The sequence below is a fragment of the Telopea speciosissima genome, chromosome 2, assembly GCF_018873765.1.
Source record: "Telopea speciosissima isolate NSW1024214 ecotype Mountain lineage chromosome 2, Tspe_v1, whole genome shotgun sequence".
NCBI lineage: Eukaryota > Viridiplantae > Streptophyta > Magnoliopsida > Proteales > Proteaceae > Telopea > Telopea speciosissima.
In genome coordinates, this window is record NC_057917.1 from 63,348,088 (window position 1) to 63,490,684 (window position 142,597).

A 142,597-nucleotide genomic window follows, 5' to 3' on the forward strand; every position below is an offset into this window, starting at 1 on the left:
GACTTCCAATGACAAGGCGATACATGTAATGAATCTGGGCCAAAGGTAACTCACGAAATACGATCCAGAGGTCCAGATTAAACTCCTGACTCTCGACTCCTCACATGTGGCCTACAACAGGGATTGTTAGACAAACAATGCCTTGTATGGCGATTTTGCAGAAGAAAAATGATGAGAAAGAGAAGAACAAGCACACAAGATAAGATTTACGTGGCGGCCGAGCGATAGAATGATTCCACTATTTCTGTGAAGCAAAATACAAACCCTCATACTTATATCTCTTAAAGAGATAACAACATTATATAGGAAACCTTAACCTCAAAAAGTATAAAATTGCCCCTAGAGACCCACCCGATCTGGTTCGGACCTAAACCAACATATGTTGAAATATACATCAAATCGAAGATCTCGACGAGCTCTACAAGATTTAGCGTCAACGACGCTGATGTATGCATTTTTTGGCCATTGTGGCATGATTCGAAGGTGAAACAACTTATCGAAGAATCATCACAATACTTTCTAGACTGAGATTAGGCTTCACCAATAATAGGGATAACCTCCGACGACAACAAACTATAGGTACGAACAAATTTTGTTAATCATTCCTGCTCAGATCTCCCGCCTACTTAAGGAACGCGTAAGTTGGAGGACAGAAGGGACGTTTCCATCAGGATCATATAAATAAGGCGACAATACATAAAACAAGGTAAGTTCACTCTCATTTGACTCAGTCTATCAGATTCATCTTTGAGCGATGCTACTAATTCTCCGTCTCCGGCCCCGATAACTGCTGTTCCTTTGAGATATGACTTAGACATTGGAGTGCCCCCCGCCTGAGTCCATTCCGGTCCACTCAGCTGCTCTGTCTTCTGGTTCTCTTGAGTGCAGGCTTAAACCGGACCCCGACAGAGCTCGGCAGCAACAATGTTCATGTGAGCTGTTCAAATCTTTGATAGCCTTGTGAGCTAACAATGGGTCCTTGAGATAAAAGGGACATTTTCCATCGAGATATTCATTTTCACTCGAGAAATAATTTTGAACAACACTTGATTTAGCTCTTGGAATAGAAGTGGGAGTTCCCAAATAAAAAGAATCAGATAGAGAAGTTTTGGCTCCCAAAGAATTAGAAATAGATGATCCAACGTTTCTGTGAGGAGTATACTTACTAAACAAGAGACCACTTTTTTCAAAGTTCACCTACTGCTTTGAATCCTTTAATAGGTCGTGGAAAACAAAAAATTAAAATGACCCTAATAGTAACAGCATCATTCTTATGGGCTCAACAAAAAATAAGATTATCATCCCCAAACAGTAGATGAGAAATTGAAATTTTAAAGAGTTGGTTCTTATTTCATATTTTCACATGGTTAATTTCTATTCCAACTATTTTTCTAACAATTTGAATTTGTTTGGAGTTTATTCTTAATTCATACTTTCACCACATGAATTTCATTGGCTGTATCTCACACAAAATTGTATCTACACATATTTGGAAAATTATCTCCTCCAGTTCCTTGCCCGACCTAGTTCTTCAGTTCCTCTAATAAGGGGGGTGGACCCCACCCGGATAGAGTGTTCGGGCAAGGGTAAGGTGGTCATTGCGCCTCCTTGTTAAGGGGGACTGGGGAACTGAACCGAGCAGGAAACTAGAGGGGATAAAGATGATAAAATTTGGGGCCTACTTTGATCCACCATGTGGCAGATATTAGGGTCATACAAGAAAACTTTCTCATGGAGATTGTAAATTAAACGAAGCCCATGAAATGGCCATAGTCACCTTGTATATATCCTTGTTCCATGTATTATTCTTTTTATTTTTGGTAAAGGTTCCATGTATTATTCTAAGATATCAGAAAGATAAAAGTTTCTTAATCCCATGGTCATTTATGCGCTAACTTGCAAAGTTCTCTTCCCCGGCTTTTTCGCTGCCTGGGCTTTTAAAGTCTGCACCTGCATTGGCCAATGGAAGCGCATGTGTAAGCATCATCTTGAGCGGAATTTCTATCTTTCCATGGGCAACATGGTATTTTCACGCGTTCTATGTCTGGACGTAGGAGTCATGCTGGCCTCGCAACCATGCAGCGTTCTTTTCCCAAAGAAACAGAACATACAATCTCAACACGGAGGGTAGTGGACTAATTCCATTGGTCCAAGTAATCTGGCCATTCTTCCAACGGGTATGTAGTCACCCGGACCTAGTAGTCACCCAAACCTATGACTGCTGGTGGGAAGTTTCTAACCCTCTGATATGATATGTTTGACTCATAGAATGAGGATCCTTGCAACGCGGCAGGGCGTCTGGCGCACATCGGATGGTCCTGCTGCCCTAGGTACACAGCCCAACATAGGGGCAGTTGATGGAGCTGTATATGTCCAGGACAGCAAGACCATCTGATGTGGGACCTTTATCCCCTGAGGTTCGTTGATTGGTACGGTTGTGCGGTTCCTTTCATAGGGGGGCTGAAATGACTATTCCATCCCCTGACCAAACACACTGCCTGGGTGGGGTCCACCCCCTTTTATTAGAGGCATTAGGAAACCGTACCAGGGCAAGGGAATTGCAAGTGATAAAAATTCATCCGATGTGCGCCAAACACCCTGCCATGCTGCAGAAGAGTCCAATCCATAGACCGGTAGAAAGCCTCTGTGAACAATCATTGCATGGGCAGGACCCTACCCTTTATATTGAACTACCATTCCCCCTTCCTGTCCATCATGGTAAGGGGAGAGTCCTAATTACTTTGAAAGCCATTAGAGAAACACCATGATGTGAATGATCTTTGCCTGACTGATGCAAATGAATTCCATCTGCCATAGGATTGAGCTCCTTTGTTTACAGGAAAAAGTCTCAAAAATTGTTCTCTTTTTTTCCTTTTAGCAATGAGAGTTATCATTTTTTATAGTGAGATAAAGAAAGGATCTCTTACCCAAAAAACACAAGAAAAATGGTAGAAAGAATCAAAAGCCTTTGTTATAGGGCAAGTGACTAGCCTACCCCTCATGAAAGGCGAAAAAGCCTGCGCACACTCACATTGGCCTCTGCACGCACAGGGGTCATGTTCCCCTACAGAGAACTCTTCCTCTTAATTATATTGGACATTCAATGAATTCTTTTTCCCTCAAAGAGTCAATTATTAACCAACTCTACCAAAGCATAATGGTTTCTTTCTCAAGCTCTATAACCTAATTAGTACTATTTTGCAAAACAAAGCATATTCTCAACCACTTAAATACTACATTCATAAGCTAAAGGAGTAACAAACTCTCAAAGATGAACTTTTATTGCTGCATATCCATAGTTTAACACAAGTAGTACCACCACTTAAGTAATAGCAGTGGCAACAGTACGTACATACACACACTATAACATACAGAGGACTCCTAGTAATTGCAATCATGGACCATGATGAGGATGGTGCGGCCCGCCATGATGTCCCGGGCCTGGAGGCCCTGGTGGAGGTGCATGAGGTGCCGGAGGATGGGGTTCAGGCTTCGGAGGAGGTGGTGGTTCATGGTGAGGAGGACCTGGTGGAGGTGCATGCGGCGGCTCATGGTGGGGCGGACCATGGTGAGGCGGACCATGGTGATGTGGCTCTGGTGGTGGTGGGTTATGCATCTTCTTCTTCTGCTTGCAATAAGACTAGTGTTACAGTAGTGCACAGGACTTGTTTGTAAAAAGGATTGTTAATTATATAGTGAACGGCAAGGAAGAAAGCAAATTCACATGAGTTGAGATTCACAACTAAAGGTCATACTGACCATTCTTTATCATGATCGGCAGGTAGGTATTCACCTGCAATTCATAGACTTATCTGGAGCATTTTCGGTTCTTGACTAACATATTTTAGAAGGTTCTACTTACATTAATGATGTTCAATACCCACCACAGACTGCCATTCCATTTCTGTGGTCCAAAGCATGGTGAGAAGACAGCTTATAATGTCATTTGTCACTGTCAAGTCCTGATAATCTCTGCAGCATTTCAGATAAGAATTACACTTATTGGGCTATTAAGGAGCATCTGATATCCAAAATAGTCTTGTCAAGTGAACACTTGATGGTGAAACTTTGACAATGCGTAGTGGAATGCTAGGAGCAATTTTTGAATCATTCGACCGCGGTGTAGTGGAAACAGACGGTAAGGAATTATGCTCTTACGTCATAAGGGGAGCACACCCGTACCTTTACTCGTTCAGTTGGTGATTGAGAACATGTCATATAATTTCCATTGTATTCCTAGGGAGAATTTCCATTGTATTCCTAGGGAGAGCAACTCTTTCGCCGACTCTTTAGTCAAGAAGGCCCTGCCCATTCCTAGCAGGACAGTTTGGCGAGAGTGGTTGATGAAATCTTACGAAATTCGCGTTTTCATGAATAGATGTTTATTAATTTACCAAAAAAATAATGAACAGTTGAGGGTTTTAAATGAAGTTGATACTTTTTCCTTTAACTGCAGAGGGTACATGACTGCATGGCAATAAGGTTAATAATAGTTTCTAGTCTTAGCGATTAAGCAAAGGAAATAAGTAATGAATGAATAAAAGACATTGAAAGATAAGCAAAATAATCACCTTCGAGTTAAGTAGTTTCTAAATATTTTTTATTTTCTCTCATAGACCAACCTACTAACAGTTACAGTTTCATCAACAAACTAGTTACTTTTGAGTGCATCAGAGTTGTATTTTTTTTTTGGTAAAAATGCATGAGAGTTGTATGATGTTTGAAAGTTGGTTGTAATTTTGTACTCTAAAATATTGGAAATTGTTACAGCATCATCAACAAACTAGTTACTTTTGAGGGCTCCGATATTTTTTAGTGGAGATTCGAATGAGATTTTTTTTCTAAGATCTGTGATGGTACCGGAGGGCTTGGACTGACTCGATGGATCAACTTATATGGAGGAGTATTTATATGTTTTACCTGTCTTGTTATAAAGAGAGTGAAATTTGGGGATTTTCGAGTTAGGATTTCTAGGTGAGAGCTAGCAGCACCGTTTTGAGTGTTCTAGTGAAATCCCTACTTGTATCTTCTTCCATTTTACATAGTTAATCATCTTCAGCTTCACCCGTGGACAAAGCACATCGGATTGATGTGTGAACCACGTTAAATCTGAGTTTCTATATTTCGTCCTTTAGTTTCTATATTTCGTCCGCTGAGGCTCTTTTACTTCTAAAATATAAAGCTAGGGATTTATTTCACGGTATCCAATTCACTATTAGCTATTTCTGAAATCGATAACAATACTGATACGTATCAAACATTCTGGGGTTGGATCAGACAATTTTACCTCCTAAGATTCGGATAGCATTTTTTTTACTATTTTAAACCCCCCTCCCAGATTTTTGTAAAATCGATCCAATATCGGCAATGTATTGGTATCAATACGATATGGATCGAAGGATAATACCAAATTACCAATTCTTAAAAGTTAAAACCATGTCTAAAACGTCTGAACGATCAGATCTTTATCTCCTCCAGTTCCCTACCCGACCCAGTTCCCCAGTTCTTCTAACAAAGGAGGCTGAAATGACCATCCTACCCCTGCCCAAAAACTTTGCCCAGATAAGATCCACCATCACCCTATTAGAGGAACTGGGGAACTAGGCGGGCAGGGAACTAGAGGAGATAATTTTCCTTGAACGACCATCTATTGAAGGACAGCATTGAAGGCAACGCATATTAATGCAAGAACTTATCTTTACTCGAACCCAGTTCGTTTCTTTGTACAAGTACCGTCCAAGGCCCTCCAATTCCATTCACATAAAATCCACTCCTCTTGTGGATCCCACAATGGATTCTACGTGAGTGGCCCTGGAGGTCCTTGAACGGTACTTGTACAATAACATGATCCGTGCTCTTTTCCCCATTCCTAGTTGTTCCATCATCACACGAATCTACATATCTTAATTTATCTAAAGAGACAGATATTGCCACCCAATCATGCTAGACACAACCACCCTTGCGCCCTGACACGGGTGCGCATAATGACAACCAAAGGGATCAATGTGTTAGGGGTGCGGTGGTCATTTCATGCACCCCTGTGTTAGGGTGCAGGGGCAGCTTGTTTGGCACGACTGGGTGGCATTTTTTCTCCCTTATCTAAAACTTATTTTACTTCATGCTTTGGACAAAAGGGACTGTGTTTACTTCATGGCTGCTTTTGTGCGACCCAAATCTAATATTTCAGAATACCCAGAAAGAGCTACAAAATTTGCATCAGAGACTACTTAATTACAAGGCTCACAACAGAGACACTGTACCCAAGAACTTTCTTGGATACATTTAGAGAAGATATAACATATTGATCACCATCACGCCGTCCACCATCATCTAATATGATTGGTTTGTGGAAGGCAAAGCAGAATCAACTATTTTAGGCCTCATCCGAACTACTTGTCTGCTGCATGAATCCTGATCTGCAGTCCACACTATTGATCGAAGAATATCTCATGCCGTTCCAGTAGGTTGAGAAGTACAGAGCTCTGTGCATCAAACTTTAGTCACAACCTTAGTTAATCCTTGCTTTACAAGGACTAGTCCCCCTTCTTGGTCTTCTTGAGGTTCAAAACCAGAACACATTGAAGGGGCCAAACCTCACAGAAAATAAATTGATCATTGGTACCACTATGTACAGAAATTTCAACAAGGGGACATAACAAAGCAGCCCTCCCCCCTTCCCCCTCGCCTTTTTCCCCCAAACAAATGATTTCCAAATCCAGCCCAAGTAAACCCATTCAACTAAGCCTTTATCCGACTACTCGGGGCAAGCTACTAGTATCCCATTGGCTGGTTCATCTCAACAGCCTGTTTAATACGTGGGAACCGATCAGCCCAACGAGCATATCCTGCACATGGATGAAAACAGACACCATAATTCAAACTGTATCTTGAAAGCTTAGTATAAGTTCTAATGAAGATGGTAAGTAAATCCATTTTTTACAGGGCTTTGTCATACAGTGCAGATGCCATCAGAAATTAGAAGACTGCCAAATAAATTTGATTTACAAACCCGCAGTAAGAATTTGATGAAGATCAACTTCTGCTTTAGCATCATCCGCCATTTCCTATATAGAATTGGATGGAGTGACAATCATCATACAAATTAGGGAATCTACATTATAACAATCTATGGTGACCAGTATAGAGATGCTAGTTGTTGATATGTGACTGACATGTGGGGCAGTGATGCATTTATTTAGATCTAAATTTGCATTGAATCAGTTCAACTTGATCCAACCTAAAGATTTTCCCCCAAAAAAAATAAAACAATATACTAGTTCTATTGTGGAAAATTTAGTCACATTCATAAAAAATATTTTCTTTTAAAAGAAACAAAAAACACTAATCTGCTTTAAGAGGCACAAGAAATGAAGGGACCAGAGCGCAGCATGGATTTGTTTCAATCTTCTCTAAGAAGGGTTTCATCTCTTAAAAGCTTTTCTGCCAGACACCAAGGGGACACCTGATTTCCACATAAACATATATATTTTCACATCGAGTGTTGTGCCAGACAAACCATACCTGCATCTGACACCAAACACACTATCCGATAGACTATCGGTGACCTTGTCACAGAACACAATTAGACCATCTTTAGGGTCTAATTATACAGCATTGTTTTCCCTCTCCATCTTAAGCACTGAGATATGATACTAAAGAATTGTAAGACAAGTTACCTGCCCACATGTAGCCAAACCTCTGACTATGAGCCGAGAGAGGTTATTAAGAATGCTTGGTTCAAAATCAGGGCCATTTAGTAAAGACTGCTCCGTTGTTGAGTCAAATATCAGAGAACAAATGCTTGAGGACATCATGATAATTGATGGGTCATTAACATCCTCTGAAAGTCATATTAAGTTATAATCAAGACAGGTACATATTTGAATCAGCCTCTTACAAAGAAAACTTGGTGGCCAGTTCAAACACTTTCTATTGAACAAACAAAGAACAAAGGCAAATTTGTTCTTTTCAAAAGGTAAAAAGCAGAACCAGAAAATACTTTTGCAAGGAGAGTCCAATATGAAATTAGATTTGCAATCAACAGTAGGAAAGAGAGAATAATGAAAACAACAATTCATTGAATTGAAAAAACAATTCAAAGAATAATGGTATCATCTAGACATGACTAGATACAATTGATAGATGTAATCAAAACAATTCAAGATGTAATCAATGAAAATAAGATGAAGAATCTTCTTGTAAAAAGTGTATACATTATGTAGCCAGGGTTTTTTTTGTTCTTACAAATTTATAATCCATATTATGTAGGTTGTCAGTGAATTGCTTGGTTTCACAATTCCTCCTCTCATCATTTGTTACTCTTATTTCTGATTTGGTACCAGAGAGGGTCTCAGAGCTTATCTTGCTTCTCCTTTGTTCTTTCTCCCTCTCTTTTTTTCTGTTCTTTCTGGGGATCAGCAGAGAATAGGACTCTATTGTAAAAGGCAAGGGGGGGGGGGGGGGGGGGGAGATAATGTGCAGAGCAAAGCAGAAGGCCCCAAAAACAAATGGCCTACAGGCACAGATCAACTTCTCAATGAACTATACCCCAGCAACAAGCCAACCCCCCCAACCCTGCCAAAAAGGGAGGGGGGGGTGGATCATCCTATGGAAAACCACAGCACCTACACAGTCTATAAAGCACCACAGATGGACAAATACACCCGGAGGAATGAGATCACATTGATGCACCAAATCGTTACACAGACTACACCATAGGAGATTTGGCAAATGGACACTTCCACCACTTCTCTCCTTACTTTTTTGGCATTATATGCTTACTCCTTGAAGGACACTTCTACTCTTTTTTTTTTGGCTAATGGTCAGCAAGTACAAAAATAAAATAAAAAAGAATTACAGAGTTAATGAGAGGGTGGACCTTGGTGCAACGGTTAGGTTGCTCCATTGTGACCAAGTGGTCACAGGTTTGAGTTTCTGGAAACAGCCTCTCTGTGAAGCAGGGGTACGGCTGCGACATTATGACCCTCCCCAGACCCCGCAGTGGCGGGAGCCTTGTGCCCTGGGTATGCCCTTTTTTTACAGAGTTAACGTCCAGGCATACCCAGACGAATACAAGAAACAACTTAGCCTGAAAAGCCCACTTTCGGCAAAGCCATCAGCAGGGAACAACTCAAACTAACAAAGACAAAAAAAAAAAAAAAAAAAAAAAAAAACTAGAGAACCGATTCCGTGGTCTGCCTTGCACATCCCACCCTAGTTCCAACTGAATATGAGAAGGGAAAACAATTGAACTAGAGGAAAAACCCTTTTTAGCCACATCCTTTGCTAGAAAATCTGCTATTGAATTAGTTTTTCTGTAACAATGCGTTATTTTCCATTAGTATGGAATACAAGAAATCTTTTGACAAACATCCAGGATTTACTAACAAACCATGGAATTGATTTCCTGTAAATAGCACATACCACAGCTGAAGAATCACTCTCTATCCAAAGGTAGCGCACTCCCATTTGCTTAGCGAAATCAATAATACCTTGGACTACACTCTCCATTTCAGCAACATAGTTCACACTGTTGTAATATGGGGTTTAAGGGTAAAACTGTCCTTAGGATTTATGTAATGTTTCCCTAGGGGCTTTATTGTCTTTGTACCTCATATCTCATTATTAAATAAAGTGAACTGGTGTCATCTTGACAGGAGTCACAATTCCCCAAAACATCATGGTATCAAAGCTCTAGGGAGAATTGACCTAGGGATTCCCAAACACCGCCGCCATCTCCCTCCTCTCTCTTTCCCTTTCTCGTTTTTTCCTTAGCACCGCCACCACCTAACCACCGCTGTCACATTCCACCGTACTGCCACATCTACCGCCTCCCTCTCTCGGTCTCCCTTCTAGCGTCATCGAGAGGCAGGGAGCACCGCCTCCTTTCATCCGCCACCCTCCACCACCGAGTGACTTTTTTCCCTCCTTTTTTGTTTGATCAGCCTTTTTTCATGATCTAAAAAGGCTGTGTTTTTTATCCTGTGGATATTTTTGAAGATCTATTGATGATCTAGTTTCTCTTCAGATCTATGGTTTGGTTATCCCGTTTTTCTCTAACGATGTCGTATCTTTCTTGAGCTACATCTAGAATTAAAGGGCAAGTTCGTGGTTCTCATGACGGCTTACCTACCTTCCCTGCTGCTCATTATCTGTCTTCTCTGTGACGGTTACTACTTGCCTTTCTTGAGAAGGGCTTATGATGTTACTGTTGCTATGGTATTCTGGCTTGCGGTTGGCATTCTTTGCCACTTATTTTGTTCATTGTTACTGGGATTTATTCTCTACTGTTGCTGCTAGTGATTGATGTGCTTGTGTTGGTGATGTGTCTGGAAGATGATTTTGCAGCCATTTTGTAATTGCTCACCAATGGGTTGTATGATTGTGTCTCTTCAAGTTGGTTCTACAGTTTATGTTTGTTCTTGTTGTTCCAAGCTGGAGCCTAGGATATAGATATGCTTCAGCTTGAGGGGGAGAGTTAAAAATATGGTGACATTTAGTAGTATGGTGATGTTTTAGTGTTAGTGATGACAATTATAATTTGTTCTGGTGACATTTATAATTTGTGGTTGTATTTAGGTGATGTTTAGTATCGTTGTATTGTTTAGTATTGTTGCTTCTATGTAAGTGGGGAGCATTACAGTCTTTGTAACTACTTACCTTATTATAAATACAATATTCTGCCCAGGGTTGGAGAAGCACCTTTGTACACCATGGATTCAGCTAAGTAACTTGAAGATGAGATTCACACAGCCGCACACATTTTTAAACGAGCTATTTGGCAGAGGCTGGTTACCTGTTATCAGTTTGGGGATTATGGAAGGAATCAATAGAGGAGTTTTACAAGGAAAGGCAAATGAAATTTCAAGGACTGACGATGACATTGGAATATTTATTATGGAATGTCCATATTCTTCAACAGAATTTTTAGGCACGGAAACCACAACTTTCAGGCATGATTTTGTGACCTCTCATAGGGGCTGCACACCTTTTCCCTATATGTTTGTATGTGTTAAAAAAGGGGTGCATTGTTAAGGCATATTTGTACGGATCTGTTTGATTAAATAATGCTCTCTTCTTGCTGTCTTCTATTAACAAGAGAGAGAGACTCCTATGTAAACATCCAAATAAGGAAATTGAACAGCTAGATACAGACAAAAATAAAATAAACTTGACTGATTCCAACATGAGATTGATCCAAATAAAAGTCAAAAAAACCAAAACAAATCTCATCAATACTTGGATACAGAGCAGGAACAAAAATCAACTCCACAACCCAAATTTAAAAGAAAATTCATAAAGCCCAAAATGTAACATAAATAAACAACTCTAATTCGAATGCTCGTTGTAAAAAACACTAAACAATTGCGGACCCCATACCTTATCATTCTTTTCTCTCTCCATCAATAAAGCTGTGGCTTAAGTGATGACATGGTTTAAAATTCATATGCACTTTAAGCATAAGCCTAGGGAGATGTTTTGTGATTGTCAAGCAGAAGTCTACATAAAGGTGGGCTAACATTGTGATAAAGACGCTAAGGTGAATAAGAATATAAAATTCACTCTGTTTGTTAGCATTGAGGATCAATAAGGTGATAAGTATACTAAATCTCCTAGAATTTTTTCGTTTTGACAATGTGTTACGGGCTGGCATGGGGGGACTCCATTTATGCTCCAGCTTGAGGCGAGTGCTCATATGCCACTCTGTTCATTCAAATAGGGAAAAAAGAGCGTGGCACCCGCACTCAGATAAAGGGGGGCAAAATGACCACCCTGCCCCCCATGAAAGGCGAAAATGCCGCCCATATTGATGCCTCTGCCCACACTCCCATTGGCTACGCACGTGCACAGAGCCACACTCCCCCACAGGAAACACTTCCCCTATACTGCTCAGTGTTTCTACTTTATCTTCAGTTGTTCTTTTCATTTCTGATAGTTCTCATTCAAATTCGTCAAAGAGCTCAAAATAAAATCCAGACCCCTATATAACCAATAAAGGGCGTACCCAGTGCACGAGGCTCCAGTCACAGCGGGGTCCAGGGAGGGTCATAATGTACACAGCCTTAACCCCCGCTTTGCGGAGAGGCTGTTTCCAGAGACTCGAACCTGTGATCTCTTGGTCACAATGGAGCAACCTTTACCATTGCACCAAGGTCCACCCTCTTATAACCAATATACAGTTTAATTATTATCATTCAATGCTACAATTGCACTGATACCCGAAATCCATTAAACCAGTAAAATGTATTGGGTTAGTGCTGTTTCACTTTCACCAAGCATAAAACATGCAAAACTGTGAACTCAGGAAAAAAAATCATATAAAGAAAATTTATATTGAATGCAATGCATATTCTAAAGATAATAAGACCTTCCATTGTAGAATGAATTTGCCTCATAGGAGCTGTACTAAAAAGGTACCTGCCCAGTAAGTCAATGCTCTTAAAAGACAAGCAGAACTAGAGACATCCAATTGAACTCCAATTTCCTCTCTCTAGTGATCAAACAAGAAAAAAGTACATCAAAATTTTATAGAACAATACCGACAACTTTATCTAAGTTCATCACTGGAAAGTAGCCAATTGTTACGGAACTACCTTCAAAAGAAAATTTATGACAGTATCACATGCCAAGAATATGGTACCATCATCCTCAACCATCTGACTGTCAGGCCCAATCAATTTCACAAGGCAACCCACAACCTGCTTACCAAATCAAATGTAGTTGTTTCTGTATTATCAAAACAATAGAGCCACTAAAAAAATTGCACTTCATTATGCGTCATCCCAAATGAAAATTTCAATGAGTATGGAGTACAAATGGAGGTAAAATGAGAAAATAAGCAAGGAATGAAGAAATGTTGTTCCACAATAAAAGAGGGGGGGGGAGCATGGGCCAATTTTTCCACGAGAGCTGAAATAAGTGACAGATGTGAAATAGACATTAATGTGGAGGATGCAACAAGTAAGAGTGGAGGGCCAAAGCATAAAAATATGAAATGGGAGAGAAAATTCCCAAGAGGTTGCATCTTTTGAGAAAGAAGTGTCAGAGCTAAGAGCCAACAGAGGAGCACCCAAGCTCCTGATTTAGAACTTAGATTCAGGTGCATCTCCTCATCTCTTTCTATTGTTGGAGTTCAGATGGCATATAGAGCATGGCGGCTTTCACTGTTTGGGCCATCTTGGTGATAATGAATAGTTTCTGTTTGAGGACCAATCTTGACATTTGGGGTGGGGATCCTGGTGGGCTTCCTTAGATTATTATTTTTTTGTGGTGCCTTGAGAATGTGGCTTTGATTCTCCTGTCCTTTGGGATTCTGTGATGTCTCCACTTTTGTATATTGGGCATGAATTACATTCTTATATCTGTCCCATCTCTTTTTCTAAATAAAATTTCTATTGGAAAAAATGCAAGAAGAAAAGCACCATGGAAAAATAACACCTTCCATGAACTCCTACTAAGCTTCATAGCATTAGAATTAGATAACTTAAAAAATAAAAAGCAGAAAGTTATCTAAAGGCCGCTACATGCCTGATATTTTTTACTAGTGTAAAGAAACTTACAACATTATAACCCCTTGTCTTTGCCAAAAGCTTACATCCTCCAACCTTCATGGTGATTTGGCATAGCATTGGAAGCATGAAACGTACAGAGTAGAAAGGGCTGTCATACAATTAACAGAAGCAATAAATTTCCAGTATATGAATAACCAAACACCAAACATGATAAGCACAATTATCATTCACTTAAGCAAGAACATGGTATGGTGGTCATCAAAAACCTTGGTTCATCTTCACCTTCAACAGAAAGAATGTACTCAAGAAGTTCTTGAACTTTTTCCCTGCATGCATCAGGTGCTTCTGCCAGATAACTGAAAAAAATATATATTAATATATCAGGTTATCAGCTCAGCCAAGAGGCAATTTAAAATTTAGTCAAAATCAGCACCATCACAATTACAGCTAGTTGTTGAGATGGCAAGGGGGAAAAGCACATGGAATTTTCATGGTTTTCTTATTTATTGGGACTATGAATTCTGACATTTTGATGACCACACTTACCCCTTCAAACATAGAAAAAGCTTCTTTGCACAGCCCACCTGGGAACACCTTCCTATGTGACCACCTACTTGTGCAATGTGGAAGGGAGATGAGGCAATCTTACATTTGGACAGATAGGGCATGCCTTGGATTGGCCATATGTCAAGTTTCTGAGCCAAATTCAATTGTACACACCCTATATATTGGTATTTTTCTTCAGCTGTCCATTTGTTTCAACTATCTGTCAAAAGTTCTTTTTTTTTTTTGTGGGTAGCTTTCAAAGCTTTGTATCTCCATGTGGTGAATTTATGATATCTGAGCAGCGGACCCCGGAATCCACAAAAAAATGAAAGGGCATACCCCGGGGTCCACCTTTCTACAAAATTTGGACCGTATTGAACCTGCAGCGTGGCAGATACCAAGACCATAAAAGAATGCCTTACTAAGTGGGCTGTCCAGGAAAATGTTCCTCTTAAATGAAATTTCCTAGGTTTCATGGTAGCCTTGTAGGTTTTATACATTCCAACATTTTGATGACTACACTTGCCCTTTAAATCTGTCAAATTCCTCAATTTAGATTTTTCATGGCAGATATCAAGACCATAAAAGAATGCCTTACTAAGTGGGCTGTCCAGGAAAATGCTCCTCTTGAATGAAATTTCCTAGGTTTCATTGTAGCCTTGTAGGTTTTATAGATTCCAACATTTTGATGACTACACTTGCCCTTTAAATCTGTCAAATTCCTCAATTTAGATTATTTGTGACAGATATCAAGACCATAAAAGAATGCCTTACTAAGTGGGCTGTCCAGGAAAATGTTCCTCTTAAACGAAATTTCCAAGGTTTCATTGTAGTCTTGTAGGTTTTATAGATTCCAACATTTTGATGACTACAATTGCCCTTTCAATTTGTCAAATTCCTCAATTTAGATTTTTAGTCCAGGAATCTTACACGTGGCAGCTTAAGATTTGCATGGGAATCTTTGACCTAGTTATTCTCTTGCTCTAGGAAAAAAGGAGCTCTTTTTAATTAAGAAAAAAAATTTGAGGGAAAAAATAGGAAATAGCTATATATGATTGTTTTAGGAATCTTAAATGATGTAGTATAGCTAATAATGAATGCATTTTTTTTTATGTAACAATGTAAAAACTAAGAAGATTGCAGAATGGCTGATAGTGGAAGTGGAGATATAGCATGGAGTCATGGAATACCTATAGCAAATGATAAGAAAAGGTCACGGCGTAATTATTGTAGCGAGATAATAAATTCACGTGGGCCACTAGACTGAAGTGGCATCTGGCTGGTGGCCACAAGGATGTGGCCAAATGCTCCAAGGTCCCTAGTGAGGTACAGTCGTACAGAAGGCCATGGCTATCCTCATGAAAAGAGGAAGACAAGAGGAAGATGGAAAAGCAAAGGGCAAAAGCAATGAGTTCAATGAAGTAGTGCTAGAGTGACACCCACCAGCAGCATGCCTACTGATTTGGAGATAGAGGCAGAGAGGAGACAGTTCCGGTAGGCTGAAGCAGCGAGGCGAGTCACACATCAGATGGAGAGGGTTAGGAGAGACAAGATGGGGAAAGGGGCCGGTTCCTTTGGCTCTAGAGCAGCTGCACCTGAGGTAGGGGAGAGGAGGAAGAAGCAGAAGCAAGAAGAGTTGCCTTTCAGGAGATCACAGAATGTGAGGGCACCCCCATCACCAGCACCAGATGATGATGATGATCCCATTGAGTTCCATCAGCAGGATCCTCTGAGATACATGACCGAGGATACCAGACAGAGAAAACTTAAGCAAGCCTTTTGGGGTGATTGAAATTCTTCTTTCATATCATCCCAACTAATACTGCTCCAGGACCATACTACCAGGCCTGATTGACACTGTGGGGGAGGCTGTCCCAGGAGTGAAGGGGTCCTCTCCATATGAAGTAATAAATCTATTTGCCACAACAAAAGAAGGAACTGGAAGAGTAAATTGATATATTGCAAGGGGCATGGGACAGCTATGGAGTGACTATAATGTGTGATGATTGGACTGGACCCACCAGACAGTCCATCAACTTCATGGCCTATTGTGATGGTAGGACTATCTTCTTAAAGTCTTTGAATTCATCCAAGGAGAAAAAGGATGCAAAGTATATATATAAGTTGTTGAAAGATGTTGTACAAGAGGCGGGGGAACAGAACGTTGTCCAAGTGGAGATGGACATGTGCAGCCACTACATCAAACTCATGCTTAAGGATGTTAGTTTCAGTAGATGAAAGAAGAAGAAGAGAGTTGCAGTCGTAAGCCTCAAAAGGCTACTCACAATTCTATTATAATGGAATAATTAAGAGGTAAAGCCCAATAGGGTAAAGGGCAAGACAGGGAAAAATAAAGAAAATAAAGTCTCCTATTAGGAGTCTCGGGAGCGTTAATCCTGAGAACCCTTTCTTGACCTTTATTCTAACACTCCTCCTCAAGCTGGAGCATAGATGTCAAGCATGCCCACCTTGTTACAAATATAATTAATTCGACCACATCCCAAAGACTCTGTAAACACATCAGCTAGATGTTCCCCAGCTCGAACATGTTGAGTGGAGATTAACCCTTCTTGAATCTTTTCACAGACAAAATGACAATCTATCTCAATGTGTTTTGTCCTTTCATGAAGCACAGGATTGGAGGCAATATGCACTGCTGCCTGGTTATCACACCACAAACCCATCGGAGACGGATTTTGGAACTCCAACTCCACCAGTAGTTGCCTTATCCACATTAACTCATATGTAGCATGAGCCATAGCTCGGTATTCTGATTCTGCGCTTGATCTGGCCACCACCACTTTGTTTCTTGCTCTTCCAGGAAACAAGATTTCCACCTACAAAGACACAGTAACCTATAGTTGATCTCCGATCTAATGAAGACCCAGCACAATCAACATCAGAAAATCCCTCAATCCTGTTGTGACCATGATCATCATATACCAACCCACGACCGGGAGACTTCTTCAGGTATCATAAAATACGAATAATAGCATCCCAATGTGAGGTGCAAGGAGAGGATAGAAACCCTCACAACACTGACAGGAAAAGAATATCACTTCTTTCTAGCTGGCATCAATTAATCCCTCTGGGTGGTAGGAACCCGATTTCCGAGCAATCGATCCCTCTATAGCGGGGGTGGGTACAACCCTCTCCTCGATAAGGGCATTCGGTATGGGCTCATGCGGGCTCAGTAAGGGCTAACGTGCTTCATGGCATGGTAAGGGCTCAATACGGGAATTGGTATGGTGCTTCATGCGTGATCAACCCTCTCCTCAATGCGGGTGTGAGAAGGCGAGATCTGTTTTCCAATCTATCCCTCTCTCGGGGGTGCGGTGGTGGCAGGAAACCATAACCGTGCCATGAACAGCGTTCAGGGTCGATTCTGTAATAGGAAAAGTTAAGATCGCTACTGCTCTACGCCTTACTAACAGGAGTAACAGCTATACCACACTAACTCCGCCTATTGCTCCTATGGCTTCGAGGGCTGATACTGATTGTTCACTCCTCCGTTTCCACTTCCATAGGGCCATAGGGAGATGATGGATTTCTGTACGGAATCGAGATGGAGATTTCTCAACCAAAGCTTCAGGGACTGGAAGGCTCCGCACCTGAGCCTCGTTAGACTCAGCGGAACTGTAAGTTGTAAGTGAAGAGAATAGAAGAGATGAAGTCCGTCCCTTAGTCTAGTCTACATCCACAGTTGACGCAACTCTGTCCGGCGCCTCACTACTACTTAAAAAATGAATTTACGGCTAAGCGATTTTATAACCGCCATCCAGAGCCAAGTATAGTAGAGATAGGTCACCCTCAAATATCTTGATTTCGCTGAGTTGCTGCTCCCCTTACCACTTCCTGCTCTAACCCGTCTTATGCCTTTTTAGATGAAAAATCTCATTTTTGAAGGAATTATTGCTAGAGCTAGCTGCCAACAAGGCAAACATGTTGAACAGTCCTTCATGGAACATAATAATAAAGAAAGAATATCCTAGTAGAAGTGGTAGAATTATTCCAAGTATTTCCGCTGGAACAGCTATGTACCTTTTCGATTTTCTATTTACTCATGATCGGGCCTGACCTGGTCGACAACCGGAGGTGCTGGTTCGAGTCCAGCTCGTGAGTTGGCCTAAGGATAAAATCAGAAGATCTTGAGTTTCATTCTCACCATCTTCGTTTGGTCTTCCGTTTGAACGGTGTATTCTTTGTTATTCAAAGGGCGATTATTTATAACCCGTTTTGCTCGTAAGTAAGTAAGCGTGAACGACATTTCTGGAACGTTAGTCAAGTCAAAATTTAGGTTTGTAGCGTTCCTACTTCCATATCTTCAACCCTCCCTCTAGGTCTAGAGTCCACGTTTTCTTAATTTGGATGATGGCGTGCTTACATTCCACCCTTTATGTTGTAGTAGGGCCGTTGCTTGTTGGGGTAGGGCACTCTTCACTCTTCATTCTTCATTCGAAACTAATGAATGTCGGGTCAAGGGTTTCTGCCTTGTTATCAAAAAGGGGAGTTGGGTCTGAATCGCCCCATCTATCCTCCTGAGGAGAAGTTTGGTTTCAAACTCCGATTCGAACAGGAGTACGCCATGCTAATGTGCCTTGGATGATCCACATCTCCGAGTCAGGCGCTGATGAGCACATTGAACTATCCATGTGGCTGAGAGCCCTCACAGCCCAGGCACAATGGCGCATTTATCAGGGGCGTGCTCTACCACTGAGCTAATAGCCCGTTGTGCGGGCCTCCCACTAGGGGCCCACTATGCCAAAAGCGTTTCTATCACAAGAATTGCAAGACCTTATGGACAACCTAATATTCTTGCGAAATATATAGCTGGACAATTAAAAAATAGAGTTTCATTTCGAAAGGCAATGAAAAAGGCTATTGAATTAACTGAACAAGCAGATATAAAAGGAATTCAAATACAAATTGCAGGGCGTATCGACGGAAAAGAAATTGCACGTGTCGAATGGATCAGAGAAGGCAGGGTTCCCCTACAAACCATTCGAGCTAAAATTGATTATTGTTCCTATATAGTTCGAACTATCTATGGGGTATTAGGCATCAAAATTTGGATATTTATAGAAGAGGAATAATGATCCTTTCCTTGTCTTTCCACTCTTTCTAGCTATCCAGTTCTGGTGGAACAAAAAATGACAAACTCTCTCATTTTTTCCCAAGAAACCTCATTTTGACTTTATTAAGAATCCTTGTTGGATCGGATTGTAACGAATCCTTCAGGGATTCATAAGAAGCTCTTTCTTTATTCTTTATTAGAAGATAAGGACAAGAAAACAAGAATAGGATTATCCTACATATATTTCATGTAGAAGGGACCGGTTAATGCAAGAACTAGAAATAAAGGACCAGGATCTCCTGTGAAATATAAAATATCATTCATACATAGCATAGTCCAAGCGGACCCACTTAAAATCTTTACTGAACTATGACCGGCCATCATATTAGCAAATAAACGAATTCGAGAATCCGAAATGACGGCACAGCACAAGCCGCCATACCTCCGGAGGCTCCGCTTTGCCGCAGATCCAACTCTGGTCCCCGCCGGACCCCTCCCCTTGACCTATCCTATTTGATTCTGATTGTGGGGCTGGGAGCTCGAAAAGCCGGCACTATCAGGAAGGACCGCCAGGTGGCAACTTATGCTCTTGCTCTCATCATTTGACATCACATATTTCACACAGAAGTCCATCAAAGGGAGGGTGCTGCTTCACATTTGGCGGCACAACCTGTCCTCCTTCTATATCTCCATGTTAGACCAACTTTCTGGATGAAGAGATCTTGTTTGCTGGACGCCCCTTTCGGGCTCACTTCTTGACAACCTAGCCCACAAAAGGAAATGGACAGGCATTGACAAAAGCCAAAGCCTGGGCGCATCGAGCCCGGGTCTAGTCCGTGGGCAATTCATGCTCAAAATTCAATGAATGATGAAAAGTCAAGTAACTGTTAAATAATTCAATTTGCCAACTAGTCTTCTATACTTCTCAGGATCATCAAGGACATCTCCCTCATCTGCAGTAAGCTTCAAGTTGGGGTCCATAGGAGTATCAAGTGGTTTTGCCCCCAACATTCCCGTCTCTACAAGTAAATCAAGAACATATTTTCTCTGTGAAGTATAAACTCCCTTTCGTGACTAAGCTACCTCAACACCCAAAAAATATTTCAACTTCTCCAAATCCATAGTTTGAAACTTCTGCTAAAGAAAAGCTTTCAACTAGCAATACCAACAGTATCATCTCCAGTAATCACTATATCATCTACATATACAACTAAGAGGATCCTCCCTGCACTGGAGTGACGATGGAAAACTGAATAGCCATTGTTACACCGTGACATCCCAAATTCAAGCACAACCTCCATGAAACGGCCAAACCATGGAGAGACTGTTTGAGTCCATAGAGAAAGATCGCTTCAGCTTACAAACCAAAGGAGACTCCCCCTGAGCAATAAACACTGGAGGTTACTCCATGTACACTTCCTCGTGGAGATCACCATGAAGAACAGTGTTTTTAACATCCAACTGATGTAACACCCAATGATGTGAAGCGGCCAGAGAAACCAACAAGCGCACAGAAGCCAACTTCACAACAGGAGAAACAGTATTGGAGTAATCCATCCGATAAACCTGAGCATAGACCTTAGTAACAAGGCGAGCCTTCAAGCGAGCTAGTAAACGATCAGGATTCACCTTAACAACATAAACCCAGCAATAGCCAATGGCAGACTTACCTGCAGGTAAAGGAACAAGATCCCAGCTATGGTTCTCTACAATAGCAGCCAACTCCTCTTCCATTGCTATCCTCCAGCTAGAACTAGATAATGCCTTTGTGATAGACTTAAGAAGAGGATGAGTCTCAAGAGTAGACAAGCAGGCACGGAGCGAAGCAGACAAACCAAAATAAGAAACCACATTTGATACAAGGTGCTAAGTACAAGCTACGAGTACCCTTATACAAGGTAATAGGTACATCAAGATCAGATATAGGAGCAACAGAAGTACTTACATCGGGGTCCGGGGTGATGAAGAGGATGGTTCAGGCAAAATAGAGTCAAATAACTTTAGACGGATAACTCACACAGTGGAGTTTACCAAACTAACAGGACTCGCACTCTAGACTAGACAGAACTGAAACTAGGATCAAGCTGCTTCAAACTTTCCAATAAAGGATGCCCCAAACGACAATGGATTTGATGAGAAACTGCACCAGAACAAGCAATAGACTGAGGATCATCGAACAGATACAACCCTCCTGACTCACAACCTTTACCAATCATCTTCTTTGTCACAAGATCCTGAAGAATGTAAGCATCAGAAGAAAAGTTATCAAACAATTGAAATCCTTAGCAAGATTATTCACAGATAATAGATTGTGAGGAAATTTTGGTAGATAAAGAACAGAGGACAATGACAGAGAAGGGGTCAATGGAACCGTTCTTGTACCCTGAACCTCGGCAAGAGAGCCATCAGCTAGGGTGACACTGGATGAGGAATTACACAGAGAAGAAAAGTTACCTGGAGATCCTTTCATATGATCGGTTGCACCTGAATCGATGATCCAGGGTCGAGAGATGATGGAAAGACAAGCAATGGCATTACTAGTTTGGACAAAAGTAGCAGTGGAAGCAGAAGTAGAAGGCTAAGAAATCGGAAACTGACTATATCTCTTGAACTCCTCATCTGACATCCTCACCATCCTCCCCTCAAACTGTGAAGACTGAGTAGTCTCTATTCGAGACTCACTTGTGGTGGCTGAATTGGCAGACTACGAAGACTGATTAGTCTCTATTCCAGACTCACTTGTAGTTACCAAGTAAGCCACAATGATGACAAGTCTGGATGGAGCCGGAACTACCAGAACAATCAGAACCACTAGATTGGCCTTGACCTAAACCACGCCAGACCCACGACCACCACATGAACCCCCACGGCCATCATCACATCCTCCTCCACAAGACTTATTCTGAGACACAAGGGCTGAGCCATCACTGGGTGAAGATTCACAAACAGTCTCACGTGAAAACACGAAGAACACGAGCAAAAGTATCAGTGAGGGAGGCTAACTTTTCACTTCCCAAAATCTGAGACCTAACAGAGTCATTTTCCTATCCAAGGCCACCCAAAAAACCCATAACAGCAAGTTGCTCCTGCTGACGTTGCATCTGCCAAACATCATTGGTCACTGGAAGAAGGGAGTTCAGCTCTTCATACATCCGTTTAAAATCTGCAAAATACTGTGTAACTGTCCGACCTTTGCGATCAACTCTGTAAAACTCTTGGGATAGTTCATAAATACATCATAAATTATTTTGGCCTGAATACAACACATCCAAATAATCCCACAGCTCTTTCACAGTTTCAATATAGGTAACCACAGCAACAATGTTATTCTCCATCGAGTTAAGCATCTGTCCCAATATCCAGGCATCAACTATATCCCAAGTAGTGTCACCAGCAGTCTTGGGACCTGTCAAATGGGCTTGCTGATCTCGATCAGTTAAGACCAGCTTTGCAATTCAGTTTCCTATTCAATTTAAGTTACCTAATAAGTTCAAGATTAGGTTAGGCCTTTCTTTTTCAGTGTAGGAGTCTATTTTTGAGTCTTTTATATAAGGTTGTAAGGGGGGCAAGCATGAAACACGGATTTTGATATTAATGACATGGTTTAAAGTATTGGTATGTATCGTATTGTATCGACCGATACGTCTCTTTTTTTTTTTTTAAAAATGGACCGCCAGATTGTATCGAAATGTATCGGCTGATACATGCTGATACGTTACGATACGACCAATACATATCAATACGTCCGGTAAAAGGTTATGGGGTGGTTTAATACATATCTATATGTGTCGATATGTATCGGTTGATACGACTTGATACATACCAATACCATCGATACATTCCATAAAAAAAACCCTTTCCACTCACAGACTCAATACAGCTCCTATTCTAACGAAAAAATGAAGGAAAACTCTCAACTAAGAGTCCAAAATCTTTCATTTAATCTTGGTTTTTCACACTTTTGGACTCAAAAACTAATCAAGGAGTACTACAACATCATCCTTTGCATCATCCAATACTCTTCATGGCTATAGACGATTAAATGCAAGAAACCTCATCTTTTATAACAGTTGCAATTTGGTTATACATTATTCTCCATTTTAGTGTTTATGCATGATACTTGTTATATATTGCTTATTTATATTGTTTTTTGTTCCAAAAGTGTATTTTTATATGTATCTTGACCATTTCTATGTGAATCTGTAGTGTTCGATACGTATCTCCGATACGATACGTCTCTTAAAATCACCCGACCGATACTATACCTGATACCGATACTTTAAACCTTGATTAATGAAAAGCTTTTTGCTGCTCTTCTTCTCCATTGAAGATTTTTGTCTTGTGTTTGATCAAGGCTGGTGGGATTGTTGTTTGATCCAATCGACACCTTGCGGTATGAAGCCCGGGTGGTTCGTTCAAGCTATCTTTGTTCTTTTGAAGCCCTACTTTCAAGTTCAATTCAAATTTTGATTTTTATTCAAGATCTACACTCAATTAAGCTGCAACCATGGAAATTCTGCAACAACAGTGAGTTTGACTCATCCCTACCCTAAATATTCTTCTTCTAATCCTCTCACAGCCCAAACCTTAGAATTCCCCCTTTTGTTTTCAATTTTCCCAAGACCTGAATCCATCACAGACCTAACCAGCCATTAAAACCTCCCATATTGGATCGAATTCTCCCCTCATCCATTGGGAAACTCGACCCAAACCTATTCCAGTTTTGACCAATCTAAACCCTAGATTCCATCTTCTTCCACTTTAAAAACCCAAAACCCTGGACTACCCACCTGCTTCCAATTCGAGTTTACAACCCTAACACCACTAAAACCTAATGAGACCTTCACTAATAGACTCCCCTACATCAACTTGACATAACCCTACCACCAAACCCTAGGTCCAATCAAACCCTAACCCTAATTTCACAATTTTACCTATATTGACCCAGCCGAATTGCCCAGTTCATAGCAGATCCTGGTTATTAGCTTTTAGTTAGACCCCTTCTAATCTAGAACTACATTAATAACGCTCGTAGTAAGTCCATTAACTTAGTTTCTTTGTTCAATTCATATAAGTATGTATCCAAGTGCAATCACTTACCAAGAATATTCTAATGCAGGGTGAACGGGGGGTATTATATGGGAGAGATGCACCTAACTTGAGGAAGATAGCAATTGAGGTGCTCTCTCAGACATGTTCTACCTCCGGATGCGAGTGCAACTTCAGTACATTTTCACTTATTCACTCCAAGAGGCGGAACCGATTGGGTCATAAACGTCTGGAGCAATTTTTGTTATATGTGCACTAAAACATGAGATTGAAGATGCAATACATAAGCATGGCCATGGACAATGACAAAGACCCAATCGAGCTCAAATGAAGATCCCCTGTACAAGTGGGTAAGAGATCGAAGTGACCCATGATGGATCAGCCCGATGGTAGGACCGACCCCAAGACTGATAGTTAGATGGGTGCCAATGTTAGTGAATTCATGGCTTCTCAAGAGGGTTGAATTCACACACATACACCCTGACCTTTTGAGTCCCAGCTTGGCAGGGATGATGAGGATGTCGAGCGCTCGCATTCTAGTTCCCACACTCACACCGTCATCGGCTGGTGGTGGAGATGATGATAATGGTGATGATGATGATGGTGATGGGGTGGTGGTGATGGCGATAGATTTGCGAGCCTTCGAGAGGAGTACGACTACGCAGAGGTGGAACCGGAACATATTGGATTCATAGGAGAGACTATTCGATCATGCTACACAAGATGCCGATCACGGTGCACATGCCCCCACACGTGTAGGTTATTCCAGAGGCCCGCACCATATGTTAAGACCAGATGAGGAGCATGACAGCATTGACATGGAGATACATGTTTCTTCTTTGTCTGGCACACTTTGAAGCCCCAATCTGGATGGGAGTAGTGGATAGGGTGTGTATGGACGCCAAGACAGTGGCATAGACCCTCATATCTCATAGAGACGTCTGGTGTCGGGTATGGTATGGTGGGTTTGATCAGTACCCCTTTTTATCATCTTCATTCACCACTGCTCATGATGATCAGTTGCAGAGTGTGTCATCTTTTGTGGATAACATCTTCTCATTCCTAGGCCCCCAGCAACCATAATAGCCAGGTCCACCAGGTAGCTACAATGGATCCACATTTGCATCATCTTCCCGACCCGGTGATCTATATCCGAGGTTGGGGTACCTAGAGTACGTCAATGATGAGACCTATCACGCTGTTGTGATGGACTTCGAGCATTTGTTCAGACATAGCATGACATGGCCTTCTTTTGTGTTAAGAGTCAGAGGAATGGTTTCGTCGACAGCAGCAATCTTCCTCATCTTTCGAGACCACACGGAACTCTATGAGGTATTGACATAGAGTAAGAGGAACAACTTTGTCGAGGTCTTTTAAGTTTCACCTTGGTTGACAATTGTACACATATAGTTTGTAACACTTGTACACTCGTAAGTGTGCTTGTAAGTTGTAACATTTTAACATTTAATAATATCAATTAATTTTTCTTCATTTTCAAATTGCAATGTATATTTCAATTGTTTTCTTATGTGTAGCATAGGCTATATTTCAGAAAGTATACAGCCAAGGTACGTCGTACACTACCAACCTAGAGTACGAAACCAAACTAGCATTTTGGGTGCGTTTTATTAACAATCTAAAGGTTCCATTATGTTTAGAGATGTTTAATTAGGGTCTCCCTGAAGTTTGGGGGCAAAATATGGCCATTTGACCACCGAAACATGCAGGGTTTCGACCAGGTTTCGGTCGAAACCCAAAATATTTCACGGTCAAAACCGACTTCTCGAACCTTAATTCATAGTAAGGCAAAATTTAGTAGAGGTGCTGGCCTGATTAATACACACACACACACACACACACACAACTAATAGTGAATCAGACAAAACGGTACAACAGTCAAACTAACAGATTGTCAGGAGAGCATAACTTATAAATAGTTACAACTTGTGAAGCAAGCAAGCATACCTTCCAATAATTCGTACTGAAGCTAGAAGGTCATCACCTTTCTTGTCTCCATGATCCTGTGAAATGATGATTCAAAATCTCAAGTCAAGAAAAAAGCCTACTTGTAATACTGGAAACTAGCAACGTCACTGATGACATAACCTTTGCATCTTGTAAAAATTCCAGAACTACACCAATTGTCTCATTAAGGCCAGCTATCACTTTTGTTAAAGTACTTTCACTGATGATGTTTGCTGCATGTTCCACCAAAAACCAAATAAAAGACAGATCAAACTTGCAAGAAAGAAGCACAACAAGCATATCTTATACAATACTGATTTTATTATGCCACATATTGTTTTACACAAAAAAAAATGAATGAATATTTCCAAGCAGAAATGAGGAGGATTTAGCCAGATACACCACAAAAGCAGGGGGGGAAATTTAAGTGCATATCCTTGTATTCATGTTGGATGAGGTTCACAAGGAGGTCATATGTTTCATCCAAGGTTGGTGATGCAGTTCAGAAGAACAAGAAGGCAAGCAGCAAACCAGCCCATTCGAGTGTACCAAGAATGGACCATTAGGCTTAATTTAAAGTGTCCAATGGGTTATATGGGTCATAGGCTGACTATTTTTTGACTTACTACTTCATGGGCCAATTCTATAAACCCAAATATTAGGGAATTATAGCCCATACGGGATTAGTGTTAGTTTCTATTTTAGTAAGTTGTATTCTTTATTTTAGTAGTATTTCTAGGAGGCTTGACAGATGTCTTACATTCCATCCCCCAGTTTCTATTTTGTTAAAGTTCTAGAATAGATTCTATTTTGAAGAAGACTTGAGTTGTAAGGGATTCTCCTTACCATACATAGGGGTTTTCTATTTTATTTCATTTTAAGCTATAAATAAAGAGTGGGGGATCACACTACCACAACGATTTGAACAAATAGTTAAGCTTATGCTCACTATTTTCTGTGAGATTCAGAACTCCTCTGCTGTGAGATGCAGTACCCTTTGGTGGGATGCCAAGTTGGACTGGTGAGATACTAGTCAAGTTCTAAGTGGAAAGCCTAGTTCATATCCTTCTTCTATCTTCTTTTCCTTCTCACTTTAAAGGTCAGAATCTGTTCTTAGTCTCACACATACTGTTTCTTCTTTGGTTTGCTCTCTCGAATACTATTCTGTCCACTAGCTGTTATTCAAGTTTCTTCTTAAAGTTTGGACAGATCCTTTGGCTGTAGTAGACCCTGTCCTACTAATAGGTGGTTACACACTTACACTTACACACAGCCTTCTAGAAGACCTGTGGCAGCACCTTATTGACTTGGTTTCTAATTCTGTCCAGCTAGTTTCTAATTTACAAGCTCAATATTTAGCCTCATCAGATACTAACATAGTCGTCACGGCGTCTAGACGACCCAAGGCGTTGGGGGGGGCCTTGACACAAGGCGACCCCACCTAGTTGACCAAGGCAACTGGACGCCTTAACAACTGAGGTTACTAATTCCTTATGCCACTTTCTATTTTGATTTCCTTTTTATTCTACTCATTAGTCACTATTCTCTTGTGGTTACTAATGCTGAACTCCAGTTTCAGCAAGTTACTATTTTAATAATCTCCTAATATGCTCAAATCTGATTGTTGGATCTGGTTCAAACTTTTAGGGTTTTTTGTCCTTCCCTATTAGCACACTAGACCAGAATTCTGACCATATTAGACTTGTCTTTTCTCTGGTTAATAAAATCTTAGTTGCTGGTTTTGGTTCCTACTTCCTAGGATTCTGGATTTACATTGGTTTTGTAACCCTTATTTTTATGTGATTAGACTACCCCATTAATTGGCCATGTAAAAAACCTGCAATAAAGCAACATCACCAAGAATGACTGAAGCCCCAACCTGGTTGACTTGGACACAACCCTCAACCCTCAATGACACACATCTAGGGATTATACCAATCACCAATGTTTATTTTCTAGACATGCTTCTTCCCCTAAGTAGACATGGACAGAGTCGGGACCATCATGGCTATATGGTATGAACGATAAAAAAGTAGAATGGGCAAAGTTTATCTGGTGGCCAAAAATCTGTCATGTGGCACATCAGATGGGCCCAAATCTTGTGGATAGTAGACCCCAATGTCCCCTGCCCACCTGTCAAGTTTCAGCTCAATTGAAGTTGGCCAGGAGGCAAAATAAAGCTTCGAAATCCAGGTCTATGGGAGGAGCACTGGTGATGCAGGTTCATCATAGAAATTGACTTATTTCTTTAGAAATAGGCCTAGGGTTGAGTTATATACATGTTGAGCCTTTGTTCCCAAGGGTTTTCTATGTATTAGGCCACTTTAATGAGCCTAAACTAGGGGTACATAGGTTGCATACGGGATTAGCCCAATACTTAGTTTATTTTTATGTTTTTTTAATTGAACCGGTTCAAATTGGTTGCATCCAATTGGTTCAATTTAAGTGATCATGTGACTTGGTTAAGTGGTCATGTGACAACTTAAGTGGTCATGTGATGTAAGTTGGGCTGGATTAGGACTCTATAAGTCCAGCCATGTTTTGAGTCTATTTCTTTTAGTATTTCAATTTCCTAGTCAGTTTAAGTTACCTAATAGGTTTGGGATAGGGTTAGGCCTTTCCTTTTAAGTGTCTAAGTCTAATTTTGAGTCTTCTATATAAGTTTGTAAGGGAGTCCAGCATTAAACACGAATTTGATTAATAAAAATTAGCTTTATGCTTGCTGCCATTGCTGCTGCTCTTTGCGAGTGTATATCATTATGGATCTCAAGGTGTATAGGGTGGGTGGACTCCTGCGACTCCTTGCGTCTGTCCAGTACCGGGAGGTTCTTCTTCTTCTTCAATCGAGCTTCTTCAAGCTGCTGCTGTTGCCTTTGAAGGAGATCAAACCAGTAAGTAATTTTAGTTTCCTGCATATATCCTTCCCCTCCATCCATCAAACCCTAACCTCCATTAAACCTGCAACTCCTACCTTAACTAGGACTCCCTCATAACTTCAGATCTGTCCATCAATTTCAAACCAAACTTCAAGCATACAACCCCCACACTTCTCCCTACACTCGATCCTAAACCCAGCTCATAACTCCCACTCTATCCCCTCCATTCCTCCACTCCATTAAAACCCAAAACCTGCAACTCAATTCTGTCCAGAATTGCAGAATTTTAAAACCTTCCCAAATCCTATTATTTATATGCCATAAAAGCACCCTAAACCTGCATATTAAAGCCATATAAGACCCATTCCCAAATTCCCATCCTAAAACCTAGTTCTGTCCATTCGATCCAGCAACCCCTTTTGCTATTGATCCTGTTATCTGGCTCCTAGTAGGTCTCCTACCTATCTAGGACTACATTAATTGGGACTCTGAGAGTCTCCATGCCAATACATGGACGGCTGAAAATGCATGGGTGCATGGACAGACATAGGAGGTGTTAGGATTGAAATTGAGTCTGGAACTCAAGAAGTTGTGAATCCAAAAGTTCGTCTTTATATCCAACTGCCAGAATCTTCACATCACCCTACCAAGTGCTTATCTGGTTGGGCCCTGAGGTGGCAATTATTCCTACACATAAAGTCTCTACTTATCCTAAGCAGCGTAGAAAGAAAGAACTAGAAGAAAAGTTTGGGAAGAGATGGATGGATTAAACGAAAAAATTCTTGATGAACAAGAACTCTAAAGACCCATATATAAAAAATATCTATATATCATAGTTAACAAGGCATCGCCTAGGCGTCTAGCGGCTTTCCAAGGGTTGGGCGGTCCCCACCTTATTCTGAAAGCCTAGGTCCCTAGGTGGTTTATTTTTTTCACTTATGTTTTTCTCCTCCAAATAATGGTGCTTCTAACATTTTTATTGGCTTGTGTACAGGTTTGTGTATGGTGAGAAGCAGGGGATCATTTTAGTACCTAAAAAATAGATAAATTAAGAAAGAAAGAAATCAAACTTCACTAGTTCACTTCTCTTGCTCTCCTTCTCTTGTTTACTTAGGTCTTTTATTTCCCTCTAAATAATGTTGTTTCTAACACAATGTTGTTGCTGTAATGTTGTAATGATGTTGCTAGATATAGTGGCAAATTAGCTAATAGAGTCAATCTATAGTGTTGTTGTAGTAAATCTGTAAGCAGAATTATATCATTGCTCTACTAGCTATAATGGATACATAAAAATAAAAAAATACAATGGCACTAGGAGAGGCAAGCACCTAGTCGCCTAAGTGCTTCGGCAGCCCTCCATCGCCTTGGGTCACCTGGGAGTCTTGACAACTATGAAATACATAAAGATGCATGGAGAATGTGGTCAGAAGGATGAGATGCATCTTGGTTTAACAAATTCATGTTGGCTTGCATGTTGCAACTTGCAACTGTAGAGACATAATCTGGAAAGAGAAATCAGCATTTGGGACCCTCAAGAGTGGATGTAATAGCATCCAAATAGTGTTGTCCATCTTAGGAAACGATATGCATGAAAGTGAAAATGGATTCTAGGATACTAAAGTCAAACAATGCAATATCTGCCCAAAGTTTTGGATCTTTGCATTCAATAGAAGAAATGGGGCACAATTAAAAGGCAACAGAGTTCTTTGAAGGACCAAATGGAAAATTTTACTTACTAGAAACTAGAAAGAGGAAATTTGGTGATATAGAAAAGCTCAAAAGGCCTAGTAAGATGCTAGTAAATCTAAGTCTTTGAAATGTGAAAAGCCCTAAGACTAAGAGAAGGGTAGGGATTGCTGAAAGGAAGATATGAAATCAGGAACTGGGCCAGCGGGGCTACGGATAATCCATTATATGAACTTTACAGTAAATTGGAGAGGGAGCGGAAGATGCCTAGAAACCTTTAAGGGGTGGAAAAAGTAAATACTTAAACATCACGTTAGATGCATTTATATAAGAAAAAAAGAAGTTTGACGAAAGAAAAAACGAGGGGCTTCTTACAGTGCCACGAAAGTACATTAGTGGGGATTGTCAAAAATGAACCTGTTGCTTCAATGCTTCCTCAGTCCCTACTAAGGCAGCCTTCTCTTATTTGTGTTCAGAACAAGGAAAAGCAACAAGGCTAGTCATTATGCAGGACAGACATTCAAGAATGCACAGATAATGGGCCCATAATACAAGGAACCCCAAGTTTCTTCAACTAACGCCTCTCTCAACAATGAAGAACTAACAAGAATTTCTGTATTTATGATTAAAATCTTAGTTGGAACAACTCAAACAGAGAAGAAAGTAGAATGCCATCTGAGTCCAGAGAAAAGGACAACTAGGACCCACAACGGATGACTCTTCATTGTTTTAGCTACAACAAAACCCTAGGCCTCTCACACAGTTCCAACTGTATGAAGAGAAAATTTATTAACAGAGGATATGATTCTTGATAATAGACAGGATGGGATTCATGTAGCCAAACCTAAAAAGTCGGGACAAAAAAGGATAGGGATGATACCATGGTTCGAAATTTCAGATTCAACCAGAGTTGAAACCCTGGTCAAAACCAAAACAATTTGGGTTTTGGTCAAAACCTAATTGAAATCCTGCACATTTCAGCTGCTGAATCTGTTTGACCATTTCAGTTGTCAAATTGCCATATTTTAACCCGAAACTTCAGGGAAACCCTAAGTAAGCATCTCTAAAACATATTGGAACCTTTAGATTGTCAGAAAACACACCCAAAATGGTAGTTTGGTTTCAGACCCTAGGTTGCTAGTATACGTCGTACCCTGTTGTATACTTTCTCTAACATAGCTTACTATACACATAATTTAGTACTAGAACAAACAAAATTTAATTAAAACAACTGAAATATGCATTAGGAACGAAGAAAACCCATTAAGAGTACACAATGTCAAAAAGTGTCATCATAGACACCAAACCCCTACACTTCAGGGAAACCCTAAGTAAGCATCTCTAAACATATTGGAACCTTTAGATTGTCAAAAAACACACCCAAAATGGTAGTTTGGTTTCAGACCCTAGGTTGCTAGTATACGTCGTACCCTGTTGTATACTTTCTCTAATATAGCTTATTGTACACATAATTTAGTACTAGAATAAACAAAATTTAATTAAAACAACTGAAATACGCATTAGGAATGAAGAAAACCCATTTAATAACACACAATGTCAAAAAGTGTCATCATAGACACCAAACCCCTACACTTAGGTGAAACGTCAGTACAACTACAACTGTTTCAACTTACAAGTAGTCAAGTACAACTGTGGACAACCCTACAAAACCGCTACTTCAATTCCAAGTCAGTACCACATAGACACATAGAGTAACAGGGAGTCTCAAAACCTCTAGAGATGTTGTCAGCGACAAAACCGTTTCTCCGACTCTATCACAAAAGACGACCATGTCATGGTTGTTCATTATTGTTTCACCTAAAAGCTCGAACTTGTAAGGAAGGGCAGCGTAAATGTATACATCAACACTCCCCAGCACGCACAGGCCTTCTAGGCACCGTGCAAGTCACACATACGTGTTCCCACACATGACAACGATGGAAAAGAAGTGGGGGAAAACTCCCTTTGGTACTTCCCAGGAGTCAAACACTCAACCTCCTACTGTTTCACCTAAAACCTCGAACTTGTAGGGAAGGGCAGTGTAAATGTATACATCAACAATGGTATGCTTGAAGAAACGCTCTTAGTCCAACACAGTAGCCTGGTAGGAGTCACTGTCAACATACTCTAGGTAACCCAACCTAGGATATAGGTCAATGGACTGGGAGGATGATGCATATGTGGACCCACTGTATCTGCTTGATGGACCAAGTTGATATAGTTGCTGCTAGGGGCTGGGAACATGAATGTCCCCTTTTTTTTTCAAAATTTGAGCCCCCAACCAATGTATAACCCTAGTTTTTTTCAAAAATTTGTTTGAAGAAAATCATTTTTTAACCGAAAAAAATTAAATCTAACTCTATGAAGTCGTAGATCGCCTATAGTGTCTTAACATATAAAAAATTGAACGCCGACCACTAAATATATACCTAATTTTTAAATTAATTTTGGGGAAAAAGGGTATACCTCCAAATTGGAATCTTGCTCAAATCCGGTAAATCGTCGTTGTAGATGCGTTGAAGTAGTCTCAAACACCTTTTCCACCAAGAATTGGGGGTAATTTAGCAAAAAATCCGGAATTTTGGGGTTTTTGGTAACTTTCCACTCTGGGTCAAAACATATTGAAACGAACGAAATGGATCGAAATTCCGACTCATTTCAATCGACTATTTTAATTTATATAAAAGGTTTGCCATAACGATACCAAAATTGCGACCGAAATTTTGCATTTCTACCGGGTCGCACCCAATTTTGTTTTGACATAAACCAGAAAATTTCGCAAAATCTCGGTGGTTACAACCAAGATTTTGAACTATGGATGATACATAATTAGCATCTACAACAAGCATAACTAAGGACTCAACAAAACCTTAAGAAGAATAAGATTCGAAAAAAAATTTTCTCTTTCTTCTTTTTTAACATCAACTATTGCCTCTTTAGCCAAAAAAAAAACACCAACTATTCTCTGAAAATAGCTATAAGGTAGAAGTTAGAAACAAGTGAGCCAAGCAGCCAAGATGTATGTCAACAATATGCATGTATCGGTATCAGGTATTGTATCGGAATGGTGATTTTAAGAGACGTATCGTGTATTGGAGATATATATCATACGCTACAGATACGAATTGAAATGGTCAAGATACACATGGAAATACACTTTTGGAGCAAAAAACAATATAAATAAGCAATATATAACATGCATCATGCATAAACACTAAAATGGAGAACAATGTATAATGAGACAAGAGACTTACATCGATTTGGGTACAAATTCTTGCAAATGATCAAGTTTGATGCATCAACTAACTTAGTTTTACCTAAATCTATCGACTTATAGCAAAAAAAAAATAGGATAAAAAGTTAGAAATCAAGTCTGGATTGATTCAAACAAAAAACAAAGAAGTAAGAGCTGAGAAGAGAAGGAGGATAAGCAAAGAAGAGATGAGTAGAACTGTGGGAGAGAGAATCAATTTCTCTTCCCTTTATTGTTTACTAACCAACTTCATGAGAATTACATATGCCTCCCTAAGGAGGTAAAAGGTAAAAAGGGGGAAAAGATAAAATTACAATTCAACATAACAATACAATAAACCAGTGACTAAAGTACCCCGATTACATAAACTCTCTCACTCCCCCTCCAGCTGGAGAATAAATGTCATACATTACCAGCTTGCACAAAAGGGTACTAAACTGGTGAGGAATGAGACCCTTGGTGAAGATATCTGCCAATTGATCACCTGTCTTCACAAAGGGAGTACAAATGCAACCAAAATCAATCTTCTCTTTGATGAAGTGTTTGTACTTCAATATGTTCTGTTCAGTCATGTTGTAAAGGATTATGAGCAATACTTATAGCAGCTTTGTTATCACAATAGAGCCGCATAGGTCCCTTAGTGTCAAATCCCAACTCTTGGATCAACTATCTCAACCATATGAGTTCACATACTCCATGAGCCATTGCTCTAAATTCTGCCTCTGCACTAGACCTAGTTACAACAATTTGTTTGTTGCACCTCCATGTAACCCGGTTACCACCTACAAATGTACGATAACCAGATGAAGATCATCTGTCAAAAACTGAACCAGGCCAATCGGCATCAGTATAGCCCTTTATCCTCCAATGGTTGGGCCTGGCATATAAAAGTCCTTTCAAGTACCTGATGATGCGATAAACAACATCCAAGTGCCCACTCTGGGGGGCATGCATATACTAGCTCACCACTCCAACTGCATAGGTGATGTTTGGGCGAGTCAAAGAAAGGTAAATCAGCCTCCCTACTAATCACTGGTACTTTCCTGCATCTATAAGGGGAGTACCACAATCTTCACTAAGCTTGTGATTTTGATCAATTGGAGAATTTGTTGGTTTGCAACCCAACATCCCTGTTTCTTTCAACAAGTCCAGCACAAACTTTCTTAGGCAAATATTTATTCCCTCCTTTGATCTTGACACTTCAATCCCCAAGAAGTACTTCAAGGGTCCAAGGTCTTTAATCTCAAATTGTTGGGCCAAGTATGATTTCAATCTACTTATCTCAGCCCTATCATTCCCAATCGCCACAATGTCATCAACATAAACAATAAGAGTTGTGATAGTACCATTACCTCTCTGGATAAATAAAGTGTGGTCCACCTGAATCTGGGAATACACATTCCTTAGAATGGCCTGTCTAAATTGCTCAAACCAAGGCTTAGGAGACTGTTTGAGGCCATGAAGTGTCTTTCTTAGGAGATACTTTCCCTTCGATTGAAGGAAACTTGAAACCAGGTGAAGGTTGCATGTACACTTCCTCTTCTAGGTTACCATGGAGAAAGGCATTCTTCACATCCAACTTATACAATGGCCAGTCTTTATTGCCCGCCATTGATAAGAGGACTCTTATCGAGTTCTGTTTGGCCACAAGAGCAAATGTCTCCTGATAATCAATCCCATACACCTTTGATTGTACCCTTTGATCACCAACCGGGCCTTATCTCTCTCTATAGCACCATTTGATCGGTACTTAATTGTGTAGACCCACCTACATCCAACTGGAACTCTCCCCTGGGAAGGTCAACTAGTTTCCAAGTACCATTATTCTCAAGGGCCTTCATTTCCTCAAACATGGCTTCCTTCCACTTTGGGTCAGACATGGCCTCAATAACATTCTTGGGAATGGAAGAAGAGGAAAGAGCAGTAGAAAAGGCAATACATGCAAGAGAAATAGCATCATAGGAAACAAACTTGACTATGGGGTTAGTACAAGCCCTCTTTCCCTTTCGAATGGCAATGGGAAGATCTAACTCAGAGGTAGGAGAAAGAATATTACCTAACTGAGGAAGGTGAAAATCAGGATGTGGATCCAAAGAGGACTCTTGGCAGGTCTTCTTTCCTTTCTTCCCCTTTCTTTTGTACACAATTAATTCCTTCTCATTGCCAGTACCAACACCTGAATGACTACCAATGTCAACAACATCCACTTCTTTTTCTTACCCAATATCAAGCAAGAATGGAGAGATAGGCAAAGGTGGAAGAAAGGGAATGACATCAGCAGCTTGTTTACTCCCATTATTCTCCCCCTGAAGAGGATGCTGATGAGGAGTAAAAAAAGGGATAGATTCAAAGAAGGAGACATCTTTGGAGAGAAATCGCCTTCGGGAGGAAGGATGGTAGCACTTATACCCCTTGGTAGAGGAGGAATATCCAAGGAAAAAGCATTTGAATGCCTTGGGGTCAAGCTTAGTCCGAGTTAAGTTATTAACATGGTCATAGCAGACACACCCAAACACCTTAGGAGGAAGAGAGAAAGCAAAAACCTGAGGAGATAAGGTTTCCAAAGGGGATTTGGAGCCAAGAAGTGAGTGGGCATGCGGTTGATTAAGAAGGCGGCAGCAAGAAGGGCATCAGACCAAAAAGTCTTGGGGACATGAATGCCAAATAGGAGACTCCTAGTGACTTCCAACAAATGGTGATTTTCCTCTCAGCCACCCCATTCTGTTGGGGGTGTCAACACAAGCAACCTGATAAATAATTCCATTGTCAGTAAATAACTGTTGGAGACCCCCATACATATACTCGCCTCTTTATCAGAACGAACAATTTGAATGTGAGTACCAAATTGAGTACAAATCAGCCAATAAAAATTTTTAAAGGCATCATGGACATCACATTTTTGTTTCATCAAAAAAGTCCAAGTGGACCGAAAATAGTTTTTTTTTTTTTTTTGGATGAAAAATAATTTAAATTACGAAGAAAGGAGAAGGAATATACAAGCCCAAGGGCAAAGAACAGAAGCTAAAGGCTAGCTAGCAAAATAACGATAACAAGACAAAGAGGTAGTGGGGGCAAGTCCCCAAACATTAGAATGCACAATATTGAAAGGAACAGTAGATCTATTACCATGATAGGGATAAGATGAACGACAATGTTTAGCAAAAATACATGGTTCATACTGAAAAAACACGAGAAGAAGCAAAATAAGTAAACCAGTGTGGTAATTGTTTTCTCATAAGAACAAAAGAAGGGTAGCCTAAACGTTGATGCCAAAGCATCACAAAATCCATAGTATTGTTATTGTCACTCCGACCACACACATAGGACTGAGCAGTAGGCAAAACAGGTATGCGGGGCTCAAGAAGGTAGTCCTTTCTCCTCACGTCCACTGCCAATAATCCTCGTCGTCACCACATCTTGAAAAAGACAGTAAGAAGGGAAGAAGGTGACAAAAATTCAAGGATTTGGTTAGCTGACTTACAGATAATAGATTAGTGGCAAAGTTAGAAACATGAAGGACAGTCTAGACATCATCTTGCAGAAACATATCAATCATGTGATCGGTGGCACCAAAATCAATGACCCAAGAAGGAGCAGTGGAAGGTGCAGATGTAGAGACCATCAACGCTGAGGCCGAAGAGTCTGACACTGTAGGAATAGTAGAAGAGCTGCCCAGTCTAGACATCATCTTGCGGAGCTGCAATATCCTCTCTAGTAAGGGAGTCATGATCTGCCTGTAGTACAGATAGGTACCCCATAGGCTCAATCTCAGCCGTCACGATGTGGGCTCTAGCTCCCCCTTTCCTACTACCACAAATACCAATGGAACCACCAAGTATACCAGGGGGACGGCCATGAAGCATCCAACACCTCTCTTTAGTATGCCCCAATTCCCCACAATGATCACATTTAAGTTTATCTCTATCATCTCCACGGGGTAACCCTGGGCCTCTCCCCCCACCTCGCCAGTGTTTGTGAGAGCTAGAGGCAAGTGCAGATCTCTCCAGTGATGGTACAGTGTCCATGACTACTCTTTTGGTCTCCTCACTCTGTAAATAGCTGCATACTTCATCCAAAGATGGAAGAAGTGACCACCCCAAAATTTGCAGTCGAATTGGCTCATATTCTGGGTTCAGCCCGCCAAGTAGAATATGAAGACGTTCTTTCACAAGTGTTCTATAAATCTTTGCCTCATCTCGGAGTTAGACAGTTGGAGGTCCCTATAATGATCATACTCCTCCCAAAGACCAATGACAGTGTTGTAATATTCAGAAATACTCTGATCACCTTGCTTCATTGTGATGACCTTTTGAAGGAGTTGACATACTTTTGCCGAGTCACCCACTCAGTCAAATGTTTTAGAAACACTGTCCCAAATCTCCTTTGCAATCTCCTTCCTCATAAATCTTCTACCAATCTCAAATTCCATAGAGAAAATCAACAAAGTCATAACGATTGAATTCTCGGTCTCCCATTTCAGATACGTGAGATCAGTTGACTCGGGAACTTTAATGGAATCAATAATGTACCCCAGTTTCCCCCCGACTTCGCAGAGACTTCACAAAGTGAGCCCAGTCGAAATAGTTGGTATTGTCCAACTCCACAATGAATATTTGGGCATTGGGGTTCTCAAAGATAGTCATACTAGGGTTGGTACCACCCAAACCACTGGTAGAAGCTTCCATAGGTCCACTGACCTCAAACCCAGACATGGTATGCACACACGTAGTGAATCAATGTGATACTGCAATCAAATGGGGAGAAAACTCAACCCCCAAAATCCAGCAAGCAAACAAACCACAATTTCTTGAAGAAAATCAAGCCAAATGCATTTCTCACAACATAACCTTATTCCATAGCAACCAATAAGTCCAACATAATGTAACTCTCCAATCAATAGCAACCATTCAACACACCACAAAGCATTCCAGGCAAAACAGAGAAGAAAAGATGAACATGGCGGTACCTATCAAGCCCCGAGAGGATGAGATATGCTCCCATAGCACATCACTTCAGCAAATGAGGCCCTAGGGAGGTGAAAGCTACCTCCTGGGCGATTCTAGCAAGCCCAGCCACATCTCAAGTGGTGGCTTGATGAGAGAGAAATGAGAGCATGAAGGAAAGGCTGGCGTTAATCTTGTGTTGAGTTTCTAGGTCTTCAATCGACTTTCACAGCCCCCAAACTTCCTCCATTAAGCCTTGTAGTTGACAATAGAACTCCATTAGATCTTTTAAGTGTATTATCTTACATGGTATAGCCTCTATTGGAACCCTCTACCTTTCTAGGGTTCTGAAGAGAGGTATAGAGGAAATGTAAGCTTGGTCGACTCTCAAACCAAGCTCTGATACCAAGTTAGAAATCAAGTATGGATCGATTCAAACAAGAAACAAAGAAATAAGAGCTGAGAAGAGAAGAAGGAAAGTCTTGATGAGAGAGAAACGAGAGCATGAAGGAAAGGCTGGCATTAATCTTGTGTTGAGTTTCTAGGTCTTCAATCGACTTTCACAGCCCCCAAACTTCCTCCATTAAGCTTTGTAGTTGACAATAGAACTCCATTAGATCTTCTAAGTGTATTATCTTACATGGTATAGCCTCTATTGGAACCCTCCACCTTTCTAGGGTTCCAAAGAGAGGTATAGAGGAAATGTAAGCTTGGTCGACTCTCAAACCAAGTTCTGATACCAAGTTAGAAATCAAGTATGGATCGATTCAAACAAGAAACAAAGAAGTAAGAGCTAAGAAGAGAAAAAGAGATGAGTAGAACCGTGGGAGAGAGAATCGACTTCTCTCCCCTATATCATTTACTAACCAACTTCATGAGAATTACATACGACTCCCTAAGGAGGTAAAAGGTAAAAAAAAGGAAAAAAGAGAAAATTACAACTCAACATAACAATACAATTAACCAGTGACTAAACTAACCCTATTACATAAACTCTAACATAAAAAACATGATTTAAACACAAAGATCAAGTTTTACTGAGAAATCTCCTTTAATCTCTGATCTCAAAAACAAAATCATAGTCTGATAGTCACATGGGCCTTTAATGGTTGCATCGATGTGTATCGGTTGGAATCGACCGTGTCGACCAATACATACCGATATGTATCGATACTCTCACAGAACCCTTTAATGTGCGTAGCACAAGTATCAGTACGTATTGGTCCGTATTGTATTGTTGGACCGTGTTTGCCGATACAATATGATTCCAATCGAAACATATTATTTTCTTTAAAATAAGCTACAGATCAGTATGTATTGTATTATCGGCCGATACGATCCGGACCGACACTTTAAACCATGATGATAACAATAATGTATCTTCAGCATCTATGAAAAACATAATGAGGACTTAATTCCCTAAGAAGGCAACTACGAAGGACAAAACAGATCTTTGAGAATTTTCTTTAACACCAAATAGAAAATTTTGAGACACTGTTGAAATATTTAGAGAAAGTTACAAAGACAGTAATTTTTTTTTCCCCTTGTTTGCAATTGGGTTTGATTAATAGTGAAATTCAAGTTGAAAAAGAACTCATCTAAAAAGATCAAAATTTGTTAAATCTAGAGATAATTCCTACCAGGCAAGCTTGTTCAACTAACATAGACATGATTCACCCAAAGTAAACAAATAAAATGTGTACCTCCACTTCCAGTGTCATTTGAAATCAGTTTAATTATCTTTTCAATCAATGAAAATGCTGTGGCCAGGTCTCGTTTCCTCAAAAGAATGGTACCCGCTGTGTCTGATGAACTCTTAGATGCTTCAAACTTCAAGTAGGCAATGTCATTGAGAAGAACAGCAACTTCAACCCTTGAGGATTCCAAGACAAGCAATAGACACCTGCAAGCACACAAAAAACATAACCATGTCAGCCAATATATAAGAACGGATAAAGAACACCATCATTAGAACTTCAAGACTTACTTGTCAACTGGAACAGGGCATTGAATATCAGGTACATTCTTCTGACTAACCAACCAGATTTCCCCGAGTATGGACATCATGGACTCGGCCAAAACAAGAGCCTGAAGCTTTTCAGAAGCAGCTGCAAATTCAGTGACACAAATTTAACTTCAAATAATCATCAAAAACAGATTGTCACCACTAACTCCAATCCACCCGACAGGAAGAAAGCAAGACTTGCACTGGGTTACGGCCCTTACATTTGCATTACATTTGAATTAAAGAGACCAAATATGTCATGTAAGTACATAAATTCTCAAAATGAATACTAGCAGAGTAGCAGTTGTTATATTTTAAGAAAAAACCCAATCCAAATTTGCCAAAAACATTCAAGAATCTAGACCTCATGCAATGTAATGCAGTTGCATTGGACTAGTTGGATCAATATCATCCCATATGGAGGCCTACACACGAGTTTGGCAAGAGAAGGATCAAAGATCAGGGCTGTAGATGGGGTTTAATGCTTGTAACCAGTAGAGACGGGTAATCAGTGAAAGTAAATGAAGTTCGAAGACAAACAGAGAAAGAAATAAGAAATTAAGACTTAAGAGGAAGACTTGCAGGCTGGAACAAGACCAAAAAAACAGGGTAACCGTATGTGAGTATAACTAACCTCAGAGATGAAATTTTGATGGATAAATCTGGTCCTCTTGGCTGTGCAGTTGATCATAGAAGATCTGATTAGACAGAGAGGAATAGGATCTCTCAGGAGGAAGGGAGAGAAAGAAGAAGACAGATAAGGGAGAAGAGCACGATGGCCAGCAGGCCCACACCACACCAAGCAATTCAAAATCAATTCTTCCACACCATACCATGTCATACCCGCACCTGAATTGGGTCGAACTACTAATTTTGGAATGATGTCTCCCACCATGGCACCCATTGACATTGGTGATTTATGGACAATGACCATTGAGGACCAAGAGGTGAGTTTTAAAATTCATTCAATGAGTTGGTTGAGGTCTTGAGGCAAAGGCCTGCTGAATAAGCTCAGCAGCAGCCACCGGTTGATCTGAGAGGTCGATCCATTATCATCCGGTGGTGCTGAACTGCCATTTAGCATTAAAACCCTGTAGGACCCACATGCCATGTGTCGGGTCTTCTTGCTCATGTCTCACCACATTGTGAGATCTATCACCTACTTTGGACACCTCATAGAGTGGTGATGGTGGGCCACCTAGCCTGATGAGCAGAGTTAATGCAATTTATATTTTAAAGCTGCACAGGCAAACAGGCCTCAGTGACTAAAGGCTATAAATAGAATCTTAAGCTCAGATTTCATTTCATTTCTTTCCTAATTTAGAAATTGAGCTGTGGAGAAGAAGGTAGAAGAGAGAGAAGAGCTGGAGGGCTGAAGTGAAGAGTTCTTGCTGCCATTAGTTGCAACCGGCTGTCATTAGAGCTTGGTAAGAACACTAGACTTCAGATTTTCTCCCTTTTTTGCTGTATTTCATGATCTAAGGTGTAAGAACTTAGTTACCCTTAGCTAAACCCTTACATATAGAGCTGGAAAGATCAATGTGCTTCTTCCTCGGTGAGTCCTACACCAAATGAACCTAGTCTATATGCATTTAACTTAGGATCTGGGGGTTTATTGTTCAAACACCTCTAAACGCAGATTTTTGGTTAACTTGTCTAAGTGGATGCTAAATCTTGTTAATCAATGAGGGATTAGGGCTACAATCAACCCATCATAGCCTATATTTGATTTCCCCTCTGATGATTCTCGAAGTCCGGTTCTTGATTCAACTTGGATGAATCAAAACTCAAAATCCGAGCTCTGCATCGACCATTGATTAGAGCATCCAGTGACCTCTGCAGACTAAGTCTTTGATGGTTTTGTTTCGGTACTTGGAGTCCAACCTTACACTAACAATGCTATAATTACACTTGTATTTCGTTAGAGATAATTTGATCAGTGAGGCCTATACGGGTTTTCTTATTGGGCTTGATTCCAGGATTGTTCACCGACTCAAAGTCAGGTGAGGAGGAAGTTTGTTTTCTTTTATGAGTGTTTCTGATATTTTATTTAATTGTATGTTGCATCAATATGCTCTGCATCATGTGTGAATCGCATATCATCTTTCATATCACAAGTTACGTTGGATAGTTGAATGATGAGCATGAGGTGGTGATGTATGAATTGTTGAGAAACTTGAGATGCATATTGGAATGTTGATCAATGTCATGTGTGTTTGTATGGACGTGATATGGACACGAATTACACCCTCACGCATGCGCATTCATCATGAATAGGAGCATACGCCTAGGACTTGTACCCTGTGCTACACCCCTTGCCAACAGGGCATAAGGTGTTCGATACCAATGGCAGTGACCGATGTGTTATTTTCGGGATGCCATTCCCAAACTCGGGTGACCGATGTGTTATTTCCGAAACCGGGCGAGGGCTAGGGTTATCAAGGGGGTTTGTTGGGTGACCGATGTGTTATTTCCGAGACCGGCAGGCTTCCACCTGCAACTAGGGTTGTATCGCTGGGTGACCGATGTGCAATTTCCGAGACCAAGGATACAGCCTAGTGTGTTGCATTAGCATATATACCCTCATGAGACTTAAGCATTTTGTTTGTTAGGCGTGATTCTTGATAATAAAATATGTCATGCATTTCATGGACTATGTGTGTATGTTTTTGTGTTTTCCCCTCACTAGGCTCAGTGGAGCTCATCCCCCGAGAATTCTCACTTTTTAGGTGATTTTGCAGGTGAGGCGGAGATGATCCATGATGTTGATGCCTCTTTGTCCATTGCTAATCTGGGTGGTGACCTTAGGAGTGCCGATCCAAATGAGCACAATGTCTCCTGCGCTTGTGACAGCTGTGCTTTCAATGGATTCTGTCAGATGTGACAGCTGCTTCAGACTTTATTCTTTTAGTTATGTTTATGAACACTTTGGATGCAACTAATCTTTTGATTATATGAGGTACATAATAAAGAATGTAAAGTCAAGAATTTGATACTCATCCCTCGAGAATTCTCTCTTTTTAGGTGATGTTGCAAGTGAGGCGGAGATGATCCATGATGTTGATGCCTCTCTGTCCATTGCTAATCTGGGTGGTGACCTTGGGAGTGCCGATCCAAATGAGCATGATGTCTCCTGCGCTTGTGACAGCTGTGCTTTCAGTGGATTCTGTCAGATGTGACAGCTGCTTCAGACTTTATTCTTTTGGTTATGTTTATGAACACTTTGGATGTAAATAATCTTTTGATTATATGAGGTACATATTAAAGGATGTAAAGTCAAGAATTTGATACTGATTATTACTTTATCATCTAGGATTCCGATATAATCTTGACATTTACATTATATACTTGATCTTCCTCTGCATCTGAATATTTAATTCTTGTGATTTAACTGTGATTAGAACCACTGTAAATGTGATCCTGGTGATTATGTGAATGTCGATGACATTCAGTCACATGAACCCAGGCTTGGTTTGGGTGGGGTGTAACATACCAAGCAACTCAAAATCAATTATTTAAATGATTCTCATTCTATCTTTCCATTCGTTGGGCACACATATATTTAAAGAAAATAAAGACTCCTACAAATTGCAACTATTATCAATCTATGAAAGTAAAATAAAGTTAAACAAGGAAACTGAAATAGGGAAGCTATCTCATATGTAATCTATCCAAAATAAAATATTACAATATATTCTCCCAAATAAAATATCTCCCTAAATATCCTACTAGACCAAAAATCTATTTCGGGCCCAGTTCTCGGTCAGGGCTCTCAAACAGGTCCGACCCAGTCCAAGGAAGTGCTCCTGCATCACAACACCCCCAGGGAAAATCGTAAAGGTGAAGGCTGTCAATGGACTCCTAGATTTGCCATGATCAGACTAGCATGAGTGCATGACCCAGCATGGTCAAGATTTTAAACTGCAGCTTGATTTAGAGATGGAGATTGGGCTGGGCTCAGGTTGGATAACCTCCAAACCAACCCATTGGGCAGTGAGTGAGAACACCCAAACCACAGGACTCAAAACAAAGTAGTTGAACAATTTGTTTTATCATTAATATTTGTTAATAAAATATTAAGAACTTGCTATAGGATATTATGTCCTTTCCCCCACACTTCTAACCAACTCTGAGCCATGGTACCACCCAATGACTCAACCTAACCATTAATACCAACCAGAGCAAAGTCGACCCATTGGAACCTTCAATCCAAGTTTTGATCAAGAACTTCTCTGAACTGGTACAACCCATATAGTTTTCTTTTAATAAGAAAAACTAATAAAACCCCTACAGTATCCCAAAATAAATAAATAAAACCCTACCCATATGATTTTCTTTTCAAAACCAGAATGGATGTCAGACCATTTTGACCTGGCAGTCAAGATTGTTCTGAGCAGTGAATCAATATGCTCATTCCTGTCTGTAAGAAGTACATTCACCATGAGTTATCTCCAACAAGAGAATCCCCAGTGCTGTACCACCACTTTCCTGATTTGAAGATAAATTCATTTCCTAATGGCAGTTTGTTAACAAGCTCCCTCATGCTTGGATATGGACCACATTACAAGCAATGAGCCTAACTGGTAGATGACAATCCATGACCAATGCCACTATAACCCTAGGGTATCCTGACACCTACCACAAAAGTTGACAACTGTGGAATGACCCCTACAATTATAAATAAAAATACGATCCATAAAATCAAGGAATTCTTCCATTTTAGGCCATTGTACATTTTAAAAGCTCAGCATCCATAGAAGGACTAAATCTACAAGTACTTATGGTAACAGTATTTCTACATTGCATCAACAAAGAAATTCATCATACCAACACGATTCTGTAAGACCGCCACAATACCAACACGTATATAGGTTGCCCAAGTGTCGTCTAACAATGAACGGAGAGCATCATGCAACAATGCCTAAAAAAATAGCAAGATGACATTAAATATCTATAAACTTAAAAGGATTAAAACTTCAGGACATTTAAAAGATAAAGTTGATAAACATAAGTCACAAATAACAACACAAATGGCAATGTGCCTAAGAGAGGAATCTTACGAAAGCATTTTATAGGTTGATATAACCATTTCATACAAACACAGAGAAATCAAAGTTGGGAAATACAAAGATTGAGTGTTTGACCAATGTTTTGAGTCGCATGAACAATAATAAGGAGCTATCTGAATGACTTTCTATGTAAGACTAAGCACAATATGCTCTAGATGAAACGCAACTGCTACACTGTCACCTATACAAGAGTAAAAACTACAACTCATATATAGTGACTTTGAGGTAATAGCATAATGCAGCAGACCCAATAGTAAACAAGTGAGTATTCACGATTCCATAATCTAACCAATAACTTATGGTGCTTAGTATCTTCTTGTAACCAAAAGAGAAGGAATTAAAAGTAGGCTAATATATAAACACATCAGTGCAAGTTAACATATTTTGTAGTAAAAGATGTTTTCTAGAAATAAGAAAGAGAGCCTTCATACAGCATTTTTTGAGGGAAGTATGGCAGAGAGTAGGTGGAGCGCTTCAAATTTGAGGGCATTGTGCAGCAAAGCAAACTGCCTAGCTATTGCAGCCACCTGAATTAACAGAAACACTTTAGAATCTCTAATGGCGCAAGTAAAAACATAAGGATATAAAGGAACTTGGCATTGATATAATAACAAAAATGTCACTAGAACAAAATTCATCAAAATGAGGGTGAGGGTGCATCACTAGAACAAATTCTCCCAGAAACATAAAATATATTAAATGGCAAAACAACAACTAGACTCACCACACGCGACAACTCCGAAGGATATTCCATATTAATGACATCTAGAGGCAGTTTACCCAGCATTAGCTGCACAAGTTTCATGGCGAGCTCGAACGAGTGAGAACCTTCACAGCAATGGCATCTCATAAATTTTGAGTAGACAATAGAAATAAAAATAAATCACATATGGTTTTACACAACGTAGGTTGACCAATAACAACAGTTAATTGTGATCCAAATGACTAGGAAAGGAAAGGTGCAATAGCCATCAAACTTTATATTGATATACAGATCAAGTGGCACAAGGGATAACTTAACTAGAGGGTCCTCTGGTCCATAATCCAAAAGATACTTTGCATTATGAATCATATGCAAGGAAGATACCATAGAAAGTAATGGGGGACCAGAAAGGAGAAGAGGGAATCCTGGGGCTACCAGGTATGACCTTTTCTATCTCTGCTGAACACTGGGACGAAGGGGTGGTTCGATTGGTTTGCAGTAGGGTTTCGACTTTCTTTTTTTTTTAATTCGCTGTTACAGTGAGATAGGAGCGAAAGGGAATGTGGGTTTGGGGTTTCAGTGGGGTCGAAGGAGAGGGATGGGAAATGGAGGGTGAGACGCAGGCTTTTTTTAAAAAAAAATGGGAATCACAAGGGTTGCTGTGGTTGATGGGAAGGAGATGGGATATTGGTGTGAAGGGTCGAACAGCAATGGGGAAAAAAGAATACAGGGAAGAAGAGAGATTGATAGAGGAGGAGGTCGGATCCTTTGGCTCTGATACCAGATAATGGGGGACCAGAAAGGAGAAGAGGGAATCCTGGGGCTACCAGGTACGAACTTTTCTATCTCTGCTGAATCTACTCTTCTCTTCTCTCACTTATTTTCTTCCCTTTTCTTATTTACTGCTGCTACTGTGGACACCAAACCGCCTCCCCCCCCCCCCCCTGAATTTTGATTCTGCCCCTTTTCCCAGTTTATATTAATCTCTTAACAGCACATTACTTTGGGGCATTGAATGCACTTCAATATCCTTTTCTTTTTTTTTATTGCATGAATACCACATCCCCAATCCCCACAGTTTCTGTTGTGCCTATTATTCCCCTGTTTATGACTGTTATTAATTAACCACCTGGTTTAGGGACTGCTTGCATTGATTAGCTTGCTGTCCTATCATTTAGTGGCTGCATGTTAGAGTTTTCATCACAGCACTTATTATTTTCAGAACTTTGAACCTAGTTGCACTCAATTAAGTGTTTTGATACCATGTCCCTATCCCCATGTTTCCCCATGGTTTTTCTTGTCATGTTTCTGCCTCTAATTAGGATTTTGATTGCTTATTACTCTTTTATAATCTATTTTACTTCATGTTAATCATCTTTATATGCTGCTGCCAGTCTGTCTTCATAACTTTTCCCTAGGACATTACCTTTAGTCTAACTTACCCAACCAGCCTTGTAGGACCCCTCGTCCCTAGGGTTTCCCCTACATCAGAAAGTGTGCTAAACCTCAAAAAGAACTAAGAAGAACTGAAAATTGCACAACAGACCAAGGCTTCAATATACAATTGTTGCACATTTATGATTGAATTCAGCTCCAGAATATAGTACTACAGTGAAGTATTACCATCAATTACTTTTTAGCAAGTCAAGAAAATACCATCAGGCAAGGCATGCATGCAAGAAGAAAGCACATTCATGCCTCCAGACTCAAACAGTATTGTAGGTCCATCGTCAGAAGCAGTTGATACTAGAAATAGAATTTCATAGCATTCTTCAGAAAAAGATAGGCCCAACCTGTAAATATTACAATATTACAGAACATTTGATCAGTATAACCTTTTTCAAACAGTTATTTAGTCCACAAGTAATATAAAAGAAACTTGTAAATATTCAATTGCCTAATCACTTGCTGGCAGAAAAACAGAATCCTAAATTTTAAATTTGACAAATATAAGAACGAACTTTGATTAACTTCTAAAAGCCACAAATTATTAGTGAACATAAGACAAATAGGGCATAGTTGAACCAGACCACTGAAATTCTATTGATAAATTGGCCATGCCTTCCCCCAAATAGCTCAAATTCAAAAGATCTTTGTCTAGTTGGAAATGTAATCAAAATGTTTCAAACATGAAAATTATTGTGAAAAATGCTAAGGGCATATTTTTAAGTACAGAACGCGGGGTGGAGGGGGGGAATCCGGTATTACCCCAAAAAAAAAAAACTCTATCAAAGATTTTTTTTAGCACACACCGCTTACAGGTTGAGGTTGCTGAACTGCAACAGCATCACCCTTGATTCCATGAATCATAACCCATACAAGCACCACAATCCAATTGATGTGCTCTAGGGAAGGGAACATAGAGTTATTAGAATACAAACCCACAAGACAGAATCACAAGGAACCAACAAACATGGAACAAGAACTTGTGAGATCTCGTCATATCTCGCTATTTCAAAAGCTCGAGACGAGATGATGGTCGAAATCCATTTTTACCCCAACTCGGTCGAAATCTAGGTCGGGTCGAGATCCCAACCGAGATTTCGACCCAAACACCATTATATGAGTGCCAGATCTCGACCGAGAGGCGAGATCTCGGTGGTTTTAGTCATCTTGGTGGGAAATCTAGGTATACAGACACCAATTTATGCAAACCTTGGTATACAGACACTTATTTATGCCTAATATCATTTAAGTAAATGTGTATTTACTTCAGATTTTATTCATAAATAAGCAAATACCCCCTATTTAATCCAATAAAAATAGTTACAAAATCAAATTCCAAAAGGATAAAAAGTTAACCCCCCAGTTCAAGAACAAAAAACTGAATTTTCGACGGTAGGTGCAATTTTCAACTTTCTAATGTTAGGGTTTTTCTCAAATCTAAAAATTCCATAAATCTTAATATGATAAAACATTACAAAAACCAATAATGCGGTAAAATATTCATTTGTTTTGATGTCTAAAAAAATATTTTCATTCAGAGCGATTTTGACAGCATTCGCGCACACCAAATTAAGTTTTTTATATAAATCAGATTTAAGCAATCCTGGACTTGTTGTAAAGCTTTCAAAAACTTAATTTGGTGTGTGCGAATGCTGTCAAAATCGCTCTGAATGAAAATATTTTTTTGGGCAGTAAAACAAATGAATATTTTACCGCACTTTTGGTTTTTAGTAATGTTTTACCATATTAAGATTTATGGAATTTTTAGATTTGAGAAAAAACCCAGCATTAGAAACTTGAAAATTGCACCTACCGCCGAAAATCCAATTTTTGTTCTTGAACTAGGGGGTTGACTTTTTATCCTTTTGGAATTTTATTTTTTAACTATTTTTATTGGATTCAACTAGGGGGTATTTGTTTATTTATGAATAATATCTTAAGTAAATGAAATACAAATTCATTTCCTTAAATGATAGACATAAATAATTGTTTGTTCTAGTTTCTAGCATAAGTGTCTATCCTGGTTTCCCACTAAGTGAAACTCCTAATTGGATTTTGATTTTTCAAAATTTGATAGTGTCATTGTGTTCAAATGGCCCAAAATAGGCTGTATACCAACTTTCATGACCAAAGTAGGTCCAAAACACACCGAAACCAGCCATCGAGTTCACAAAAAAATAAATTACCCCAACTCGCTTTTTGGCCAGGTCGAAACCTGAACTTGAGACGAGTTCTTGAACCTCGCCAACAAACATGATATGTGGACAGAATATAGAATGACTGACAACTCTAATTTAAACCAATGGATGAGACTGAAATCCCCATCGAATGAAGGTAATGTTATGATGAATACAACAACAACTCGGCCTTATCCCAACTAAATGCGGTCGGCAACATGGATCCTTACCCTCCAATCAGCTCTGTTCGAGGTCATACTTGATATAAGGCCCAAGTTGTGCATGTCCTTCCTCACCACTTCTCCTAGAGTCATATTAGGTCTACCCTGCTCTTTTAGCTCCTTCAATCTGAATCAAATCACTCCTCCATAATGGAATATCCAAAGGCCTCCATTAAACATGGCCATGCCACCTCAAGCGACTTTCTTGTAGCTTATCATGTATCGGAGCTACTCCCAATCAGCTCTAATATGATTATTCCTTACTTTATCCTTCCTAGTTTTGCCATACATCCATCTCAACATCCTCATCTCAGCTACACTGAGTTTATCTATATGACGCTTCTTCAACATTCCGCACTATACATCATAGCCGGTCATATGACTGTCCAATAAAATATTTCTTAAATTTTATAAGACAGCTCTGATTTTCATTCAGCACAGGCCTCCTGTTATGCAGAATGAATGCTCAAAATTGCAGATTAATCCAACGGGGGGGTTGGGAGAAAGTGAGAAACAAACAGTAACAGAAAATAGAAATTAAGAGAACTAACTATAACTTTTGATCCAGCAGTCTGATGAGACTCAAACTGGGATCCAAGAGAGCAGAAAAAGGGAAGAGTAACATATCAAAATCTCACCACAAACTAACAGTTAGATCTGACCAAAAACTAACGGTAATCTTCCAAAATCATGGACTGAAGATCAACATAATAATCTGTTGTCAAAACAAACCTATCGCAGGCACAAACAAGGCTGGAAAACTTCAGAATCGATTAGGAGGTTGAAGAGAAGTTACAATTATTAAAATAAATAATAAACAGCACTGATATAACCTGGTTATAAGCCACGACAGTGGAAGGGATCTGCTGGAGTATCGCTGAACTGAGAAGAATAAAATAGAAGAAGACAAGAAGAAAGAAAGGTTGACCTGGTTTCACCACCGAAGGCCAAGGGAGGTGTCACCACAACCCAACCTAGGGTTGCATCTTGATTCACCACAAGTTGCTGCTCTATTGAGAAGATAAGTTTTCTTTTCAATACTCAAAACCGATGGGGGTAGATGTCCCTTATTGTATTTATAAATTGTAACTAAAAAACTATTACAAACTAAGACCCCCCATGCGTGGAGGTCTCTAGGAAAAATAGAAACTAAACTCCAATATTGCTTTTACATAAAAAAAAAGGTCTACTTTCTAAAAGAAACTCCTACTTAGTAACTAGACTTGGTTACAAAAATAGAAACTAAGTATTGCTCAATACAAACTAGAAACTAAGTTATGACAGTAAAAGATCTCCTTCAACTTGATATCTCCAATGGGGCCCATAAAAATCTTCTAAAAACTCTTTCCCACGCAAGGTAGCAACCAACTCCAGAATATCCCCACGCAAGCTGGCTATGGGGCCAATAAATCTGTCAAAATCTCATCTTTAGAACTTGTTGTTCAATGGCTTCTTGGGGCAGAAACTTGGGCTTAGTAAGACCAACACATGGGCCCAAATATGGGCCTGAACATCACCAAAAGAGATGGCCAACAAAAGGCCTTGGTCTGGGCGGGATATATGTTAACCCATCTGAACTATCTAGGGGCCTGTTTGGACTCGCCTTGCATTGCATCACCAATCCAGCTTCAATGAAGTAGATATGGTCACCACCAATTCTGACAATGCCAATATGAACCGTATGAAGGCATTATTGTTCTAAGATTAGATGATCCAGCATAATCAGTCAGTTGATTCAGAGTTTTGAGTATATATATTTTGCATCAGTTTACTGTATTTTCAAGTGAATCCCATATGATATCTTCAGGTATTACTCTATTGTTGCCACCCCCATCCCCAAAAAAAACTTACTACTGTTTTGATCTATCTTTTTTCTCTCTCCTGATAATTTCCTCTTTTTTTTTAAGAAGTCAAGAGGAAAAAGTACAAGGAACCATTCAAAAGTGGGAAGCCCCCAACATACCCAAATTTCATAAAGAAAGAGGTCCACCAGTCACACAAAAATTATGGACCACTGCTCAGCACTGTACTAAGGCCACAAAATTGTTACGATCTTTTGTGTTAGAAGCCCTAAAAATTCAATTCTAAATATAACCACAATAACATGTTCCACCAAGGACTTTGATCTTCATAACCAGTTATCTTTTGGTAAATAATGACTTTATCAGAAAAGTAATTGTTTCTCTCTTCTCTTAGGCCAGGATTATTAGTCTCAGAATTCTAAGCAGAGGTGGATAACATCTCACATCAGAATGTACAAATTCTCAAGAAACAACGCAGGTCAATATCATAACTACAATGGAATAATTGAAGGGAGCCCAGGTAAAGCCCCATTGCTGAACATGACCCTTCCAATTTTTCATGTACTTCCTCCACTGGCATTCGCCAAATGGTCGCTGAGAAAAACTTACCGGCTAATGTATGGCTCCAATAGTTGATCTACCTATAATTCAATATTAAACCTTAACATCAGCATATATTGTACCATATGGTCCATATCGCATTGCTGTTGGGCCTCACCCAACAATTACACTAATTTGACTCTCATCATTGTCCTTAATGGTCTCCATTTGAGCCATATGCATCCCGTCAAAACAAGAATAAGAAGCATAAACGGTTCTTAAATAAGTCTATCTCGATTTAGAATAAGAAACATAAGAACTTGTGTGTATATCTGAAAGAAATTAAACAATATCCACAAACTAAAATTCCTTTCAATACAACCAATTTAATGCATAAACCAGTACAGGGCGAATGATCCTACCCTTTCGACAATATTTCCAGTATGAGAGGAACCTTGGATACCATTTCCTTGGATGAAGCAATATCAGGAACACGACAAAATGCAGCAAGTATTGTAACAGAAAGTTGTAAATAGGCATCCCGATTGTCACCTTCCTTAACACTAATAGTCCCTTTCCCCATCCCTAACGAAACAAACAGTAGACCGTCAACAACAGAGTACAGCAATAATGAAAATGCAAAACCCAAAAGATAACAATAAAGTGTGTGCGGGAATGCGAGAAGTTACCAGTTTTCAGGAGTCGGTCGAGAAAGCCAACTCCAACTGCATCATAAACCCTAATAATGGAAGCATGGTCGTCCCCCTTGCAAAATTTGGTCGCCATAAGTAAACCCACTAGCCGTTGTTCGTCTCTTTCTCCTTTCAGGAGCTTCAGACAATCTTCGAGACCGGGTCCTTGATCCTGTAAATCCAACAAGAACATTTAAAGAGATAAAGGAAATCTTTTTATTTAGTACATGAGTTCATAAAATGGAAGAGAGTCTTATCAAACAAAACTGCAGTGTACGTAGATTTGGTCACAGACAAACAGATGACAACAGGAAAGGAAGATAATCTCACCATTGAACCAATCAGGACCTAAGCAGATTTCTGCTACTTGTTCGATGGTATAAACAAATAGATAGGGTTTCTGGCAGACTGTTTTGATCTCCTTCTGCTAAGATTTTTACTTAGTTACCTCTAGTGTTTGAGAGCTTCCCCAAGTTTCTACTTCGACGTCTGCTTACTGTTCAGGGTTTTTTTTTCGCTTCCTTTTTTTTTCTTGTCGATCCCTCAAGCGTAAAGCTCTGCCACGTGGTATGCTAAATGATTCCTAAATTTTGGGTACAAGACTACAACTGGACCTAAGGTTTCTCATAAGTCATACCCAGATGCTGCCATCATCCCATCAAAATTTCAGAGAACGTATATGTTGGTCATGAAATTCTGCGTCGTATGCCTCTCTATATATATATATATGAAAATTCAGCTTCATGGCTCTAAAATTAGACCTTTGTAAGGCCTATGATATTCTACCAATCCAAAAAAAAAAAATGCCTATGATAAAGTTGAATGGTTTTTTTTTTAACATACCTTCTTCAAGATAGGCATTGATATAAAATGGCTTAAATGGGTGATGCAATGCGTTTTCATTGTTACTTATCATATAAAAATTAATGGAAACATTGTTAGTACAGTCACCTCTAATCCAAGCAGTATAGGACAAACTAATATCTATTGGAGCTACAAGACTCAAAAATTGGGTGTGCCTTGGAGACTTTAACTCCTATTAGTCGTGGAAGGAAAAACTAGGGGTTCTAGCAGCAACAGCCACGATTCTCTTCAGTTTCAAGATATGCTCAATGGATGTAGCCTCATGGATTTAGGAGCAAAGGGGCCCGTCTTTACCTGGAGCAACAAACGAATGGGTAATGCCAACATTCACATCGCCTTGACAGAGCCCTCTCTAATCAAGCTTGGAGATGTCGATTTAATGATGTTGTGGTCTTCATTCGACCGGTAATTGGATCGGACCATAAACCAATTTTGGTGGACTTAAATGGAGGAAAATGAAAGGGCCTCGTCCCCTTAGGTTCGAAGCAATGTGGTTTAGGCACTCAAACTACAAGAGTATTGCTTCCAAGGCGTGGAACATTCATTATAAAGGTTTAGCAGCTCATATACTTCACCAGAAAATGGGTAACTGCCAAACAATGTTCAAGAAATGGAATTTTGAAGAGTTCAGACATGTTCAAAGTAAGATTAATAGCTTCAAACAAGAGCTGAGCCATCTTCAAGACATTGAACAGTCAGTTTACTCACAAGAGAGGGTTAATTGTGTATTGAATCTCTTAGCCAAAGAGCTTGCAAAGGAAGAAGATATGTGGTATCAAAAATCTCGTATAGACTGGATATAAAGTAGAGATCTCAACACCAGCTACTTCCATGCTTCTACTCTCCAATGTCATCACTCGAACAAGATCTTGAAGGTTAAGCTACCAAATGGTGAATGGACTAAATCTGAATCCGAAGTGTATCACACCATGCTAAACCATTTTGAAGATCTTTACACTTTGGAGAATATCAATGCTGATGAGCTCAATAATATTTTAAATTCAGTTTAGGCAATATTTTTGGATGATCTTAACCTTTGTACCCGGCCCCCTCTAATGGAAGAATTTCACCCCGCCCTGTTTGCGATGAGTCCCTTGAATTCACCAGGCCCGGATGGACTTCCTCCGGCTTTCTTCCAAAGGTACTGGGATATAATAAAGACTGGCCTGTTTGAGTTTGTTTATGATTTTTTTGTGATAGGTCATATGCCAAATGAGCTCAATAGCACCCTTATCAGTCTTATTTTGAAGATTGCCAATCCGGAGACCACGGACCACTTTCGCCCTATCGATTTTTGCGGTGTTGCATTCAAAGTCATAACCAAAATCATAGCCAGTCGTCTTCAAGGAGCTCTGTCTACCATTGTCCCACCTACCCACCTAATCGGCTTTTGTGCCCACAAGGCTCATCTCCGACAACATTTTCATGGTGCATGAACTGCTCCATTACATCAAAAAGAAGAAAAAAAGTTGAAAGAAGTTTGTGTCCATAAATTTGGATATGAATAAAACCTATGATCGTTTAGAATGGCCTTTCATCGAGTAGGTACTTCTAAATTTGGGTTTTCAAGCTAGATGAATTTCAATGGTCATGGTTTGCATCACCTCTGTTCGATATAAATTATTAATAAATGGAGCAGTTCGTGGTACTATTTCTCCAACCCGAGGCATCAAACAAGGCGACCCTCTCTCCTTGGCCATCTTTATCCTTTGCACCCAAGCTTTAATCTCCTTTATCCACCAAGCCGAAAAGAGCATCTTATAAAAGGTATCAAGGTCCGTAACAGAACTCCTATTATATCACACATAATGTTTGCAAATGATTGTTTGCTTTTTTCAGAACTAAAGCTTGATATAGTGTGCAATCTTAAATCTTGTTTGGAGACCTATTGTCGTGCTAGTGGTTAAGCAATCAACTTGAAGAAATCTTCATTGGCTTTCAGCCACAATCCATCTAAATTCAAAATTTGGTTCTCTAGGATTCTAAAGATCCTTATACTGATGGCCCATCGAAATATTTAAGCCTCCCAACATAGTTTGGAATCTCTAAAGCTCAAACCTTTAAATATGTTGGGGAGAGAATCAAGGTCGATCGAGTTCAAAGTTGAAAATCCCAGTTGTTAACCCACACGGGTAGGGAAGTTCTTTTCAAAGCAGTGGCATCCTCCATGGCTAATTTTGCAGGCTCTCATTTTAAGCTACCTACATACTTGCATTCTCAAATATGAAAACTTCAATAGACTTTTTTTTTTTTTTTGGGGGGGGGGGGGAAGCTAATCAAGTTTCTAAGATCCATTGGATATCTTGGGCAAGGCTATGTTGCTCCAAACAAAAAGGGGGTATAGGCTTTAGAGATTCAGCCTTACACAACAACGCTCTTCTCAATAAAATACTATTCCCCAAAACCTTACTAAGCTAGCCATTACTAGATCGGGGCCATGTTGCTTATTGGACCACGAAAAGGGGGGTCCAGAGAAAGGTTTCTTAAGCATGCCACAATCATGAATTGCAGGATTAAAATCAACTAACTGGGAAAAAGTTTTAGTAGTATCTCTATCTTTATCTTTATTATCAAGTTTTAGGATTTCATTGAAATCCCCCCAAACACATCCAAGCCCCCATCACATAATGACTTAACTGTGCTAGCTTTCTCCACCATACTATGACACGCCGGGGTTCCTCATATATAAAAGTGATTTGAAGTAGTGCACTTAAGAAGTGCAACAACTGTAATGTCAAAAAATTTTACGAGATACAAACAATAGGGAAGCTAAATATCATTAGTCCAAAGTAAAAGACAAACCCTACATGATCCAAATGATAATAAAAAGAGAATCCCAACCTCTGTTTTAAATTTATTTTGACGAGTCTAATGCTGTTTAGTAGGGGTGTCAATGGGTCGGGTTGGGCCGGGCCTGCCCTAAACCCTAACCCAACCCTAGAGGCCTTAACCTAAACCTTGACCCGACCCTACCCTGCCAGGGTTTTTCCTGACCCGACCCGGCCCTGATTGACCCTGACCCTGACCCTGATTTTGTCTGTAATCCCATGTGCCTTTAGGGCTTTTTTTGTCTTTTGCTTTTTAATTTTTTTATTAGGCTATATATATAAATAAATATTATACCAATATATATATATATATATACAATATTATATACTTATAATTAATACAGGGTTGGGTTGGGCCAGGCCGGGCTAAGCCCGGGATCTAAACCCTGACCCGACCCGACCCTGCCAGGGCCAGACTATAACTAAACCCAAACCCGCCCTCAGGGTTGAAAAATCAGGGTTGGGTCCGAGCTGGGCTTTATTGACACCCCTACTATTTAGACTCCACAAAGAAGACTAAACAGGGTCAAACATGGTGCACAAACGCCCAAGTGTTGAATTGTTAGGGCACTTTCATCGCCCTGACAATTCCATATGCTATTGGCCCCTAGGGTTGCTATGTTAAGGGGTACCCGTTGTTTTATTTAATATATTGATTTTTAATTAATTTAGAACCCCAATCGACTTATTATGATTCGATTGTGTTCAATTTTAAACCGTTGATTTCAATTTCGATTTTGTTCAATTTTGACACCCTCAAGTCATTATGCTATTGCCATCAAATGCTTACCATAGTTGTGGTAATGATTCTACTTAGATGTTGATGACATGTGAGCCTGGATCACGTCCTAATACAAGATCGGTCCTTATTATCAAAAAAAAATAAAGGTTGGTCCTTGGGGGACATTGGATCCCATTTGGGTGGAGATCAGGTCCCAAGGATTGACCTCGTACAAGGACCCGATCTACACTCTCTGGGGCAGTAGATCCCATTTGGATGTAGATCAGATCCCAAGGACCAACCTAGTATGAGGACCCGATCTGCAATCAGGGCATGTCTAGTGTTCGAGACTTCCCATTCCCCACCCCACCCCACTCCACTAGGAGTTTAGATCTGCTACCCACATGGGGACAGGTGGGGACAGATATGAACCCTCCTTGAGGTGTGGGGCCACCTCCACATGGGAGTTTAGATATGCTACCCACATGGGGACAGGTGGGGTCAGATCTGTCCCCACCCGCCCCCATGTCGGTAGCTGATCCAGATGGCTCCACTAGTTGGCCTTAATTTGGGCCCTTGATAGGAATGGATGGAAGAAAAAAAAAAAGAGGGTGGGGTGAGAGTGAGAGGGATATTATGCCATCTCAATGGTGGGTGAAACTTTCGCCCACTAAAGGTAGCAGCAAAACGAAATCTGTTGCGTCACCTCGGGAGTGTTAGGTTTTCTCTCTCGATAGAAACTTTTCAAAACCCTAAGGCGACTTGCTGTCGCCACCTCTGTTCGTTTTCTCTGCCCTTGTGGCGTGTTATCTCTTCGTCTATGTGACGTGCTACCTTCAGCCATGACTCTTGGAGGCTCATCGGACGTTGTTGCCAACGTTGATGCCGACGACGACGATGATGACTAGCGTGTGCAACTCCGCCCCTCCTGTGCCCTTCTCCCTCACCCTCACCGGCATCATCGTTCTCACCGCCACCCCCTCCTTGTCCCTTACCGCCCTGCTCACCAACGTCACCGCCTCCCCCTCCCTCACCGGCGTTACCGCCCTCCCCGCCACCCCCTCCCTCATCGACTTCATCTCCCTCACCCTCACCACCACCCCTTGCCCCTCCCCCTCACCTTTTCCACCTTCCCTTTTTCCCATCCCTTCTTCCCACACCATGTCTCTCCTCTTTTCCCTGCCCATGTCCCCTCCCCCTTCCCCCTTTTTTCGGCCATGTCATCTCTCTTTTTTCATGTTATTTTTCTTTTTTAGGTTCTAGTTTTGCAGGTTACGCTGGTTCTTGCATTGGTGTCGCCATGGAAATGACCGGCTCCATTACCCCTCTCGCCATTCAGATCTTGTGGCCCTATCACCGTTCACCGAAGCTCCTCTCGGCGCAGCAGCGTGCCGGCTCACGTGGGTATGATGGCGTAGATCTTCTCGGCACTTATGGGGTCCCTTCTATTGGCACGACAGTGCATGCGCTTATCAGTTGCTGTGTTGACAGCACTTTATCTGGGGCAATGGCTTTCACCCATCCCCCTCTCTGGAGGACTCAGTCTATGGCATGCGAGACCGGGTCGTTTTTCGTTTCGTCGGTTTGGGTTCTGTATACCCAAACGTTCTGTTGGTCATGCTATCTATCTTTTTTCAGTATCTTTTTATGTATCCTGTTTTTCTGTTGGCATTGGGCGTGCATGAATGAATAGCCTGGTTATCTACCAAAAAAAAAAAAGGAAAATTATAGTGCCACCCCCTGAGGTTTGTATAAATTATAGCGCAACCCCCTGTGTTTCCAAATTATATAGCTACACCTCCTCAGTTTTGATGATTTGTTACAATCAACCCCATTCCATTATATCATTCCCGTTATGTTGTACAGAAATGGTAATTCATGACCTAAAAAGACTAATTTACCCCTAATAGTCATTTGAGCTTCCCACACCCTTCTCTGCCCTGTTACTCGAACTAAGGAGCTTCCCTCCCCGTTTTTGGTTCTCTGCAACTTCAGAAGAGGGCGATGTATACAGGGAGGGTTCATCGCCATCCCATCCCTGCTACACGATTTGAGAAGTGTGCGACCACCGTAGCGACTTGAATCCATCTCTGAGAACTGCGACATTGGAAAGCCATCATCGAGATCTGCAACCTGCGACCACAACCTGCAACGACAACCTGCGACGAAGGTCACTCTAGTAGGTAGGAGTAACTCCACACACTCTGATCAAGTTCTGATGGTCAGATCTGGAGTTTTAATATTTAGGTTCCCGCAATATTAATAGGAGGGATTAATAATTGGTTTCACTGAACTCAACTTCATATACCAATCTGCATATCCTGATGACCACCACCACCCTTCACTTCATTGGTTTCATCGAACTTAGCTTCATATACCTCCTGGGCTCTCTTTTCTTGCTATAATGGTTGCATCTCTTCTTGCCTTGGAGGCTCAAAGGGTTCAACACCACAAGCACCCCACATGAGATTCTCATCTAAAAACCCAAACCCAGATGGAATTATTTGAGATGAGGAGATGGGTATGCTCTGCCAGAAGATCGACTAGCAAAATCAAAAGAAACCTGCAAGTTTTGGCCTTTAACATTCCAAGCAAGATTGGGATTTTGGTATTCATAGGAGGGATAAATAATTGTCATGGTTTCATGAAATGGAGTATGAATTTGAGTAGAAGCAGTATATGCAAAAGATGGATGAGGAGGAGGAGGTGGTGGTGGTGGCAATGTGATAAAAAGTGAACTTGTGTTCATTGGTCCATCTCTCATCTGTGAATTTCTCATCTATGAATTTACTGAGAAATTGAAGTGGTTTCTTGGTAGATATGAAGATTATTGCATGCATTGTTATTTTTATTGCTGGTAAACTGATGAGAAGGGAGGAGATTGTGAGTTTTTGGATCCAATCCGTGTGCAATCAGTTTTTTCTTAATGCATGAGTTCCAAAAATTCTTCACCTTATTATCTGTTCTTCCTGGTAGATGCTTAGCTATCTGGGCCCATCTGTGAAAAATAAATAAATTAAGGAACTTCATCTGATGAGAAATCGGAAATGCTGATTTGATGGGTTGGGATTTTAAAGAATTTGATCACACAAACAAACCTGTTGCCTAGAATTCTATGAACATCAGTGATGGTTCTTTCTTCTTGTTCAGAAAAAGAACCCCTTTTCAGCTCTGGTCTTAGGTAATTAATCCATCTCAGTCTGCAACTCTTTTCACACCTTGCAGCCCTGCAACCTCAAATCAATTAAACCCCTTAATTTATTAGAGCTAGCTAGAAGAAAATTATTAACTAACTAGATAGCTAGAGATGATCGAGAGGAGAAGTTTTTTCTCCAGCTATGAGTTCTGACCTGCTTGTTTTGGAACAGATTTTTTTAGGGTTAATAGCAAATGACTGAGAGAAACGAAAAAAAATCGGAGAGAGCAACCATAGAGGGAGAATAGACGAGAGAGAGAAATAGATGTATACCTATACGATGGAGTTGTAGTTCACCAATGGGGATGGAGGCAACTTCACATTTGGATTTGTAGGTCAGCGATGGATTTGCAGGCCAGCGATGGAGGTAATTTCACATTTGGGGAAGAAAACGGTAAAAGGGTTTGGGTTATAATCTTACATCAAGGCAAAGATGGAATTTCCACTATGTTTAAACAGCATATTAGATGAGGGCAAAGTTGGTATATAAAATGTATAAGTTAACACCATCCACTTACCGTCAGCTGAAGGGGTGTAGCTGTATAATTTAAAAATACAGGGGGTTGCATTGTAATTTACACAAACCTCAGGGGTGGCACTAAAACTTACCTAAAAAAAAAAACTTTCGCCCACTGAGAACCACTGTTTACAATAGAGACCACTTCGCTTAACAGGGGAGGTAGCGCCATGCTATTAAATGCGTGTGGGGTCCTTACCGAAAGAAAATAAAAAATTGCCTGTGGGGCACGAATCTCGATCCGGTCTCACTGCCTCTCGTGAGTGTGGGTCCACCATAAGATGGAATCCTTACGGTGGCCTAAGCTCGTGCTGATCTGGAGTAAGTATAAAAACCACGTGTCATTTAGAATCCAACGGGTGAATACAGCGCAGGTTACCGGTAAAAAGAGAAAATAATAAAATAAAAGTTGTAAATAATTGAATTTGAAAGGAGACTTCACTAAAGCGGAAGAGCTGCGCTGTGTGTGTGTGAGTGTGTCTCCCCCCATATTATTCATTCAACATCAGTTGTTGGCCTTTGCGTTCCCCAGACGACCTGTGCTCTCTTCTTTTGTCTTTCTCTCTATTTCTTCGAAGTTTCACTGAAAAGAAAAGACTGTTAGAAGAAAGGAACAAAAAGGTGAGAGGAAAATTGAAAGAGAAGGTGTGTGTGACTTGTGAGGATGGGTTCGAGTAGCAGTCGTTTGGGCGCGCGACCTTCTCGTGGGCGAGTCAACCGCACGAATCGCAGATTATCCTCATTCTTCTGCGGTGGTTCCACTTCTCACGCTCCGGTTGAGGTAATCGCAACACCTCTAAAGGAAGTTCTGGGGCGAAAAAAATCAGTTTCTCTTTTATGTTCAAAATTTCCATAATTTCTTGAATTCTGGATGTGTCCAGCTGCATGGATTTTGATTTGAATCTGTTAATCATGTTGGAGTAGCTTGTGATTGGAGACCGATCGATCGGTGCAGGAGATCCATTTTGCTTTGTTTTGTTTCTTTTGTGTTCGTATATTTTAGGCTTTAGATATTCATTTCTTTTTAAATGTCCAGCTAATTCCAATTCTTGGTCCATTTTTTCTTTTTGTTTAAGAACTTAAAATTACGAGCTGTAACCCATCGGTCAACATATTGTTCTGTTTGCAAATGATATCCATGGTTAATGGTGATTACGTCTTTGTGTGGCGAAATTGAACTGGCTACGATCATTAAATAAGTTGAGAATTACAGATGACAGTCGGTCAGACAAGCTTTGGTCATAATTTGAAATCAGGGAACTTTGGTCGCCTAGGCCTAGCCAACTCAGTGGATGTGATATAAGAAGGATGTTAGATGGTTAAGCTTGAATTACTATTTTCTGACTGGATGGCTTTGTGGTGTGAAAGTTGGGATGTGGATGTGTTACATCAGCTTTCCTTTCTTTATTATTATTATGATTTATTTATTTTCACTGAACTTATGATTCTAAGGTTGGATATGATATCAAGTGAAGGAGTTCATTTGGGATGGGTGGTCCAAGCAGAGGCCTTTTTGGTCTTCTACTTGATGACATAGTTTTAATAATTTTTTTATAAGAAATGGTATTTGATCATGCTGGAGAGCAATCTTGGAAACGGCAGTAGTATAGGACTTTTTATAAAGATTCTGATTAAAGCCTTATTTTGTAGCTTGGATTTATGAAGTGACAAACCTGCATTTCTTAACATAAAGTTGAGTACCTATATGTGGAAGGAGAGTATTACAAGTGTTGAACAATGTATCTAGTTGAAGGTAGCCTTGGTAAAACCATTGTGGCAGTACTTTTTTTTGTTTGTTTGGAGCAACGAACATATAGGGATTTGATTCAATTAACAATGGATTCATACGAATAATTAGGGTGTCTGAAGTAAAAGAAGCCTTAAAAAAGATGACAATAGGTAAAATAGTAGGTCTGGATTGTATTCCAATAAAGGTTTGGAAAAATGTAGGAATTTGTAGATTATCGTGGCTACTTAGGTTATTTAATAAGATTTTGAGTACAGGGAAAATGCCAAATGAATGGAGAAGCCTTGATAAACTATTCTCTGCCATGCTCTGACGGATTGGACTAGATTGTTACAAAGTTTGGAAAGTAGGGGTGCATTTGGAATTAGTAAACTTTCAGGGGTGCATTTGTACGTTTGGGCAATTTGAGGGGGGGCATTTTATGAAAACTCAAAAAAAAAAAAAAAAAAGCCTTGTGCTTTACTCTGTGAGAGAGTATGGTGAGATGCCATTGGTGAGAGGCCGTGGATGAGAGATCCGGGAGAGAGTGGGATACCCGATCCAATCCTATCTTCTTTTCTATTTTCTATTTTGATCAAATCAACATTAAACTTTATTCAAAAAGATCCTGCCTGGGGCTGGGTCCTTCATGATCCTACTCAATTGTTAACTTTAGATACCTAGGTTCAAGCATTAATAAAGGTAAAGGAGGAGATATAGAGGATGATATTATACAAAGAATGAGAATAGGGTGGATGAAATGGAGGAGTGCATCTGGAGAGTTGTGTGATCGATGTATCCCTTTAAAGTAGTGAGGTGGAATCACAAACTTAATAAATTCTCTGATGGTAACTATAGCATTTGGGGTGGTGACAGCTTCATTCGGAGTGTACTCAAAGTCTTCCTTAATCACGACCTCATCTAGAACTACTTCTTTAACCGTGTCTTCATGAACCTCTGTAATGCAATCCTCAACTTTGGTAACATTCTCATCGAAGACTTGAGGCACAAGCTCTACCTCTTTAAGAACAGCATTCTTCAACTTGTGCTCCATCTCTTCCCAAGTCCTAGGTTAACGTCTTCTAACTTTAAGCCTCTCTTCATGGAATGTCCACCACTCTCTAGCACGACCAGTCAATCGTAAGTAAACAAATCTAAGCTTCCTTACCTCAATCGTTTTGTACCAGTAAAAATATTCCCGCTAGAGAATCTAACCAATCAAGGAATAAGTAATGGATGCGTCTGTCCAGCAAAGTAGGGAACTTTGGGCTTCATCTTATTTCTAGTTGGCAGAATCGTGGGCTAGAAAAGAGAGAATGAGAGAATAATTACTTGTATTAATTGATAGGTAAGCCCCTCTATTTATAATAGAGGGGAAAGTTACAAGAGACTAAAATAGGCGATGTGGGACTAAAACCCTCATAGCCGACTTACACTTAATAGTATAAAAAATACCCCAAAAGGACCAGAATACCGTGGGGGTATTCTGGAGTACATATTCCAACACTCCCCCTCAAGCTGGATTATACAAATAATTAAAGAAAGAAGATTTAGCTTGAACTAAAGAAAAAAGAACTCCATAATAATGCAATAATGCTAACATGCTAACATGCTAACACTCCCCCTCAAGTTGGCGCATACAAGGTACTAATGCCCAACTTGAACAAAATGGGAAAAATAAGTAGTAGCAAAATCCAGCTTCAAGACGAATGCAGCTCCCAAATAAACCTTCAAGAACTTGAAAAAAAATTGATCTTCAAAACTTTGGCAGACTTGATCAGCAAACCGAGACTGGAATGTCTTCCAAAAAAGGCAGTTATCCCAATCTTCTATTGCTGTCCAGTGATGAATCTTTGAATGATAATCTTGAAGATAAGTAACTAGGGTAGCGAGTAGATAAATAAGCAGCAGAAAAGATCAAGCAGCGCAAAAAAAATCAACCCAACTGTAGAACCTCATATAGGCAGGCAATAACCAAATATCTTCAATACTTTAATACCAATCTCCCCCTTACGGCAAACTCACCCCAATAACAAAGTAGATACCCATTGGCAATGGTGAAAACTCTAATCCTCTATGTTTTGCACCAAGTGTTCCTGTAAGTTCTGCTTTTTGCAATGGCTGCAATATACTGTACATAATCCCCCCCTCACGTGTAGACAGTGTAGTACACGTGGACATAACAGAGATGATGTAAGAGATAGGGCAAAAACATAATATTCCAGAATTTTCTAAAGGGTGCCAAGGGTAATGGAAAGAGAAGAAATGGCAATTTCGAGAATACCATAAACTTCCAAGGTAGTTATGGGTATATGCCAAAGGTATGGTTTGGGAGGTAGTGAAGTGAAAAGAAGCAGTGGGATAATGAACCATGGACAAAGCAACACAGTAATTTACAACCTTCTTTCAATCGATCAAACTAAGTCCAAAACACCAATCTTCAATGATCAGATCTGAATTAAAAAAACAGGTCTAATTTGTAGAAGGAGAAGGTACCATTCTGCAAAAACTTGATCGATCTTTACACAAGGAAGTACTAGTGTGCAAAATTCCAAACTATAAACTCCCACATGGTAAATAGAGCTGACTAAGATATTTGGACAGCAATGGACGTAAGAAGCTTCAACAAAAGACTTGGATCAGATCTGAATCTGTGAACAATGCTAGGATCAAGCTCTCAAAGGGAGCCGGATATGAACCAGAAAAGCTTCACATAACTGAATAGATTCGTAGTTGCAACTAATAACCTTGGAACACACTGTTGTAATCCCAAATAAGCTGATCTCCAGGCTAGTAGATACGAGTCTTCAATAATGAAAGAAATTCGATCTCCAATAGTAGGATACTCAGTCTCAATAATAGGGCAGCAGTAGTCCACATAAAGGCAGCAGTAACATGTCAACCAGTCATGCTTACAGAAGCCAATCAATAAAACCAGCAATATATGTAGTAAAGCTCAATAGAACCAACAAATATAAGATAAAGAACCCGACAGATCCATAGGTAGTTGAAGCAGCCGGCCACATAGGAACAAGTAAAAAAATAGGTTGATAATTGAAGAAACCGAGCCATAAGAATGAACCTGAATTTTTGCCAAAAAGAACTGATGAATGTTGCTGAAATATGGGTTGAATACTCCTCTGATGGTTATAAAACTCTCCTAAAAAAATCAGCAAGAGTGGACTGCCCTAACCCTTAGATCGATTATAGTCAGGGTTTTGTAAAAAAAACCCTGAAAGTGAAGTTCGATTGTAGGGAAGGGGTCTTCAACAAAAGTGATGATGACTTGTCAAAGGTGATGTCTTCTGGTAATAGATGTTAACCACAACTGCGGGAATGGATCTCCAGTTCGAATAACCAATCTCCTTGGTGATTGAGACTTGATCTTCAAGTGGGAGAAACACCAAAAATTGCAGAAAAAATAGGGCAGCAGCTAACTTGTGTAATATAACTTCTTCAAGCCATGAATAGTTGAAGTAGAATGTCCCTCTTGATGGTAGAAACACCTCCAAAAAACTCCAACAGCAGCAATCAACCCTAACCCTAAAATCGATATTTTGTTAGGGTTTTGTAAAACCCTGAAAAGGAGGATCGATTGGGGTTAGGGGTCTTCAAACACTTGCAAAGAGGCTAAGACTGAGGTCGAGTGGTCCTTGTAGTTGGAGTAATAATCCCTCCAAAAATCAGCAAAAACTGAAACCTGTAACCCTAATGTCGATTTGAGTCAGGGTTTTAACAGGTACCCAAAAATAGCAGGTTGAGAAGGTTTTGCTGTAAAAACAAATCCAGCCATCAGAAAGTGTCCAAACTTAGGTTGATTAAGGTTTGTAGTAGTAGGGAACCACCCCTAAAAAATCAGCTGCATCTGAAAAGGGAAACCCCAAAATCGATTGGAGTCAGGGTTTTGAAAAAAACCCTGACAAGTTGAGATCGATTTGGGTATGGAGGCTGGAAAAGTTAATAAAAGGTGGGGAGAAAGAAAAAAAGGGAAGAAAGACTATGGAATAGGGTAGAAGAGTGTTGGAAAAGGCTGCATAGGAGGCTCCAACATTGGAGGATCAGTCTTCATTAGGTAGAAATCAGATCTCCAAAAATTCTGGATAGCTCCAATATCGCAGGTATGGCTCCAGCAGATTTCGAACAGAATTGTTTTAGTAAAAAAAAAAAGGTAGAAAGGGGGGGGCAGCAACTAAATCATTGGTATGCTGTATTTACCTCATTAGTGCTGCCCCTTTACAAGGTTGAGAAGAAGAAAAACAGAAGAAGGAAAAGCCGAGAAAGGGAGAAGAAGGGAGAAGTTGATTGAAGAGATGGATTAGGGTTTTCTTCTCTTTTTCTAACCTAGATCAGACTAGCTTTGATACCATGTTGGCAGAATCGTGGGCTAGAAAAGAGAGAATGAGAGAATAATTGCTTGTATTAATTGATAGGTAAGCCCCTCTATTTATAATAGAGGGGAAAGTTACAAGAGACTAAAATAGGCGATGTGGAACTAAAACTCAGATAGCCGACTTACACTTAATAACATAAAAACTACCCCAAAAGGACCAGAATACCGTGGGGGTATTCTGGAGTACATATTCCAACACTAGTAATACCAGTCCTCTTGTAGTAGGTGTTGTTTTCAGATGTACTCCATCTTTGAACTCTCGTCATATTATTAACAGTTGAATCAAAAGGTGGCTTTCTATCAACTCTATGATTTTCAAAAGGTGTATAGGATCATAGTTGTCATGGCGTCTGGGCGACCCAAGGCGGTGGAGAGGGTCCAAATGGCAGGCGACACCAATTAGGTGAACAAGGCATCCAAGGTGCCCAAGTCGACCAAGGCGTCTGGACGCCTAGGCAATGCCTTGACAACTATGATAGGATGTGTAAAACCTCTGTGGACCTCTATCCATGAACCTTTGTGTATGGTTGTTAACTGTAGAGTGTGTTGGATGTCTTTCCTTACCTTTAGGAGGTCCATAACTATCTTGTATAGAGGCAGCAATTCTACTTTCCATTGTTGTCATTTGATCAATCAATTGTTGGAATATTTCCAACATCTTAGCCATCAGATTTGGAAGCCTTGATGAACTATTCTCTGCCATGCTTTGATACCACTTACTGTAGTACTGTAATTGAATGATCAAAATAGTACCAAACAAGATTTGTTAATGGAGGAATGATGATGGAAGGAGAATAAACAGAAATTATACACTTGGATTTCACCTTACAAGATGGTTCGATTGGGTCAGACACCAGCCTTCCTTGATCACACGCATAAGGGGTTTCTTGATCAAACACAAGAGATTTTCAATGAGAAGAGAGCAGCAAAAGCTTTTCATTAATCAAAATTCGTGTACAATGTTGGCCTCCCTTACAAACTTATATAGAAGACTCAAAAATAGAATCCTACACTAAAAAGTAAAGGCCTAACCCAATCCTTAACTAATAAGGTAACCTAAACTGACTAGAAAACTGAAATAATAAAGGAAACTGACTCAAAACAGGACTGGACTTACAGAATCCTAATCCAAGAATCCTACACTAAAAAGGAAAGGCCTAACCCAATCCTTAACTAATAAGGTAACCTAAACTGACTAGAAAACTGAAATAATAAAGGAAACTGACTCAAAACAGGACTAGACTTACAGAATCCTAATCCAATCTAACTAAAACACTTAATAACAATTAAAATAAAGAAATAAAGGCACTCAGCTAACTAATCCCGTATGTGTAGCCTCTACCCATATTATAGGCCCATTTAAGTGGTCCACTACAAAGAAAACACATGGGATCAAAGGCCCAACACATACATAACCCAACCCAAAGCTTATCTCTAATAAAATAAGCCCATTTAGATTATTTATCTGCATCATTATGGTTTTGAATAGAGCTGATTGGAGAAATAGGATCCTTGTAGCCGACCCCATTTAGTTGGGATAAGGCTGAGTTGAGTTGAGTAATGTTGGATTCATATGCTTTCGCAATCAAGTTCTTATTCTTGGAAATTGAAGTGGAAAGAGATCAGTTAATGTCCATTTTTTTTATTTTTTGAAATGTGATCTTCTTGAGTTACTATGGCAGTTTTGTTTGGCTACTTGCTGAGCAGGTGTATATCATACCATTTGGACTATGAACCAATCCGTCCTTCATGCTCATTTCTAAAATCCTTTGATGAGTTATTGGTTGACCTGAGAGACGCTTTGAACATTGGCTTTCTATGGATATAATAAGAGGTTATCCACTGGGCTGCAGAAATTGCTTCCTCATATTTTTATTCATGGCTTCTACGTGATGGAGAATTTTCTGCAGTGCCAGAATCTTACATAGGCCTGGATGATGGACCTGACTAACTCCCAAAAATTGGAGTCAAGGACTCGGTTCTCAGTTCGATAGAAGTGGCATCATTTAAGAAATATATGAACCTTTAGAATTAGTTTATATCTTCTAAATATTTCTGCAGGTGTTATTATTAAGAAAAATCACACAAATGATTGAGAACTTTTGCTAATTAGCTAAAACGTTATATCTATAGTTTCCATGAAAGGGAAGTTTCTTAAGTGGGGCTAGTGTGTAGCAATCGATTGTTCATTGTAGCACAACAATGTGAAGAAGAACTGAAAATGTTGAGTATGATGTGACCGATCCGATTTATCAATGCCTAGTGGATTGGCCGACCCAGTTGTAAAATCAGGCTTCTGCTTCTTGCATTGCCTGTTTCTTTGTTCGGACTATCTGATCTGGAACAATCTGAACTTGGATACAGATCCTTAAATCTTTGAGTAATATGGTTGTTTCTGGTTTCATTAATTGCACTTTGGGTTATTTTGTTTTAATTTTTCAGTCCAGTTGCACAAGTTCCTCAACTGACTTTTTAAACAAGAGTCTATGTTACTCCCATCACTTCTCTTCGGCCTTTATTTCAGGGTTGAGGTGGAATATTAACAGCTAGGTTTTAATGTCTTGTAGGGCTCTTAGGGAACTATCTATGTTCCAGCTTATTTTCCCATGTAAAAGAGCATGTTTAAAAAGATTCTCCTTTTTTGTAATGAAAGAATTTTTGTGTTTTTTTTTTTTTTCATTTGACTTGATCTGGGCTAGCTTAATTTAAGCATTCTTGGTCTTATGTTAAGATAGAATGGTTATGTAGGATGTTTTGAACCCCAAGTGGGTAGCTCACTTGGCAAAGACCAACGACTCATAATTAAGAGGTCATGAGTTCAAACCTCTTTGGGACCAATCTATGCAGAAAAAAAAGGACGTTTTGTGGTGAAGTCCAAGTAGGAGATGCATTCTTCAGCACCACACATAAAAAAGTAGGTTTATGGGGGTATAGGTACTTGAAAGGTGCAATTTCTAATTGAAAAAATGTATGAATAATAAAGGCAGTTTCATTGTTTGATCTTCTCTCGTGGACTTGTGGTTTGGGATTTGCCCCAGCACCTTGCCAATCTAAGGAGGCATTAAATTTTATCGGTTTTGATCCATAATTTGGTATAAGATTAATGCGTTAATAAAGATTTAATCATAAGTAATGCATTTATGCATTAATCTGGATTTTATTCTCATAATTAATCTATTTTCTTGTGGTACATAAGTGCATTAGTTATAATTAATTCATTTGCTTGTTGTAATTGTGGACTGAGAAGAATTGACAACTGCATATATGCTGCTAGTGCTAGCAACAACAAACAACAACAACAAACTCAGCCTTATCCCAACTTAATGGGGTTGGCTACATAGATCCAATCAAACAAAGTAGGTAAAACTGAGGACTAGACAAAAAAGGGGATGAAGAGATGGAAAAAGAGGGTAGGGAAATGAGATGAGAAGTGAAAAATGGAAAATGACAAATGAACGATGTAAAATAAGAAGAGAAGTGAAAGGTAAAAGTGACAGATAGAAGTAAGAGGAAAGAGGCACAGCCCAGCAAGTCAGGAGAATCTCAGCTAAATAGGGTCAGTTACATGGACTCCTTGCCCTCCAATAGGCTCTATCCAAGGTCATACCTAGTGCTAACACATCTTTTACATGTTTGAATTTTATATGGGCAGAAACTTATTTTCCATCTGATGGATTACTTCATAAGTAGAGGCTATTGGTTTCCCCTTTTTTATCAACCATTCTATAGGGTCGTAGGGAAGTTAACTGGAATAATTTTTTTTAAAAAATTAAGTTGCATTAGTTGTGTAAAAATTAGTTCAATACTTGGTGCAGTATGTAATGTTTTGAGTATCATACAATTTGGTTCTTATTGCAGATGGAAGATTATCCGGCTGATGTAGTGGTGAATTCTTCAGAAGATCATGATCCAGTTATTCCTGATGAGCTCCAAAGCTCAACGAAGGAACCCTCTTCACGTTTCAATTCAGGAACTGAAACTGGTGCATCATCCGAAAGCAGTAATTGGACCATTGAGGAGAGATCAGTAAAATATTGTTCAGGAAGCGTTGCTACAAGGAATGATGGCAAATTCTTGTCTGAGAGTAAGGAATTAGTTCCTGATCAGATAACTGCTGAATTTGTTCCTGAAGAAAGAACTAGTGACGAGGCTAGTACCTCCTTTAAAGAACAGCAATCACTAGATTTAGGCTCTGAGAATGTAAGTGATTGCTTGAATGTTGTCGAGGGTGGGTGCCAGATATTGGAGGAAGGGATGTGTTCAAGCTGTGTATCTCATCAGGAACTTGGTGACTCATGTGCAAACGCAGCACCTTCTGCTGGAAATCATGTAGATGCTAGTATGGATGTCCTCGGTCTTGTTACAGATTCCATTTCTAGTGCTTTTGAGCCACAAGTAACTTCACAATCACTAGAAGGAGAATCTGCTCCAGAGAGAGTACCTCCAGCCCCTGGATTAGTTGAGCCAGATAGGGAAAGAGACAGAAGAAATGGAAATGTACTTCATGTTGATGTGGTGAGTATTTCTTCCAGCATCTTAGGTAGTAGTACTGCGGAAGTAAGTAGCCGTGAAGCAAGAAGGAACAGTAGAAGACTGTTTTGGGATGCTTTTTCGAGACGCAGTTCTAGAAGGCATATTGATTCTCCAACCATAGTTTTCTCAACTGAGGATGCTGATGATCTGGGAATGCATGACAGATGGCTCCTTGATTTCGGTGGCGATCTCTTTGAGGATGGCTTTGATGGTGATTCAGGATACCTTGGCAGTAGAAGTCATGGCATGAATGAACGGCGATGGAGTTCGAGATCAGAGGTGATCTGTTATTTAATTTTCTTTTCTTTTTTTTTTTTTTTGGTAGAATTTTCTTTTCTTTTTGACTTTATCACAAGTCATTTACTTCTTATCCTGGTAAGCCAGCAGATAGGATATGTTTTGACTGTATTATTAGTTTATCTAGACCACGATATGTGAGTTAGGGTCATTTCCCACTTAAAGATTTGTGATACATGATTTATTAGAGTTTTTGTTAGATTATGGGGCTGTGGATGCCATGAATCCCTCTTTAGTTTTATATCCCCTATTGTTTGGATAACTGATAAGTCAATGGTATGTATTGATTTAGTCTGTTCTCATACAATTCATTTTATTTAGGAGACAAAAGCCATAGTTACTGATAGTTATCTTTCTGGTCTTATCAGATCTGGGAAAGACTTCATGGTGGACCTGATGAGAGTGGCCGACGAACTAGTTTTTGTGCATCTGGGCTTCACCCTGATGGTACCTGCTCATGTGAGAGTTTCTCGATGACAGAAGAGTCTGGTACTCATGCAAGTATTTCACGAATAGTTATGCTTGCTGAGGCATTATTTGAGGTAGATTCTCTTTTAATCGAATAACTTGTTTTTCTCTTGTCGGTTTATGTTCCTTAGGATTGCTTCCTCCTCGGGATTGGTAATTAGATGTCTGTAAAATAAATTATCTACTTCCTTTCATGTTGTCTAACTGTCATTGGCATGGTAAATCCGACATCTTATGGTTCTGCTGTCCAGTTTTATTAAGTCTTTGGTAAAATTTGTTGTTAGAGAGTTGATTAATGGTTTGTGTCATAGTTTGCTCTTTATGAAATGGGCAAAAGCTTAAGGGGGATTGAAGGCACTAGAGTTATTCCATTTTTAGAACTTGGTTCCAATAAGTTACCAGATCCTAAAACATTGATAGAATATGATTCTAAACTAATGTTCTTAGGAGAGAGAGAGAGGGGGGGTCCTGGGGGGGAGTTAATATTATGCTTTTGGTCTTCTGATATGGCATAATACCAGACAATATATTAACCAGAATATACAGTTATTTCACACTTAGCTTGAGAGAGTAGATACTAATAGCTCCACTCAGTTTATTTGCATTCCCAGCTATTTGTTGTTTTATAAAGTGAGAACGGAAATTGGGATTGCCATTGTTGCGAAAATGCCTATGAAGTCACACTAGTCACAGGGGCTTGGGAGAGGGAGCAAGGGATATTGGATTTTCTATTGCATCCATAACTTACTATTTTTAAAAAAAAATTTGTAGTCTCTTAATTCTGTTTCTATTTATGGGTTATTTTTTCGTTTTCCTGCTCACTTAACTTCTTCTTCCTTTTTCTAAGTGTGTAATTCTTCGGGATGGGTATACCTGGTCGATTTGAGGGCAATGGTTGTTTAGCTCTATTATGCTATTGGCTTGAACACAGCTATACCCAATGGTTGTCATTTTGATTGAGCATGTACTCCAATATTGACTTCATAATTGAACTACTGATTTGTGCAGTAGGCTAACATATTCTGATCAGAATTGCCATGGCATTGTAGATTCCACATCGTCAACTAGCACCTGTTCATGATTTTCTTCCCCCCTCCTCCTCCTCTAGTGATGCTATTTTGTGTTGACTTTGCTACGTTGTAATATGAAAAATCTTGAAGTTGTCACATGTTCTGACATCTTAAACTGTCTTTAATGTGTGATTGCAGGTCTTGGATGAAATCCATCGCCAACCTATGTCACTTTCACTATCAATGGTCTCTGTCCCAGCTCCAGAATCTGTTGTTAACTCATTTCCTATCAAGATTCACAAAAACACAGCTGAGTGTGGACATGATATGGAACAGTGAGTTTCTAACTGTATTTTCACATTTAGAGGAGATGATAGACATGTGTGCTTGAATAATTCAGTTTATAGATTATGAAATGTTATAAAACATGCTTCCTTGTTACAGAAATTATGTCATCATGCTGATGCAGATTGATCTCAATATATCGTTGGGTCAGCTTTGGTTCCCTTGAGGTTTGGGTATTTTTGGTGGGAGCCACAAGCAGAATTGTGGTTTTCATCATTAATGTAAACCTCAAATATATCAGAGGTAGCTTATATGTTTGTTGGAATTGGGGTCTAAATCTACTGGAGGCTGTTATTGATTATTGCCCTTAAATCTGGATGATTAATTAGATGTCCTCTGCTACTTGGCCATTGTTGTGCAGAATGGTTAGTCTCCTTATCCAGGTTGAGGAAGGGCTACTGCATTCTCGGTTGTCAAAGACAAGACATAGTACTTAATGGTTATCAAGCCAGCCTTTGGAATGCACCTTAGGAAATTTCCCCTCCTAGTGTATGTTTGTTAGCCTTTTTTCATTGAGCTTCTGAAAGGAAGCCATATCGGAAGGTAATTTGGTTTGAAAAATTATTAGGGATTTATTCCGCAAAGCTAGAACCTTGAAGGATTTGTCACTTTGTTTTAAACTTGGAACAATCTGGAGCATTGATACCATATTATGTGGTTAATATTAGGATGCTGTTTGCACCCCAATTTCACAAATTGGAATTTGTTTATACGTGCCACAAGGCCGTGCATTGCATGTTGCCATCAAGGAGTTACCCTTTTAAATTTGAATAACCAAGTGGAAAGGTGGGACCCGCCATGACTATAGATGATGGGAGGTTACAAACACCACATGGCCACATAGCACATGAGGTTATTACTTTGGAATGAAAGGGGCCCACTACACTAAGAAGCAATCTGAAAAGTAGGAGATGCAATAGTGGGAATTACTTCACAAAGGGGTTATGGGCAAAAGTCAAGGACATGTGGCATTGAAACAAGGGATTGTAGGTACATGGGTGCAGTAGTTATGATAACTACCAAGTAGGAGCATTTATGGGATCCATCTATAAAAGGGAAAAGTCTCCATTGAAGAAAGAGCACTCAATGGATCAACAAAACCCATCTGCACTTTATCTTTATTTTATCATTTTCAGTTTTTATCTTTCAGGATGTAATCTTTCATCCCTTCTGTAATTTTTGCTGGAGTTGGGTTCTAGCCACCAATGCCTCATTGGCTTGTGTTTTAAGGGGTATTCATGTAGGCCTTGCTTGGAGAATAAGTCCAGCAACCATGTCTTTTGGCCCGTATTTCAGAAGACAACCATCATCATCGAGTTGCGAACTTCATCAGTCCGAGGCTGGCAGGGTTGTGGAAGCTTCATCAAGACCGTTTTTGGGAGATGCTTGGAGAACAACTCCAACAGTCTTGTCTTTTGGCCCGTGTTTCAGAAGACAACCACCATTAACATCAAGTTGCAAGCTCCATCAATCCATGGCTGGCAGAGTTGTGAAGCTTCATCAAATCCGTTTCTTTGAGATTATGTGATTTGGTAGTAGAGTAGTTCTACTATAAACGGGCCGTTTCGTCTTAGAACAGGCCGTTAAAGTAGTTGTACTGTAAATGTCAAGTTGTATGTCTCATCAATGTCAGATTTCGTAAGTTGTAATGACTCCAACGGATACATATTGCAAGTAAGTAATTTGCCAAAATGTGTTGGTGAGAAATCCAACACCCACACACAGGGGCACAACGCACGTGGTGGAAATAGCGCGGGCGTGCTAGGGCCTTTGACGTAGGCCCAAACGGAATTGAAAACGGCCTGTCTTAGCTTCCGAGCAGGACGAAACGGCCCGTTCTACCTTCAGACCGAGACAAAACGGCCTGTCCTGACTGGAGAAATGGCCTGTTCTAAAAGGTCGGAAACAGCCCGTTCTGACTTCGAACCAGGACGAGAAGGAGATCCTTCCATGCCTGAGTAGCTCTAAGGTCTTTTGGGTGAAAACAAATCACGATGGACAAAGCAAGGAAGAAGATTGAAGATCAAATTGCTTACTTGCAGTCTGTATCCGTTAGAGTTATTACAACTTACAAAATCCGACATTGATGAGACATACAACTTGACATTTACAGTACAACTATTTTAACGGCCTGTTCTAAGACGAAACGGTCCGTTTATAGTAGAACTACTCTACGACCAAATCGTATAACCTCAAAGAAACGGATTTGATGAAGCTTCACAACTCTGCCAGCCATGGATTGATGGAGCTTGCAACTTGATGTTAATGGTGGTTGTCTTCTGAAACACGGGCCAAAAGACAAGACTGTTGGAGTTGTTCTCCAAGCATCTCCCAAAAACGGTCTTGATGAAGCTTCCACAACCCTGCCAGCCTCGGACTGATGAAGTTCGCAACTCGATGATGATGGTTGTCTTCTGAAACATGGGCCAAAAGACATGGTTGCTGGAGTTATTCTCCAAGCAAGGCCATTCTCCAAGCAAGGCCTACATGAATGCCCCTTGAAACACAAGCCAATGAAGCATTGGTGGCTGGAACCCAACTCCAGCAAAAATTACAGAAAAGATGAAAGATTACATCCTGAAAGATAAAAACTGGAAATGATAAAATAAAGATAAAGTGCAGATGGGTTTTGTTGATTCGTTGAGTGCTCCCTTCTTCAATGGAGACTTTTCCCTTTTATAGATGAATCCCATAAATGCTCCTACTCGGTAGTTATCATAACTACTGCACCCATGTACCTACAATCCCTTGTTTCAATGCCACATGTCCTTGACTTTTGCCCATGACCCCTTTGTGAAGTAATTCCCACTATTGCATCTCCTACTTTTCAGATTGCTTCCTAGTGTGGTGGGCCCCTTTCATTCCAAAGTAATAACCTCCTGTGCCATGTGGCCATGTGGGGTTTGTAACCTCCCACCATCTATAGTCATGGCAGGTCCCACCTTTCCACTTGGTTATTCAAATTTAAAAGGGGAACTCCTTGATGGCAGCGTGCAATGCACGGCCTTGTGGCACGTATAAACAAATCCCAATTTGTGAAATTGGGGTGCAAACAGATGCCTGATGGTAATGAGCCTAGGAATGCTTCTGCTGTAATGAATGATACTCCTCTCCCCAACTCGCCCCCCCCACCCACCCCCAAAAAAAAATTCTTATCTTTTTGAGCCAATGACACTCTTCTTTACCTATTGTTGTCAATATCATCATCACCTACTTCTTCTATTTAGGGTAATTTCTATATTATTCCAGTTTCTTCTTAACCTTTCCTTTTGATTGATGTTGATTATGTTGGTTAACCTCTGCAGTTAAGCTGGTTATTTAATGTCTTATCACAGGTGTTACATTTGCCTTTCTGAGTACGAAGAGGGGGATAAAATAAGAGTCCTCCCCTGCCGCCATGAATATCATATGGCATGTGTTGATAAATGGCTTAAAGAGATACATGGGTATCAGCATCTCTCTCTCTATGTTTGTGTGTGTGTATGAATTTTGTGTTTATTTTTTGCCCTAACGCTATATGTTCTTGTTCCTTCTGTTGTTGCTTCACAGGGTTTGCCCTCTCTGCCGTGGAAATGTTTGCGAGGGAGTTGCTCAGAGCACTGTCTCAAACTGATAATTTTCCATCTTCTTTGAGAAGAAAACTTGTGTATATAAAATGCAAGTAGGGTAGATTAGCTTGCTCTTCAGATGTTGAATATTCATTTCTTTCCTGATATAATATGTGTACCCTGTATGTTTTCTCTCTCATTTCCATATGATGTAGCATGTATATTTGAAAAACCGAAATAACTAGTCTGAAGAGTGGTTGAGAATGCTTTCGAGGGTCTGATCCAAAATGACTGCTGCAACTAGGGCAGGGCATGCAATTGACGAATTTTGAACAGAGCTGATTCAATGGCTTGGGCTGTTATTGTTAAAATATGAGCTCAGTTTTCTCTTGGGCTGGCCAAGTTTTCACCTTGACTGTGATGCTAACTTCTCCTATTGGGGGTGGGGGAGGGTTCAACACTTAAACCTGTTTTGCTAGGTTTTGGTGTTACTTAAAGCTCAAAATCTCACAAGTACAATGTGATTGAAAAGAAAAAATACTGGTTATGCATCAATTCATAGATGGGATTTCTTCTTAGTTGGTGAACTTCTAATGTAACAATAAGAATTTTCTCAACTTGAATGAAGTGTTTCTGGGAACATTAAGTGTGATATTTCTGGGAACATTAAGTGTGATTATATTCCCTCCCCCCCCCCCCCCCTTCCCCTTCCCCTTCCCCTTCCCCCCTTAACAGTTTTCTTCGCAATTCTTTTTGCAATTTTTTAATTGTCCTTTTTCTGGTTCCACTGAAGTTGTCCTGCTCTAGTTTTCATCCATGGCCTGAGGGAAAAACTTATAAGATACGTCGAAACCCATTAAAGCCACCTCAAACACTACTGCTGTCCATCTCAAATGCAGGTTGAAACCCTAAATAAACCTTTAGTTTCTATATTCTGCAAATTCACCTATCTTATCAAAACACAACCCTTTTCACTTTAATATATGCTAACCTTGTCTCTATAGACCTTGTCTTTCAGGATCCCATGTCAATTCAAAATTTCTGGGTATATTATCTAGCCACTCCCTTGCCTTCCCTATGTTAATATTCATGTTCACGAGTTTACTTTACTGTCCAATCAGCCTCTGTGCACCCATGGTCATCTGGTGGCCATATTTAATACTACTTTATTTCAAAGTCTATCACCTCACAGTGGTAATTTTTTATTTTGAGTGGAGGGTGTGGGGACTATTTTCTTAACGCATATATCCTCACCGTGCATAACTTTATTTCCCTCCGTCTTTAGAAGAACTAAGAATGCTGACTCTAGGATATACCAATTCTTCGCTTTAAACTAAATATGGTAGCAAGTTTAAAATTGTTATAGTTTGATTTGTATACAGGCTCTTGTTTATTGCGTGATCATTTCTTTTTCTGTTTTTGGTAAGAATTGCATGATCACTTCCATTGGGTCTATTTGGAGTTTGCTTTTCTTTTTGTAAAGTAAAATAAAACTCTATGCTGTTTATTCTTGTTGGCTAATTAAGGTTATGTTTGGTATGCATTCTCAGACTAGATTCTGGGTTAAGAACGCATTTTAAAATGAAAAAAATGCGTTCTAGACCCATTATCCATTCCATGTTATTAAGTTTCTGAATGTAAATTTGTTATTTTTATTACAGTTTTGGCTGAAGAATCATGTTAATATGTTGTATATGCACATTTGTTGTTTATCAATTTAAAAAATTTACCTGTTTTTTTTCCATAAATCACATGTGAAAATGAGTACTTAAATGAATTATCTTTTATAGTCAGGGGGTAGAGGCGTCATCTCAAGGTGCCCTATGAGAGGGCATAGGATACACCACCAAGTAGATACGATATACAACAATAACCATACTAGTTGCTACATTTGGGGGATGTACTTTTTTGCCTCTTAGACTTGCAAGTGGGATTTTCCTTTTTGGGAGTAGGAGTGGTCATTTTGCACCCCTCAATGTCTTGGTGCAAGAACCATGTTGCCTTTCAGGTTTTTTTTCTTCCATATTAATGGAAGAGTGGTCTCTGAGCCGGCGGAGTGAGGAACTAACCATTAGGGAGGGTGGAAATGGTTCAATAGAAGATCAAAAGGAGAGAATGTCAAAAGGGAGAGAGAGAAAGTGCTGGTGTAGCCTATGCCTCACGTCAGAGACCTTTTTCTTTTAATAAATTTCATTCGGAAAAGAGAATGCTATCCGGTTGCGTAATGCACGTCGCTTTTGCGCCGAGACACAAGGGCGCATGAAATGACTGCCGCACTTCTAGTCATTTATCTTTTCAGGGGGTGTAGCAGTCATTAGGTGCTCCCTTGTGTTTAGGCGCACGGTGGCATTCTCTCTCCCATTTCCTCCATAGAATCTTCACATGTTGGACCACTTCCCTAACCCGATCCCAAACCCAAACCCAAACCCAAACCCTTAAGGGTAGTGAGTGGTGTCTGGTATCTAATAAAATTCGGTGCTTTTGTCTTTTATATGTAGAGGTGCTATCTAACGGGTATAGGCCTCACTAACGGCTAGTTCGAGTTACCGTTGGTGGTATCTTATTCAAAACTCAAAACGAATTCCCCAAGACAGACATTTTTCCTTTGAAGATCTTCAAAATACTCATCGTCATCTCTTCACCTCAGCTCTCTAATTGGTTCAACAAGTGCAGAGAACACCATAGGTTTGAATATGGTGTATACATACACCCCAGCTTACTATTCTTCCCTCCACGACACCATTACCTCCCTCTGCAAAAATATCCTTCCTTTCTCCTTCAAGAAGAGGCGCTTACTGGCTAGCGAACAAAAGCTCTCCAAGCAGCAATCGGAAAATCTCAAATGGCAGCAGGAATCCTTCCACCGGATTCTTAACTTGATTGGTCTCCAGAAGGAAGGAATTGTACCAGAAAGCGAGGTTTCGGGCTTCAGATCTCACCTCCTTGACACACTCATCGCGTCTCCAGCTAATCAGGAACAGCCTCCAATTCTCAGAGATAAATTGCTTTTCTTGCAGGTACTGTCATAATTAAATAACAAGTGGGTAACTCATAATTTTGCTTGATTTGATCTGTACAGCCATGTTTAACTGCTTCTTCCTTTTCTTCCCTTGCGCAGGAGCTGTTTTACGCAAAATGCATCTCTGAGGAGGAGTATCATTCTTCAAAGAGGCCTCTGTTGCAAAGACTAGCCGTTCAAGGAGCTGAGATTGAAGCCCGAGATGTAATCGTTGCTGGGCAGATCAGTAATTCAGAAGAAGAGTGGTCAGTAATTGATTTGAAAGAGGACCAGTGCTTGATGGATCAGGAAAGCTTGCCTCTGAAAAACAAGCCCAAGCACAGGTCCCCAGTGAAACAGATCAAAGGAGCTGCGTCCATGATCAACTTTGTCTCGCCTTATAAATCTGGAAAGAGTAAGGGGAAGGGGGGAACAATGGAGAATTTCGATCCGAATATCATTTCCACTGGCTCCTCTGCAAACGATACAGAAAATCCATTCTGGAATATGTCATCAAATGAGAGTGATACTCGATCAATTCTCATGTCTGAAAGCTCACCCCTGCACCCCATCAAGGCTGAGAAGGACAGGATCAGCACTGATAAGGCAAGGAAGAAACCCTTCCGTACTCTGTTTCTGAAAGAACACAAAGAGGAAAACAGAGGTGATCCTATGCCCGACCCTGAAGAAAGGGCAACAAAATCAGCTAAGAAGCAATGGGGATTTGATGGGTTTAAGAAATGGAAAAGAAGTCATTCTGAGGATGAAACTACACCTTTATCCCTTGGGGAGAAGTCGGATGAGCGAGCTTCTTCAAACCATTGCCCCTTGGTTTCCAGCCCCATTGGGGAGGGTCCAGACACCAAACTGATTAAGAAGAAGATACATTCGGATGGATCTGCATCAGATTTTTTCATCGACAAGGTTCGGAATTGTAAAAAAATCCTATCAATCTCTTTATTCTTCATTCAAATCTATAATCTCAAGGCTGCACAAAGGATGCATCAGACAAATAAGACTAATTGTAGGTCATCTCCATTTTTGTATGCAGGTTTTGGGAGAGAACATAAAGAAGGAGCTGTCAAGAATCCAAGCAGAACTCTGCACCACCAACCCAAACCTTCAATTCTCGTAATAACCAATATGATTTCCCCGACTTTATTTCATTACGTCTCTGTATTACTCCTCAATGCTTGTTTCTTTCAGAGTTCTTATAGTTTGTCTCATGCCCCTTATCAGGAACGATCAAATAGATGCAATTTCAACTAGGCTACCAGTAGATAAAGCTGACCTGAAAAAATTCTTCCCCAAGTAAAGAAATTTCGATTCTTTTAACACAAAGACTCCAATGACAATTTGTATATTTTCTTGTTTCGTAGTTAATAATTTTTTTTTTCCTCTAAAATTTCTTTAAGGTCATGGTGTGATCGATATGGGGAGATCGTCCTGGATGTAGTGAAGAAGGAATTCAAAGATCATGTAGGTGAGATGGAAAACCAGAGAAATGTAGCCAGAGAGAAGCAAGGAAGCTCAGGGAGATGGGTGACATTCGAAGATAACAATGAGAATTCTCATCCAAACTTGTTTCTTTGACTCATGGGTTGTCATCGGTGGGATGGCCACCCAAAAGTTTCATTCCCATATTTGTTTCTTTGATATATATATAGTGTGTGGCTCCATTTGCCAGACGCAATGGATTGTCTCCAATCTATCTAGCAGAGTACTTAATAATAATAATTTCTTATTTTGTGTATCTAGCAGAAACATGTTTTAGAGACATTTTAGGGATATTTCCGGTTCATCTCTTATGGTGAAGGCAATTGAAGATCTTTTAACAACCTTGTCAATTATGACCTGCGGGTGTTGGATTTTAAATGGGTTCTTAGTTCTTAGTCCAGTGTTACATGGGGCTGGGGTAGGTTAGGCTGAAGAGCGTGTTGTAAAAGCCCAATCCAAAAATATGATATACAGGCTTACCTCAAGCCTAGCTCCTGGGTCTGACATCAGGCCAGCCAACCTCTGACACAAATACTTCATCTTTTGCCATATGAAAGGATGATTGTGATATGATAACTAGATTTGTAGGGAATGATCCTGACGGCATGTAAAATTTCACACCTAACTCCATCATTTAACCTCCTGTAATGCGCATTATACCCTCATGCGTATGTTGAGGAAAAATCGTCTCCAATTCTTTGAAAGTGCGATGCAGGTGCGATTCGGGGTTGAGAGCTCGACACCTGGCAAGCGCGACATCCAACGGTGCCAAGTGTTGAGAGGTCAACCCCGACACCGGCAAGCGCGACATCCAACGGTGCCAAGTGTCAACCTCTCAACCCCGAACTGCACTGCACTCCACGATCAAGGAATTGGAGAGAATTTAATCCGTATGTTTATAAGCATCCCTTCAATGGTCCACATACCCTCTTATGTTCATCAATTTTTCATTACTTTAGTTTTCTCATTTGTTATTCAACAGAGGCCTTTGGATGCTCCAGTACGGAGGAGTGATTTGATTAAGAATGAAAGAACTAACAGAGTCATAAACATACCTTAAAATGACTGTAGGAGAAGTGGGTAGGAAAGAGATGCTACTTTAGGCCTTGTCTCGAGTAAGTTCTCAAATAGAGCTGATTGGAAGGCAATGATCCATGTAGCTGACCCATTTAGTTGGGATAAGACTGAGTTGTTGTATTTGTTAAATCATATCATTTATGCAACTCAACTTAGATGTGCCAATGTAGTTTCAAAGTCAATGGGTCCCAAACCCTTTTAGTTGGGGGAAAATACCACTTTCAAGGTTTTAAGGTAAGCTTATCTTTATAGCCCAAATATCTGCCACAAGGCATCTCCATTGCTGCTAAAATCTTGTGGATATGTTACCCACATAATCATGTATCGTCGGTCTAATAAGTTTCACCCTAATTGAACGGAGACATTAAAGGGTGTATCCAGTGCACGAGGCTCTCACAATTGCAAGATCTAGGGAGGGTCATAATTGAGCAGAGACATTAAGCCACAAAAATGGATTGAAAAATTCTACTTTAGCAACTCTAGTTTAATGTTGAAAAAACTATGGTAAAGGTCCGAGGATGGTGGTTCTCGAAATTTTGACATGTGGCTAATCCAAGGGCATGATTCACTCATCCAATGATTGGTTTTACTAAATGTTGCTTAAAAGAGGTGGACTGATGAGCACGTTTATGTGTGAAATTTTAAGGCATAAAGTATACATTTTACCACATTGGACAGAGTTACTCGGTGATTTCTTGTGAAAATGGAGGAGATGATGATAAGGAAATGTTTTTAATCTGTTTAGAAGTGTTAATGGCTTGGATGCGTAGCCCATCGAGTCAGCTTTGCAACGGTTCAAACGGCACATGATTCCGAGTTGAAACGAAGAAGTTACGACCATTTCCGTAATGAAACATGCAAATGGTCTGTAGGGGTTTATTTGTAATTATTGACAGTCGGCTGGGGATAAAGTGAAGCAAAAGTTCAGATTCTAGGGGCCTTAACGCAATAACCAAAAGTTATATTTCCTGTACCCAAAAGATTCCATCTGGAGGGCTCTGGACAGTCCAACTTCAACTTGAGATATCTTGGGCTCCCGAACTCCAAATTGGACGAAATCTGGGTCTATTTTTGGTAATTTTTCGCAAGGAACACAATGGTGAGACCTATATAATATCCCAGGCTCCACGTTTTCTGAAGGACAGAATGAGTATTTTATTTATTCTTGAAGGAATCCTAGTCATCACCCTTTCTCTCTCCTCCTCTAACTTCTGAAAGGCACTTCTGAAATTCTACTTGGGATAGATTTATTTTGAAAGATATTCTCTCACCTATGGAAAGTTGAAAAGTTAAAGATGCTTTGATTTTATTGCTTGGAGAAGATATCTACAAAGAAAATGAAGCACTTGTTAGAATTGAAAGTTACTTTTCTAGAAATAGAAGGTTTATGTAAACAATCTTCTCTTCTTCTTCTATCTATTTTTTTTCTTTTTTTCTTAGGATTCAAGGCATTGTAAAAGAGGAAGGAGAAGAGAATATTCTATTTTCTTAGGGAATATTTCTCCTACACTTCCCTCTTCTCTCTTCTCCTCTCTTCCCCCTATAAATACCCCTTGTCCTTTAGGTTATAAGAAATTAGTTTTTTTAGTTCAGTTTTTAGTTAGTTTCTAGTTCAATTTTAATTCAGTTTTTAGTGTAATTTTTAGTTCATTCACTTAAAGAAATTTCTTCTCTTCTTCTTCTTCTAATTTGTGATTTTTGGTTTTTTTAAGTTCTAATTTGCTTTTATGATTTTTAGTTAATGGTTATAATAGGTTTAATTTATGCTTTAATTTTAATTTAAGTCTTCAATTGGGTTGTAATTTTTTAATTCTAGTTTAGATTTTAAGCCTTCTAGTCTAAGTTCTTAAGTTGATAGACAAGACTTGAAGATTTAGAAAAGGAGGTCATAGTATGTTTATGCAAGTATTCAAGCTTTTCAATTACATTCATGCAAGCACATCCAGGTTTTACTATCTAAACTCTCAATCTCATTCTCCATCTCCTCTATCTCTTTCTATCTTCTTCTTCTTCCCCCTCTATTTCTTTTATTTTAATTTTATATAGTTGTGGTTTATGGATGCATTTTTATTCCCTTATTTCTTTTTATGTGGTTAGTATGTGTGGCTGCATTTTTATTCTTTTCAATTCGCTTTAGTTTGATAGGTTAGATGCTCATGTGTTAGGACGCCGATTTAATCCCTTAATTTTGTTAGATGCTTATGAGTTAGGATGCATTGATTTTCGTCAGTTTAATTAGTTTAATTTAATACTTTAATTTGGTTTACTTTGCATTACTTTTAAGTTAGTTAAATAGAGTGGCGTATATCTCCTCGTGTTCGACCCGTAGCTACGATTGACCCGTACGTTTGCGGTTTTATTTTAACTCAAACAAGTTTTTGACGCCGTTGCAGGGAAGATTATTGACCACTTTATATTTCTGATTTTGAAGTAATTCGAAATGCTTTAGTTTCTTCTCTTTTTCTTCTTCCTTTAAAAAAAAAATATATTTTTGAAAACCTCTTCTTGTTTCTCTTCTGTTTCAAATAGTGTGCGCCCAATCTAAAATCCTTCATATGCCCAAACCCAGTCAATCTTGGTGCCCCTCGATTTGTTGGGTGGTTGGGATTGGCATGTGACTTATCTTTGGAGGTGACCACTCTTGATAACAGGAAAGCGACATAGTGAGAGCGTTGGAAACATAAACGTATAGTAGTCCTCCACCCTACATCAGAATCCACTAGGAGTCGCCCGTAGGTGGCTCGTGAAGACTATACGGGTTCCTTTGCTGTCAACCTTACAGCTTTGGAACCACTGTTTTGATTTTTGAGGGATAGATGCACTATCTACCTTGGACTCCCTCGTGTTTTTTTTTTTTTTTGTTTTTAGTGAATTTTTTTTCTAGTCTTGTATTTATTTATTTTTCTAAGGGAGACTTCAATTTGGGATAGGTGGTTAGTTTAGAATTATGGGAGATACACTTCCAAATAAGACTTTGGGGGAAAGATGGACCTATGCTAAGGCAACCATGATTTTGGAGGAAATGTTTAAACAGGTTAGGGAAGCCAAAAGTAGTGAGATAGAGACCAATTTTGCACCACCCCAGTACAATTTTGCTCTCCAACCCAACTATGGGCTTTCGAAAATTTTTGATTGGTCATATCCTCAGACTATCCATGTTATGGAAAGATGCCCTAATCTTTATGGGGGTAGCTATGGTGATGAGAATGTGAGTCCTCAATTTCAATACAATTCTTTTGGCACTTACAATCAGGGGTGGAGTGATCATACCTATTTCTCGTGGGATCAATGGAATAACCAAGCTGGACCACCCAATTTCCAATATCATGGCCAGTTTGATCCTCCAATGCCCAATCCTCCATCGAATCTCAATGGGCTACCTCTCCTTGAACCATACCACCAACCCCCTGAATTTCAAAACATGGGTGAGAAGGCCAGACTGAATGAGCTTGAAAAATACATAGACCTTCTCACAACAAGCCAAAATACCATGGAGTAGCAACTCTCTCAACTGATAACCATGGTGCAAGAGGAGGAAACGGGTACATTACCTAGTCAGCCTAAATCGCCCCATCCCCAGTTTAATGATATTGAAAGTCCATCACCCCAGTTTGAGGTTAATGAGTCATTCCCAATAAGCTGCTTTTCATGATGATTTATTTGTTGAGATTGAGTCTCCTTAGGATATTAGTGAAGCTAGATTTGATGAGTTACCTGGGGAAGTCCAATTTTTTTCTGAAATTTCTGATTTTAGTGAGCCTAGTGTTTTTATTGATTTAGAATTAGATTTTCATGATAACATAGAAAAGCAGAAAATTCGATCTCCCCCTCTCTCTTTGGAAAACGTAGATAATTGTCATTTTGAGGATTCCATTGTCTCACATGTTGATTTGTTCAAACCTCTTAAATTTGACGATTTTATTGAGGAGGACAATGTTAGTCATAATGCCTTTCAAGCATATTTCCATGATCCTTATTTGGCAAATCAAGTTATGCAAAGAGCAGATAGTTGTATTGCTAGGATTGATTTGAGTAAACCTTCAATTTTTTATGATTATTTAGATGAGGTTATTCATAATCCTTTTTATGCTTATTGTGATCTCTTTTTGGTTGGTTTTTCAAAGAATGATAGGTGTTCTACATTGCAAATGGGAGAGAAGGGAAGGATTTATGGCTTGAGTTTTATTGCCTTCATTTTTCACTGTCCCATGAGGACAGATTTTTCTATTGGATATTTCTCAATTGTGCTTAACTTCCATATTATTTATCGCTTTACTAAAATTCATGGTCGAATGTTTTCTAGTTCTGAAGCTATTTCTCCATTTACTGGCCATGGATTGAGATTTCTATTACTGCTCCAAGCACTTTTTGTAGAGCTCATGACTCTTCATGATCCTCTTTGTTGATGGTACCCTATCTGGTAAACCCCTTCATCTCCTCCTTTGTCCTTATTTTTTTTCTTTTATGCATGCATTGAGGACACTGCATGAATTAAGTGTGGGGGGGATGTTGGGCTTAATTGGTGAATTTTGATTGTGGCAATAGTTTGATTTTGTGCATATGTCTTTTTTATTGCAAAACGAGAGAGAGGGGGAATTAGGTGTCCTAGCATTCGAAATAATAAAAAAATCCCTTTTCAAGGACGGTGGTTGGTTTGTATCGGTTGAGAGTGATTGAATTGAAAAATATGAGCATTATTTCATTTGATGGTTAGATTTCTCTATGTATTTTATGGGCCCTTTGATCTTTTGACTAGTAGTTGAGACCAATTTGTTTGTGGCAAGGCAAGGCATGAAAGTGAATGGAAAAAAAAAAAAAAAAAGGAAAGTGGAATTCCTTGGGACTAGACAGGACATTGTGCCTCATCAAGCAGGGTGACTTGATCGAAATTCCTTGAAAGGAAACTCAAAAAAAAAAAAAACTCTTGCATCAATTTTTCAATGTCTTATGGATATATGCAAAAAAACGAAGCTACCAAGTATTTGGGTGTCTGGTATATGCTCCACCATGTCATTCAGGGAACAGTAATGGAGTAGAAAAAGAGTTTATTGTTGAGAAAGAAAAAAAAACTTTTGCCTTAATGCCTGAAAAAGAAAGTATGATCAAAAATACTCAAAGCCTAAGTCTTTGGTTCCAATGATAAAATAGGAGGAGATCCCTTAATTTTGATACATGCTTATTACTTGAATTAATGTGGGGTGATAAGATTCAAGTGTGGGGGAACTTTTGGCTCCTAGATCTTTAGTTGAACACTTTTTGGGATTATGTGCACTGTCCTACTTATGCCATAATTAAAATTTACAGTATTTATTTACAATTGAATTTTGGGTGTACATTTACTGCAAACACCCACGAGACAAAACTCGTCCACTAGGGGTAACCTAGGGGTTTAAAGGCTTGTTGCACATGCTAAGTGCAACCGTGATTCCTACGAAAGTGAATTAGGATTTTTTGCATTCTAGGTTAGTTTTTGATTTTGCTTTACTTGAGGACAAGTAACGTTCAAGTGTGGGGGAATCTGATGAGTACATTTATGTGTGAAATCTTAGGGCATAAAGCATACATTTTACCACATTGGACAGAGTTACTCGGTGCTTTCTTGTGCTTTTCAGGTTTTAGGTGAATTCTTGTGAAAATGGAGGAGATGATGCTAAGGAAATGTTTTTAATCTGTTTAGAGGTGTTAATGGCTTGGATGCGTAGCTCATCGAGTTAGCTTCGCAACGGTTCAAACGGCATATGATTTCGAGTTGAAACGAAGAAGTTACGACCGTTTCCGTAATGAAGCACGAAAATGGTCTGTAGGGGTTTATTTGTAATTATTGACCGTCGGTCGGGGACAAAGTGAAGCGAAAGTTCGGATTCTAAGGGCCTTAACGGAATAACCAGAAGTTATATTTCCTGTACCCGAAAGATTCCATTTGGAGGGCTCTAGACAGTCCAACTTCAACTTGAGATATCTTGGGCTCCCGAACTCCAAATTGGACAAAATTTGAGTCTATTTTGGGTGATTTTTCACAAGGAACACAATGGTGAGGCCTATATAACATCCCAGGCTCCACGTTTTCAAAAAGACAGAATGGGTATTTTATTTATTCTTGAAGGAATCCTAGTCATCACCCTTACTCTCTCTCCTCCAACTTCTCAAAGGCACTTCTGAAATTCTACTTGGGATAGATTTATTTTGAAAGATATTCTCTCACCTATGGAAAGTTGAAAAGTCAAAGATCCTGTGATTTTATTGGTTGAAGAAGATATCTACAAAGAAAAAGAAGCACTTGTTAGAATTGGAAGTTACTTTTCTAGAAATAGAAGGTTTATGTAAACAATATTCTCTTCTTCTTCTTTCTATTTTTCTTCTTTTTTTCTTAGGATTCAAGGCATTGTAAAAGAGGAAGGAGAAGAGAATATTCTATTTTCTTAGGGAATATTTCTCCTACACTTCCCTCTTCTCTCTTCTCCTCTCTTCCCCCTATAAATACCCCTTGCCCTTTAGGTTATAAGAAGTTAGTTTTTTAGTTCAGTTTTTAGTTAGTTTCTAGTTCAATTTTAATTCAGTTTTTAGTGTAATTTTTAGTTCATTCACTTCAATTAATTTCTTCTCTTCTTCTTCTTCTAATTTGTGATTTTTGGTTTTTCTAAGTTCTAGTTTGCTTTTATGATTTTTAGTTAATGGTTATAATAGGTTTAGTTTATGCTTTAATTTCAATTTAAATCTTCAATTGGGTTGTAATTTCTTAATTCTAGTTTAGGTTTTAAGCCTTCTAGTCTAAGTTCTTAAGTTGATAGACAAGACTTGAAGATTTAGAAGAGGAGGCCATGGTAAATTTATGCAAGTATTCAAGCTTTTCAATTACATTCATGCAAGCACATCCAGGTTTTACTATCTAAACTCTCAATCTCATTCTCCATCTCCTCTATCTCTCTCTATCTTCTTCTTCTTCCCCCTCTATTTCTTTTATCTTAATTTTATATGGTTGTGGTTTATGGATGCATTTTTATTCCCTTATTTCTTTTTATGTGGTTAGTATGTGTGACTGCATTTTTATTCCTTTCAATTCGTTTTAGTTTGATAGGTTAGATGCTCATGTGTTAGGACGCCGATTTAATCCTTTAATTTTGTTAAATGCTTATGAGTTAGAATGCATTGATTTTCGTCAGTTTAATTAGTTTAATTTAACACTTTAATTTGGTTCACTTTGCATTACTTTTAAGTTAGTTAAATAAAGTGGCGTATATCTCCTCGTGTTCGATCCATAGCTACGATTGATCCATACGCTTGCGGTTTTATTTTAACTCAAACATGGACCATCAAGATAAGCTTATCTAGATAATTAACCTTTAGGGAAAAGAGTGCCACCCGGTTGTGTGGCCCTTGTGCCTAGACACAGAAATGCACAAAAAGACTGAACTGCCCCCATGAAAAGGCAAAAATCCCGCTAAGGGCGATGCTTGCGTGCGCTCTCCCATTGGCTCCAATGCGCGTGCAGACTCTAGAGCCCAGGCAACGATCTCTTTCCCTTAACCTTTATTGTTGTTAGTTTTATCTTGAAGTTAAAGTGTTATGATTTTGTACATACATGAAGTTGCAAGGATATTTAGTGGTGGATTTTGTCCATCTGATCATTCAGATTGGATTGCTCTGGGGTTTTCTTGTTGTCTGCCCCACAGGGGACCTGAGAATTTGAGATATGTTCAATATCTTAATAATCAAGCGCTTTTCTAATTGCTTGATAAATCTTGACATAGCTGTTAGGCTTCATTTTGACAGTGATTCTGAAACTTCAGTACCCTTTGGCAAAGAACCCTCTTTCTAACTTTCTAATATGGTTTTTTTTCTCCCTCCCTTTGTCTATTTAAGCACCCAAATCTCCACACGTGTAAAATTTTCCAAGCATAAGTTTTCTACGAAACTATTCTCCTTAACGTGGGGGCTTTGGGATCTATACGTTGTCCCATTATTGGCATCATATATGTTGAGGGTAAAATTAATGAGGATAAAGTATGAATGATCATATTAGAGGGGAGTGCATCCATACATGATAAAAACTAATGACCATGTTCAAAGCCTTAGGATAAATCAAGGAAGAGTGATTGAAGGAACTAAAGAGAGAACCTATATTATTAGCATCATATGTTAGAGGGTAAAATAATAAGGATAAAGCAGGAATGATCATATTAGAGTTGACGTACGATACATGATAAGTTCTGTGAAAGTCATTTGAGGTAGCATGACCATGTTCAATGGAGAGACCTTAGGATGCACCAGTATGGAGGAGCAATTTGTTCTCGATTGAAGGAACTAAAAGAGCTAGAGGCAGACCTAAAATGACCCTAAGAGAAATAGTGACGAAAGATATCTATAGTTTAGGGATTGTCTCAAATATGACCTTGAACAGAGTTGATTGGAGGGCAAGGATCCATGTAGCCAATCCTATTTAATGGGATAATGCTGTATTACTTTTGACGTTGTTGCGTCTTTTTCTTCTTATTATTATTTTGTTTTGCAAGGATCCATGTAACCGACCCCATTTAGTTGAGTACTAGTGGTAACACTGAGTTTATTGTTTTTTATATATCAGAAAAGGGAACCATCGCTTTGGATAGGTGTTGAACCTTATAAGGAAGTTCATAATATTAATAAGAGAAAATTACTTGGACACCCCCTGTACTATGGCCTAATTACTTAGTCCCCCAACGTTTGAAACATTTACTTGAACAACCCCTACAGTTTATCATTTTTTTCAAGTAGACCTGTCCGTTAGTCGGTGACTGTTACCATGGGTTAAATATTTTGTAAATGCCTAAACTACCCTTAAGGTGTAGTGAAGTGACATATTTGCCCTCCTTCTCTTTCTTCTTCTTCTTCTTCTCTTTCCTATTGCAATAAAAAAAAAAAAAAACCAGTCAAAAACCATTAGGGGGTCCACGCTTTCTCCCTCCCGCCCTCCACTCTATCTCCCCCACTCCCTGCAGCACCCCCTCCCGCCACCTACTGTGCTCCCTCCCTGCTATGAGCACCCTGGCCGGAAAGCCCACTCACACCCCCTACTGCTCTGCACCGTGAACAAAAAGACCTCTGCCTCTTGCACCTGTACCCCTCGACCTCTGCCTCCCCTTTCCCAATTCAAAACAGAAATCTAATGAGACACCGAAATCAAAATCTCCAAATTCACCAGAGTTGTAAATCAGTCCCCTCTAAACCCACTCTCTCCTCTCCTCTTCTTTCTAAAGCTCCAGTTAGACCACAGACTCAACACGAAACGTGTCTCTACAAATCCAATTTTGTCGTTCAAATGTTTGTTCTCTCGCCACTGAAATCTTTCGACCTTCACAGAACGAGCTTCGTATTAGGCACCAAACTGTATCTCTTTGTTCTCTCTCTTCCATGTACTCTGTGTCTTTGAGAGGGTTAATCGCCTTTGTTGCCGCTGCAACTACCGGACTCAGATTTTCTCACCTCTGCAACTGTTATTTTTCAGCGTGAGAAATCTCTTGATCCTTATGAAATGTATTTCTCGAATTAACTAAATGTAAGGAAGCAACGATGCACGTAACAGGATCTTGCATTGGTTGCAGATGCAACAAGGTTGGCTACAACGGAAGACGAAACTCGGTAGGTAAATTCCTGAACAAGGAAGGATCAAGTAAAGAAAGTTTTGGGCGAAAATAAATCGATGGTTTGGGTGGAATGCAGTAAAACTCTATAAAAGATACAACTAGTAAAGTCTTGCTGTACAAAGTCCCTGCAGACCAGCAAATAAATGCTTAGGCGATGATTGAGGATTGGGTTTTGGAAAGAGGATTGTTTCAAGATGAGAAAAAAGAGTAACTCATCATCAAATTTCAGGGGCTATCTTTGAGTTTTGTTCATGTTCTTCTAAATGATACAACGAATCAAATCACTATGTGATTTTATCCTTCATACATGGGGTGGTTGTGTAATGTGAGAATCAAATCACCGTGTGACTAAACCCACTGATCTAAAGGAAATTGGATCAAATCTACCATAGAAAAGATTAAATTTGTGGCAAGTTCGAGTGCACCTGAAGGCCGGAATCGGAATTTAATGAAATCGAGGCGTCTCTGTTGGTCCTTGGAGCAGGCATCATCGTTTCTGAGACCTCAAAACCTTACGGAAACTAGGATTGGCGATAAGATTTAAGAAGGGTAAACATGTCGGTAGAAGTCTTGGTTCAAGAACATTGGCTTCTATCGTTTTTGAAAGAAAGTCTCGTCCAAGACACGTGGAGAATCTTCACTGCTCATCACATCAGGGAACCGCAGCCATGGCTGCCGGTTCTTTTTGGTTGCAGGAAGAAGAAGGGTAATTTAGTAATTTTAATTTTATTGTTTTCTATTGAATATGTGGTAAGGATAAAATAGATATTTTCATTTAAACACTAACAGCAGATTAACACCGTCAGGTTTCGGGAAGTGTCAAGTAATTGTTTCAAACGTTGGTAATCGTAAGCAAAATGGTCATACTGCAAGGGGTGTCCAAGTAATTTTTTCTATTAATAATGAGCAATTAGTGAGATTATGTGAGAAATCGCATATATAAGGGATCGCTTAACAATGTTTCCCCACACCCTTTTTTCTTTTTCTTTTTTTTTTTTAAAAAATTGGTCATGGTAGATCTTAGTTTTTACTTTTCCTTTTTTGTTTTTTTGGGGGTGGGGGTGGGGGTGGGGGTGTTGTTGCTGAAAATTGGGCTATTGTGGTCTTCAAACTTAGACCCAAATAGAAAAGAGGTATAAATACAGTATGGGCCTAAGCTTAAAAGAGCACCCAAGCAAAAACAAAAAATGTTAAAAGTCACCATCTGGGTTGATGATACGAGGACCCACAAAGATAAGCCCAAAATTAATCAAGCCATATCAGGCTTGTGGTAGAGAGGTAGTTTGGGGTACCATCTAATCTGGTTTAATCCTATTCTCTAATTAACTCCACTAAACCAGGTTTCCCTATTCGAAGAACCGTTCGATCCCTCCTAACTCCTTTACCTTTTAACCAAACAAGGTGAATAAAAATGATGGTGACAACACCCCAATAATGGAAAAGCAAAGATAAGAAAATGATAATGACATATGAATATAAAAGCACTAATGACTTGTAAAGCCAAGCAGAGTGATATGTAATCAAGGAAACATGAGACCAAGCCTGGTTTAAATCCTTACCTAATGATTATAAGCTGAGTTTGGATTGGGTCCATAGAGGTAGTGCCTCTACCACAATTGAATGAGTCCAATTTGTGTTATTATTGATGGGGACCCAAACCCTTTATTTCTATTTCTAAATTAGTCCAATTTAGGTCATTGTCACCTCTTCAATTTGATCAGAGCTTCCTTGCATAGAGATCGATCCTTACCTACTTGAGAACAATTATTGGTCATCACTGTATGAGGAGAGATTACCAGGATATATTCTATGGTTTCTCACTTTCTCATTATAATTTTAAAATCCAATTTGATTAGGGTCAAATCTTAACCAGTATTCTAGAGGTCTAGAGGACTATCGGACTAGACTGGTCACCCCATTCACCACTAATCCAGTATTGCTTAAACAAAGATGGAACATAGACAACAAGATCGGAGGACTTGCTCTGATACCATGTAGATATTCAATCCAAATTTGACCTATTAGGTAGGAGAACTCTCAAATATATAAGGCAACAGAAGACTTTAGGGCTAATTGACGTGGAACTATTGTAATTCTATTAAAAATGTATTGTAAAATGAAAGTTTCAAAAGGTTGTGTGGCTCTTATGCCCAAACACATGAGCGTGCAAAAGTAACACCCTATCCCCCACCCCACTAAATTAAAAACTGCATTTCTGATGCCCTTATGTGCGTTCTCATTGGCCCCTGTGCTGGTGCAGATGCTACACGACTAGGTATCGATCTCTTGCCCATACATTTTATCTGGTTTTTCAAAATTTGGTTTTGAATGTTTTTCCTTCCACAAGGTTTAGAGTTGCTTTTGAGCAAGGCACTTTTTGTGTAGGAACTTTAGTCCCACATTTTGCTTAATTTTTTCAACAAATTTAGCACTTTTTGTGTGCACAAGCTCTTCTTTTTCTCTGTTTTTTGTTCAACCAACTACTCACATTAGTTTCTTGTTTTCATTGCCTCTATTTTCTAGTTTTCCTTGAGTTTGAGCACAATTTTGTATAACTCGAAAAGATTTGTAGTAAGAGTGCTTTGTTACTATTTGTTGCTATTAGGATGTTGTATCTTGGAGGCCAATTCGCAAACACCCGACTGTAGCACTAGCACCATATTCTATTAAGGGAAATTTCCGTTGGTACAACTGAGCCTTCATCATCTTTGTTTGATTCATTCTGATTTTTTTGACGAGGAACGTTACCAAATGCAGCCAAAAACTCTTCATTCTAGGTTTGATTTGATTTCACTTTCCATCCCTTTGTTTCCCGGATCCAGATCTCCTACGGCCCAACTGCCTGTAGCAGCCTGTGCGACGTGACACGGCCGCATGCGCAATGACCGCCTTACCCCCACTGGGGCAAAGCGTTGGGCAGGGGGTAAGGCAGTCATTGTGCATACGGCCCAGTTTGCGCCGCACAGGCTGCTACGGGCAGCTGGCCGTAGACGATCTGGATTGTTGTTTCCCTTGCAACCATACCACGCCCACAATCAGCTTGTTAAAGCTGATAAATACTTCTAGCAAGTGGCCTGATCTAAATCTAAGTGAAATCTGATCATCTCTCTCTTTCTCTCATTTGAGATTGCAAACTTCAAATTGTGGTTTATCTTTTAGCATCAGTTATTTGATCCTTCTGTTCACTCTTGTTGAAGTATTTTAACCTCCTGCTTCTTCCCACTACGAGAATCGCGAACCTGAAAATCGCTCTATTGCTAACGCTTTGGCACGCTTAGCTACTGTGACTCTCGCTGCTACTGCTCTCGGTAAGATGCAGGAACCTGATTCGAAACAAAGGATATGCCGAGTGGAATAAACCATTTCCTCTTTCCCTCCTTCCCGGGAAGATCATATGAGTAAACCATAGGTTATCCACCACCAACCTACAAGCTTGAACAACCATAAATTCATAGATAAGCTACAAGGTTACAGACACTAAATTAAAATTCTCAATCTACAACAAGGGCAGTGAGAGCTGCTTTCTAGCCACGGCACTAAGCACCTGGAATGGAACCTATGAGCACAAGGCAGGTGCAGAAGGGTCTCCCCTGCCTTGAACCGTTCTAAGCAAACTGCACACTCGTCTTGACCCAATGCCCTCCACCCCAACTTCGCCCACCTGAATCTCTTGGCGTCGGAGCTACTACTCTTCTTCAATCCGAACACCTCTTTTGGCAAATCTCCAAGCTGGACAACAGAACCTGATCCCTTCCCACTCTCTTTGCTGCTCTGCCTGTAGTTCATGACACTACTTATCCAGTAAGAACATGAAAAAGCAATATCAAAGTAACTGTTTTTGAAAAGTTTAATATTACAATCAAATTAAACTACCTTTTAGTTTCTGGTTTTTTTGGTGACTTTAACCTCTCATCCAGTCTCTCCTTAGCTTCTCTAGCCACTCCTCCCAGTTTCTCATCCTGGAAACTCTGTTTTGATGTGTTTCTTTGCTGGGTTTGTGTTGAAAACTCATATTAATCCATTTATAGAACTAAAAAGTAGATACTGAGAGAAAGAAAATTGGGTTCATGAGAAGCAATACCAGTGAGGAGTATGCATTGAGATGGGTTTCATGGCTGCTAATTGTATAAAGACAGAAAGCTGAGCGCCTTGTTCGACCATTACCCGCTATGCACTTTGACTCAATCCATCCTCCTCCTTGATGGATTCGCCTTCTTCGAGCACATTCCACACCAGGGAGCATTCCAGCCATTGATTAAGATTCAAAACCAAAGAACACAAAGGAAGTCACAGAAATCAATCAATTATAAATTACTTTAGATCCACATCTCTGCTTTTTTCTCTCCTTCAAGTTGCATCTAAAAACTCACAAAAGAGGGTTCTGTTCTGCTTTAGAAGATACAGATTGAAGCCAAAATTCAAGAAATTGGCCGACAGAAGTGGGGCGACGCCATTGAAGTTCAAAGAGACAGCTCTTTTTGCATCATTTTCCCGTCCAAACCACGGACTTGAACCATCTTTTTCATTGTAATTTAAAAGGAATTTGGAATTGGAGGTGGAGCGTTATGTGGGATTAATGGGACTTGGACAACTATTATTTTCTTATTTACTTGGTTTTATGCGTTAATGCCAGACTTTATGCGTTAATGCCAGACTTTGGTGTTATTAGTGAAGCCTGATCTCAACTTAATCCTAGAATTAATCATTCATTCTTTAATATTGGCGGTCCACTTATTGCTGAGTGGGTTAAGGGCGGGAGTTCCACTCAATCCAGGAATTTTTTAAGGACGAGAGTTCCGACTTCTGAATCAAATTTTCCGAAATTTGTAACCGACATATATTGGGATGCTCTTGATAGCTGATCGTTGGATCTCTTTAAAGTTTAGTTCCTTTTAGTTGATTTGACTACGCATCATTGATATGCATCATTGATGCAATGCCAAGGTTTGAGTTTTGATCTATCGGATCATTATCTTCTCAGGTTCTCTGTCCGGTATAGTTGTACGGTTTCTCTCATAGGGGTGGAAATAATGACCTAACCCCCTGCCAAAACACACTGTCCGGGTGTGGTTAAACCTTCATTTCCACCCTCCTATGAGAGGAACCGGACAACCGTACAGGATAGAAAACCTGACAGGTTCCAACTTAGTTAAAATGCATACAAAACGCCGTCCCCCTTTTTTGCTGTTTAAAACGCGTTGTGTCAAATTGAGCTCAAACGAACGGCAAAACATGGGTTCATTTGGCTCAATCATTTTAAATGTGTTCCCTTTTTTATTTGAAGGAAAAAAAAAAGAGACTTTTGAGTTACACAATTACCCCCAGATTAAATACCCTTTTCGCCCTATTTCAATCAAGTCTTTACGTCTTTCGTCCCTCTTCGTCTTCGAGCCCTACAGTCTGGGAAGAGAACCTGTGAACGAGTTGGAGGCTTGGAGGGAGTAGAGCTGTGAATTCATTCGAGTCTTCGAAGCCACGAGCCACTTCACCCTTCCCTTCCAACAATGTTCAGGTAGGCCTCTCTCTCTCTCTCTCTCTCTCTCTCTCTCTCTCTCTCTCTCTCTCTCTCTCTCTCTCTCTCTGCACATTGGAGGATTCAATTTGATAAACATACAACATGAATACTCACATTTATATTTTGAAATCACATTTTAAAAATATACGATGTGACAACCATATGAACATAATGTTCAGTTCTGTCCTTGATTGTAAACAATCTGAGATAAAGACAATCAATCGCACATAAAACAATAATGCAATTCAATTTAATTTGCACACTTTAAATTAGGTTTGAGGGACTTACAAATCCAACTGAATTTAACTTGTTTAGTATAGGGATAATCATATTTCTGAGAATACTTGAAATTTAGCCATTAAAAATAAGAATCTTGATTCACCACATTTACTGAATTCATTCACTGTGAATTGAGAATAGATCGAAAGTGGATTTATTTTATTTAATTTTTACTTTTGGATGGTTCCTTAGAGGGTGTTTGATGGATCCAGTCACTTCGGTCTTGACTTCCTAGGGTACTCTATTTTCAAATATTAACCTACACAGTTTAAATTCATATCTAGATGTTAAGGAAGGAGTTTTCTAAATGGGCACAAGATCCCTCACATTTGGATTGAAAATTTGTGGACAAATAGACCCCAAGGTTCCTTATTTACATGTCAAATTTAAGTTTAAACAGAGTTTGTCAAGTGATACAACAAAACATTTGAAAATTTTAGGAGAAATCTTATAATGGTTACAATAAGAAGAGGTGTGCATAGACATAAATGAGAAGTAAATGATTGAATTTGAGGCTGAAATATGACACATGACTCTTACCAATATATATATGACACATGGCCTATTCAGACCATTCCTTAGAAATCCAATGGTAGATTTTCCACATCACTCTTCTATGTGGCAAAACTAGATGTGTCCATTAAGGAGATTCTTTCTTCAATAGTCGTGTGGGAAATGTTTTTTTTGCAAAAAAAAGAAGAAAATAGAAAAGAAAATCTCATGAGGTAGAAATGCTTCCCTTTGCCTTTTTAATCCATGTCTTCCTCTTCGCTCATCCCTTTAGTGCTTTTGGATGAGACTCTTTGGACACTTAAGGACAGTTTTGGGATTTTGTATAGTAGGGGAGAGATTGTGATCTTCGATTTACGAACAAGTGTGGCTGGACCATAGTTAGTAAGTTCGGGTATTAATTGGCATATTAATTGTTGTATCTGACCGTATAATTCAATAACCCGACTCTTACCATATTTTATGAGGTAGCTTAATTTTGTATGCGACTCTTCAGAACAACTGTACTAATTGCCGTATTAAGTGTCATATTAATACATATTTATGTATTTTAATTTAATTAAAAAAATAAAAAACTAAAACCTAAAACCTAAAAACCCAAAAACAGGTGAGAAAACCCCCCACACCCGAAGACTCCCATTCTAGGCTTCTAGCAAACCATCTACTCTCAAGCACTCTGATCTAGTTCAAATCCATCAATTCTAGGTATCTTTAATCCTTCTGTCTTTCTCATTTTCACTGATTGTGTTTGTGTTGGTAAGATTTATATAGATCTGCAATTCTTCACAAAGTAAGTTTTTTTTATTTTATGTGTTAATTGTTTTCGATTCATGGTACAGGGTAATTCCTTCTTCTTCTTTTTTCTTTTGCTTCATTGCTTGTGACTTTATTGTCTGGAATTTGCACGAAACCCATTGTCTTCAACCGCTTCCGCTGCTCAACTTTCTCCCATTTGTCTTCAACCGCTTCCGTTGCTCAACTTTTTCAGAGAGTTCTTTGTGTTTTGCACGTTGTTGTTCTAAATAAAGCTCTGGGTTCTCTCTATATATTTTTGAACAGTTACAAATAGTCAGAGTCCAAAAAGATGTGAGTTCATTTTTTAACTTATATTGTGATAAAACAATGTCTTAGTATATAATGGTCCATAAGGGATCAAAGTCACGGTGGCCCTCCACTGGCTTCACAAATTAAATCTGTAGTCCTTTGGATCTCAAGAAAAAGATTTAATTTACACTTAGGGTCTAGGGAGCAATGATAACAAAGCTTGTAAGAAAAGTAATCCCTCGATCCTTCTAAAACTATATCCAAATTGATATGTTTCTCTATTTTATTAGGGTAATAAAATTTTATATTAATGTTTTTTTATTTTATTGATTATAAATGGTTGGGTGATGTAATTGTTAAATAGTTTTGGTGGCCAGTTGAGTGTTATTCTTAATGAATAAGTATCAATAGAATGAATTATCACAGTTTTTAAGGAAACTTTCGAGATTTTTTTTATTTAGATACTCGTATTTTTGCTGTCGTACTATTTCAAAGCAATTGTATTAAAACACATATTAAACACGTACTGTATCATTGTCGTTCGCATTTTATTGCACCGAATTTTGAAAACAAACTATTGTTGTGTGGGTCGATTAATTGCCGTACATATCCATTCCCATATTATTATTTACCCAAACTTACTAACTATGGGCTAGACCGCTGGACTAATGGTTACAGTCAAGGAATGGATTGGTGGACCAATCCTAGCATCTATTTGGCCCACTAAAATTGTGGATTATAATCGGATTAATGGAAATAGCTTGATTAATGTTTGTCTTGTTTAACTTTTTTTTGGGAAAAAGTTCTCTATCCGGGAGTGTGGCCTACACCAGCACTCCCATGAGTCTATCTCTCTCCTCCCCATGTGAAAAGACACCTCTGCCCCCTTATTTTAAGGAGGAGAGATATAGACACATGGGAGTGCTGGCGTAGGCCACACTCCCGTACAGAAAACTGCTTCCCCTTTTTCTTTTAAGTTAATAGGAGCATGGCTAAAGAGTCCGAACAAAGCAAGACTTGAAAAGCATGTGCACCCATACTCCTTACTTCCTGTCTTTGGATACTTAGCCACTAAGAAGAGCGTGGAAAAAAGAGAGGCAGAGGCAGCTATTTTTAATATGTGGACTGTTAATTGGATCCTTCTTTTTTGTTTTGGTAAATAGAAATTCATTCAGATAAGAGGCATGAGAAACACAAGGTTTGGATACGAAATACTAAAAACCAAGGAGCGGAATATGACCAAAGTATCTTACATGCCATTGATAGGGTCTTCCAGAATAGGGGTGGGCAAAATCATCACATTACCAGAAATAAAATTGTAGACACAACAGACAAAACAAAGGCTACATCAAGCATATCCTTACGAATAAGTGTGGCTGGACTAATGATTACAGTCAAGGAATTGGTTGGTGGACCAATCCTAGCATCTGTTTGGCCCTACAAAAATTGTGGATTATAATCGGATTAATGGAAATAGCTTGATTAATATCTGTCTATCTCTTCCCTGAAAAGCCCTATTTTGGAGGAGAATGCACTTGGCGGAGCACACTTGAAAACTGCTCTCCTTTTTTTTTAAGTTAATAGGAGCATGGCTAAGGAGTCCGAACAAAGCAAGACTTGAAAAGCATGTGCACCCATACTCCTTACTTCCTGTCTTTGGATACTTAGCCACCAAGAAGAGCATGGAAAAAAGAGAGGCAGAGTCAGCTATTTTTAATATGTGGACTATTAATTGGATCCTTCTTTTTTGTTTTGGTAAATAGAAATTCATTCAGATAGGAGGCATGAGAAAGACAAGGTGTGGATACAAAATACTAAAAACCAAGGAACGGAATATGACCAAAGTATCTTACATGCCATTGACAGGATCTTTCAGAATAGGGGTGGGCAAAATCATCACATTACAAGAAATAAAATTGTAGACACAACAGACAAAACAAAGGCTACATCAAGCATATCCTTACGAATAAGTGTGGCTGGACTAATGATTATAGTCAAGGAATTGGTTGGTGGACCAATCCTAGCATCCGTTTGGCCCTACAAAAATTGTGGATTATAATCGGATTAATGGAAATAGCTTGATTAATATCTGCCTTGCCCAACTTTTTTGAACATTTTTTTTATTAATTGGAGCATGACTAAGGAGTCCAAACAAAGCAATACTTGAAAAGCATGTTCACCCATACTCCTTACTTCCTCTCTTTGGATACTTAGCCACCAAGAAGAGAGGGGGACAAAAAAGAGAGGCAGCTATTTCTAATATGTGGACTATTAATTGGATCCTTCTCACCATCAAATGGGTAGGTTATCCTCCAAATCGATTACATATTTACATGTCAAACTTAAAAACTTGGACTTTTCCTTTGCACAAGGATTGAGTTTTCCCTCACCGATGGTGAATGAAGAATCTCTTTACTGACCACTTTTATTTTTGGATTTTGTCTAGTAAGAGGAGTATAATGTTGGAGTTATGGCCACGTTGGCCTCACTTCCAACGTCTGTGTTATCACGTATAACAAGGGATGTGGAGAGAATATAAAGAGGGCGATTCCTAATAGAATGGAATTCCGTTTTCTCTAATGGATGGATAAGGGGTCTACAAATAGTAGACTTCTAAAAAGAACTAAACATTTGATTATTGTGGAGCCCCAAATCCCCAAAGAAGAAAACCGTCTCACTACTCTACTATTGCCTTCTTCACAATATGTGTTTCTTTGATTCATAACTGAGAATCGTATTGCATGCTTCGATCATTGCACTCACGGCAATCCAATATATATGAGTATGTGACCCTCGATTTTGAGAGAACCTTTTCACTGTGGGTGAGGAAAAACTCTCCTTTGCATAATGTTTCATTTTTTTTTTTTTTAAATCTTTATTTTACACATGGAAAAATCTGATTGTATGGAAACTTAATATATGATTAGAAGGCAGTGTGAATGTCTATATTATTTTTTCACCGACCTACCATCTTCCACGTGGTAAATATAGTATAACTAGTAGAGAAAACCTAAATTAAGAAATAAGAGGGTGCTCCCAATTCCCAACCCAAATTACTTCTTCCTTCTTTTTAATTAATGCATTATTTTAGTTCATTTACACACAAAAAATACTTGGAATATTGGTTGATGACCCCACAAATAAAGTCAAAAAATATTTTATAGTTCATGATTAAAATTATAAATTAAAAAAAAAAAAAAAAAGCTTGCAATATTTTGGTTTTATTTTATATATTTTTCATGACCAAAATAAACCCAAATAAGTACTTTATTTTGCCGACTTCCACATATTTTTTGTATATAAATTGGTATACTCACCTATAGATGACATATGTTGCCTCAATAAAGCCAAGAATCACGTTTTTAGATTTTTAATTATAAATGTGTTATGTACTCACCGCCACTAAAAATATATTCCCCATATAGTATTACACGTATCATCTTTTTCATTTTTCTCTTTAATTAAATTTCCTTAATATATTTGAATCCTTAGATTGTTTTTCAATCACTTTCCTTAACTTTCCTTTCTTACTCTACATTTGATTGCTAAAAACTTCTAGGGATTCATATGCTTTTACTATTCCTCTTAATTTTTTAAGTCCTCTCCCCTTTCTTCTTGTTAGTTTCATCAGATTTGTCCCTTTTCTAATTAAGAATATAAAACACGATTAATTACATGAGATTTTTATAATTAATAATCTTGAAAACATGGTTCTTACTCCATTTCAAAATTAGATTGAGGAAACATATGTCTTCTGGAGGTTTGTTAAATAAATCTCTTATCTACTTGGTCTTTGATTTGTTCCTTGCAGATGGTTGACCCCATATATTTTGATCATTAAGCTAGGGTCATAGGTTTCGCCCAGACACATGAGGGGTGGGCAAAATGATTACCCTACCCCTTGAGTGGTGGAAATGCTGCCCCCATGTGTTTGGGTGCAGCGCAAGCTGCGGCACAAAGAACATCAACCCTTAAATAATTTAGGTTTTCTCTAATAGCTACCACGTATAAGCTTGGTCGGTTCTTAAACATTGTAGATATGATTTCTATATTGTCTTCTACTCATATGCATGGTTTAAGGTATCAGTCTAGCTTGGATTAGTGAACCGGTCGATCTGTAACAATATCAGTTGACATCGATAGCAATACTTGGTTGATGTCGGATCGATGAATGATGCAAAAATGGTATGAACAAAGGGTATAATCAGGTGTCAATTCAAATAGATTTACCAGCAAAAAAATATTTAATCAAATTTTAACATATGTAGAATAAATATTTTAGAGAAAAAGGCTACATATTTTATAAAAGAAAAAATCCAGATCATTAAGTATGACATGTAGCTATTTTTGGTAGACACCCTTTTTTTTTTTTTTTTTTTTTTGCCAGAATAATGAAATTAAAGCTTAACATGTTAGAAATAATGGCTTGTGAAGGAAGTCTCAATTTCTTCTGTTTTTTGGTTGCAAAGAGGTTTTTTGTCGACATCAATCCAGACTATGTTTGGAAGCAAAGAAAAGAAAAATATAATAAGAAAAAAATATGTGATGACACAATCATTGAGTTATGTGTCCATCTCTCTACTCAAATTCAATTTTCTTTTCTTGGCTTTCGAACATAACCGGGAGAAATCTGTTCTTGTAAAAGGATTTTTTTTTATTTATTTGTCCAACTTGTTAGTTTTAAAAGAAAAAAAGAGAGAAAAATAGAGTACAATCGTTAAGGATTTTTTTTTTTTAACATTTATTATTTCAAAAACAATTTTTTTTTGGTAAGGATTATTTCAATACATTGGTACAATATATAATAGATTTAGATCTTCTACGGCCATCATCCTGCCCAGGTCTATGAGAGTGACATATGACATCATTACAATCCAACGGTCAACTTTTAAATAATGCAAAAGTCTACGTGTCTATCTAGATTATTCTTAGATCAAACCACAGTGATTAGTCACAATAGACCAAAACCGATCGATCAGCTTAGGTTTCAAATAAAACATATTTTAAACAAAACATGCATAAATCCGGTTAGGTTAGTTACAGTGTCTCCCTCCCGGGCACTTTCACAACTTTATGCAAGAATTTGAGAACATCATCTCGTCGATCTGAAAAAGAAAGAAAGGGAAGAAAAGATTTTCTCTCTCTGCGCTCTACTTTACTTGCTTTACTCACCGGAATCATCGTCAAATCCGAATACCAAGGTTGATCCTGAGTCGAGTATTGGTATCAGATCAAGGGTAAAATCAAACAAAAAAAATCGATTTTTTTAATAAATAATAGAAGTAAAATTGATCGATCTAGACCGATACCAGTACTGAATTGGTATCGACAGAGAACGATACCGTTCCCCATGCCGATATCTCAATCCCTGATCTTGAGTGTTGTACATTTGATTTCATTCATTAGCCTGCAATGTTCTGAAATCCGATTCAGACAAAACAGTTGAAACGGTTGGCCCGTACCTAGCCTTTCTTCATCACAAATAGATAAATAATAAATCCTTATAAAACCGATTGATTCCACTGGTTTGATAATTGAGCTGCCAAAGACGTATAAATAAATTATGGGTGGGTGGTAGCAGAACGTACGAACCGCCAACCTAATCTCCCTTATCTTTAATTGTAGCCGTAGATTTAGTAAAAGATTAATCTATACCGTTATTTGAATTTTCATAGACATTGATTCCCGGATGTTACGATAAAACATTTTAAAGGGATCTAACTGCAGAAACAGAGTGTGGTTACTTGATAAGAGGAAGAAGGCGGTGACGAGCCACCGACGACTCTTCCCCGGTGTAGAGAAGGTTGAATGAAATGTGAAACTGGATCGATTGATTTCCAATAAATTACGTGCAAAAACAAGAAGTGGCGACTGAGACTCTGGGGAGATGAGATTGTTGAAAACAACATTAAAGAAGGAGTGGGATTATATCAGTCCGTATGAAGAAAATTAACTGCCTAAAGTTGAAGAAGATGGAGAGAATTGGAAGAGGCGGGAAGCTGAAATTAGAAGTCAACCTCCAGGACCATTTCTGTAGCGATAGAGCTTGACAAAGACGTGGACAGCGGTGACGAAGCCGATGAAGCAGAGGCTCATGACGAGGACGACGATGGGAGTGATCTTCAAGCTCGGGGCGTCGTTTGTGTAAAACCTCAACATGTTGCTTCCACTTTCACCAACGCCAAACCCATCAGATTTGCCTTCTCCACCACCGCCGAGCCTCTGCCGGATGCAGTTGCCGCCACAGAACTGTGTGGGGCCATAATACCCGATTGGGACGCTAGAGAAGAGTTGGGGGGGGGAGGGAAGGGGCATATGGAGAGGCGGGATGGGGGAGAGAGATAGCGGGGAAGGGAACTGAAATGGTATAGGGTGAAGGAAGGAGATGGGGTTAGCACTAGCAGAGTTGCAGAGGGGAGAGAGGAAGGTAGAGAGAGAGAGTACGGTCTTAGCCGGTCTTAGGTAAGTAGTTCAATGGCTGAGATTGGATGGACTTAAATCGATCATAACGAATTGAAGAACGGACTATCTAGCTATTTTTACGCGCGTACTGCTACATTTTAGCCATAAAGTATTATTTCGTTTGTCATTTTTATTTATTATGTTTTTTTGCCCTTTCTCAGCTTCCAAACACAGTTTATATAAGTTAAACAAAGGAACAAACCTTTTGTCTGCCAGGAATTGGATGTTTCCAAGCAACTTCTGTAGTGTTTCTTTCACTCCCACTACCTCTTGCTTTCACGATCAAGTTTGACGCAACTTACAACCACCATATATTCATACATATCCACAAACGCGTCTGACATTGAGGGAATTTACAACGCAATACCGTCAAGAATGGAAAATGGTCCCGCACCACAAGTTCAGATCCTCTACGTTCACCTGAATATACGGTTCACGTGCCAATCTGTCCTTTCGTTTTCATAAATACCCTCTTCATCTTGAATTGAGTTCCTCTCCAGAGAGCTCAGCATGCCTAGGGAGCATCTAGTCATTGGATTGTGCCGCACACATAGGGCCCTTGGATGCCCCTTGGGCACTCTTTTGGGTGCTGAGCTCCCTGGATAGGATTCGGATCCCTTCATCTTTGAGTTTGGTTCTTTTGCACGTACCAACAGGTGAATATGAGAGTCAATCACATTTTAATTTTATTTTCATAAAAACCCTTTCTCCTCTTGTAAATGACAAAAATAGCAAAAGTGGTTGGCTCTCACATATACGTTCACCGATTGATACATGTAGATGATCCATATACACTTCATCTTTTAAATACAAATAGGACAAGTGTTGGAATCCGATTCTTCTGTATGTACATGCAGAGGTAGAGGTACCACCTATCCCATTTTTACCATTTATAAGGGGAATAAGGGTATTAATAGAAACAAAAAAGACAAGTGGTTACCTCTAACATGTACATTCACCTACCTATATGTGCAGATGATCCATTCTCCAGGTGTTGCCACCTAAAGTTTAAGTGCACGAGATTTCAAATTCAGATCATCTCCAGTTATTTGGACTTTCAATCCCTCTCTAATTATTCATCCAACGACTAGGAGAATTTAGGCACACATCCCAATATCTATCAACACCTAAGGATACATGTCCAAGTTCTCCGCGCCGTTTATTTTGGTGATTGAAGAGTTGAAGTTGGAGAGGATCATTTTCTAGCGATTTCAAGTTTTCAACTCCCTAGTCCCAACCACTTGACAAAAGGAGTCCATCGCACCACGACCCGTCCACCCCCTCCCCTAGAAAACACCCATGACAAGGGTGGAAATGTCATTACAAATAAAATAAAGGGCATTCAACTTAAAAATTGGTGGAAAATTTTCAACGGTGGGGACGAGTTGTGTGTGTTTCTCGCTTTTGTAATTTGTGGCAATGAATCGGGTCGGGTTAACCATAATCGAGTTGATTGTTGAAATGACATCCGATTAATCAGTATGTTTATTTTGTTGGGGACAAAAAAAGATTTTACAGGTTAACCTTTTGGGATTGATGTGTTGTTTGTGTGATTACACTTTCATCAAAACAACAAAAAAAAAAGGATTTACCAGCCCAATAATGACCCAATAGTCTTATCAGAATGTTCCAATGATTTACAATGTGGGAACATGCTTTGAGGAATCGGTATCCTTCTATGGATCGATAAAAATAGGGATAATTCTGTCTGATCCGAAGATATGGGCCAATCCGGATAGGTAACTATCGGTATCGATTGAGCCCAATATCGATTCCAAAATCCAATTGTGCTAGAGTACTGTAGTAATTTTTTTCTTTTCTAGGTTTCAGGTCTATTCTGACTTCTGAGTTGAATCTAAGATCAAAATCAGAATCGATGAAGGTTGATTCGATTATGAATTCCGTTTCACGGAACAAAGCATATATATCTCCGCCATGATTTGAGGAATCATATTTGTTGCGTCAAAAAATCGCTGAGCGGTCCTGCGAGTGCCGTCACCTACAAGAGGACCAAGGGGTCACCAGAGAGAATCGGTGTGGTTCCGGCCTAGGGCTCTCCAATTCCAAAGTTAGATCTCCTGAGCAAACAGATGAATGTAGAATTCAATATGAGTTTAAATGTCCCCTCTGAGGGTGGTGTACCTTTCTTTTTATAGTGGAGTATGATGATATGGAGAGTCCCAATTTGATGGCGAGTGTGCCGTTGAGTGGATAGATGCCCTGGATAGCAGGGCTCTATCCTGATTGACCATCTCCCAGCGGGAGGGAGTGTCCTGGTGGTATCAAGATCCTTGGCGAATAGATACTCGCATGTGGTGATAACATCATTGGTGCTTGAATCCGTCTGGGTGACATGACTTCTAAGTGGTGACCCAAAGTCCTAGTGGTGGCATAAGTCTGTAGTGACACAATTGGGTCATAGACGAGCCGTCTCGATGTCCATGTACATCACGTTTGCGTCCAAGATGCCGCTTCTGGGCGAGACCACGCCTGGGTGTGAGGCCGTGCCTGGGTGAGGCCACGCCCGGGTGGGACCCCCGGTTGGTTCTCCTTGGTTCTGGAGCAGATCGCTTTGTGACACGTGGCAGCCGCTGACTGGTTCGGTGAATCTTGGATGTATCAATATTGGATCCCCCACATCGGCCAATTCATATCAATATCAATGAAGATCGATACAAACCAATTCAAATCGATATCGGTATCAGTATCGGCAACTTAAACCCTGATCCCCACACGCTCTTTTTGTGATCCCTGAACCTCATGTCCTCAATATACTCTTTTCTTTTTTTTTGGTGAGGGGGGGGGGTTTGTCAAATGCCTCCTTTAAAATGCCCATTTGTTCAAATGCACCCTTACAACTTTACAATTTACACATGCCCCCTACTTTCAAAACATTGTAACACTTTAGTCTAGTCCGTTAGTTTGGGACATTAGACGTTAATTTTAGGGAATCTAATGACCAAAACACCCTTATGATAAAAACCCACCAAAATTAAAGAGTAAAATGATTAAATTGCCCTCATTTTCCCTAAATTGTTTAGGGTTCGAAACTGAAAATAAATCCTAAACAATTTGGGGAAAATGAGGGCAATTTGATCATTTTATTTTTTAATTTTGGTGGATTTTTGTCACAAGGGCATTTTGATCATTAGATTCCATGAAACTAACGTCTAACATCTTAGACTAACGGATTGGACTAAAGTGTTATAATATTTTGAAAGTAGTGGACACGTGTAAATTATAAAATTGTAAAGATGCATTTGGACAAATGGGCATTTTGAGGAGGGCATTTGACAAACCCCCCCCCCCCCCCTCCCCCTTTTTTTTTTCAATTCCAAGGGGGTTGAAATCACATTGACCTTAGGATTTACCTGCCTACAGAATTTCAACTCTTTCTCAGTCTCTCTTTTTTATTGTTTTTGGTAAACGGGATCTCTCTTTGAAGTTACAACATACTAACAATTATGACCCCACTTACACCCAGGGTGCGGCCGGGAAAAGAAAATAAAAATCATTGATCAACCTCTCATCCAAACAAGACCTTATTTAACTCCAGATCCTAAAATAAATAAATAAATAAAATTAATTGGGGTATTATACTATAATTATCAGATAACAATTTCAATTGACCTAGATAAGTAAAATGACAAAATTACCCCGCACCCACTCACTACAACACGTCCTAATCCAAATACACGGCAAAACAAAACCGCTCACACGTTCGTCCCACGCCACGCCTGCCGCGGCTTTATATAGAGAGAGCAGCAGATGTTGCGTCCTTGTCTCTCTGGTTTTTCAGTTTAGCTTTCGTTGCTTCCTTCGATTATTTGTTATAAAAACATAAAAAAAACTACGGTTTTGATTGATCCTTCCCCCAATCTCTCTCTCTCTCTCTCTCTCTCTCTCTCTCTAATCTGTAATTTTGTATGGAAGACGAACGCGATTTTCAATCTCATTCTCCATCGGTGAAGCACAAGTTCCGATCAAGTCTCTGCTTCTCTTGTTGCTTCGGTAACGGACAGCATGAACAACTCGATGATGTAGACAAGCCAAGAGTCGTGAAAGCTTCATCAGAATGGCTGAAAACCAGGGCCCACGAATTCCCTGAATTCAAAGAAAAATGCCGGAATCTAATCTTTCGGATGGGTAGAGGTCGTAGACACTCGGCCGATTTCAAGTACGATCCGTTAAGCTACGCTCTTAATTTCGATGAAGGAACAGATGATGATCATCAAAATGAAGAATTACCTCTGAGGAACTTCACTTCAAGGCTTCCTGCTTCGCCTCGGAAATCTGTGGCTGTGAGTGAGATCACTGCATGTAGTTAGAGATTAATCTTGGTTTCTTAATTTCTCTTCTCCCCCCTTTTCTCTATGTTCTATTTTCTCTTTTCTTATCTGTTCTTCATTGAATATTGTACAAATCTTTGATCAGTATGATAAATTCCTTCTCTATTTTCATGGTTTTATTAGCTGCCGAGAGAATTATTTGCTTGCTCAGTGAGTCGCTTTAGGTTAGGTTTTAGGCTCTGCTCTTCTCTTTCCGTCTTTTACTAATATGCGCGGGTAGATTCCGGTGGTCGTTGGTTAGCTAACATGCGCAGTTGGATAAATTACGCCTATGGCCCTAACTCAAAACACTGTTCGCAGTGGAAGGAGTAAATTTTGTTTTACGCAAGGGTGTTAATGGGCCCTTAATTTTCGGTTTCCGTGTATGATAGTTATTGGGGTTCTCTAAAACTTAAAGAAGTGCTTGGCTGAAGTTATTGAACTGGTTTTTATTTTGATTTGGTTTGTATCATTAACAGATCACAAACAAACAGTTCCTAGTGTTGGATGATAATGTGGAGTAAGGATTTGAAGAAAAAATGTGTAGAAAAGTCAATCAAAAGTACTTGAACAGGGGAGATTGGGTAGCAGAGTGGAAGCTTCTCTATTAAGTAGTATGATTAATTAAGCTATAAAATGCTCAAAATCCTGCCCAACCAGACCAGCTTCATGGAAGGTAGGATTTGCCTCCTAAATTAAAGAGGGAAGGTTAAAAGGTTTTTAAGTAGGTTAAGAAGGTCTTACCAAAACAAAAAGGTAGGTTTAGAAAGAAAATTAACCATGTTGGGTGGTTAGTTTTTAAACCGGACAGACCATTGATGGAAATAATGGAATCACCTTCTAGCTCTCCATTCCGCCCAGGTAGTCTTCTCTTAGGTAGTCCTTTTCGTGATGTAGTATCCAGTTCAAACAATAACTTAATTAACCATCTGTTAGTACTTCATCCATCTGTTAGTACTTCATCATGGTAGAGTAAACTTCTTCCCCCCCCCCCCTCCCCGCCCAAGAAAATTAAAATCATGTTGATTCACAATGTTTTACCTTGGAAATGAATGAGAGAGAGGAAAGGGCCACCCCTAGATTAATGAAGAAGTCCTAAATGAATGATAGAGGAAAGGGCCACCTCAAAGCTTAGATTAATGAAGAAGTCCTTGAAAATACCTTTTTATTTTCTTTCTTTATTTAAATAAATAAATATGATGAGCAATTAGGAGGAAAGAAGGATCTATATGGTACTTTATTAGCTTACAAAAGCACTCACTCAGCATTTAATGGGTAGAAGTCACTATTGGGAAGTGGCTAATCAATTTTTATCACCTCCAATTCGTTGCCCGTTTCAATCCCCTCCAATCCCTCACATAGGAGTAGAAATGACCACCCTACCCCACCTTGGGCAGTGTATTTGGGCAGGGGATAAGGTGGTCATTTCCCCTCCTATGTGAGGAATTGGAGGGAATTGGAGCGGGCAGGAATTGGAAGTGATAACGATTGCTGACCCTGCACCCTGACAGGGGGATGAAATTACCACTGCACCCCCTCCTGAACTCTAGAAATGACCATGGGCGCAGGGATCATTTCGCTAGCCCCTTTGTCAGGGCATAGGGGCGGTGTGTTTAGTGCGACCGGGTGGTGTTCTTCTCCCTTATTTTTTTTAAAAGAAAGAAGAAACGTTTGGCCCTGTGATGTTGATACCTCAGAGGTTGTGTTTATATTTTTTGGACTTCTTAGGTAGATTTGGATCAAGGAAAAGTTAAAGAGGAAATGTCATGGCATGTTCTTCTTCTTTCTTCTCTCAATCTGAAATTATAAAATATAAACTGTATTTCACGGGATAACTTTTCCTATGGTAACCTTCTTCTTTAATAAATATAGCCCTCCCTCCCGTAAAATGGAAAATTCCATTCTTGTTAGATGCCCCAATGTGCGCTCATGCAGGGCCACGCAGCTTGGCAGTGATTCTCCTTTCCCATAAATATAATACAGAGAGGGTTTCCCACATTGCCAATGTAAGAAGAATTTAAACGTTACACGAATGAAGGTCTAGAGAATGGTATATCATTCATATAGGGTCCATGGTTAGAATAGGAAAAAGAGTAGCAATGTGGATTCTACTATTGTTTATTATGCGAGAAGGGTATAACGACGCATGCTTTCTTCTTCCATATAATAAAATCTAATTTCTTCATTCAAAAAGAGAAAAATATATCATCTCCTAGGGTAGTTATACTTGTACAACCAACTTGCGTATAGGACATTGACATTCAAAATTGACCTTCTATTTGATTATTTGTGACTTCAGAAATATCAATGAGTCTTACTATTGGGAAAATGAAAACCCACACGAGGCGTCATGAAATTTCTCACACTTTTTCTCTTTCCTGACACTCGTCTTTATACAAACTATGTCTCATCATCTCCCGCGCTTTCATTGGCTGGACTTGAAGATTCCATCCCCTTGCCACTAGCCTGATAAGCCTAAATTATTCTAAGGAAATGATTTAGAAAAGGATATAGATGTCTTCCATGTTGGTTTTAAATTAATATCTTCCATCCTGTAAATTATGTCTTTTAAAATAATGGAAGATTTTTTTATTTTTATTAGGGATGGTTAGGATATTTTGTTTTGTTTTCCTATTCTTGTCCATAGTCCATATTCCATATATAAAATATTTGATTGCATCCATTTCGAAGGCATTGTTTTACATTATTGTAATCACAAAGAGCCATTATTTAGAACTGGTCAATATTCCTTTGGAAGGTGGGGGATCTGTGAAGATATTATTAAAAGTATGGACGGAATTTTTCTTAAGCCACAGTGAAGGAGAATCCCTTGACCCTTACCGTTGGTTGGATGAAAGGGGTTATCGCAACAATGTAAGGATATGTTTGACCACACGTAAATAGGGGATGTTTTTGGACCCTAGGACGTTGGCTGAACCCTTCTCGTGCAGTGAAGGAAAATTTTCTCCATTTTTTTAATGGAAAAAGATTGTCCAAGATGCCAACTTTTTTTGCTTGTATTATTTAAATATATTTTTTAGTTATTTTACAAAAATAGGGTTCTTTGAGCAAGCAACACAAGGGACACACCATTGAGATATAACAAAATGGTATCATACAGGAGGACACTGAGACCATTTCATATGAATGGAATAGAGATAGGCAAATAGGTGTTAGCCTACCCTACCCCGATATCTTAGAGAAATTTTTTCCTGTCGTTTTCATCCTCCCCGCTCCCTCTCCTCTTTCCATTGAAATAATTATGTCCTCCCCTTGATTCTGGTTGGGAAGAAATCCCTAAGTCGCAAGCTTCAAGATCCCCCTAACTTTTTTTAATAGTAGCTGATTAGCTAACTGGAGTATATTTAAGTTTTGATTTTTTTTTATTGATATTTCTTAAGGTTTACTAAATTTTTTGCTTTCTTAGTATAATCAATTTTTTTTAATAAGGATAATTCCTATCATTTCACTTGTATAATAAAATAAATAAATATATACAAGACAATGACAACTTATGATAATGATATAGCTTAAGTCTTTTTCAAATTATTTTTGAAAATCATTTTTACCTAACTTAAAGAACTTTTGAAAATAAAACAAAGGACAACAAGCAAGATGTGTCAAGTTCCAAATCGAATATTCTTGTCTTTCATAGAGTCTCTTTCAGTTTTGAACTTGCATTATTTAATGAATATATTTAATTATGGGCAAAATTTATATGGTTGCAGTAGACTTCAGTGAATTTTTTTCTTCTCTTGTCCGCTGCCCGGACAGGACCGTGCTGTCCCCTCACATGGGGGTGCGAAATGACGACTTAATCTCGCCCGGGCAGTGTGTTCGGGCAGGGGGTTAGGTAGTCATTTTGCGCCCCCATGTGAGGGGACAATACGGTCCTGTCTGGGCAGCGCAGCAGCAAACAGGAAAGGATAACGATTCGACTTCAGTTTGGTTCCACTAGAGAACAACTTACGTTGGCTGGGACTGAAACCAAACCAATTACATAATGCATGCAATGCTAGGACCAAAACCAAACTTATAATCAGTGAGGTCTTCTTTGGTCCTTAATGGGTCCTAGTAAAATTGGTCCTTATCCGGTTTCTAGACCAGAAAATCAATTAATTTAACCCAATAGAGAGTGATTTTTCAGCATAAATATTCTACCTTTGAGTAAATCTACACCTAAAAAATAATTTAATGAAAATTAAGGCTTGTAGACTTAATGACCCATTAAAGCTTGAATTTGCTTGGCCCCAAAAAGTAAAGAGTAGTGGATGAAAAACCAGTCCCTTATCAAAAACCCTAATTTTTGTTCATATTGGTCCTTGTGGGTTTTGTGGACCAAAGTACCCAAAACCCTTCATGGCTGAGACTAAAACAAGACTAATTAGTAATTGATCTTGTTGATTTTGGTTTTGTTCCATTCCGCTCTACTTCGGTTCATTGGTTAATATTTTTAATTGACACCCCTAGTCAATGCTGCTCTTGGGGCAAGCTTATCTGATCAACCACCTAAAGAAAAGGTTCTCTTGATGACCTTAATATTTGCAATGTGGTTCGGCAATTAAATCTTATGGACTAATCTTTCCTAACATCTATCAATCAAGTAAGTCTTACCAAACTAATTTACCTTGGAGATATAAAACTTGAAATTTAATTGGAAAGTTTCTCTGGCAAAAGTTTTTCAAGGTAAGCATGTCTATTCGGGCAGACCACATATTTCTGTCATGTGAGAAGGTGATGTAACCCAAGGGGTGTTGGCTCAGTGGCGAGCTGGGGGCAAGTCATAAACTCGGATATTCTAAGTTCGAATCCCACTGTCCTCACCTTGGGTCAGTCATCACTCTGTCTCAAGCCAGTTAGCTGTTATGACGGAGGTTTCGTGCGATGGTAAGTGCGGTGGCCGTTCTTTTGTCAGGGGGATTAGTCAGGCCAATGTGTGTGGATACCCCTCGTTATCAAAAAAAAAGAAGGTGATGTGATGTTTCCAACTGTCGGATATCTAGTAAATAGTCTTGATTTGCCAAATGTAGACTTGAATTTTTTTTTAAATGTTTCGTTTTGTCACTTTGCAGAGTGAAACTCGCAATCTCTTAGTTGTAAGCAAGGTTCTAAAACTCGGGTTTCGACTAACCAGAAACTGAGTTCATCTCAATTTCGACCATATCTCGGTTGAAACCTGGGACTTTCTCAAGGCTAACTCAAACCTTGGTTTCGAGGCCCAGAAGTTGTTTTTTTATCCTGATTCTTGTTGTGTTGTCTATTTTTGACATTTTAAACCCAATCCATGCATTAGTTTCACATAAAGAACACTAAAAATATTACTTGTGATTTTGATCCAAGTTTGATATTGTATATTGTTCTTAGACATGGTATCGAATAAGATTTGACCGGAACATAGCTCCTTCAATATAAATGAGATTTAATCAATCTTGGATTTGTTAGAAAGCTTTGTTTTGATAGCTTTTCAATAAGACCAAGATTGCTTAAATCTGATTTTATTGGAGTTATGTACCGGTCAAACTTAATTTGGTACGCGTAAATGCTGTCAAAATCGCTATGAATGAAAATATTTTTTTGGACATCAAAAGAAATGAATATTTACCACATTTTTTGTTTTTAACAATGTTTTACCATATTAAGATTTATGAAATTTTTAGATTTGAGAAAAACCCCAGTATTAGAAAGTTGAAAATTGCACCTACTGTCGAAAATCTAGTTTTTGTTATTGAAGTGGGGGGTTGACAAATTTTTCTTTTGGAATTATATTTTTTAACTATTTTTATTGGATTCAAATAGGGGGTATTTGTTTATTTATGAATAATATCTTAAGTAAATGAAATACAATTACAAAAATATTTACTTAAATGATATTAGACATAACTGAGTGTCTATCCTGGTTTCTGGCTTCTTGCATAAATACTTATCTGTCCTAGTTTCGAGTCAAGTTTCCCCTAGTTTCGATGAACATATGTGTCGAAGCCACCTAAATATAGTCGAAACCAGTCGCAACCATCGAAACCCAATCGAATCTATAAAATCCCCCTTCAACTCGTCTCGAAAACCTACGAAACCGAGTTAACTCGATGGTTTTGATAGCTTTTGGTCAAGTTTTTCTTCCATGATTGTACGGCATTGATCCTTGCCAAGTGAGCTACCTGCATAGGCGTTAATTGAGTTGAAATTTGAAATATGAGAGAAGGACCATTGAGTGTACCCATGCAACAAAATTGCAGCCCAATTTGACCTAGGATGTGAGGGGAAAAAGAAAGTGCTTGTCTAGGGAATCTCTCTAAACATACCCATCTAGAAATTCTGCTCCCACACGTCAATTTTGGCAATTTCTAGGTTACTTCATTGGATGGGGCTCCTCTTTGGCATGTCAGGGTGTCCGGCGCACATCAGATGGCCAGAAGCACCCGGGCATGTAGCCCCATCTAGTGCCCGTGTGCCGTGTGTTGGGCTGTGTGCATGAGTGTTCTTGACCGTCCAATGTGCGCCGAACGCCCTGCTGCACAACTGAGGATCCGAATCTTACTTCATTTCAACTCGAGAAAATACAAGATAAAAGCCTTACAAAGGTGGACTATATGGAAGCATAACCAGAAAGTTAACCCATGGTTAATCTCTATTCAATTGTCAATTTGACTAGATAAACAATCTATATGACCTAAAAGAGGCAGACTGACAGCTGGATCTTTATTTTGATGAAATGAGAATTAACAAATTCAAATAGGGAATTCAAAAGAATGGTGAACTAGTAAATGATCTCTCTTCATTCTTAGTACATATTTCAATTGTTTTTATTAAATGCTGTGTTTTCTAATACTAAATTATGTATAGAATAAGTAATATAAGAGAAAGGGCAAAAGCTTCCCCCCCCCCCCCAAAAAAAAAGCCCTCTCCATCCCATCCTCCCCATTGGACACATCAGCTAGGTTACGGAAAGCAGGCGGTGTACCCAACCGTCTCCCTAAGAGAAAATATACCTAAACATATAGCTTACAATACCAACCTAAGGTCCGAACCTAACTTATCAGTTTGGATGTGTTTTTTAACTATCTAAAGGTTTAAATATGTTTAGAGATGCTTAGTTAGGGTTTTCCTGAAGTTTTGATTTAAGCTATGACCATTTTTTTTAAAACCTGAATATTCTCTGGGATCGGGTTGGCCCCTAGAATTTTATTAGAAATCGAATAGAATCAATGAAAGAAGAAACAAGGGGGAGACATACCCGCCTTACCCCAACCCGACTACATAAAGACTCACAAACACTCATTGATCAGGCTCACTCCTTACAAAACCCCACCAAAGGATTACTTTCTCAGAATTAGGATCCCAATCGATTCTTCATGTATGATACGATTGAGCCCAAGGGGAAGAACATGTTCCGAACTAAACAGGGTGTTGGTTGCCAATGTGCAAGCATAATTCGCCAGTTTTAAGCTATGACCATCTAACCACCGAAATGTACTAGATTTTGATTAAATTTTGAAATATCTCCAAAACCCAAGTCAAAATTGAATCTCAAACCATGCTCTATACAGTTATTTGAATCATTTGGAAACATCATATGGTAATTCCAACCATTGGATGATACCTAGGAAATATAATGGATTGGTCATGTGACAAATTTCATATTTATCCAATTATTACCATCTCATATACATGCAGAATAGATAAATCCAAACTGTGGAATACAAAGTAAAAAATGCAATACAAGAAAAGCCTTACAATTGAATTAACACCCTAAAATTGACATGATTATTACATGGTGACTTGTTCCCATTCCATGATTTGGATTTATCCAATTGGCATATACCACAAGGACAAGGGAAAGGCGAAAACTACAGTAGAACACAGACGGGGGTCATGGTTAAGAGTGGCATCAAGTGGGCTCCAGCACAAACCGAAGGTCAAATAAGCCAAACACAACACTGACCCACCCACCCACCCACCCACCCACCATCTTAGACATCTAAAGTTGGAAGTGCGACTGAACCGAGGTCACATATGCCTTCCGTTGCTCTTGATTTCTTCCACACCTTTTAGCTGGCGTGAAAACTGAAAAAGTATCAGCAAGGATACCCAAATAAAAGCCAAGTATTTACAGGCCAAAGGAGAGGATATATTCCCCTTTAGGCGTTTGAACCTATGGCGTGAACCATCTCTCTGAAAGTATGTGCCAGAATCATAGAGCAGACTTTGTTAATATTGGCAATGCTTACTATAACACATTCATTTCTTGAAACTTGAAATGCTAAAATACAAGTAGAGCCACATAATGTGGTGCAGTAGCAGTAGCTATTCTGTCTCTCATAATCTGGAGTTCAAACCAAGCATCACATAAATATAGCCAATTTAGGTTTTGGGACCCCCCTTTGCCAATTTAAGATTTAAAATATTGGACTTTGATGTTTGTGCATGATCGGGCCTATAGACACATGGAAAGTGGGAACAGGGCATAAGCTTTAGGGAGGCAAACTTAGGAGACGGTTCAAATTGCTAGAGAAGCTTATACCCATAACAAGTCCATTAGAGATGCCAGTTGCAAGTGAATACAAAGCTTGTTGGGGAAGTTGAAAAGCTTACAGTGACAAGTGAATGAACACTGTCCAGGAATGCCATGTCACAACCACTACGTCTATAGCATAAAAGTGGTGGGTATTAAAAATTCCAACTTCTGCACATAATACTCTTATGGTTTGAAGCAACTTTAAGGTTGGATACGGTTCTTGATTTTGCTTTTCTTTTGACAATGAAAAGAAATCCCCTCAAATTTGTACGCTTGTGTCAATACCAAAAATCCTAAACTAATAAAAAAAGTACTTTAAGCCTTAAGGTGCCTTTTAACAAGTATTGGAATTGTCTAAATCCTTTCCAAATCTAGGTGACTACCTACTGGCCCAGCCGGGAAATCTATCATTAAAAAGCAGAGGAAGTAAGGATCATCAAATAGATTTTTGGAGTGTCAATGTACAAAACCTTACACATCTAAATCAATAAATCTAAGCCCTACTTCGTGTCCCTGAATATTTTCCCAACTCTCAACTTCACTTCCCCAACCGCTTCCTTTTCCCCCCCCCCCCCCACCCCCGCGCCCCCGCCCCCGCCCCCGAAGTTCCAACAGCCCAGAGCAAATCCCCTTGATGCTTAAACCCTAACAAGGATTTTGGAAACCAATTCACGCAGTGCCCTATTATTCCTCGTCTTTGATGGTTACCAAACCTCACCCACTGGATTAAGGCGATATTTCCTGCCCATTATGTAAGTTGAGAATTCTTGACCAATCATTCATGTACATGATGTAGGGGCCTTGAATGGTCATTTTTGCAATGCAGTGACAGAAACAGAGTAGTCAATTCATCAAGGCTCATACATAATTTTATTGTGCACCATTGTCTAACAGCAGAAATGCACCTAACTCTCCAAAAAGGTCCTCCAAACTATGCTTAGGTCAAAAAGTGCACAAGAGAAAAACATGAGATGGATAAAAGGGATAATCTAAATTAAAATGGAGGAAGACTTGACAACTTGGCCTGGCCTATTTGGGTCTACTATTCAAATCTAGTTCCACCCAATCAACCTACGGTGGCGCATCTTCAATTAAACTAGCAAGTCGTAAAGTCTTAAAACAAGCTGGACAACACAAAGTGGACCTTATTGTAGTTGAATCAAATAATCAGATGCAAAGCAAGTAGTGGACTGGTTGAAGAAAACACTGTCGAGACTGGCCCGGTGGAATCTTTTTTCTCACTCTATGTAAAGATTCTGTTTGTTTCCAAAATAATAAAAAATAAAATAAAAAACCCTGAAAAGGAAGGCTTTTGGATGAACTCGTAAATTTAAGATAGGTGCGCAGAACTAACAGCAACAGGCAGGTCAAGCATTAGCCCACAGGTATTTCAAAGAGAATCTTGGAATGCTGGCTTAGTTGTAGGCTGGATTGATTTGAAGAAGCTTTACATACTTATTTCCTTTCTCTGATATATGAACAGGGAGCAGGTTCTGTGTGGGCCTCGTGGCACACCACATTCAAACTAATTAAATTCAAAAAGGTCATGGGACAGTACCTGAAATCAGTACTCATGTAAAAGACTGAAAGGAAAAAACCGTCTGCGAACTATGCCGCCAACCACTGAAACTTTACTACAGGATGTATGGTACCTCACCCCCACCCCCAAACAAAACCCAAATGAATACAACTGAACTGAATTCGATTCTAAAGATTACAATTAAAAAATTGGAAAGAAGGAAATTGCAATTGAAATGCCTTAAAAGTATATTGGGAGTTTGTTCAATGAAAATACAAATAACATGAACAAGCCTGCAAAATTAACCTTAGCAAATAATGCTTCTAGTAACCAACTCCTCAACAATGTTTTCAAAGACCCCTGCAGCATTTCCAATTGAATATATCAATGCATATAAGCACACATCTCCAAGCATTATAGCACAACCAGATGAAAACTATGACATGATTATTCCAACAATTCAAAAATAAACGATAGAATTCTTTGTGCATCTGTAGGTGATACAAGTAGCCATTTTCTGATATATAAAAGGTGATACAAGAGTTGAAATTCATCAATTTATAATAATAATAAAAAAATCCAGCATAATTTGGGGTCTTACTTTCACCCCAAAGATCAAATAGCTCTAGGTTATTGGCACAACTTTGTTTTGCCAGAGGCTATTTATCGATGTACTGCAAGCAATGAAGCCTACAGGACCAGGGTTTTTCTGCCACATGAAGGATGATGTGGTGGACCAGACCACCCAAATAATGGAGGACCACTGGCTTAGCCACATGTACGGTTACAGTTTCTTAGTGAACATCCACCTTGTACAGTTATTTTGTTAAGTAAATGATAGCCCTCAGGACCAGGCCCCAAATCATGTCCATTTGGAACCCAAAGGTGGAGAGAATGGAGAGACGACTGCCATGCTTGAAATACTTCGTAGTGATGCAAAATTTCAGCAAGAAGAAAAGATGGGCTTCTGTTTTTGGTTCAGTTGGGTCATGAACCTATGTTCAAGATTGAATAATGGTGGTCTAGAGACATTAAGTCTTACTAAACCATTTCCATTGGAAGAAGATCCTATAGATCTTTGACTCTTCTATGAAAATAAAGATCTTTCCAAGTCGAGCTCCATCTCTGATACCAATTGTGAAACAACCTGGAGGGGGTGAATAGGTTGTATCTAGTGAATTATGTCCTTTTTCAAAATTAATTGCACAATTAAAAATTAAAACAATAAATAACCCACAAGAGACACAAGATTTATAGTGGTTCGACACTAAGAGTCTACATCTACTCCTCCCAACACTTGAGAGAATTCTACTAGATGTTTCCTTTCGATACAATAGGTGGAAAACAACACCTTTACACAATCACAGGACAAGAGAATCTTTTACACTCTTTAAGGATAAGAGAATCTATAATCTTTTAAGGATAACAAGATCTATGTAACTTTTTAAGGATAAGAGGATCCGTGCAACCACCTAAATACATTCTAGGATGATGCACCGTTAGTTTGATCAAGAGTTCACCCAACTCTTGGATCAACACTAAGAACCAAATTCAGATTAATAAAGAAATGGTTAAGGAACAATGTTACATTTATGAAGAAAAACCTCCCTTTGCAAAATGATGTCAGGATGAATGTATGCAACCAACAAAGGATTTCTTCAAAGGCTTCTTCTATATGAAGGATCAATCGCTTCAATGCAAGTCTTTAATGGATTGAGTTGAATCCAATCAAGATGTTATAATAGAGGCTCTCAACACAAAATGAATAGAAAAATTATCAAAAGGCTATTTCAAAGTCTCTCCCAAGAGTGGTATTCAATGCCTTGAATAGTGTGTAGAGTTTGGCTATAATAGCCTACTTATAGCCAAAAGTGGTGAGAGATTTGAATCTCAAGCTGTACCGGTTGATCTGTTCATGAACCTGTCAAACTGGTTGGACTAGCCATTACAAAACTAGTCATTGGGGATCCAGATGGTCATTCTCCAACTGGTTGGGGCAACCGGTCAGACTGGTTCCCAACCTCTGTCAGCCTGGTAGGAAACAATACATTCTATAATTAACCAGTTGGTGCTCTTTCAGCACGGATCCTTGGGCTATGTCTAGGCAATGCTTAAATGAATATGCAAACATGCAATGAAAGTGTGTACACGTGCTTCAATAGTGCACACAAGTATGTCTTGATTCTTTGTCAATCTTTGAGCATGCCTTTCCTTGAGATTTTGTAATGTAGTCCTAGATTGGTAGAAGACCAACTAGGAGCCAGTAAACTAGGATCTGTTATGAACAGGAAAATTGGCTAGGTCAAAATAGGAGTTTTGGTAAAATTAGGGTTAGGGTTCGGATCGAATGCTATAGGGGCAGGTGTGGAGAGTTTGAACTAAAAAAGGAGGGATTTTGCTGGCTGGTTTGGTCTGGGCAAATTTTAGGTTATGGGAATGTTGTTCAGTGATGGAGGGATGTTGTGGTTTGAATAGGGTAATGGGAAAAAATCTTGGTTCGAGTATTCCAATTGGGCAGGAGAATACTCGATCCAATTATATGAAGGTGTTGTTAGGCTGTTAGCTGAATGGTTTGTTAAGAAATTTGGGAGATGGGTGGGAAAATTAGGGTTTTGGGGTGGTTTGGAGGATTAGGAGAAGAATGGGTATTGATGGGATGGTTCAAACTTACTGTTGTTGCAAGGGCAGCTCAGTCGGTTAGAGGACCTTGAATAATTTTTTAGTTTTGATTTTGAAATTGAAGTAGATCTTCAAAGAACTTGAAAGAGAGCTTCAAAAGAACCACTCGGGCTTCACACCGCAAGGTGTCGATTGGATCAAATTGAACCATTAGTTGAACCGGTTCAAATTATGAACAAAAACACCAAAATAAAACTAAGTATGGAACTAAAACAACTAATACCGTATGCAAACTAATTACCCCTAGTTTAGGCCCATAAAAGTGGCTTATTACATTGAAAACCCATGAGATCAAAGGTCCAACATGTATATAACCTAACCCTAGACTTATTCTTAATAAAAGAAGCCCAATTTGTTGATAAATCTGCATCATTTTGCCTTGTATTTGAGACTTTGTCTTGTTGTTGTCTTTGTCTTGACTTGTCTAGAAACTTTATCTTGTTCTTGACTTGACTTTAATTGAGAAGCTTGTTTTGTCTTGAGAGGCTTGACTTGTCTTGTCTTCACAGCCTTGGTTCTTCTTCAAATCTTAATGCTCTCAATGATGTAGTATAAGTAACTACAAAGCTTCACATAAATGTTAAATACATTCAAGTGTTTGTTATCATCAAAACTAAATTGTTAACAACTTGGGAATGTGAGATTTATGAATGGGCAATTCCCCAACAACAAGTTCACTCAAAACCAGAATCGTTGGATTGTTCTGCAGTACTCCTAAATAGTTAGCTTTAGTCTCTATTTTGGTTACTTAGTGTTAGAACAAACACCAACCAAAAACATGAACAAAAAACAAAAACAGAGCAAGATGACACGGAGATTTAACGTGGTTCATACACCAGTATGGTGTGCTACATCCACGGGCGAAGGCGAAGATGTTTCACTATATAAATCGGAGAAAGTTACAATGGAAATCTCACAAGAACACCCAAAACAGTGTTGCTTTACTCTCCCAAAAACCCTAAATCAAAAACCCCAAAATTCTCACACACCTTACAACAAAGTGGGTAAAGAATATAAATACTCCTCCATCGGGTCGGTTCGAACGGCTCCGGGATAGGCCCTCCGCTACAATCACAGATCTCAAAAAAAGTTCCATTTAGGTCACCACCAAAAATATCAAAGCGGGCCATTCTTCAAAACAGGTCCAAGAATTCGAGACATACATAACACTTGGTAAGATATTTAGTTTCTAATTCTATTAGTTCTAGTTCCTTGCTATAAAGGCACAATTACTACATGTATGGGCCTATTTTAGTAGTTTCTATTTTATAGCTTTCCATTCTAGAGGTAGTACACTCCTCTTTATATTGTAAGGGGCCTCAAAGCCTTCCCCACGATTTTCTTCTTCCCCTTAGATTCTTATTTTTCTACAACCTAGTTTGTGTGAAGCTGTTCCAGACCCTTTTGAAGTACTGTTTATTGCCTGCTGGCACCATTGGAGTGAAGTGCTGTTGATGGTGATTAGAGATCAAGAGCAGACCATTCTCCACTCTCCCATATCCTGCGGCACCTTTACTTGAAGTTCCAGCAGTTTTCTATCTCTCTTATCTTCCAATCTGCCCAGCAGAGTCGTGTAGTGTTTTGAAGAGTTCTACTGGTCTTGTAGTGTTTTGAACATAGTTGTCAAGGCGTCGCCTTGCACTGACTTAGTTGGTATCGATCCAGGTTCTGGCACTTATTTATTCCAAATATCATTTAAGTAGATGTTTTATATTTCATTTACTTGAGATATTATTCACAATTAAACAAATACCCCCTATTTGAATCCAATAAAAATAGTTAAAAAAATCAAATTCCATAGGATAAAAAGTAAACCCCCAGTTCAAAAACAAAACTGGATTTTTGGCCGTAGGTAAAATTTTCAACTTTCTAATGCTGGAGTTTTTCTCAAATCTAAATCTAAAATCCATAAATCATAATAGGGTAAAACATTGCTAAAAACCAAAGAGCGGTAAAATATTCATTTGTTTTGATATCTAAAAAAATATTTTCATCAAAGCGATTTTGACAGCATTCGTGCATACCAAATAAGGTTTGACCGGAACATAACTCCTTCAATATAAATCAGATTTAAGCAATCTTGGATTTGTTGGAAAGCTGGTTTTGTGCTCTAGCTAATACAAAAAGTCTCATGTAAAAATAAAATCATTTGATCAATCAAATTTTTTAAAGAACAAGAACATTTCCTCTAAATCGAGAGCAGGTTAATTAATTATTGATAAGATCATATTTTCTAAGATCAATATAAACCAAATGTGAGACTAGGTATACCTGAAAATGACCAATTCCAAGAACATACAAACCAAATGTATGTTTTGATTGTTTCAAACTTCCAAGAGTTTGTTTCTTCAGTTCTGTTGTCTTCTATTTTTATGTTGATTTTTGATAATGTGATGTGGCTTAATATTGATTTTTGATGACTTGATATGGCTTAATGTTGATTTTTGATGATTTGATGTGCATATTGTAGCATACTAAATAATGTTAGAAAAGAGAGGAAATAAAAAATAACACTTGGGCTCCTTGGTCGCCTAACTTAGACACCCCTCCACCGCCTTGGGCCGCCTTGACAACTATGGTTTTGAAGAGTTCTACTATTGAGGAGTTCCATCGGCCAGAAGCTTAGCCCCATCAAATGGTTAGTACTGTTATAAATTAGTAAGTTACTAACTCTATCTCTATTAACTAATTTTATGCTTATGTTCCTAGCATTCAATCCAACCATCAGTTTGATGACATATTTGGAGAGATGTATCCAGGCACCAATCCCTAACTTTGGTTTGAATTTGGAGTTGATCTGTCCACCATATAGTTAGAACTTGGTTGATGCTAAATCTGAGACCTACTTTCTATTTCTGCTCTTCCAATTATAACAATCTAACCCTTGGATCCGCATCAAACTTGGGAGTATTGTTCCTCTACCTCATCTCTACAGTGGAGAGAACTTGGGCTTGATCTAGGCCTTGGTTCCTAAGCCATCGATCCCTTTTTGTTGCAGGAATTTATACCGTACAGTCTTGCTTGTGGGTCTAACTACATGCTGTTTTAGTGAGTCTAACCCTATCAACTTCTCTAATTTGAGTTAATCTTGACCTATGTTTCTAGATTACTATAGGTTGTCTAATCTCAGCCATTAAATAATTGATGCAGTTAAGATTGTCCAATTGGGTCAACTGGGCTTTATAAGACTTTATTTTAGTCCATGGTTGGCTTCTATAGACCTTGAGCTTCTTAGTTTTGGGTTTATTGATGTAATGGGCCTAATTTATGAGCCCATGAAGTGGGGATAATGTTAGTACACGGGATTAGTAGTTAAATTGAGTGTTTGAGTAAGATTAGGATACTTAATAGCTAGATAGAATTATGTTTTGAGTTTATTTAGTTTATTGAGTGTATTACAGTGATTATGAGTCCTTTTATGAGTCAAAGTAGGAATTTTAGGTCTATATAAATGTAATACACCCCCCATCAATTAGAGATGATTTGAGTAAAGAATTTGAGCTTTTGTAAGAGTTTTGGGGATGTTGAGCAGTGCTGCCAGTGCATACAGGATTGGTATCCCAGACCTGATTTCTTCTCTTCTCTTCTCTTTCTCTTCTTCTCTCTTCTCCTCCCAAGAAGATCGATCTCGTCTCTCTTCCCTCCCCTCCATCAGTCTGATTTCTTCCCTTAATAACGCAGTTGCTACCTTTATCTCAGATCTGATCATAGATTTGATTATTGGACCTGCTTGCATCTGAGATCCTTAATCTGGATTTTCAGATTGCATCAGTAATTTGATACCCATCACATGGGAGTAAGGTTGACAGGCTGCTACTAATCAGAAGTACCCCCCCCCCAAATAGCATTCCTCTATATCTCAATGCTAAACCTTGCCCTGGAATCATTCTCTAAGGTGGAGAAAATTGTTTGAAACTCTTTTCAGGATAGAGACAAACGCAATAAGACAAGAATCCAGACTTGGCCAAATGGAAGTTTATCTGCACATAAAAGAAGCTGGATTGTTGGAAGGCCTAGGAAAACATACTGTAAGAAAGATGAACAGAGCTTTACTTGCAAAATGGCTGTGGCAATTCAGTGATGAACCCATTCCCATGGAAAGAGATCATTATGCGTATGTGTCGAGTAATGAACCGTGGCTGGGACTCAATTAGCATCTCAGTTTTGAAGCATATAATGATGCTGTACTAGGTTGTATGCCTAGCCTTTCAATTTGTATAGGGAAACACTTTCTAAGAAGGTTAGTGACTTACTTGTTAAAGATTACTATCATGAGGGGGAGTGTCTGATGCGGAACCTGGATTTATAGCTTCTTTTTACTTGGTTACTTGCTTTTAGTTATGTACTTTCATTGTAATTAGATTTGCCTACTAAGAGTCAGTTACTTGAATATGATAATAAGTGATGGGGCTAGAGATTGGTATGTGACTTATATGCCTTATATAAGTCATGTGACTATTCTTACTCAAGGCAAGTTATGTGACACTCAAACGAGAGGCGGCGTGAGACTACTATCCCTTCATTTGAGAGCACGGGAATACATTCGATTGAATCCATTGACCAGTCAGTTACTTCGTACCTTTCTTCTCTCCTTTTCGAAGTTTGGGGAGGAAAGACTCAAAAGGGGGCAAATGAAGAAAGAATGCGGAGAAATGGCCTCGGCAAGGAATTTTGCGAAGTAACGGCCGATCGGCCGATTTTCCGCTAAATTACGTATGGAAAGAAAAAAACAAAAACACGAAAGGACTTGCTCTTGAATTTTCATAAATTTACATATACAACATATATTACTGTCAAGAGTGAATTTCTTATTATTTAGATATTTAGATTAAAAAAAAGTAAGGATTAAAAGCTCTCATGGGCTTAACAGCGCCATAGAAGAGTACGCGCGCTAGCGCGCTACAACTAGCACTTTGAAGCCAGCTGAAAAACCTCTAGCAGGCAGCTGAAGCCGAGGCCTATCATCAGATTTGACTAATAAGTAAGGAACTCGAAGTGAGACGGCACCTTCTTGTGCAACGCAACAATAGTTGGCCCTCTATCATCTTCTATCTGGTAGACCTTTATCCAAACAAGCTTTACTATTCCTTTTCCACCGACCTTGGCTATTTGAGCTGCGTGTTCAGAGTGAGTAATGTAGTCCTAGATAGGTAGGAGACCTACTAGGAGCCAAACAACAGGATCAAATATCAAAAGGGGCTGCTGGTTCGAATGGACAGCACTAGGATTTAGGTCAATTCCTAGGGTTTGAGTTGGACATTGGGAAAGGGGTTTATAGGGTATTAATGGGCAGGTCTAGGGGGTTATTATGGGATAAAAATAATTGGATTTGGGAAGGTTTTAAAATTCTGCAATTTTGGACAGAATTGAGTTGCAAGTTTTGGGTTTTAATGGAGTGGAGGAATGGAGGGGTTACAGTGGAGACTAAGGGCTAGGGTTAAGGTCGAGTGTGGGGAATGATGTGGGGAATGTAAGCTGGAAGTAGGGTTTGAAAGTGAAGGCTAAATCTGCAGTTATGGGGGAATCCTAGTGGAGGTAGGAATGCAGGTATAATGGAGAATTAGGGTTTGATGGATGGAGGGGACTGTGGATTAGGACTAAGGGAAGATGAAGGATGATAGAAGAATGTTTAAAATAAGAAAACAGGTTCAAACTCACTGTATTGTAAGACAATGGCAGCAGCTTGATGATTTGAAAGAGCCGGGAAATCTTCACAATGCAAAAAGTCGCAGCAGTCCACCTACCCTTTACCACCTTGAGATCCACAAGGATATACACTCACAAAGAGCAGCAGCAATGGCAGCAAGCATAAAGCTAATTTTTATTAATCAAATTCGTATGTAATGCTGGCCTCCCTTACAAACTTAAATAGAAGACTCAAAAATAGACTTAGACACTAAAAAAGAATGGCCTAACCCTATCCCTAACCTATTAGGTAACTTAAACTAACTAGGAAACTAGAATACTAAAAGGAAATAGACTCAAAACATGGCTGGACTTATAGAGTCCTAATCCAGCCCAACTTACATCACATGACCAATTAAGTTGTCACATGACCACTTAACCAAGTCACATGATCACTTAAATTGAACCAATTGGATGCAACCAATTTGAACCGGTTCAATTAAAAAACATAAAAATAAACTAAGTATTGGGCATTTGGGCTAATCCCGTATGCAACCTATATACCCATATTTTAAGCCCACAAAAGTGGCCTATTACATTAGAAACCCATGGGATCAAAGGCCCAACATGTATGAAACCCAACCCTAGACTTATTCCCAATGAAACAAGCCCTATTTGGTGATGAATCTGCATCAGTGAGCCGGTTCAATAAGTCTTTCCCGTCTGATCTCAGGATCAAATCTTCAGCATTGAGAAGCCTTATATGCTTACATAACAGATTGGTATCACCAAAGAATAGTAGACTGGATCAGCTCTTTGAAGTTAATTATTGTAACACGATATGGGGGGTTTTCCCTCCTATCGTGACTTGGTGTCTTGGGGTCCTAGTGTGTTCAAGAGTTGTCTCTAAGTTAGTCTATTTGAGTTGTAACTACTTTCTATTTCTGATTCCTATTACAAATAGGAGTCTGATGCTATGTATTCTTTCAGATATAAATAAAGGCATTGGAGAGTACTACTAGTATCAATTCTTCTTCTCCAGACAGTCCCCCTTTCTCTCCTCTTTCTCCCATCTCTTCTCTTCCTCTCGATTCACTGGTTTTACTCTTCTGATATTGTTACAGAAGTTATTGATGGAACGTTCCTATAGACATTATCTTTTGAAAAAACCTGGTAGAACAAGAAGGTGTATTAAGCAGGCGCATCTGTAAAAAGAGTTGAGTGATTATCTCCAATTAACAGCTACTAAATCAAGTTTCCAGTTCTAGGAGTAAAATATTAACATGGGTTTGAAGTTTCAAAGAAGCTTACATCAGTTTAAGACCTCTTTACTTAGCTAAAGGGGCAGAAGTTGGTTCCAAAAGGGGTTTTGACGAGATGGAAGGCCTGTATAAAGAAGGTCGTTAAAGAGGTCATACGGAAAACGAAAGGTATATGGCATGTTCCTAGGGAGACCTAGTGGTGGGATGATGAGGTCCAAGAGGCCATTAAGACCAAGAAAGCTTGTTTTAAAACATAGCAAAGGTCTAAAGTACAAGATCAAACAAGATACAAACTTGCCAGAAACGAAGCTAAGAAGATTGTGGGGAAAGCAAGGGCGAAGAAATATGACAATCTCTATAACAATCTGAATTCGAAGGATGGGAAAAAAGATAGCTAAAGTGAGAGAAATGATGACCAGAGATTTAAATCATGTTAGATGTTTTAAAAGTGAGGATCGCAGAGTACGAATAAAGGATGAAGACATTGTAGAGAGGTGGAAAGAGTACTTATACGGTCTTCTTAATGAAAACTCCTCGAGTAATAGGGCTGCGGAAAGCGACATTATTCATACGGACACCTCTTATCGCGTAGATATATACACAAAATTAAGATGGCTGAAGTAAACAAAGCCATAAGAAAGATGAAAGTAGGCAAACCTCCAAAGCCCAGACGAGATCCAGATCGAGGTGTAGAAGAATGTAGGATTTTGTGGTCTATCTTGGCTAACTAAGCTGTTTAACAAGATTATGACCACTAGGAAAATGCCAAATGAATGGAGAAGCACTGTGGTCCCAATTTATAAAAACAAAAGAGATATTCAGATCTGTAATAACTATAGAGGCATATAGTTTTTTTTTAGGTCCTACTCTATTCTAATCTAAAGGGGAGGGAAGGATCTCCATATGGTATTCATAGACCTAGAAAAAGCCTACGACAAAGTCCCTAGAGAGTTAATCTAAAGTATCCTAGAGAAGTAAAGGGTGTCTTGTAAATACGTAGACATAATTAAATATATGTATGTTGATGTGGTTACTAGCGTTAGAACGGCGGGGGGCCAAGGCAGTGAATTCCCAACTTCAATTGGGTTTACACCAAGGATCAGCCTTAAGCCCTCATTTGTTTGTGTTTATCCAGGATGACTGAACTAGAGGCATATAAGATGAAGTCCCTTGGTGTATGATCTTTGCAGATGATATTGTTTTGGTGGATGAGACACAAGCAAGGATTAACGCCAAAGTGGAACTATGGAGATCAATCTTGGAATCAAAAGGTCTGAAGATAAGTAGAATTAATACTGAATATATGGTGTGTACCTTTAGATACTTTGGAATGGATAATGAGGCGGTGAATATTGGTGAGAGGGAGATCCCACAACGTGATTAATTTAGATATCTGGATCAATCATAAATAAGGAGGGTGACATAGAAGACGACGTTGCCCAGAGGAGTAAAATAAGGTGGATGGAGTGGAGAAATGCGTCCGGAGTTCTGTGTGATCAGCATATCCATTTAAAGCTTAAAGGAAAATTTTAAGGACTGTCATTAGACCAGCTATGGTGCATGGTGCGGAATGTTGGGGTGTAAAGAAGTATCACATAAATAAATTTGGTATTGAGATGGATGTGTGGGAAAACTAGGAAGGATAAAGTGAGGAATGACCATATTAGAGCTAGGTTGGGAGTTGCTCCAATCCATGATAAACTTAGAGAGAGTCGTTTGAGGTGGCATGGCCATGTTCAACGGAGGCCTTCGGATGGCCCAGTTCGAAGGAGCGACCTGACTCAGATTGAGGGAACCAAAAGAGCTAGAGGCAAGCCTAAGATAACCATAGGAGAAGTAGTGAAGACAGACATGCTTAGCATAGGCCTTGCTCCTTGTATGACTTCAAATAGAGCTGATTGAAGAGCGAAGATGCACGTGGTCAACCCCATTTAGTTGGGCTATGATGTTGTGATGTTGTTGTGGTAATATACTCCATTCTCGAGGACCGAGGCGGAATGTTGAGCTGTTAAGATGCGGTTCATAGCTAAATTGGGTCGATGCCCTAGAGTTTGTGTCATTGTTGTATGCTCCTTCCCTTTACTTTTATATTATCAATATTCTGTTTATAATGGAATCCATGTAGCTGACCCAATTTAGTTGGGATAAGGCTGAGGAGTTGTTGTTGTTGTTGTGTATCGGTACCTTAAAGATACGATATGTATCGGTTAGTATTGGTGGATACAGTAAGATACTTAAAACCTTGCTCATGCCTCATCTTTCTCTGTTTCTTCTATTCTGTTCTGTTTAACTATTCAATAAACCTGTTTTGCAGTCGAATGGTTAACAGATGAGTTCTGAAAACTTATTTTTAAGGTTCTGTTTTGGGTTTAGATCCCTGTATTCTGTTGTTTGGCCGATTGGTTTGTCACCAGAATCTGTTGACCCCTCTGTGATTCGGAATCCAAATCTATTGTCCAATACTAATCTCAGGTCTGTCACTCTAATTAAATTCTATATTTGATTTCCATATTCAAATTTGTTTAATGATTTAGTTCAAGAAATTCTGAAGTTTGTATTAGCTGTGCCCTATTGGAAATATGAAATTATAGTTCTAGAATTCTCTTTAGTTCGGGCCCATTACGCACACACATTCTATTCCTTACCTGTTTCAGTGTACTTCAAAGATAATGGAATATTGTCTGGAACTTCAAAATGGGAGATTGAAGGAGATGGGAGGATGAGGATATATTCAGCTAGATAGATCTTGCTTTCTGCAGAGATTCCAGATATTAGAGAGGTTTTTGGTATGTGGAGAGGTGCTGAAACTCCAAGGATTGTCATATTTGCTAGGGGGCTTTTGTTGAACAGACTATTGATCCTTTTATCGTTAAGTAGAAAGCTTCAAGTTAGTAGGTATTATCTTTGTGATGCGGAAGACGAAACAGCAGCTCAGATGTTTATGGAATGTGAAGTGCTTATGGCATTTTTGACAAAGTACTTGGGTCACTCTGGATGGTTAAAGGCAGCTAATTTTGAGATAAAGTTCTTGTACTCCAAATGGACAAGTATAATATCTAGGAAGGGTGTGATTGTATAGAATCCTGTTACATCTTGCTGTCTCATGGGAGATATGCGAAGGAAGAATACACTCAGAATTTGGCTGCTTCAATTTGGACTGGGCAAGTAGGAACTTGAGGGCATAGGAGAGGCAGACTCGGGGAATAATTGGTTGTTTGAGTTGGGAATTTTTAAATCCTTTGTCTACCTAATTTTGTATCTCTTTTTAGTGTACAGAATACAGATGCAGGTTATATCACTTTTACATGTTCTTCTATTTCCTTTTTTTTTTTTGGTCTTTGTTGTTTTTAATTAAATGTCTTTCTGAATCAGCAATGAAAATCTCTTTTTTGGAAAATAAAAGAAAATTGTCACCCTTGTTAGTCTTGACTTTTCTGAAATAACAAGGCTTGAAGGAGTTACTAATTTGTGTGGCATGGCATAGAAGATAGAGGGTTCAAACCAGCAGAATGGTAGGGGGATGGAAGACATGAATATTTTGTGGGCTGCCAATGGTAAACAGAAACTAATCCTTACCCATTATGAGGAAAATAAAATTGTTCTTTATTGTTAGAGATTAAGATTATTAAAAACATGTCAAAAACCCAACATACAAACAATGAATTCTGCATCTGTTACGGTCTATATTCATATTAAAACAATATAATTAAAAAGAATTCCTTCAATGTTACTGTACATGAGGTAATGGATAGTTTGATAAATGCCTTCATGCAAGTGAAAAATCATATCCTACAAGAGGGAAATCCACAGGAAGTTGACACAAAATTTGTATGTGAAAGCAGCAATAGTAGCACAACAATGGCAGCTATAAAAATTTCTTTCTGCCTGCTTCCCTTGATTGAAAACTTAACAAAATGTTAATTCATCAAGGTTTTTGGTGGACCTTGTTTGAACAACAAGCAGAAGACACTGAGATGTTCTGTTCACAGCCAAGTTCTAGCACAACTATAAACCTTTAAATTAAAACTAAACTAAATCATGCTCAGTTCACAGCCAAGTTCTAGCACAACTATAAATCATTAAATTAAAACTAAACTAAATCATGCTCAAGTTGTGACAGTAAATACATGCCGATGAACTTTTCCTTTATAGGGAGTTGGAATGATATAGTGAATAGTGTGTCCGTGCATGGTTTTGATTTTTGAGCCTGCATGTTACCTGACTTTCTTGACAAGGATGGCTTGGAGCTTGCGAGCAAGCTCTTGGGATCGGATCCTCCGTTCCAGGGATTTACGAGCCAAGACTCGCTTCTCAGAGTTCTTGACATGGCGGGTCTGCTGGCGCTTTATCAGACGTTCCATGCCACTTGATTGCATCTTACGTTGCATGAAAACCAGCGCTTGCTCAAGGTTTCCATTGCGTACCCTTACTCGAATCCCTCGCCATTGCTGCCATTGCTGATGCATTGAACTCAACGGGTTACACACAACACCAGCTAATCCAAAGAAGTTTGAGGCTTTCTTCGGTATCGAATTCATTTTTTAGGATTTTTGTTTGTTTCCCAAGGTTTTCCGGATTTGCAGGGGAGAGTGGCAGGGTTCCGTTTGAGTGCTTGCGCTGCATAAAGAACTAAAGTGGTTGAGCAATGATGGTCATGAAATTTTCAACATATGAACTTAAAACCCTAAATAAATGGGAACAAAATGGGGAAAATTTAATAAAAATAAGTTCATAAACCTAATATATAAAATTAGGGCCATCAATTATTCTTTTTTCAGTTTTTCAAAAATATATTGGTTCTTGTAAGACCATAAAAATCAACCATACAAAGAAAACACGATATAGAACCATTGAATTGAACTCTGTGGAAGGCATATAACACGAGAATAAACATCTTCCAATCGAAATTCCAACTAACAGTACACAATAATAACCTAGATTAAACTACACACACAAAAGCCTAAGCTTCATTAACACAAGAAAATAGAAGGCAATAGGTAGCATTTCAAAATTCAAAGGTCGAACTCATCAATGTATACGACGCCAGGAATAAATAATAGTTAGAAGAGGACTAACCAGTTACCGACTACTGTCGACGGCTGAGAGGGGTAGAGTGCAGGTGTTGTTCACCGGAGTGAAGCATTTTCGACGGATTTCAAATGGGAGAGAGTATTGGGAGGATTTCATAGCCGACTTGATTGAATCGACCGGACTGGATCGAATCGAAATTGACCGAGACCAAATTCTTTATCGATTTAGATCATGGTTTGAGGAATCAATCGTATCAGTATTGATGGAGACCGATACCGATTTCTGACTGATCCCATATCAGTGGATTGAAACGGATATAGGTAAAAGTGTAAAAAAATTCAAATTTTTTTTAAGAAAACAAGGGTGAACTTATCCGATCTGGATCGATATCAACCGAGACCAATACTAATACCGATTACTAAAACCCTAATTCAGATTGAGTTTTGGTTTTTTAAAACCATTAAGGCATTATCTCTATTGCCCACATGTCAAATTTTTATCCTATATTCAATTTCAATCCTACAAATTCCCACGTAATTTTCATTTTTCATATTCCTTTTTATATATTCAGCCATCCATTTATTCCAGAAAATTTATATTGTTTACTGAAATTTTAGAAGTTTTATTTTGCCTCTTGGACAATTCTCTTTACGGTGTTAATTGGTTCGATTTAAGATTTACAAATAAAAGTAAAAAAAGACGAACCAAAAAATAATAATACAATCTCAAAACCAAAATTGAATTGATTTGATTCGGTTCAATTTTGGTTTTTATTAAGTTTCATTTTTGGTTTATGTCATATTTTAGGTGTATGGGCCAACTTTTTACACCTTCATCAACAAAGAAAATGAAAAACTTTATTTGTTAGGGTCAGAGTCTATCAAACTTTTTCCAAACATTAACAAGAAATAGAATTGATCACCCACATTTGATTCAAATATCCAAAAAGTGTATAATTTTACCTGGATCCTTATTTGGTTTTAAAATAGGCAATTCGATTTGATTCAACGGTTTGTCCTTAAACCAAAATCAAATCGAGAAAAGTTTCAACTTTTGAAATAAAAAATCAAACCAACCGACTTACTTTGATTCGATTTTAAATGGTTAGTTTGGAAGAATGTGATTTCAACCGATTTTTCTGTTGCTAGCTCCCTCGTCCTCATTGCATTCTGTGACTCTGACTGGCCAACCTATCCCTCTACTCGTCATTCAGTTACTGGTTACAACATTTTTCTTGGTGCTAGCCCTATCTCTTGGAAGTCCAAGAAACAAAGCATTGTCTCTTGCTCCTCAGCTGAAGCAGAGTATCATTCCATGGCCGCTGCCACCTGTGAACTTATTTGGTTGGGCACCCTCCTCAAGAATTTTGGGATCTTGCTTCCCGCGCCAATGCGCCTATTTTGTGACAATCAAGTAGCTTTACATATTGCAGAAAACCCGGTATTTCATGAACGCACTAAACATATTGAGCTCGATTGCCACTTGTTTCATGAGCGCATCCAGTCCGAGTGCCTACAGACTTTCCACCCATAAAAGGACAGTTCACCCACCATGCTAGGATTTTAGTACGTTAAAAAATACCCTCTTGATACCCATTCGTGTCTTCCCTCACCCCTTGGTGAATGGGATCCATTCACCATGGGCGGATGGAAACTCAATCCTATAAATTCTTCACCCTATTTTGTGGTCCTAGTTTTTTTGTTTTTTTTTTTAATTTATATATGGGTAAGACATCGTTGTTTGGTCTCATGGCGCCTGCATCAATGTGGGGCCCAATGAGATTGTACACAAGGGCATCAACATGGACAAAATTTTCGATTTCATGGAGGACGAGACAATAATTTCACATACTTCTACACTCAGAAACAAGGGCTATGCGATCATGTAGCGTGAATACATCAAACAGAGCATAATACTTTGGTTTTCCCTCCAAGTGTTAAACAATGTTGAATACCTAATAGACGTGCATGCTTATAAGAATCTAATTTCAAAACGCAAGTATTTGAAACCCATATGACATATTTGCTTTCTAATGATATTGTTAAAGTTATTAAGGGAAAAAGATCTCTGTCGAGGAATCATCAAACAGAGCATAATACTTTGGTTTTCCCTCCAATTGTTAAACAATGTAGAATACTTAATAGAAGTGCATGCTGATAAGAATTTAATTTCAAAACGTAAGTATTTGAAGCCCATATGACATATTTGCTTTCTAATGATATTGTTAAATTTATTAAGGGAAAAAGATATTTGTCCGAGAGTGTGGCCTATGCCAATACTCCCATGAGTCCATTTCTCTCCTCCCTATGTGAGAAGACACTTATACCCTTTGTTTTAAGGAGGAGAGAGAGAGATACATGCGCCACACTCCCAGACTAAAAACTGTTTCCCATTTATTAATTTAGGGTGTTGTTCTCTGTGCTGCAGTGCAGTCTACGCCCAGGCACATGGGATTGGGCGCAATGACCACCCTACCCCCCTACATAGGCTGCCCATGTGCTAGGCGTAAACTGCACTGCGGCGCAGAGAACATTCTCCCATTAATTCCATATTGTGTATATTACTATAAAGTACTTGCTAGGTACTCATAATTCCACCCTTATTGGCTTTATAGAGCCCTTGGACACATTATATTTGCCCAAAAGAGAGGTTACTTAGCAATGTGAAATATGCCATTGCCTCGGCTCTTCCCACCATGAAATCCCCATATAAGGAAATTTGATTCCATTAAATAAAGGGTATTTACACATACCACCCCTGAGGTTTGATGAAAGGATAATTTTACCCCCCATTTTTGAAAAATTTTGCATACCCCCTAAGGTTTGCAAACGGTAACAAATAAGTCCATTCCGTCAGATCATGACAAATAGTGTTAAAATCAAGGGGTAAAGTGACAAAAATGCCCCTTTAAGAAAAAAAATCCCTGCAACTCATCTTCCCCAAATGTTTTAGGGTTTGAAAAATGGGAAGATGAGTTGGGCTTCCCTGGGAGTAGAATCGGAATTAGAAGGCTAGAAATTAGGGTTTAAACTAGGGCTTAACCTGGATCGAGTGGAGCTCTCTAATGATGGAACCAACCCTTCAAATATGAACTGGATCAGAGAAGTAGATGCAGAGAAGTTGCAGCTTGAAATTTAAGAAGTGAAAACCCTAAAACAGTCGGCCGATATGGTTCCCAACAGGAAATTCCAGATCGGACAGATCTGTGCTTAGCAGGCCTTCAAAAGCAGGTCGAGTGCTGCTTGAATGGAGCAGGAACAACCCTCCAAATCTCAATCCTATTGGACAGTTCTGAGGTACAAGTAACATCTGAACAACAATTTCACTAACGACAGACACAGTCAGATTTGATAACACTGAACGAAAAAGAAAATAAAGGGAATACAAAGTGAACACAAGAGGGAGAAAACATGTTATTTGGAAGAAAAAAAGATAAGAAGGTAACTCACACCCTCACATACTGTGTAGGCTGCTAATGCATATCTGCAATTACCCACACAGAAAGAAGGCTTTCGATTTTCTTCTCTTTCTCTTTTGCTTTCTCTAACAAAGTCAAAATCTTCGTCAACCCCACCATTGATGGACTGCAACTCCTTCATCCCTCAACCTTCCATAGAGAGCCAAGCATTCCCAATAAGCCCTCTTGCTTTTGTTCTTCCTTCCTCCCAAGCTATGGTGTTCGCATTCTAGAAACAGCTTATCCACTAAACAGATTGCTCTGCCTTCATAACTACGTACTCCTCTTCCCTTACATTCTTCTTCAACCAGTCAGACATGCTCATCTGTGAAACTCCCTCATCCAAAACCTCTTCGTTTAGAGTCTCTATCTTGTACATTTCAAAATATCGATTCCTCGTTGGGTAATTCTGTGCGAACCAGATCGGGCTGCCATTGTTGCTCTTGTCTGATAAGCCAACATCGATGAATAGGCGACGAGGGTACTGTTCTAAAGAATCACCCATTAGGTCAGGGAGGTATTTGGTCCTGTTCAAGTACTTGTTGCTTTGTTTCACTGAAGAAGCTCGTGGCGGTTCAAGCAGGACGTCTTCCAGGCCATTCAATGCTGCCCTCTTGGCTTCCAATGACAATGCGCAGAGACGCCTCTTCGTCTGTGAATTTTCAGTTCCTATTCTGGAGATTTCCAATTCCTGCAACTCATCTTGTTGTAGGTTTGTTTTTTTATTTTTTTTTACTTGTAAGGGCAATTCTGTCAGTTTACAATATATTTTTAACATTGTTAGTCATGAACCGACGGAATGGGCTTATTTATTATCGTTTACAAACCTTAGGGGTATGCAAAATTTTTTAAAACTGGGGGGTAAAATTATCCTTTTGTCAAACTTAAGGGTGATATGTGTAAATTACCCTTAAATAAAAAACCAAGTGTCATTTCGTTAAGCTTTAAGGATAAACCAAGTGTCATTTTCATAAAGCTTAAGGACAAGCCAAGTGTCATTTTCTTAAACCTTCTCCTCACTATCTACCATCCACCAAAAGCAACCAACGTAATCACAATAAAACCCCTTAGCCCCTAGTGGCTATTTCTCCTTATTACTGTTTTATGCCTTCTTTTAGAAAAAAATTGTAAATATTTTTTGGGAAGTAGATTTTTTGTCTAGAAGTGTGGCTTATGCCAATGCTCCCATTTGTCTTTCTCTCTCCTTCTTACAGAGCTCAAGTTGTGCACGCTAGATACATGGATGCATTAATGTACACTTCACACTGAGACATGGATCCCATGATGTTAATCTGTTTCTTTTTTTTATTAAATAGTTAGGTCCCAAGAAGAGTTGAACTCACGACCTCATAATTACGAGGTGTTGGTCCTTGACTCTTTAATCACCAACGAAGCCACCCGCTTGGGGTTATGTTGGCGTTGGCACCCTTTCTCTCTTTCTTTCTTTTTCTTCAAATGAAATGATCACACTGCCCTTGTATCTATGAAATTGGTTTGTCACCTCATGTTGGTGCGCTCCCATATTAATTACTGTTTGGACAATAGTTCTATGTTTGGGAATAAAGATGCACTAGCACCTTCAACTCTCTGGGGTAATTTCATGGCTAGAGGAGAGACACCCTCTGCTCCTCTGATATAGAACATTATCTTTTGTCATTTACGGTTCTGTTTGTTTCAGTGTAAAATTTTACATGAAAATATTTTTCAACGTTTGTTTATAAGAGATGAAATATGATGTAAAAATGTTTCAATATGATTGCTCATGCTGTAACCTTGTCGTTTACCAAAAAAAGTTATAACCTTGTCATAACTAATGATTCAGTTATTTTATCAAACATCCGGTGTGCAACGTATAATCAGACATCGAGACACCTTGATACACACGACACAGGATTTCCGCCTTCACACAACACTGGTGAAAGTGAACTAGTGATTGGTAGAAGAAAAATATATATAGAGAGAGAGAGGGAGCATATCATCCAAAATGGTGAAAAATCTAACATTCAAAGATACAGATTTTGGACAACGAAAGCTATATAGGAAGACACGAGAAACGATAACAGATCCGAAATCTCTAATCTCTTTCGCCAATTAGCTGTATAAATCCTGTGGTGTTGTCTATTTCTCAAGCCTCGAACACCCAAAGTTCTTCCAAGTTTAGTAGAGAAATTTGGAGAATTAGAACCGTACCATTGAATGGTTAATCTCGCTTGTCAGCTTCAGGGGTTTATTAGCCTCATTAAGGACTTTAGCAGAGAACTTCCACTCTATACAACCGTTGTCAATTGCGTGAAGCTTGCTAATTTCTTCAATTTCGAGTGCCAAGTTCGAAACAATCTCTAGAAAGTACCAATTGCATGAGCTTGAACACATTGGGTTGCTAACCTCTAGCGTATGATTTTTTTGAGGCCAGATGGTGAAATGATTCACCGCCAAAAAAACCTCAACCTCACCCTCTAGATTTTCGACCACACTGACGAGTTCCACTCGAGATTTCCCATAACTATGACACCCCTACAAATCCATCGTCGAAAAGCTTGTCTGTGCTTGAGCCTTCCACCCTTGGAAACCCTTCTAGCCTCCAACGTTCATAAATCAAATGCGGTAAGAACATCTTCGTTATGATGAGAAGTGTGTATAACAATCGAGTTCGGTGTTGAACGATCTCAGTAGTATGTTCAAGCCTCTATAGGTAAAATTTGTTAACCTCTTTTCCAGAAAATAAGAGGTCTTGTGTAAATTTTTACTCAATGGAAAAATTTCAAACAATGAAACAAACGACGAGAAATATAATTTTACGATAAAATTTGTTTTATCAACTATTTTACATCGAAACAAACGGAACCTTAAGAAAAAATATGACCTCATTGCCTACAAAAATGAGAGAGAGAGAGAGAGAGAGACACAGAGTGGGGGGTGTTGGCACACACTTTAGACCTCAAATAGAGAATGTTGTCCCTTATAATTTCAAATTTATTTTCTTAACCTAGATGCATAGTAACCAACAATTGCGACCCTCAAACCATAACCAATGGTTGAAAAGATTATAATTTCACCTTGTGTAAAGGAAAACTCTATCAGTTTGTTTTAACACCAAAATAAAAACTTTCAAAAGGGTTCCCTTCCTTACTCCACGCGCCAATGGAGTTACGCGCTATGAAAATCTATAAGCCCATTCTTA

At 39.1% G+C, this 142,597-nt stretch overlaps 6 protein-coding genes and 1 long non-coding RNA gene across 8 annotated transcripts; 4 read left to right on the forward strand and 3 right to left on the reverse strand.

The window, feature by feature from the left end:
- Positions 1–6,166: 6,166 nt before the first annotated feature.
- Positions 6,167–53,994, reverse strand: LOC122651478 (neurochondrin). Its single transcript, XM_043844872.1, has 18 exons — positions 53,889–53,994; positions 53,556–53,730; positions 53,289–53,451; positions 48,337–48,473; positions 46,702–46,805; positions 46,409–46,504; positions 45,736–45,829; positions 40,891–41,011; positions 40,607–40,806; positions 26,287–26,378; positions 26,146–26,201; positions 13,778–13,867; positions 13,560–13,659; positions 12,594–12,698; positions 12,418–12,490; positions 7,677–7,840; positions 7,010–7,064; positions 6,167–6,845 (listed from the first exon to the last, which is right to left on the reverse strand). Exons 1-18 carry the CDS (start codon positions 53,889–53,891, stop codon positions 6,772–6,774), a joined length of 1,902 nt encoding a protein of 633 aa, XP_043700807.1. The 5' UTR covers positions 53,892–53,994; the 3' UTR covers positions 6,167–6,771.
- LOC122651481 lies at positions 19,534–36,049 on the forward strand. Its single transcript, XR_006331465.1, has 3 exons — positions 19,534–19,609; positions 30,016–30,019; positions 35,998–36,049. It is a non-coding gene; the product is annotated as an uncharacterized LOC122651481 (long non-coding RNA).
- An 8,251-nt stretch (positions 53,995–62,245) lies between the features above and the next one.
- On the forward strand, positions 62,246–78,197 carry LOC122653145. Of its 2 annotated transcripts, XM_043847086.1 has the most exons (7): positions 62,246–62,465; positions 71,659–71,907; positions 72,040–72,612; positions 72,999–73,172; positions 74,307–74,443; positions 77,789–77,899; positions 78,003–78,197. In XM_043847086.1, the coding sequence occupies exons 1-7, from the start codon at positions 62,349–62,351 to the stop codon at positions 78,064–78,066; spliced, it is 1,425 nt and encodes a 474-aa protein (XP_043703021.1). In that variant the 5' UTR covers positions 62,246–62,348; the 3' UTR covers positions 78,067–78,197. The 2 variants fall into 2 exon arrangements, with proteins under 2 accessions (XP_043703021.1, XP_043703020.1); XM_043847085.1 differs by having other exon boundaries at positions 71,659–72,612.
- A 2,391-nt stretch (positions 78,198–80,588) lies between these two features.
- Positions 80,589–82,752, forward strand: LOC122649714. Its single transcript, XM_043842957.1, has 5 exons — positions 80,589–81,018; positions 81,120–81,923; positions 82,051–82,130; positions 82,239–82,310; positions 82,415–82,752. Exons 1-5 carry the CDS (start codon positions 80,695–80,697, stop codon positions 82,590–82,592), a joined length of 1,458 nt encoding a protein of 485 aa, XP_043698892.1. The 5' UTR covers positions 80,589–80,694; the 3' UTR covers positions 82,593–82,752.
- Positions 82,753–96,588: 13,836 nt separating this feature from the next.
- LOC122652445 (probable E3 ubiquitin-protein ligase RHY1A) lies at positions 96,589–97,598 on the reverse strand. The gene is made up of 4 exons (XM_043846186.1): positions 97,580–97,598; positions 97,275–97,450; positions 97,067–97,182; positions 96,589–96,968 (listed from the first exon to the last, which is right to left on the reverse strand). Exons 2-4 carry the CDS (start codon positions 97,443–97,445, stop codon positions 96,671–96,673), a joined length of 585 nt encoding a protein of 194 aa, XP_043702121.1. The 5' UTR covers positions 97,446–97,450; positions 97,580–97,598; the 3' UTR covers positions 96,589–96,670.
- Positions 96,589–135,522, reverse strand: LOC122652447. The gene is made up of 3 exons (XM_043846188.1): positions 135,147–135,522; positions 121,658–121,722; positions 96,589–96,642 (listed from the first exon to the last, which is right to left on the reverse strand). Exons 1-2 carry the CDS (start codon positions 135,464–135,466, stop codon positions 121,713–121,715), a joined length of 330 nt encoding a protein of 109 aa, XP_043702123.1. The 5' UTR covers positions 135,467–135,522; the 3' UTR covers positions 96,589–96,642; positions 121,658–121,712.
- Positions 110,880–111,368, forward strand: LOC122652446. The gene has a single exon (XM_043846187.1). It carries the CDS (start codon positions 110,930–110,932, stop codon positions 111,329–111,331), a length of 402 nt encoding a protein of 133 aa, XP_043702122.1. The 5' UTR covers positions 110,880–110,929; the 3' UTR covers positions 111,332–111,368.
- Positions 135,523–142,597: the final 7,075 nt, after the last annotated feature.

Excerpts from the sequence above, each read along its gene's own strand:
- LOC122652445 (XM_043846186.1), bottom strand. The coding sequence starts at position 97,445 with ATGGCTGGAATGCTCCCTGGTGTGGAATGTGCTCGAAGAAGGCGAATC. Across the intron at positions 97,183-97,274 it reads TCAATGCATACTCCTCACTG|CAAAGAAACACATCAAAACA; the intron begins GTATTGCTTCTC and ends ACACAAACCCAG. Across the intron at positions 96,969-97,066 it reads AAAAAACCAGAAACTAAAAG|GCAGAGCAGCAAAGAGAGTG; the intron begins GTAGTTTAATTT and ends CATGAACTACAG.
- LOC122651478 (XM_043844872.1), bottom strand. Across the intron at positions 46,505-46,701 it reads CTTCGGAGTTGTCGCGTGTG|GTGGCTGCAATAGCTAGGCA; the intron begins GTGAGTCTAGTT and ends CTGTTAATTCAG. Across the intron at positions 45,830-46,408 it reads TACTTCCCTCAAAAAATGCT|GCATTGTTGCATGATGCTCT; the intron begins GTATGAAGGCTC and ends CTATTTTTTTAG.
- LOC122652447 (XM_043846188.1), bottom strand. The coding sequence starts at position 135,466 with ATGAATTCGATACCGAAGAAAGCCTCAAACTTCTTTGGATTAGCTGGT.
- LOC122652446 (XM_043846187.1), top strand. The coding sequence starts at position 110,930 with ATGGAAGACGAACGCGATTTTCAATCTCATTCTCCATCGGTGAAGCAC.
- LOC122653145 (XM_043847085.1), top strand. The coding sequence starts at position 62,349 with ATGGGTTCGAGTAGCAGTCGTTTGGGCGCGCGACCTTCTCGTGGGCGA. Across the intron at positions 73,173-74,306 it reads TTGCTGAGGCATTATTTGAG|GTCTTGGATGAAATCCATCG; the intron begins GTAGATTCTCTT and ends GTGTGATTGCAG. Across the intron at positions 77,900-78,002 it reads TGGCTTAAAGAGATACATGG|GGTTTGCCCTCTCTGCCGTG; the intron begins GTATCAGCATCT and ends GTTGCTTCACAG.
- LOC122649714 (XM_043842957.1), top strand. The coding sequence starts at position 80,695 with ATGGTGTATACATACACCCCAGCTTACTATTCTTCCCTCCACGACACC. Across the intron at positions 81,924-82,050 it reads CAGATTTTTTCATCGACAAG|GTTTTGGGAGAGAACATAAA; the intron begins GTTCGGAATTGT and ends TTTTGTATGCAG. Across the intron at positions 82,131-82,238 it reads AACCCAAACCTTCAATTCTC|GAACGATCAAATAGATGCAA; the intron begins GTAATAACCAAT and ends GCCCCTTATCAG.